General features: G+C 40.8%; 13 protein-coding genes and 2 long non-coding RNA genes across 19 annotated transcripts in view; 7 read left to right on the forward strand and 8 right to left on the reverse strand.

Annotated features, from left to right (window-relative positions):
- Positions 1–3179, reverse strand: part of LOC127779025 (DEAD-box ATP-dependent RNA helicase 52B) — a 5892-nt gene extending 2713 nt beyond the window's left edge. Inside the window, exons 1-4 of the mRNA XM_052305686.1 lie at positions 2898–3179; positions 1896–2723; positions 1717–1800; positions 489–731 (exon numbers count right to left, since the gene is read on the reverse strand). Coding sequence (XP_052161646.1) covers positions 489–731; positions 1717–1800; positions 1896–2678 — 1110 coding nt within the window. The 5' untranslated portion in view covers positions 2679–2723; positions 2898–3179. The remainder of the gene's footprint in view (positions 1–488; positions 732–1716; positions 1801–1895; positions 2724–2897) is intronic.
- A 2815-nt stretch (positions 3180–5994) lies between these two features.
- Positions 5995–8595, reverse strand: LOC127779026 (thioredoxin-like protein YLS8). The gene is made up of 2 exons (XM_052305688.1): positions 8338–8595; positions 5995–6700 (listed from the first exon to the last, which is right to left on the reverse strand). The coding sequence occupies exons 1-2, from the start codon at positions 8578–8580 to the stop codon at positions 6392–6394; spliced, it is 552 nt and encodes a 183-aa protein (XP_052161648.1). The 5' UTR covers positions 8581–8595; the 3' UTR covers positions 5995–6391.
- Positions 8596–14762: 6167 nt separating this feature from the next.
- Positions 14763–20162, forward strand: LOC127780623 (uncharacterized). Its single transcript, XM_052307550.1, has 8 exons — positions 14763–15226; positions 16023–16186; positions 16553–16758; positions 18219–18473; positions 18563–18649; positions 19090–19262; positions 19406–19522; positions 19663–20162. The coding sequence occupies exons 1-7, from the start codon at positions 14778–14780 to the stop codon at positions 19512–19514; spliced, it is 1443 nt and encodes a 480-aa protein (XP_052163510.1). The 5' UTR covers positions 14763–14777; the 3' UTR covers positions 19515–19522; positions 19663–20162.
- Positions 20163–20175: 13 nt separating this feature from the next.
- LOC127779326 (uncharacterized) lies at positions 20176–22506 on the reverse strand. The gene is made up of 3 exons (XM_052306058.1): positions 22369–22506; positions 21804–22221; positions 20176–20186 (listed from the first exon to the last, which is right to left on the reverse strand). Exons 1-3 carry the CDS (start codon positions 22504–22506, stop codon positions 20176–20178), a joined length of 567 nt encoding a protein of 188 aa, XP_052162018.1.
- A 5640-nt stretch (positions 22507–28146) lies between these two features.
- LOC127779329 (uncharacterized) lies at positions 28147–28782 on the reverse strand. The gene is made up of 2 exons (XM_052306060.1): positions 28624–28782; positions 28147–28584 (listed from the first exon to the last, which is right to left on the reverse strand). Exons 1-2 carry the CDS (start codon positions 28780–28782, stop codon positions 28147–28149), a joined length of 597 nt encoding a protein of 198 aa, XP_052162020.1.
- A 2424-nt stretch (positions 28783–31206) lies between these two features.
- LOC127778914 (rRNA biogenesis protein RRP5) lies at positions 31207–50441 on the forward strand. Its single transcript, XM_052305561.1, has 40 exons — positions 31207–31516; positions 31629–31834; positions 33720–33860; positions 34009–34185; positions 34285–34381; positions 34811–34923; positions 35010–35132; positions 35240–35311; positions 36576–36668; positions 36800–36910; positions 37004–37126; positions 38017–38205; positions 38323–38397; positions 38599–38735; positions 38900–39034; positions 40207–40346; positions 40512–40577; positions 40910–41016; positions 41088–41168; positions 41240–41314; positions 41400–41501; positions 43013–43181; positions 43266–43393; positions 43754–43837; positions 43937–44037; positions 44887–45040; positions 45122–45196; positions 45270–45420; positions 45623–46238; positions 46587–46647; positions 47034–47179; positions 47263–47446; positions 47522–47620; positions 47762–48090; positions 48182–48358; positions 48730–48826; positions 48901–49056; positions 49121–49357; positions 49430–49513; positions 49914–50441. The coding sequence occupies exons 1-40, from the start codon at positions 31318–31320 to the stop codon at positions 50019–50021; spliced, it is 5718 nt and encodes a 1905-aa protein (XP_052161521.1). The 5' UTR covers positions 31207–31317; the 3' UTR covers positions 50022–50441.
- A 1664-nt stretch (positions 50442–52105) lies between these two features.
- On the forward strand, positions 52106–52669 carry LOC127779330 (uncharacterized). The gene is made up of 2 exons (XM_052306061.1): positions 52106–52198; positions 52235–52669. Exons 1-2 carry the CDS (start codon positions 52106–52108, stop codon positions 52667–52669), a joined length of 528 nt encoding a protein of 175 aa, XP_052162021.1.
- A 5921-nt stretch (positions 52670–58590) lies between these two features.
- LOC127779011 (uncharacterized) lies at positions 58591–59082 on the reverse strand. Its single transcript, XM_052305658.1, has one exon. It carries the CDS (start codon positions 59080–59082, stop codon positions 58591–58593), a length of 492 nt encoding a protein of 163 aa, XP_052161618.1.
- Positions 59083–60721: 1639 nt separating this feature from the next.
- On the reverse strand, positions 60722–73650 carry LOC127779016 (uncharacterized). 3 transcript variants are annotated; one of them, XM_052305667.1, is made up of 16 exons: positions 73326–73650; positions 72296–72430; positions 72096–72175; positions 71409–71492; positions 70491–70593; positions 70225–70379; positions 68231–70127; positions 66072–66382; positions 65547–65605; positions 65293–65471; positions 64573–64728; positions 64336–64474; positions 63846–63922; positions 62063–62184; positions 61442–61550; positions 60722–61359 (listed from the first exon to the last, which is right to left on the reverse strand). In XM_052305667.1, the coding sequence occupies exons 1-16, from the start codon at positions 73569–73571 to the stop codon at positions 61186–61188; spliced, it is 4026 nt and encodes a 1341-aa protein (XP_052161627.1). In that variant the 5' UTR covers positions 73572–73650; the 3' UTR covers positions 60722–61185. The 3 variants fall into 3 exon arrangements, with proteins under 3 accessions (XP_052161627.1, XP_052161626.1, XP_052161625.1); XM_052305666.1 differs by having other exon boundaries at positions 65293–65605; positions 70225–70360; positions 70505–70593; XM_052305665.1 differs by having other exon boundaries at positions 65293–65605.
- Positions 73651–75414: 1764 nt separating this feature from the next.
- LOC127778675 (pentatricopeptide repeat-containing protein At1g11290, chloroplastic-like) lies at positions 75415–78736 on the forward strand. Its single transcript, XM_052305297.1, has 2 exons — positions 75415–77778; positions 78393–78736. Exon 1 carries the CDS (start codon positions 75518–75520, stop codon positions 77222–77224), a length of 1707 nt encoding a protein of 568 aa, XP_052161257.1. The 5' UTR covers positions 75415–75517; the 3' UTR covers positions 77225–77778; positions 78393–78736.
- Positions 78737–79093: 357 nt separating this feature from the next.
- On the forward strand, positions 79094–80918 carry LOC127778676 (uncharacterized). Its single transcript, XR_008018548.1, has 4 exons — positions 79094–79645; positions 79745–79780; positions 79899–79964; positions 80616–80918. It is a non-coding gene; the product is annotated as an uncharacterized LOC127778676 (long non-coding RNA).
- Positions 80919–85103: 4185 nt separating this feature from the next.
- LOC127778838 (uncharacterized) lies at positions 85104–86390 on the reverse strand. 2 transcript variants are annotated; one of them, XR_008018577.1, is made up of 4 exons: positions 86331–86378; positions 86142–86207; positions 85741–85807; positions 85104–85554 (listed from the first exon to the last, which is right to left on the reverse strand). It is a non-coding gene; the product is annotated as an uncharacterized LOC127778838 (long non-coding RNA). The 2 variants fall into 2 exon arrangements; XR_008018576.1 differs by having other exon boundaries at positions 86142–86390.
- Positions 86391–86534: 144 nt separating this feature from the next.
- Positions 86535–87335, forward strand: LOC127779331 (ethylene-responsive transcription factor ERN1-like). Its single transcript, XM_052306063.1, has one exon. It carries the CDS (start codon positions 86535–86537, stop codon positions 87333–87335), a length of 801 nt encoding a protein of 266 aa, XP_052162023.1.
- Positions 87336–91272: 3937 nt separating this feature from the next.
- On the forward strand, positions 91273–93379 carry LOC127778610 (uncharacterized). The gene is made up of 3 exons (XM_052305227.1): positions 91273–91640; positions 91720–92156; positions 92951–93379. The coding sequence occupies exons 1-3, from the start codon at positions 91508–91510 to the stop codon at positions 93068–93070; spliced, it is 690 nt and encodes a 229-aa protein (XP_052161187.1). The 5' UTR covers positions 91273–91507; the 3' UTR covers positions 93071–93379.
- A 13016-nt stretch (positions 93380–106395) lies between these two features.
- Positions 106396–111830, reverse strand: LOC127778482 (uncharacterized). Of its 2 annotated transcripts, none has more exons than XM_052305083.1 (10): positions 111590–111830; positions 110486–110580; positions 110310–110377; positions 110141–110184; positions 109696–109773; positions 108721–108874; positions 108458–108628; positions 107958–108026; positions 107776–107851; positions 106396–106625 (listed from the first exon to the last, which is right to left on the reverse strand). In XM_052305083.1, exons 1-10 carry the CDS (start codon positions 111742–111744, stop codon positions 106597–106599), a joined length of 939 nt encoding a protein of 312 aa, XP_052161043.1. In that variant the 5' UTR covers positions 111745–111830; the 3' UTR covers positions 106396–106596. The 2 variants fall into 2 exon arrangements, with proteins under 2 accessions (XP_052161043.1, XP_052161044.1); XM_052305084.1 differs by having other exon boundaries at positions 107772–107851.
- Between the last annotated feature and the right edge of the window lie 10066 nt (positions 111831–121896).

The raw sequence follows: 121896 nt of genomic DNA on the forward strand, positions 1-121896 counted from the left end.
CACATTTAAGATGAAGTGTCACAAAACTACATGTTTAGTAGTAACTAAATTATCATAAAACTACAGGTTTAGAACCAATTTAATCACAAAGTAATAATGTTTATAGCTCCACCATAACAATGGTGCTAGGGATTTAAACTCCAAACGTTGTAGTTTTGTGATAAGTTCAATATTAAATATGCATTTTTGTGATACTTAACCTAAAATCTGCAGTTTTGTGATAAATTTGGTGCTAAATATGTAGTTTTGTGATACAACTCCTTAAATCTGTAGTTTTGTGATAATTTGGTCAAAATACCTGTAGTTTTGTGAAATTTACTCTAAAACAAAATATGCAAACATTCATAGAGAACTAAAATACAACATATGGATCACTATTCAAGGGAATAAAACTCCCAAAAATGATTAACATTAGAAAACAGAAATCTGCAATCAAATTCAGTGATGCGATCGAATAGCAGAAAGCCAGACTAGGGAAAGAAGCGAACCTGTATCTCCTTTGGAAATGTAGCACTAAACAACATCGTCTGCCTCTCTCCACGTGGAGGCATGTCCATCTGCTCAACTATTTTACGTATCTGGGGCTCAAATCCCATATCAAGCATTCTATCAGCTTCATCAAGAGCTAAATACTTTATCATCTGCAGTGAGACTCTAGCCCTCTCCAACAAATCCATTAAGCGGCCAGGAGTTGCCACAAGGATTTCAACACCTCTTTCTAACTCCCTCAGCTACAAAAACAACCATACACTTTACTTAGTACAATATCCAATTACATGGAAAAAAAACATTTTAAGACCCATTCCTAGCATTCAAATGTCAGCTTATACCTTTTATATTTGTATTTCTTGTTCTGTCAAGCATACACAAGTTTATGTTACAAAAAGTTCCCACTTGAATTATTGCAATAATAAGAAGAATTTATGTTATTTAGTTTGCTACATATATAGTATTCTTTAGTTTTGTTCAAGGTATGTTTGCTCTCCTTGGATCTCAAGTTTCATCAAGATTGGATTTTGTTAAACCCAATTTAGAGCCTAGCAATTTAAAAACAGATACTCGAATATGTCATTTCATAACTACATTTCATGAACTTGTCACAATGTTGCCTCTCTACCAACTAAATCGGGATTACAAATTCTGGGCAAGCGGCCCAATTCATTTGCCACAACTCCATTTGCCATATAACTGTGGCAAGCCACACAAAGTGTGGCTAACAATTTGATGGCCACAACTATGGCAAACTTTGGCTAGAAAATGAGAGTATGATGCGTGGGCCAATGTGCTAATAAAGTATAGCTTGACTCAATTGTGGCACTCAATCAAATACTAACCTAAGAATTTGTGGCACGCATAAGGTTTGGTGTGACAAACTGTGGCCACCAACAAAAAAGCCCCTTAAAGCACAGGCCACAAGGTTTGCTTTGCCAGTACAACTATGATGTTTACAAATGAGGGCCTTGCACTAATATTCTATTCTTTTTTATCGTAGCAGATTGTGACACGTGAACTTGCTAAAGTATTCAGTTCTCTTAGATGGCACGATTTAAAATTTTAAGCCGTGGATGTAAATGCATCATATCAGCAAATGTCCAAGTAAAGCAGAAAATGTGTACAATCCTCTTGACAAGGCAAAGCATGTGAAACTCAGGTATGCACAGACCAAAATACAAGGCATTACGGTTGAAACGTATCATAGACTAAATAGACACAAACCTGCTGAGTAATTGGCGCTCCTCCGTATGCAACGACCACTTTAACACCAGTCTGGTATGCAAACTTCCTTGCTTCTTCATGGATCTATGGAATGAAATATCGCAAGCGAATCAACCAAAATAATAAAAGATAGTTCTGCAAATAATACAAAGAGGAACACAAGGTTCAGTCGGACATACTTGGACCGAAAGCTCACGAGTGGGAGATAGGATTAGTGCAAGAGGATATGCGGTCCTGGAACCCCGTGACCTGGGGGGTGGCCTTGACCTCATGATTCCACTGATGATAGGGAAACAAAAGGCTGCTGTCTTTCCAGATCCTGTTTGTGCACAGGCCATGAGATCCCGTCCTGCAATGGAGATTGGGATGGCATAACGCTGCACTGGTGTCGGCTTCACATATTTGCACCTTCTGATATTCTCATTCAGCGCGTCACCCAAATCAATCTCCGCAAATGTATTGGCTGGTGGGGGCACATCATGGCCACTTGTCTCAACAGGGATGTCTTCATAGGCTTCAAAATTGATGCCAGTGTTCTCGCCCTCAAAGTCAACTTCCGCAGCCTCACTATTGGCAAAAGGATCCGGTTCACGGTCTCTTCGGTCCCAACCCCCAGGGCGGGAGTTCCATGCACCACCGCCACCACCACCTCCTCCACCGCGGCCACCAACACCAAAGCCCTGGCGAGAACCACCTACGCTCCCACCACCACCACCACCATTCACAATGCCCGCCCAGCGAGGGCCACCAACCACACCAGGCTGGCCAACAGAAGGCTGCGCGGCGGGGGCGGCGGCCGAGGGCAGCGCGCCAGCTTGCGCCGGCGCTGCAGGAGCAGCTTGGCCGCGGAGGTGCGGGGGAACGTATGAGCTGCGCGGGAGGCGCGAGTTGCCGTGGTTAGCAGCAGCCGCGGGCGCCGATTCCTCGGCGTTCGCAGCTGAGTCAGCCCATGAAGATCGCATAATTTAGCGCACAAGGCCCGTTGATGAGAACGCACCACTCGATCACTGAAACAAACCACATCATTAGCTAACTAATTATTTTATTTATTCAAAACAAACTAAAACAACTGTCATTATTAGTACTAACGCTAACGCAACGAGGAAAACCTAGCTTAGCTTCCAGATCTACAAGAGAGGATAAGTCCTAGGGTAGAAGAACGAGAGGGCGCGGGTGCTCACCGGAGGCGGAAGCAGCAGGACGACGGAAACCCACGGCTCCTCTACTCAGCTCGCGGCGGGATGGGTGAGGGGATCGGCGAAGGCGGCGGGGTGGCGAAGTGGCGAGGAGGAGACGGGGGAGTAGAGGAGGGGGAGTGGTCGGAGGGCGAGGGGAGTATGCGGCGGAGGGAGGGAGGCAGTAGCAAGAGGCGGCGGCGGCGGCGGAGCGAGGTGGGGGGTGGTGGAGATCGGCGCGTCGGCGGCGAAGGCGGCGGGGGGGAAGGGAAGGGGAGACGAGACGTGGGGGAGAGGGGAGGGGACGGGGGAGAGGGGAGTAATAAGGCCGGAGGAAGCGCAAGGAGTCAAGAGGCCCATTAGTGGTATGGGCTTTTCTTAGCCACCTTTTTGCCCGGCCTGCCCCAAGCAGTACAAGTTTTCGTCCAGTTGTATAGTCCAGAAAAGGAATAAGTTCATTTCAGGTCCTTCAACTTGATACCGAATCCCACTTTCGTCCTTGAACCGAAAAACAAGATACAATCGGTCTCCTAACTTACAAAATCTGTGCAAACGAGATCCTTTGACAGTAGTGTCCCTGGTTTTGGCTGACGTGGCTCCTACATGGCTAATTTGACTAAGTCTTCTTCCCACGTGGCATTGGCATAGCGCTTACATGGCAATTTGATCTGGAAAATAATAATAAACCATAGGCCCATGTGTCAGCTGCACCAAAAAATAATTAAGAATGGTGGGGCCACGAGGGCCCCACATGTCATTCTCACTCCCCTCTTCTCTCTCCTGGGCGGTCTTCTTCCTCCTCTCCCCCCATCTCCCTTCATCTCCCTCCCATCTCCTCTCTCCGGGTGTAGGATCGAGATGTCGACTAGAGGGGGGGTGAATAGGCGATTTAAAACTAAATAACACCTAATCAAATCTAACCTAAGTTGCTAGGCTTGGTGAGGGTGAACTCTAACTAAGCAACTAAGTTATGTTTTGCAAACCTAGGGTGATAGTGGCTCAATTATATCTCTAGGAAAGTAAATCACGCTCCTATGTCGATGTTTTGCAATCCTAGGGTGATATGATCTCAAGTGTGCCTCTAGAAATGTAAATTGCACAAATGTAAATGCGACAATCAAATGAGACAATGAGACAAAAGATTTTTCACCGAGGTTCGGAAACTCGCCGGTTTCCTACTCCCTGTTGAGGCGAGCCCAACTCCACCGCTCAACCACAAAGCCACCGCACGCCCCCTTCGTCAAGAGGTGGGCAAGGCGGGAGTCGGCCCACGGAGAGGACTACCCAAGCCTCGATCACTCGGGGTAGTTCTTCCTTCACTCTGAAGGTGGTGAACTCCAAACCACTCACAAACCGGCGCCGGGCCTCCTCCACAATCTTCTCGGAGAGGTCACCGGGCAACTCCTCCACAAGCCGTCTAAGAGGCGGCAACCTCCAAGAGTAATAAGCAATGACCCGGTGTGGAGATGATCAAGTGCCACACTAGCTCTACAATGGAAGCAAATGCACTTAACTCTTGGCTAAACAACCCTCTAACACACTAGATGGATGAACACAAAGCTCAAGTGAGTGTGAGAGAGGTGCAAGGAGTGTATGCAATTGAATTGGGTGCCAAGAGAGCCCCCTTGCTGCTGGTGGGGAAGTATTTATACTCCCACCCACCAAAACTAGCCGTTGGGGGCGAAATCCCCCAACTCTATGCTCTGCCGGTCTGACCGGAGGTATGTGGCCGGTCAGACCGTGCTACTCTGCAACAGCTAGAAAACTAGCCGTTGTAGCCCTGTTAGAGGGCCCCATCGGCCTAGCCGGTCAGACCGGCATGGGGTGGCCGGTCAGACCGGCCTTGGCTTGGTCAGACCGCCATCAGCTCGGTTTGACCGAATACGACTCCGTCGGCTCTGTATCGGCCATCCCGAGCAGCACCATCTCGGCCTCCAGGGGGCCGGTCTGACCGGGAAAGTGCCGCCGGTCAGACCGCCACTATGTAGCCGGTCTGACCGGCCAGGGCACGCCAGTCAGACCGCCACTATGTGGCCGGTCTGACCGCCCCTGGTCAGGCCGAACCCAGTGAATTTGCAAGTGAATGTGTGTGTAATGAAAAAGAGAGCACAAATGAAAAATGCAATGACCTAATGTGGCAATTAAAATCATCTCTTTGCTAGGTCATTACCCCTCTTAATAGTACGGCGAAACTAAAATTAAACTAGCAAATTTTATCGCCCTACACCTCGATCAATTCTAAATTAAAGCGCTAGTTTTACCGTCTTCTTTCCCTTTGCTTTGCGCCGTCAATTTTAATCCATCGATAATCATCCATGCGCACATATGACGTGGACCTAACTTAAAATGTATAGCTCAAAGACAACGGTTAGTCCACAATTAGTGCTTGTCATTAATTACCAAAATTGGGGGCCTAGATGCTTCACCGGGCGTGACGCCCGACAGGCGGTGGAAAGGAGCTAGCAGGGAGAAGGGCGACGCCTGGCGAAGATAAGGGCAACGTGGAGAGGCGCGGCATTGCATCACATCGGCATCAGCGAAAAAATTAGCAGTGAGGTCGTCGCCCCCTCTCCTTCCCTGATCTCCTCCGCCTCCGTCTCCTTCTCTTCCCGTCCGTTCATCTAGATGGACACCGCGGCCGACTTTGGCACAGCGAGCGCCAGCCAAATAGTGCGGGTTGCGGAGGTGGCAGGGGCTTTGATTACCAATGTGAAGCAAACCCTATAAGCTACTTCAGTTTCTTACAGTTTGAGGCAAATAGTGTTTCCACACTTCCAGAATAAAATAGAAAGATAAGTAATATTACAAATTGCTATAGTATATATACTATGAGCAAGGGTTAGCACCATGAAGGACAACGTCTCTTCACGGCTTCACCTTCTTTTATAAGATCAAAGAAGAATAATGAGAGAAAATTCATGAGCAGCACGTGTGAAACACAAACCATACCTTATGCCGTACTAATACCTTCCTGGAATTGTACGATATTGAAACCATGAAAGAACCTTGCTCTACCAGGTCATATGCAAGCATCCATTGATGTAACTTTTTGGCCGGCAACAACTTAGAGAGCAAAAAATGCTAATATTGATGAATTGACAACTTCGGACATAAAACAAAGATGGTAATATTAATTATTGAATAAAGTTGTAAACCAAGTTTCCAAAGATATATCAACGTACACTAGAACACCAACAAAGTTTCTACCACTAGAAAGTTTAGGAGTGTAGAATCACGGCAAAGGCAACATGCACCAGCAACATCCAGATGCTTCAAACCGGAAAAACAGTTTACATCATTCAGCCGTTTCAATTGATAGATGAATATTTCAACAATCATGTCAAGCATTACAAGCTTGTGAGATGCCAATACATAGCTAACCAACACTTTGCAAGTCCACAGACCACAGTGCTTTGCCTTTGGTGTCACTTACCTGATTGCTAGCAGCATTTTACCTAACAGAGTAGGCTAGAAACTGCAACAGGCAAAACACAAATGCCTCAATAACGGTATTTCGTGGAGTAATCCTTTGGAGCGATCACCAGACCCCGCCCCTTCCGAGCACCCCTGTAGACAGTCTCCACAATGTCGATGAACTCCTGCTTGTCCTTCAGGGCCCAGTTGATTTTGTTGTTGTTTCCAGTCCCAAGATCAATCATGATGTGCTTGTTTCGGAAAAAGAACATGACTGTTGATGGATCATACAGCTCGTACATGGTGTTGAAGTCAGGAACCTCAGTGATGTCAACCAGGTAGATGACCGCGAAGTTCTTTATGGTCTCAGCCACTGCTGCCAACACCTCATCCATCTAACAGATATAAAAAGGGTAAATATGAGTCAGTAATTCCACAGCATACAACAGTACTAATTAAAATTGTTGTGCAGCCAAAGGGCATGAACATTGTTAATAAGAGCATAAACATTAAACAGCCTATAACTTTTTTTTTCTTTGCAAAAAGGAAAAAGGAGCTGCACCCATAAAAACAAATAGCATTTGTCCATTTATTTGAAAACAATCTCCTCGCAAAGACAATTGAAGGTACAGAGTCCCGATTTAATTTCATCAAGCAGTGCATGGAAACTTCAGTTTTGTGAAAGATGAAATTTATATATTAAATGGAAACTCTTTTAAGGCATCATAAATAGATCAATATCTTAAGGAAGGAAAAAAAATCCTAATTCCCTACTGCTCTTGTTGCCTTGTTGGCACTGACTGACCATACCCTACAGAACAACAGGGGCAATTAGGGCATGCTATCAATTATATAATGTCAATTGTTCCAAGTAGTGGTGTAACCAAGTGTTATGCTACTTCGGCTGCAGCCCAAGGCACAGGACAAAAGGTCCACAAAAACATCCTTGAAAGAGGAAAAGGGCAGGGTCAACTAAGCGACAGCGCCCAGTCCAGGGCTTGTCCAGACACTGGTTTCTGCCCCAGATGCTGGAAGCAGTTTAATAATGTTATTTGAAGATAAAAACCAAAGGATGGTTGAATATGTAAGGCAGCAGGGAAGAATGTTGTATCTATAACTAGTTAATTACTAACCACTAGGTAGTTATTGATGTGAAATCATAAGGTTTATGACTTACATTTATGAAAGGAGCATCCTAAATACCTGTCAGGCTGTCACTTTCATTAGAGCTAATAAACAAACCTCTTTAATTTTCTGAAAAGAATGCTGAACTGCATTACATAACATGCTAACTTCTGGAAATCGTAATGTTAATATAGGTTAAGAGAGCAACCATATATGACAGTATAAGTCAGGGAGAGTACACAGAATAACTCATATCGAAACCATGGTTACGCACCAAACGGAAGACGGCTCAAGCAAGTAACAGAACACTTTCCCCACATCTGTCAGCTAAGCAGCATCAGCACCCCCAAAACCCACCTAAGCTTTTCATATTATATCGCAACCTCCAGTCACTAGACATTCACATTACTGATTGGCATTACAAGGCGTGAAAGAACATCAGCTAATGTAGCAACTTAACAAGATCCACTAAACAGTTCATCCAAGTAGAAATCATTGTGCACAAGTGGTGGTGCTCCATGCTCCTCAAATCCAGCCACTTGCATATATTTGACTTGACAACACCGCACAAAAGGGGTAGCGAAATTCCGCATCTCCTCGCAATTTTTCACCGAATCACAGCTCGATTTCATGAATTCAGAAGTACATGCTCCTCGACTTCAAGAATCGATCAGATATAGGTAACTCCAAATTGACCGGGTGCCGCGAATTCGCCGCACCTTACAACAACCTCACCCCCACCTTAACATACCCAATCGACGATTCAGCCAGACCAGAGGCCACAAACAACGCCTAGAATCTACCTGCCAACATAAGCATATACTACTACTACCTAAGGGGCTAGGGCTACCAGTTACTATGGGTAAAATCAATAGGAGAGGGGGAGGAGTAGAAAGGTAAAGCAAACCTGCATGCAGGTCTCGTCCCAGTCGTGGCCGAAGCGGATGATGACGAGGCGCTCCTCCTCGGCGAGGATGGCCTGGTCTACCGCCCACCCGGAGTGCAGGTGCGGCAGCAGGTACGACATCCTCGCTCTTCTCCGGCGGCGGCGGCGAACTTCTCCGGTCGCCTCCGCCGACCTGTTGATGCTGATTCGCAAGGGGAATTTGGGCTGAAAGCCTTTCGAAGGGTCAGATGACGGGGCCCACATGCAAGTGGCGGATTCAGATTGCTAGGACCGTCGGATCTGCTTCACGAGTCGTGCTACAGTTTACCTTCTATCCCTCTATCAAAAAACAATTTCGCACTATGATACGAATATATACAGATTCGTTATAGTACAAGGTTAATTTTTTAGACGGAAGGAGTAACTCCGATGACCTCAACTAGTTAAGGTTTAGGGTTAAGTTTAAAGGGAGGAAAAAAGATAAGGTTTCCTGGGTTTAGACGATTGCAACGGGTTATGGGCAACGTCAAAGATGAAAAGAGCGTTAGATCCAAAATAGTTAAGAAGCAAAGACAGGATGTCACCAAAGATGAGAAAGATGACAGGACGAGAGACATGAGTACAAGTAGCCTTTGGCTAAACATGGGAGATATTATTTTCATAATATCTTTAAAATCCTCTTAGACACTATTCTACTTAATAATTCTTGCTAAGAAAAATGCCCATGTTTTTGCAAGTCCACCAAAAAAGTAATGGATTACTCCTACACCAATGTCCTTGTATAAAGCTCAGGGCTCTAGGCTGAGTAACAGAAGCAACCTTTTAATTTATTACGAGCCCAAACAATATATTCAATAAGTTCTTGCGAATAAACACATCCGCTAAATAAAAAACCATTGTTGGTGTTAAGGACGTGGTCCATGTGGATTTGAAAATCCCATAAAATTTACTCATTCCAAAAAACCCTAAATATTTAGACTGGGTGAAAAATCATGTGTAGGTGTGCCTAAAAGAACTTTCATAATATCATAATTTTATACGGTTTTTAAATGCTTTGCAATAAAAATTAGCTGCCAAAGTTGTATAAACCAACGCCCAACGAATTCCAATAGCAATTTCGTACAATTAAACTTTAGCTGAAAGATTTTATCGCATATTTCATATTGCATTCACAAACATAGGCACTCAAGAGTTGAATCTGGACATGGAGCTGAAATGTCAAAGGAGAAGAAACACTAGAATTCATCCTTTCAATTTCAGCTCAACTAAACCAACATACTCACTCCATCTAAAAGTCTAAGACCTATTTTTTTACCAAGATCAAGGAGTAATTAATTCATTCATCATATGATAAAACCAATAAACATGTAACCAATAAGTACTAAAAAAGACTTCAACGATTCCGATCAACAATTTAATTTAGCACATGGTGACTACAAATAAGACTTATAGAGTCCTTTGAAACAAAGGATTGTTTCCTATCAATTCCTTTAAAATTCCTATGGAATGAACCTTACTAGAGCATTTTTGGAGGAAAATAAGCATGAGGTCTCACCTCATGTTTTTCTCTTCATGTGTCTAAGATTTCTGTGTTTTTCCTGTGTGCTAATCAAACGATAGTTTAGAGATTTTCCTGTGTTTCAAAATCCCATAGGAATCCAATAAATGTGGCATTCAATTCCTACGTTTTTCCTATTCCTCTGTTTTCTCAATCCTGCGATTCAAAGGGGCCCTAAAATTCCTATGGAATGGGCAATCCTATAGAGATTTTGGAGGAAATTTAGCAAGAGCTTCAACCTCTTGGAAACATTCCTTTGAGTCTATCTCTCTCATCCGATTCCTGTGTTTTTCCTGCGGTTCAGTCAAACGGTCATTCATGTGTTTTTCCTGCGTTTTGCAATCCTTTATTTTGCATTTACATTCCTGTTAGAATCCTGCGTTTTTCCTATTCCTCTATTTTTTTCATTCCTACGATTCAGAGGGGCCCGATTCAAATCCTATAGGAAATTTTCCTATTTGGCCCTTTGATTCAAAGGATTGAAGCTTTCCAAATCCTATGAAATTCCTATGGAATGGCACATTGCATGTGGATTTTGGAGGAAATTTAGTAAGAGCTTCAGGGCCCCTTTGAATCGTAGGAATGAAAAAACGGAGGAATAGGAAAAATATAGGATTCTGACAGGAATGTAAGTGTAAAACAGAGGATTGCAAAACACAGGAAAATCGTTGGAATGACCGTTTGATTGGACCATAGGAAAAACACAGGAATTTGAGGAGAGATAAAGACTCAATGGATTTTTTTTCCATGAGGTTCTACCTCTTTTTAAAATTCCTCCAAAACTTGTATGGAAAGAGGTATTTCATAGGAATTTCATAGGATTCCATAGGGTTCATTCCTTTGATTCAAAGGGCTTTGTAGGAAAAATTCCTATAGGAATAAAATTCTCTAAAATTCCTATAAATTTCCTTTGAATCAAAGGGGGCCTCAACCTCTTGGAAAATTTCCTTTGAGTCTATCTCTCTCATCCGATTCCTGCGTTTTTCCTGCGCTCCACTCAAATGACCATTCCTGTGTTTTTCCTGTGTTTTGTAATCCTCTGTTTTACACTTCAATTCCTGTCAGAATCCTGTGTTTTTCCTATTCCTCCGTTTTTCCTACCCTGCGATTCAAAGGGGCCCTTAGTTTTGCACATGCATTCCTATAGTATTCCTACGTTTTGAAAATCCTACAAACCGAACAAGCCCCTTTGAATCGCAGGATTGAGAAAACGTAGGAATAGGAAAAACGTAGGATTTTGATAGGATTGTAAGTGTAAAACAGAGGATTGCAAAACACAGGAAAATCACAGGAATGACCGTTTGATTGAACCACAGGAAAAACACAGGAATTGGATGAGAGAGGTAGACTCAAAGGAAAGTTAGCAAGAGGTTGAAGCTCTTGCTAAATTTCCTCCAAAATCTCTATAGAATTGCCCATTCCATAGGATTTTCAAAGGATTGGATAGGATTCAATCCTTTTTGTTTCAAAGGGATTCATACGAAATTTTCCTATAGGATTGAAATCCTCTAAAATTCCTATGTTTTTTCTTCAAATCATTCTTTGGTTTTTACAAAAGTCTAGGATTATTTCCCATAAGATAAAATCCTCTAGAATTCCTATAGTTTTTCCTTTAAATCAAAGGGGCCCGAAATTCCTACATAAATCCTTTGATTCAAAGGGGCCCTCAGTGTAGAAAAAATTCCTGTGTTGCACTCCTTTGTTTTGCACATGCATTCCTATATTATTCCTATGTTTTTCCTATTCGTGTGATTTGGAAATCCTGTGAACTGAATAAGCCCTCAGGATTGAAAACATTGGGTTGGAGTGGATTTTTTTCCTTTGTTTTCCCTCTAAGGCCCCCTTTGATTCAAAGGAAATTCATAGGAATTTTAGAGGATTTCATTCCTATAGGAATTTTTCCTATATAGCCCTTTGAATCAAAGGAATGGATCTTATGGAATCCTATGAAATTCCTATGGATTGCCTAATGCCATGCAAGTTTTGGAGGAATTCTAACATGAGGTAAAACCTCTTGGAAACTTTCCTTTGAGTCTTTATCTATCCTCTAATTCCTGCGTTTTTCATGCAGTCCAATCAAACGACTATTTCCTGTGTTTTCCTTTGTGTTTGCAATCCTCTGTTTTACACTTATATTCCTATCAAAATCCTACGTTTTTTCAATTCCTATGTTTTCTCATTCCTGCGATTTAAAGGGAAAAGTGGAGGGATAGGATTTTTTTTTTCCTTTGGTGCATTCCTTTGAAACGAATGACGGTATAGTATAGTGTCCACTCCAAAGGATTGCATATTCCTGTACTTTTCCTTTACAATTCCTTTTGGATGGAGAGGGTACTATGCTTCTCTTACCGTAACAACTCCGGTTCATCAAATAGTACATAGTTGGTATTTTATCGTGACACAGAAAATAACTATAAGTGCTAACATACCTCCCAATTATTGTGCATGTTCAAAATATTAGCACTTGCACAGATCAAGATAATGTGTAACTAGCATATTTAAGGAATTCTTAGTTTCACATTTTACTAAGTGCAGCTTTCATCCAGATCATTGTGATGCTGAGCAGAAGTATAAGTAAAAAAGTCGATGAATGACCTCAAGGCTAGCGTGGCAAAACAATATTGTCACGCCGGTCTCTCTGGCGTGATAGCGTTATTTGGTTATGCTGGTCTTGCTAGCGTGACAACGTTATTTAACCATGCCACTCTCACTGGCGTGATAGGAAAAACTATCACGCCTCGCTGCACGTGGCGTGTCAGTGTTATTTTATCAAGCCATATGGGCTGGCATGGCCAAAATGTTCAGATTTTTGGAAATAAGTTTTAGAAGGGTTTATTTTTAAACTTAAAAATAATGGTAAAAAGGTTCAAAGATTTAAAAAAGGAATAAGTTCACTTTGGGTCCCTCTATTTGTCGCCCAGTCTGATTTTCGTTCCCTGACCACAAAACCAGCTATGACCCGTCCCCCAACTTACGAAAACCGGACAAACGAGGTCCCTCGGCGGTTTTGGCTGACGTGGCGCCTACGTGGCTTGTTTGACTAGATCTCCGTCCCACGTGGCATTGACGTGGCGCTTACGTGGCAATTCATCCCCAAAAATAAATAAACCTTGTGGGACCCACATGTCAGTTTCACACAGGAATTATAAAAAAGGTGGGGCCCACGTGGGCCCCACATGTCAGTTTCACACTGTCTTTAGGGATATCTGGTGGGCCCCACGCTGGCCTTCACGGACAGGCAGCTCCTCGTCGTCCAGGACAACGCCGCGGTGCTTTTCCCGGCCACCAAGCGCGTCCTCGGCAGGGCCAACGACCTCGTCCTCCTCGTCGAGTCCCTGCCCGCCAAGCTCACGGCGCGATCGACGGCCTCGAAGCCTTCGTTGCCGGCGCCGTGGGGCACCCGCTAGGGCACGACAGTGGTGGCGGCCGAGCACGGGGGAGCTCCCCATCCCATCCACTGTCTTCTGCTTCGGCCTAGCTCGTCCTCCGCTGCTCTGCCCACGGCCGCGCTCGCCCACCGCCCCTCCGTCGCCGCGCTCGCCCTCCGCTGCTTTGCCCACTGCTGCGCTCGCCCGCCGCCGCTCCTCCGCCGCGCTCGCATATTGTGTGTTAGTGGCTGGTTGCAGGAAGCAGGTAAATTAGCTAGCTAACAACGCTAATGTGCTAAGCAAGCTAATGAATTAAATATGACTCATGCATGAGTCATGCACGTAATGGCATATATACATGTGAGTGTGCTCGGGCATATACACATGCTTGGCTAATATATACGTCTGCATGTTGTTGGCGGCAAACCAACAAGAAGCTAGCTAGAGGCTATAGCTGGTCGTCTCCATGCATGCATATATATGCTCGTACGAAGACGCATATGCATGCGGCCGTCTGTACCCGGCGTATATGCGTATGAGCTACTCCTATGGGCTCGGAAGGAACTCGAGAACTTGGAGGTCGTCACAGCGGGCGACGGCGGCGGTGGCGGTGGCAACACCATTACCGTGCATGGCGACAAGGCTCCTGTTGACGGCAAAGAAGAGGCAGCGACTCCGGCGAAACGCGCCGACGTATCAGGTGGCCAAGAATGCGGCGTGGTCCGCGTGGAGGATGTACAGCGGGTGGAGACGCCAGCTGCAGAGAGATCACGAATGCCATGAAGGACACGGAGATCGTGAAGAATAAGGACCAGGAGAGAGGAGGCAGCGAGAGGGAAGAAGAGTAGACCGTCGCCATGGCCGGCACGGGGAGCAGGGAGGAAGCATTGCTGGTTCTCTTCGATACAGCATGGCAACAGGGGAACCTCCTTACCGGTGGGAGTGGGGGACGGCGGGTGCGCATGCACTAACTCGTGGCCGCGGCGGGTCAGGAAGGCAGGCGACGCCGCCGGTCGCTGGGCTGCGGCGGCGGATGGAGTCGCGTCGTCGGTAACCGTCGGCGGGCGCGGGCGGCGAAGGGCGGTGGAGGAAAAGGGGAGAGAATGACATGTGGGGCCCACGAGGTTTATTTATTTTTCGGGATGAATTGCCACGTAAGCGCCACGTCAATGCCACGTTGGACGGAGATCTAGTCAAACAAGCCACGTAGGCGCCACGTCAGCCAAAACCGCCGAGAGGCCTCGTTTGCCCGGTTTTCATAAGTTGGGGGACGGGTCGTACCCGGTTTTGCGGTCAAGGGACGAAAATCGGACTGGACGAGAAATAGAGGGACCCAAAGTGAACTTATTCCTAAAAAAAAATCGACAGAGACAGACAAGGCAAGGGAAACCGGTTTAAACATGGGCCGAATCTCTGGCCCATCACGAATCTCCAAGCAAAAGTCCACTCCACCACACCAGGTCCAACCTCCAATACCCAAACCCTTCTTCCTCCTCCGCCTCGCCTCGCCTCGCCTAAACCCCCCCGCCGCCGAAATGCTCCTCCGCTCCCTCCTCCGCCGCGCCGCCGTCGCCGCCACCGCCACGGCGGCCGGCGGCGGCGTCGGTGTGGGCGCCCGCGCCACGACGGGCCGAGCCGATCCGCCCGCGGCGCTGGCGTCCCTCCTCGTCGCGTCCAGGTCGTACGCGAAGGCCAAGGGCGGGGGGAAGCCGGCGGGGGCCACGTCGAACCGCGGCAAGGTCCGCGCCAAGGACCCCCGCGGCGTGGCGTCCGAGGAGGGCGCGGCGGGGGAGTTCGAGGGCGGCGGCGGCGGAGCGGGAGGCGGCGACGACCTTGATGTGGAGTTCGAGCTGCCCACTGACCCGATGCCCCCGACCTACGACCCCGCGCTCGACGTCGGGCCCGGCGGCCGCCCGCTCTTCGCCTTCACCGACACCTTCGCGTCCTTCTCCCGCCGCGATGCCAACGCCTACGTCGATTTCACGTACCCGCCGCTTCTCTTCTCCCTTGCTGCTACTGTCACGATTGGATTCGAATGCGGTGATGCGCGTGTTCTAGTTTCGATTTACTGGTTTTTATATGAAATCTGGATCTTATGTGGCGTTTTTGTGAATAACTCATAAGGCATCAAGTGAAAGAAAATAATAGTTGTTACTAGCGGTAGCAAACAATTGGTTGCCACGATATTTACAGGTAATGGGATTGGGTAATTGTATCGGTGTAAATAGGTGCAGTGCTGTATGCAAATGTATTTATGCAGTTAGAATTTTTTTTTTGTTTGTTTCATGTCTAATCTAATGGTGGAGTATGAGTTTTGCCTTTACAGCTTTACTTACTACTCCCTTGATTTTAATGTGTGGACATTGGCCATCATTTCACAAACTTTGAACTTTGACGTGATTCATTTCCTGGACATAACTACTCCCTCCGTCCCATAAAAAACTAGCCTAGTACCGGATGTGACACATCTTAGTACTATGAATCTGGACATTCATATGTCACATATGGTCCTAAATTAGTTTTTTTATGGGATGGAGCCAGTATCTAAATAATGTTTATTTTACCCTTGTTACTTAAGTACACTTGTTCTTCTCGAAGGTGCTCTGCATTCTGCAATATTTTGTTGTATCTCTTATATTATTATATCACAATTGATTCGTAGAGATAAGCAAGTCGGTACCATAGGCTGTAATGAATAAGCTAAAAAAAGTTTCTGTTTCAGACTTAAGATTCCTTTGGGTATTAATTCTTTTATTTTCTGGCATGTGGCCTTTTTTCAGCTTGGATGAATGGAAAGCTATGTTACCAGAGGGATTGCCAGCCGGCATGATGAAGGAGTTTCAGGAGACAAGACGGTGTGCTGTGATGGTGAGAGAGAGCTTCCTAGACCTACGGGATAACTTCCGAAGAATTGTTGATCCAGCTATTGCTGCCAAACGAAAAGGTGTTTTGATACTTTTGCATGATTTTGTTTCAGTTGTTAAGATTGTACCTGACGAATTTGATCTTCATAGATCATTTTTATGTCATTTTACACATAGTATGCACAACGCTTGTATGATCTACCTTGCATACCTCTTTGGGTGTTTCTGAGATTTGCATGGTTAGTACCTGTTTAGTCCAGAATAAAAACTATTTTATCGGCATGTTTTGAATTTCTCTTAAGTTGAGTGCATTTTCCTTGTCTAAGTAGTATACATATCTGATATAAAATACTATCTGGTTTACACATATATTGTGGTACCATTACATTCAGAATATTGGTTTATGAACAACTCTCAACCATGTTTCCTGCTTTAAATGTCTTCAGATGCCAAAAGACAAATTGTATTAGATGGTCCCCGGAGCTGCGGTAAAAGCATTGCACTTGCAATGCTTGTCCACTGGGCACGTACTGAAGGATGGCTAGTATTTTATGTTCCACAAGGGAAGGATTGGTCACATGGAGGATTCTTCTATAGAAACACCTACAATGATCTCTTTGATACTCCAATACAGGCTGCAAAGATCTTACAGGTGCTAACCTCTATGTGATGTCCTCATCCATTCCCCCCTTGCTATTTATGGATCATGGATGTGAATACAACACATTACGACTATTTTCTGCAAAATTTTTAATTAGTTAATTCGTATATTTTTCCCTAAACTTGTCAAGTTTTTGCTAGTTTAGTTTCCTTGACTATAAGTATTGTTTTGATTGCATGGTTCACGATTAATTTTCGTACACCAACTGTTTTCTATGGTCAAGTCTTTTGTTTCACATCCAATCTTGTTTTTTATTCCATAATTTGTTTCTGGTAGAGTGGTGGTGTCCTTCCTCTGCATTTTAATTTCCCTATGATTTCATAAAGTGGGTCAACAAGATGCAAAATCTAAGGGTAACATAAGATTGTTTTGCACAATTTGTTTGCGGTTCAATGTTAACATAAGATTATTTGCACAATATATTTGCAATTCAATGTTTATTTACTACGTGTTGTGAAATTATTATGTGGTTGCTGTTATCATCAATTAATATTGTTCAGCAGATTGGTTATCTCAATTACCAATTACCAATAACATTGATAAAGAAACTAGAATTTTTTTTCCCTATGCCACTCTTATTTTTTGATGTTTTGGATCCTCCAGCACTTTGGCATAATTCTGTATGCTACTGGGTCATGAAAATCTTGCTTCTTTTTTCCACTTGGTTGGTTAGACATAGAAGATAACACTTTGCCCGCCACTTAATAGTCATTAGTTACTTTGTACGATGCTGATCTTCAATTCACGTGGAATGGGGAAATTGGGGGCAAACCCATGTAAACTTGGCCAAAACTGCCAAAAGAACGTATAAGTCAAATCAATGAAAAGTCCATCTCCAGTGCAGTCCAACTGAACCAAAAGTTTAGGTGTTCTATTGAATTGAATAAAAGCCCCCACCATGAATTCTTTTCCAGTGGTATCAGTTGATGGCATTGCTGCTGGGCATTCTCTGCTTTTGTGCAGGGGTGCAGCTGTCTTCATGTGCAAACATTCTGTTACGCTGCCACTGGCTGACAGGTTAGGTTGCATCATGAAGCCATGGTGATCTGTGTGCTGAACAAATCTAAGCAAAGGTAAAATGGTGGAGAAGGTAGTAGTAGGCATACAGCCACCGTAATACTAAGCAGAGCTACATAATGCAAAAGGCAACAGTAAAGAAGTACACACTCATTTTTAGCGAAAACTAATGCATGAAGGTCTTTATGAATGTAAATTTATGCATGTTCCATTAGGTTCTGTGCATGCTTTCCTTGTTACCCGTGGATCCATAGATTTTGTATTAAGCACAATAGTACATATGCCTAATGCTAGAGAGCAGACTATTTATGTGACAACAAATTTGTTGTTTGTCAACAGTCACATACGATGTGTAGCTAGGAGCCTGTTACTACTATATAAACTTGCTAGCTAAAACAACAATTTCTCAGCATCTGATTCTATTGATGTTTCAGGATTTCTTGAAGTACAATGAAAACCGCTTGCAGCAGTTACCATGTCAAATATTTGAGCCTATTCCCTTGGGGGAAGGTGCTGGTGTTGGAATGATGAAGGGGGCTGACACAGTGGAAATGCCTGAAGGTTCGACACTGTATGATCTCATTCAAACTGGGATAACACATTCGCATGCTTCAGTTGGTGTTGTAGTTCGTTTAAGGAAGGAATTGTCACTTGTGAAAGATGTTCCCGTATTATTTGCAATTGATCAGGTACAGTTAATGTTGAAGCCATACCATCCCATACCTACTACGACTTCTATATTCGATGCTCATCGAATCCAATATTTCTTTCCTTGCAGTATAATAGTTGGTTTACATTCAGTGAGTTCCAGGAACCGGTGACTGTTAGATCATGTCGGCCAATTCATGCAAAAGAGCTTACAATGGTTCGTTTCACCCTGAGCCACTCACACTATGTTCAAATATTTTATTGTACTTTATTTAATATTATCCTTTGAAAGTAGTGAAAAAAGCATATTCTTTTTGCTTTCTTGGTTGGGATGGTCTAGAAACTTAGTTGATGTGTAGGTTATCTGGATCTGGGATACATAGTTATAATTTACTAGGAATTCACATATGATGTGCTCGTGGTTCTAATATGGGAAACAGAATTAATATTCCCAACTTGTCATCGTGCTCGTCATACATCACAACAGTTTTTTTTACTCCATTATTTAACCAGCTGTTTATAGTTGGAATCCTACACTAATTATGTGACATGTAGTCCTGCGATATGTTTTTCTCTTCTTGGTTTGATTCATACTTTTACACTGGTATGAATATAATTATTTTGTTATATTGAATGTTTCGCTCACTACTTCAACAGGTCAATGCTTATAGGCCAATGCTACACAATGATATGATGGTAGGAGCATTTTCACATTCAACTGCAGTTGGAAAATTACGACAGGACCTCCCAGATGTTCCATCAGATGCTCGTGTGATGTTTCCACGGTACACTGTAAATGAAGCTGAGACTGTCTGCCACTATTACATGAGGTATACTTAGTATAAAATCTTCATAAATTTATGTACTGATGGCGTTGGATTTCTGTCATGATTTGCATTGACATGTATTTACGCAACCTTCCAAGTTTGTTCCTTTTACAAACCATGAACATTGCAAATTTTTTGTTGGCCAGGCAAAAGATCATCAAGCGCGAAAATTTTTCAGAAGAGAAGTGGAAAAAGATTTATTATTTGTCAAATGGAAATGGCTCAGAGATGAGATGGCTTGCTGCCTTTATCTGAGTTCTGAGGTAGGGAACTCTCGACATTACTTACTCAGGAATGATCTGCAATCACATAACTTGGTGCATCAGCTTTTGGATGAGATTTGCCCTTCATTTGAAATCCCTTGCAAGTAATTCCTTCTTCTTGTTTGCACCTTTTCGTGCAGTTTCTCATACCCGGATTGCTTCTGCCAAAGAAAAAAAACCAATTGAGTTCAAGCAGGCTGTGCAGGTTTTAAACTGAAGCCATCCATTGTTGTATACTTGCAGTACACATCTTATAAAACTCGTAGGAGCAAGGTGCTACCTAATGACGGTTCTATGATTTTTTTATTTCTACCCCAGTAATTTGAAGTGCGAGCAATTTTGGCAGCAGCATAAAAATTTCACCCATGTGCCTGACGACGACGTTGATGTGTACTGAGTAGGAATGTAGTAGGATTCACTCAACAAGCCAGAACTCAAGTTTGTGACGCAGTTCTGCCCATTTATATTTGATGAATTTTGAGGTGCCTTGCTTAGTGACGCAGGACACAATAAGAACTGGCTGCTCTTAACTTTCTTTCTGGTACAGCTTTCATTTACTCTTTTTTTTTATCAAATACTGTTGCTGTTTGCGATCGTTTTGGACTGTGTTATTACTGTGTTAAATGGATTTTGAGTGTTACACAGATGTTCAATTAGCGCCAACCTGTTAACGCAACCAACTAATGTTAGTTTTACCATTCCCAACACCCGAAGCTTATCATATTGATTGACAGTATCACCTGAAAGCTTTCGTCTCAGTTCTTTTCGGTTGTTTCACTTCTCTTTATCTTGTTGAAAAGTGAGTGTATCTTTAATTGTTCACTGCGATATAGCAACATGTTCATCCAGTTATCAACTACTTTCCGTAATCTTTGGCTAGTTTAACATCTTTTATTAAAAGTACTTGTCGTAATCTTTGGCTAGTTTAACATCTTTTAGATTCATCATAAGAAATACTTTGATAATATATAATTTACATATCGTTAAACTACATGTATTTCCCAAAAATAGCACAAATCGGGAACGCCTAGTAGTAATTTGAAACTTAAGTAGGATCTACAAAATTCATTCATCACTGAAACCCGATTAGACGAAACTTCTGAAAACTGAAACACGCACTTCTGCGATATTGCTTAAAATCGGGCGACCGGGGGGAGGTGGGAAAAATCGGTAGCTCCCCCTCCCCCCATGCGCGCTCCCCCTCTCCCCATCTAGACCTATTCACTTACCCCTCCTTTAATTTTACAAAAGATGTTTCACCTAGTGTACTTGCAATATTTCACTATGTAGATCTAATGTTACAGTAAACTGAAATACTCTATTGCAACAAAAAACCCACATATTTTTGGAAACCCCATATTAAGGGAATTTGGTCTATTTTTTTTTCCACCCAAAAATGTTTCACCTAGTTTACTCATAATGTTTTACTATGTATAGATCTAATGTTGCAGTGATCGAAACATTCCATTGCAAAAAAAAAAACCCACATATTTTGAAAACCCTCTATTAAGAAAATTTGGTTTATTTTTTGTTCCACTAAAAAATGTTTCACCTAGTGTACTCATAATGTTTCACTATGTATAGTTCTAATGTTGCAATGGACTGAAATATTCTTTCGCTATTTGCTGAAACATTATTTTTATATAAGGTGAAACAACACCCGATTTAAACGAGTGAAATATTTTCGATCTACTTAGTGAAACAATTCCAATATATCTGGTTGAACATCGTGCAACATTCAAAAATAATTCAATAATAAGCTAAAAAAAAATTTTCGTAGAAATATATCCATGTGTGGTCTTGTTTTAAAGATTTAATTGCAACGAATTTAATGGTGCAATCGAATAATGATTTGGATAAGTAATTTGAGAGATAAATCAATTTAAAGTAATTTTACACGTAAATCAAGCGCTGACATCATGCTGACATCAGCGTCCGATTTTAACCCGTCCCGATCGGACGCCCGACCAGGAGTCATCTCCCGCACTTCTGTTATTATCCATTCGACCTATTGAAAAAAAACACATATCCGAAGTTTGCATCTTAAATAAAAATTAAATGCAAACTTGTATCTGAACTTATCAATACATACTTATCAGTTATCCATGCGATCTTCTTCTACACATCGCGCCTCACTTATCAATGCGATATTCGCACAATAATACACCGAGACATGTAAATATTTACACGATGCGTCTCCGCGCGTGCCTACGCGGGCATCGCCGGTGCGCCACCGCCGCTGTCCCCCGGCGCCGCTGCCGCCGGAGCAGCAGCATCGTGCGGGCGCGCCGCCGCCGATTCTTCTCCGCCAGGTGTTTGCGGACGATATCGTTGATGGTGTCGTAGTCGACGCCCAAGAGACTCACGGGCCGCCTCACGCTCATCCTGGCGGTGGTGCGCGGCGCCCTCGCGTCGTCCGCCGCCGCCGCCGCCGGGGTGGTGGCGGCCTCGTCATCGGCTTCGGCCACAAGGTCGTCGAAGCCGCCGCCGCCGCCGTCGTCCGCCACGTCGGCGTCTGACACAAGGTCGTCGAAGCTGCCGCCGCCGTTATCGTCGTCCTCGAAGTGCTCGACGACGTAGTCCACCTCACCCTCCATGACGCCGCCATCATCAACGAGGTCGCCGACGACGACGACGACGCCGTCGTCGCTGCCGTCATCGGCGGCGAACTCGACCTCCTGCGGCTCCTCCTCCTCCTCCTCCTCCACCTCGAACTCCACCTCCTGCGGATCCTCCTCCTCCTCCTCCTCATCCACCTCGAACTCCACCTCGTACGGCTCCTCCTCCTCCACCTCGAACTCCACCTCGTACGGCTCCTCCTCCTCCTCCTCCTCCTCGAACTCCACCTCGTACGGCTCCGCTTCATCAAGAAACGCCAAGAACTCGGCGAGCACCTCGCCCTCCAGCCATGCCACGGGGAGAAGATGGCCGTCGAACTGCACGTACTCCGGGAGGGACGCCGACGCCGACGACAACGACTCCATTGTCGCGCTCCGATCGATTGCCGCGAGCCGCCTCGCTGCCTTCTTGTTTACAGCTCAGGGATGAATCGAATCGAACCGGATCGGGGGAGGTTACGGAGGGAGCTGAGATGAACGCGAGAAATGAACGCAGCAACAACAGCGTCAGCTTTGAATTTATAGGCAGGCGGGCGCGGACTCCGAGTCCGATTCCAACTCCTATCTCTCGAGAAACTGCGAAAATATTTGCGATATTTGTTTTTTTGAAAAAGACTCCGAATCCGACTGCACTTCGCGTACTAGAGTGGGTATATACGATATTTTTTTTAGTGAATTACATTTTGGTCCAATTTTTATTACCCAAGTTTTACTTTGAACTATTCTCTTTCTAATCTTTTCACTTTAGAAATTGGAGTATGTATTTTTACCATTTTTGCACCTCACTCTGAACATATCAGCACACTAATACCAATGATCTCCCATGTTTACATGTAGGCAATATTTTTGTCGAAACAGAGGTTGGATGGAGTGATTGCAATTTAGGACCCCCACCGGCAAATCAATATATCGACCAAACTTTTTAGATTTTCTCAAATTTTTGTCTAAGTTCGTGAAGTTTATTTAAATTCAGTCAAAATATGTTAAGAAATTAAAAAAAAACCCGGCCCATAGAGTGCTGAAAATCACGAAATTTCATACTTTTCGGTCCTGCGAAATCACCGAAATTTTTTGCCGAGATCGAAAGTGCATACCCAAGTTGGATGTAGCTAGACAAAAGTGTTAGGGTGATCAAAGATAAAAGGGTTAAATAGCTAGTGTAAAGTGAAAATATTGAATAAGTTTTGTCCAAAGTGAAACTTAGATGACCCAGGATGCAATTCACACTGTTAAAAAAGTGCAACATCGAACATTTGATTCCTTTCTTTCCTGGTGTAGCGGGTCAAAACCAGGGTGATATTTACCATTAGTACCATTTATATATAAATTTATTGAATGTAAATGCAGTATAATAGTAGTGTAACTACATTGTAATCTGTACGTAACTGCAATATAATTTGCATTAATTTAAAAAATTCCTTGGTAACACGTTACTTCTATGAAAGCGGAGGTCATGTCACTTAATCTCCTCACCCATATGCGAGCTACGGTTACCCGTCCAAACAAAGAAAAATCTATTTGAGACTCGAGGTATACTCATTTTCCTAAATATGATACAAATACTCTCAAAAGAGTAGATATTTAAAAAACACAACTACTGGTACAAAATTGATTCTTTTTCCATACAAGCAAGATCTATGGTTGCAAGCGTGCGGAACAACCGTTTGGAACCAGGTGTCTATAGAAAATACCAATTATCGCAAGCGAGCGCCGCAACCGATGCAAAAAATAAAAATCTAAGGTGGGCATGTTAAGGCGCCCGCCAGCATAAGAATTTTGGCCAAAAAATAATTAAATTTCTAAAAAAATTTATATCAACCCCAGCCAGATCCGTTGTCACATGTTCGCCACCACAAGAAGCCTATCGCTATGGTCTAAAGCCCGCTAGATCCAACCCGGCGGGGCCCCCGTGCTGCAGCCAGTTGTCGTCACAACAAGCAGTTTGTGGTCATGGACGTCATTGCCATCGTGGAGATGAAGAGTGGGAGGGGGAGAAGGGTCGTTGCCGCCATCATTAGATCCACCCCGGCCAGGGCCACGTCCGACAAATCCGCCGCCACCATCACTGTTGGATCCATCCTGGCCGGTTCCACGGCCAACGGATCTGCCACCATCAACTATGTAGTGTTCTTTAGCCCTCCGCTGTTTGTCGTGGTCACCCTCCGCCTCCCATCGCTATCGCTGTTGGATCCACCCCACCCGGATCCGTCGCCTCGCTCTACTGCTGGATCTGCCCCGATTGGGCCCGTGGCCGATGGATCTGCCATCGACAACTCTGCGGTGCTCCTAGGCCTCCTCCGTCATCGTGGTTGCCCTCTGCCCCGCCACTCCATACTCCTTTGCTCGCCAGTGGCAGCGGATCCCATGCCCGTCGTCTCCTCACCTCACGCCGGGCATTAGGATAGGAGAAGCCGAGGGAGAGAGGGAAGAGAGAAGGGATGAGGGAGGAGGGAGTGGGAGAAGCCGAGGGAGAGGGAGAGAGTAGAGGAGAGGGAGAAGGACTTAATCACTTAAAAGGAAAAAAAAATAGAGAACCGTGTCGCAAAACGATTTTTTCATATGGGCCTCTTAATAGGCATGTCTATGAAAACGGACCCATTTTCGCAAATGGACCTATTTAAGAGGTCCACCGGCGAAAATGGATTTTCACATATGGGTTATTACTAGACACCATTTGAATCTTTTTGCAAATGGCATTGTTTAACCCACCTTCGATTAAATAGGGGGTGTCTGTGAAAATAAATTTTTTTAAGTAGTGAAAGCCCTCTCCTCCAAGGTACTGTTTTCTTCTCTAAAATAACAAATATAATGACGTAATCAAAAAGTCTGGATTTCTTAAGTCAGAAGATTTGTGGAAATAGAAATATGGACCTTAATTAAAATAAGTAAAATATTGTTCTTAATTAACCTTTTCTTAAGGGGAATTAACCTTTTTTTTTTGGTACAGCTTCCATTTTTTTCAAATATTTTTGTTGTTTGCGATCAATTTGGACAGTGCTGAGTCATTTGGATTTTGAGTTTTGACAGTTATATAAATGACGATTTAGGTCTAACTTGTTAACGCTCCCAAAGAACTAATGTTACTGTTAACGTTCCCAACCCCAAGATATCATATTGATTGACAGTACGTAACACCTGAACGGCTATTTCAACTGGCCTTCTCTAGGATTTGGGCCCCCCCGGAACAAAATGAGAATTGTGGCCCTAAATTTCGAAAAAACTAACGTGTCGCTTCCAGTCAACTATATAACTTTGATATGAACTTTAATATTTTTTATGTTTATTATTTATAAATACATTAATACTCTCTACGTTCCACATTATAAATCGCTTTGACTTTTTTGGTACGTCTAGTAAAATGGATGTACCAAAAAAGTCAAAGCGACTTACAATGTGAAATGGAGAGAATATATGCTAAAAGTGTTTCTTTTCAATTATATCTTCATAATTACTATGACCGCCATCAATAGTTGAATCCAGAGTGGAGCTTCTTGTTACCGACATTGTGTCCTATCCGACATCTGAGGATAATCCTATAAAGACTACTAGGAGAACAGCTAGAGTTCGCAGGCCGAATGCCCGTTTGGCTGGGCTGGAGTGGGCTTGAACAGCCGTGTAATCTGTGCGAGTATATAAGCACGCGAGAGGGAAGGGGAGAGGCATCGAATGACAAAATTATAGAACTCAAATCCTCCTACTACTGCATCTTCCTCTGCTCCAAGTTTCTCTGTTCTTCTTCTTCTTCTTCTAAATTCGAATCTACCTCCCCAACCTCAACTACTTCCCGATGCCTAGATAAATCTTAACAATAGGTATCAGAGCCACCAATCCTGGAGTATCTTGACAAGCCTCACTACCACTCTCGCGCCCAAATCAAGTCTCAAGAGATGGAGCAGCAGCTGTCGGAACTCGCGGCAGCCATGGCGACAATCCAAAAACAAAACTCAGCAATTCAAGCCTCCATGGGATCCCTCAAATAAATCAAGCCACTGATGGTGGAGTTGTCGAGCTAGAAGTTGGCTGTGGATCAAGCGTTGACAGAATTGCGGGGGGATCTGGGCGATCTACAGCAACAAGTGGAGAAGTTGACCCGCAACCCAGTACTCGCCATCAAGCCGTCCGAGCTGCCGCCTCTGCTTCCCACGCCAATTGGGCCCTGGATCTCGGCGCCGAAGGAGGAGGAGATCTCTCCAAGTGAAGGTGACGAAGGTCACGGGCTGTTAGGCTGCTGCGTTGCTTTGAATCTACGGGGGAAGGCGAGTGGGGAGGGTCTCCATCGTCTCTCCCGACCAAGGGTACGTGTTTCAATCAATTTTCTCATCGCGTTCCTTTTGAGTTCGGGGAATTTTCGGGAAAGGGGTTTGCAACAGGGTTCCATGGGGGAAGTGCTCAAGTTGATTGTTCACAATTTGATGGGGGAAATCCCTACGGCATGGAAAATGAAATGTGAAACATATTTTCGAGTCAGTGGTACGAGTCCCGAGGTCTGGGTGGGAGTAGCTGCTCTGCAATTTTCCCGGGGGGGGGGGGGGGGAGGGGGGCGCTCACATTGAGTTTATGAGTTGGGAAGATTTTGCTAAAGCGGTTTGTGCTAAGTTTGGTAGAGAGGAGTTCTAGAGTTTGATTAGGCAATTCCATCGGCTTATGCAAACTGGTTCTGTGGTTAGCTAAGCGGAGAAGTTTAATGAATTAATGCATCATCTTGGATGGATTGAAACCTGAAATCCATGCTGCTGTTACTCCCTCTTGTTCCATATTAATTTATGTTTTGGACAAGGTTGAGGTCAAGCTTTTATAACTTTGACCATCAATAACTTTTAAAATAGAGATAATCCATTCTATGCCATTGACAAAGTATGAATTCTACAATATACCACTGACAAAGCTTAGTTCTATAATATACCATCAGACAACTAGTTTTCTTCCTTACATTCCATCGCCGCTAGTCAACAGTTAGTCAAAGTCCGTTAAGAGTAAGAAAATGTCCATTTTACCCCTAGGGTTTCATGCATCCACATCGATTTCACTGGTCATGATCTATTATTTTTTTCTCATTGATGAAAAATAGAAATCACTTGTCATTTTATCATACAAGATTTTTTAGTGCGACATGGCATTGTGCAAAATCTTAATTTTATCCAAGGGGTAAAATGGTCATTTTTCCTCTCTTAATGGCGTTTGACTAATGGTTGACTAACAACGATGGCATATAAGGAAGAAAATGAGTTATTTGATGGTATATCGTAGAACTGAGTTTTGTCGGTGGCATATTGTAGAACCTACGCTTTGTCGATGGCATAAAATAGATTGACTCTTTAAAATATTTAGTTTAAAGAAACTAGAACAACATATATAGATTTGTCTTTTAAAGTACTATAATAAAAGTAAACATGCATTTATTTATTATATATACTATAATAGAAAAATAAGATCAAAGATGTATCTTGTAGACCGTGTCATTGTCCAAAACGTCAATTAAAATAGAACCGGAGGGAGTATGTTACATCGGCCCTCCGACATAGATACTGCTGTGGATCTCGCTTGTTTACTCGAGGAGGTGCTGGAAACTGTTCGTCAGGAACCTCGGCGAATGGATTTCTCTCTGAATGCTCGTGGGGGACAACGCCCAGCTGGTGTTAATACCTCTGTTCCAAGGCGAACAGGAGGTGGAAATGGGGCGCGCGCTGAAGACAGAACACCTTCAGCCGTGGAAGACCGAGTGGCAGCACTGCGCACTTACCGCAAGGCAAAAGGATACAAATTTATCAAGAGCGCCCTTTTGAAATTGAGTTGCTGTTTTATTTTTCTTCTTACGTTTTTCAGCACCTGAATCATACTTCCTATTTGTAAATGACACGCCGAGAATTTGATGGATGATTCAAAATACTGATTCAATCCAATGTAATTACATTACACCATCCGAGGACAAAGAATACGATGATACACCGAAGCATACTGACATACGTACACAAGTTACATGCATGCATATCTCCGAGCGTGCCCTAGCTACGGCCACGTCGGTGCACCGCCGTCCTCCGCCGGCCGCCGCCGCTGGCGACGGAGGCGCGACATCGCCGCGGCGACCCTGCGAGCGCGCCGCCGCTTGTTGTCCGCCTGCAGGTACTCGCGGATCATCTCGTTGATGGCTTCGTAGTCCCCGCCGAACTGCTTCACGGGCCCCACGCTCATCCTCGCGTTGCGCGCCGGTGGCTCTGCGGCTCGTGCGGCGTGCTCCTCCGCCGTCGCAGTGGCGGCGCCTCCGTCGGCGTCCGCGTCGGACACAAGGCCGTCGTCGAAGCTGCCGTCCACGAAGTCGGCGTCCACGAGCTCGACGTCGTCGTCGTCGTATACGTAATCCAACCCATCCTCCTCCATGACGCCGCCATCATCCACGAGGTCGCCGCCAACGTCGTCGTTGCTGTCGTCATCGGCGGCGAACTCTACCTCCTGCGGCTCCTCCTCCTCCTCCTCCTCGAACTCCACCTCGTACGGCTCCGCCTCATCCTCCGCCGCCGCCGCCGCGGCGTCATCAAGAAACGCCAAGAATTCGGCGAGCACCTCGCCCTCCAACCACGCCACGGGGAGTAGATCGCCGTCGAACTGCACGTACTCCGGGAGGGACGCCGACGACGACGACTCCATTGGCCGCGCTCCGATCGATCGCTGCCTTCTTGTTTACAGCTCAGGGACGAACCGAATCGAACCGGATCGTGGGAGGTAGCTGAGATCGAATGCGAGAAATGAACGCAACAACAACAGCGGCAGCTTTGAATTTATAGGCGGCCGCGCGCGGAGTACTCCGAGTCCGATTCCAACTCCTATGTCGCGAGAAACCGCGAAAATATTTGCGACATTTTATTTTTCCTTTTTCGAGAAAGAAATCCGAATCCGACTGCACTTCGGGAAATGGAGTGGGTACGCGATTTTTTTTTTTTGAATTGCATTTTGGTGTTTTTTTTTACTTATTATCTAAATTTCACTTTGAACTATCCTTTGTGCCTGTGGCTCTGTCTAATCTTTTCATTTTGGTGTTTGGATTAGGTATTTTTACCCTTCCTTTTATACTTTGGACCACCTAAACTTTGATAGTACATTAACAGCCTCTAAGCATATCAGCACTCTCATGCCGATGATCTATACTTGTCGGTGATATGGGTCCGAGGGTATCAAAACTAGAGGGAAGAGGCTGTCCCAGTACCCACGTGTGTGGGGATTAGATGGGCTGTCCCAACACCCACGTAACCACATTCAAAGGCGCCCTGAGCGGGCGCGCCACGCCGCATTTAATGTGATGTGCAGCGCGCCTGCCCAATCGAATGACCGATGGGACCGAGGTAGTGCGCCTGCGCACTGTCACACGTTAGGCGGCGTGTGACCTGCCAGCTGCCATGCCCCGTCCGTTACGATGATGAGAGTCCCGGCTGGAGTCGGTTCATCCACTCGATCAACCAAGCACAGGAGTAGGGTATTATGCTTCTCAATGGTCCGAATCTGTATAAACCTCTTTTGTCTCATCGTTCTTAAGGGGCCCAACCCCCTCTACATTACACCTTCCACCGAATCCTCGATTCTCACCCGCTGCCCCTGGCCGAACTAACAAGGAGGGCCTCACTGTCCCCCGCTTGAGGAGTTCACCCTCTAACAGCATTGTTTACATGCAGGTCACATCTTTATCCAAAGAGAGGTTGGATGGAACTATTGTAATTTTGGTTCGAAATTTCGGAAATTTTGATAATTTCGGACCCCACTAGAAAATCAACATATCGACCGAAATTTTTGTATTTTGGTCCTACTGAAATCGCAGAAAATTTCACCGAAATCGAAAGTGTAAACTCTGGCTGGATGTAGCTAGACAAAAGTGTTAAGGTGATCCAAAATGCAACAATGATTGAATAGAGTGATATCCAAACCGAAACTTAGGTAACAAAAATTGGCCAAAAATGTAATTCACTATATATAAAAAAGGTGCAACATTTGATTCCTTTTCTTCTTGGTGTAGCGGGTCAAAACCGCGATGATGTATTACCATTAGGACTATCTATACATCTGGTAATATTTTTTTAAGAAATTTGTCAAATGTAAATGCAGTGTAAATGTATTACCATTAGGACTATTTATACACCGACGCACGCGTAAATTTACATTCTACATGTGCGTCGCGCGTGCGTACGAAATCCCTACGTCGGCGGCATGTCATAGGTCGGCGCCTACATCTCGGCCAGCCGCGGAACCGTTGCCACCCCGCCCGTTGCCGCAGCTCCCCGGCGTGTTTGCGGATCAGCTCGTTCGAGAATGGTGTAGTCGATGCCGAGGCTCATTGGCTTCACGCTCATCCTGGCGTTCATTGTCCTCCTGCTTGCGGCGCCGTCGGTGACTCTGCCTTCACGGATGCCGAGGCCCCCCTCCGCCGTCACCGTCGAGGCCATCCCTGCCGGTGACTGCAACTCTGTTGCATGCGCGTGCCAACGTGTGATCCGTCACGTATTTTTAGGTAGGGCGATCAATATATAGGGCACTTGGCTTTCATCCACGTCGGCATCCTTCTTGGAGTAGGAGTTGGATTCCGACTCGGCCCGGCATGGCGAAGACATAGCCCAATAATTTCAGCCCAAGACAGCCCCTAGCCTGCGCATGGTGGTGGACCCGGCGTCCTCCACTACCACGAAGGCATCTTTCCTCCTCCGTGCCGACTGGTACGACCCCACCACCATCGTCACTGATGTTCGGAGCAGCTAGGGTTTAGTGGGAGAGAAGAGGATAAATAGAGGGCCTAATGACGTGGGTGTCGTTGTATTTTTTTTCTTTATTAATCAAACATTCACTAACACGTGGGTTTCATGAACCCATGGTTTTTTAATACTTTTAGTGCTACGCCAACGTCATGTAGGCATCACATTAGCAAATAACGGATGACGCGTTTAGGGACGAATTTCAGACTCGGCATCAGGTCCGCCATTGATTGATCAAGGCAGGCCTCAATACCGGCCCATTTTCCGTAGGTTGGCCGCCATCTTGTGAGGCTAAAAAGGCTCTCGCGAGTCGCGACCTCTCTCCTCTAAAACCCCCACTTGAAACCTAAACCCTTCTCCCCCCCATTCGCCGGCGCCGCCGCACGCAACCCCGGCCGCCGCCGCCGCCTCCACCCGAATTCTAGCTCTCGCTGCCGGCTCGCCCGCGATGGCGCCGCGCGGCGACGGGAAGAAGGGGAAGGGATCGGGGAAGCCCGACCAGCTGCGCCCTAAGAGTAAGCAGTTCAAAAAGCACTCGCGCAAGGAGGAGGTGGCGGGTGAGGGGGAGCAGCAGGAGCGTCCGGCGGCCCCGGACTCCGCCGCCGTCCTCGCCGCCGCCGCCGCAGACGACGGCGACTTCCCGAGAGGTGCCCACTCGCTTTGAATCCCCCCATCCTTCTGGTATGCCTCCGCCTCTGCGTGCCAATTTTGATTCAGTGCGTGCGTGCGGCGGTGTTCGTGCGCTGTGTGTGTGAGCAGGAGGGCGTAGCCTGCTGAGCAGGGATGAGGTGGCGGAGGCGCGCGCGGAGGCGGACGCGGACTTCGAGAGAGAGGAGAGGAGGGGAAAGAGGAAGAGGAAGGGTGCATCCTCGTCGGGAGCCGGTGGCGACGACGACCTGGGGAGCCTCTTCGGCGGGGCTACCACCGGGAAGCTCCCACGCTTCGCTAATCGCGTCACCTTAAAGGTAGCTGGATTTACTCTCTACTGCTCATGATAAGATATCATCATATCAACAACGAACCGTTCACAAAGCATATGGTTAGCACATTGAAGGGTTAGCACATGGAAGGTTGTAGCATAACCTCATATGAACGCATTGCGTCCTGTAAAGCTTAATCTGTGATATGTAAGTATGCTGCTAGTTTCTCAGTTGTCGGACACATGCTATACTTGATATGTAGTTCAATCACGATGTTCATTTATGCCTCGCAGCCTGTGGTGCATCCTGAATTTGAGAACACCTGATAGTTCAGAAGGTCAATCGAACCATTGATAAGTACATGAAACTGACGTGACACTTGAGGCTGATGAGTCAATTAGATGGAACAAATAAAAACAATGTTTGAGAGCTAGATAGCTCAATAGTTTAATTTAATATTCAATTTGCAATTTAAGAAGATTTGGTCCATCCAACCATCAGTCCATCACTGTATACTTGTGAACAATGTGAACTCCTGCCAGATTGGTTAAACTGGATGTTTGTATTACCTTTCTCCAATTATTCTATGGGGAGGTGTTTCAATACTTGCAGCTACCGCTCTGTACCAACCCCAGCTAACAGCTTTGAACATTCCCACTATATGTCATTTATATGTTTTTTCTTGAGCCAAATGCAAAGCTTTAGGGTCTATTGCATTTTGTATCTCAAAGGTACCTCTACATTATGAATGAACTGCAGCAAGTTTATCCTTTCTTGCGATGCTAGATTAGGATGGCCCAAGAAACATAGTGTCAAACTGACTTGAAGCCAAACTTTCCATTTATTCTGTGTCAATAAAAGGAGAAGGTTTCCATTTATTCATTTTATGTTACCAATCACCTTACCTTCCCTAGAACACAATTTTATCAACTACGAAAAAGATTGTCAGGAAGTTAATTATGCAGTTTGTGACATCAGACTTATGTTCCATCACTTCTTTGCTGTTCCCCTCACCACCTATGTCCACATTACAGGATGCGCAAATGACACTTTTTATCTCAGCTGTCTGGGAAATAGCCAGATTGTTCAGCCATTAGCATTGCACCATACTCGATTCAATTGAAACACTAAATATTTGGATGGATAACATGTTCATTACGTTGGCATACTTGGCATGCAGCCACTACTAATTATCTATTTGTTGCCGTCCTTATTCTACATTAACTTGACTTACTTTCAGCTCTTGTTTTGATCTTGACTTTTAGATCTGCTTTGATCAGTTTGTATGGACAATAATTGGATATGGCTTGTTTGGTCTAACATAGCTCATGAGAACAAACATGTCTCAGTGCTATGACAGTTGTTGGGCTTGCAACAATTGTCACACATGCCATTGGCCCAGCCCATCCATCTTAATGAATGATCCCTGAAAAAAAAATGTCTCCCCCCTACTCTAGTTAATTCCAGTTGCTGTTGTGGGGATATATTGCATGAACTTAAACTGTGTGTATATTAAGATGATGTAGTGCGCACAACACATTCTCATGTTCATAACTTTACATAGGCACCATGATGTCCTTGGCCCCTTTTGAACGAGTGCGTTAGGTTAGATGTGGTCATGTGGCTACAGTTGTATTGAGTTATAGCACTATAACCATGTAGTTTTGTTAACTTGAAATTCATGAAACATGCAAAAGAGGGGAAACTAAGGGCCTTCTTTTTTCTTTTAGTAAAATGGTCTGATTAATTTGCCAACTATGTTTTCTGTTTGATGATTTGATCTGCAACAATAAATCATGGAACATGTATATTAGAAGTACAAGTTGGTCATGGGAACTGTTATTCTCATTGAGAAATTTTTAGATATAGTATTGCTGTTTTGAAGAAGCAGCCATGAGCGCATGACAAATATATTTTCTTCTTTTGTCAGAATATTTCACCAAATATGAAGCTATGGGGTGTTGTAATTGAAGTTAACCAAAAAGACATTGTTGTAAGTCTACCTGGTGGAATGAGAGGGTTTGTTCGATCAGAGGAAGTGCATGACATTACTTCGCAAGAAACTCGTAAGGTATTGGATAGCTTAAAACTCTCATTCCTTTAATGTCAATAGGCTTTATTGTTGTCCTATCTGCACATTGCCATCAATAAATCCAACTGATACTGGCATTTATTTTAGTTATGATTTCTCATTGTTAGCAACTTGTGTTCCTTTGCAGGATAGTGAGGGCAGTATATGTGCAGATGTTGTTCATGTTGGGCAGCTCGTTCCTTGTATAGTTTTAAGAGTTGATGATGATAATAAGGAAGGAAAAGTAAACAAGCGTGTTTGGTTATCCTTACGATTGAGCCGGATATATAAGGGCCTTTCTCTGGATGCTATCCAGGATGGAATGGTATCGTCTACTCACCCTGGTGCTGATGCCTTATCGGTTTAGTTATCTCGAAAGGACAGTATTAATATGAAAATTTTCCTTATGCATGTTAATTCGTAGGTACTCACCGCCCAAGTGAAAAGTATTGAGGATCATGGTTACATTCTTCATTTTGGAGTATCCTCCTTTAGTGGTTTCATGCCAAAGGCTGACAGAGGTAGGCACAATCTGTGGCTAATCAGATATTAGATTACACACATACACACACTTGGACAACATTGCATTTTATGCTGCACCTAGTTACTGTTCTAAACCTGTAATAGCAGCTACTTGGATTGCTAAAAGTGCTTTAGCGTACTGTCAGGTTTAGCAATTTTGAAGCTTCTTTGTAGTTGGTAGCTGTACTGTATAGTTGCTTGTAATTTCACAAGAATTGCAACATTCACATTTGTGAGAAAACACCAACAATCTGCATGCTTTGTTCTAATGGTATTTGGTTATTGTAGCCGTCTTGTTTCCTGCACTTGTTTACTGTATCTGTATATACAAACATTTCTCTTTGTTTTTCTCCATTGAGGTCATGTGCTGATCATGATGCTCCTTTGGGGAAATACTTAGGAGTTGATTAACTGGTAATCATTTACAGAAAGCGCGAAGATTGAGAGTGGACAACTTATACAGTGTGTTGTGAAGGCAATTGATAAAGCTCGGGAAATTGTTCACTTGAGTTCTGACGAAGATTTGCTTTCTAAATCTATTGTATGTTGAATAATTATTGACCAGTGTCCTTACTTTTTTGTTCCTTATATCAGTTATCACTTATTTCTACTGTTGTTTCTATCTAGATTAAAGATCTGAAAGGCCTTTCTATTGATCATTTAATTCCTGGCATGATGGTCAATGCACGTGTTCATTCAGTCCTCGAAAATGGAGTTATGTTATCATTTCTTACTTATTTCACAGGAACAGTAAGTTCTTCTAAGCATCTCAGTATTTTAATTAACTCTTTTAGCTTCACTTTTCTTTTGTTCAATAGTACTCTTGTTTAAAATTTTACACTGTATTATTTTATCAGGCCGATATTTTTAATTTGTCCAACTCCTTCCCCTCTGGTAGCTGGAAAGACGATTACATTAAGAATAAGAAGGTATTCAGTAATTTCTCGTAATATTGATCATTTTGTGACTATGATGTCTAAAGTATTGGCACATGTCTAACATTTCTTTTTATGTGAATGAGATAGATGCTTATACCCACTTGCAGTATCACAGTTCTTCTTACTCATGCTATCGTCCTTTTGAAATCTACAATTCTACATTGTTTGTTAACTATTCTGTTTTTTGTGCTGTTTCTTTTCTTCGTTTGCAGTGAGAAACTTTGACAGTCATCTGTCTGCATAGTTCTTCTAATAATTAAAAAATATGCTTGGCTGGAAATTAGTGATGATGATTCCTTAGTTGTTAGATGTGGTAGCAGTAGCAGCAGCGCTAGAGATATCTGGCCCATCTGAACAAGTTTAGAAGATGATGATCCCCTTAGTGGTTGGATTAGTTATTTGATTACATTCCATATTAGATAGTATTGCTATTGTTAGTTCCTGATTTTTATGGGCAATCCTCTATCTGAGGAGAGGCTGGTCATCTAAGTGGATAACAAGAAAAAAAGAAATATTTCCTTTTCTATCCCATGCATCTTCCTATCCTTCTACGGCACCAGTACACTTGGCTAGGACCCTTACGATCCCACCCATACAACCTTCATTCATGGAAACGAGGTCACAACATTTGAACATGTCAAAAACATGCTTGTAGTTTATTTTTCAAATCTGCATCAATGTTATCTGATCGCTGATCGATCCTGATCTCCAAGGGACCGATCAGGACGCTTAATCGTTGATCAGCCTCGATTAATTGACCTGATTGGTACTATGTATACCAGAACCTATATTCTATATATTGCATAGTATAAAGCAATCACAATACTAATAAGTGATGGTAAGATGGTCACTTACTTGCTCTAGTACAAAGCAATCACAGTATAAAGCAACCAGCAGTAGTAGCACATTATTCATAACTAAAACCGAACACTTGTTCTAAAAGTGATTGATAGGTGCTCTGATCGGACGATTAACTACGCTTGGTCGACGATTAATTGGATGATCAGATTTCTGATCGAGCTGATCAAATGAATGTCCCTGACCGGAGTTTGGGGACCAATCAGGACGATTAATCAGAATTAATCGGATGATCAGATAACACTAGTCTGCATGATGATATCCACTATGGCCCTATATTCCATTTAAGTTTGTTCAGTTCTGGATCAATTTCTTGCTGTCAACAGTTTGGTTACTGCTGTAGACATTTTAAAAGAACTTCTTGTTCCCCTTTTAACCTTTAGGCTATAATCCACAGGTAAATGCTCGGATATTATTTGTTGATCCGTCAACAAGGGCAGTTGGACTTACATTAAATCAACAGTTACTTCGCCTTAAAGTACCCTCTATTGTAAGTTTTCACTTTTTCAATTTATCGTTATGCCTATAAAGTTGGCTTTAGTCAAATATAGTTACATGAGCTATTCTGTCCTGGACTCACAGTCTTTATCTTTTGTGATAATTGTTTTTCCCATTTGTCAGAACGTTAAAGCTGGAGAAATCTACGACAAAGCACGTGTTTTGAGGATGGATAAAAGGGCTGGTCTTTTTCTTGAAATACCTTCTCCAACTCCATCACCTGGGTTTGTTAGTGTATGTCACTTTATTGAATGCTCCGTTGTTAACATCAATCATCATTGATTGGCCTATGAGGGTTTCACATTATATTTTCAAATATATCTTCAGATACATGATGTCTCAGACAAAGATGTGAAAAATGTGGAGAAGAAGTTTAAAGAAGGTAGCATGGCACGTGTCCGTGTGCTTGGAGTGCGACATCTTGAAGGAGTTGCAATAGGCACGCTAAAAGTAAGTGCATCTTGTCTCATCACTTAGTTTTCTTAGTGGAGGTTTTCCTTACAAGTGTTTTTAAATGCAGATCCTGTTTAGTTTTAAGTCATGATTTATGTTTGAATTTGAAATACTTCAAACTTGACAGCATTTGTTCTTACTCGGCAGCTCATTGCAGATCCGAAATATATTTTCTTAGTACCCACTTGGTTTATCCAATCTTTTTAACACTCTTATCATCGAACGTATTCTGCAATTCTATTCCACATAAGGCATTAACTAAGTTGCTACTGGCAGTTTGTTTGGTTAAAATGATTAGTTCACTGATAATTTGTCTTATTGAACATGTATATATACACCATGCTTGGATTTATTCGGTAAAGCTGCATTGTTTGAAATATCAACTTTGCTGCAAAAAATATGGATCAGTTGAATCATGGGTGGTGATTTGATTGAAGTAATCATGTTTGTTTCTGTAATGCTGTTTAGTATACTGGTAGTCCAGTCCATTCATTACAAGCTGCTCTTTTATTATTATTATTATTATTATTATTATATGTGTACTTGGGCTTTTTGCTCAATAAGGGTCACATACCCTTGCAAAATAAAATTTAATTCACCTGACTCCTTTTTAACTCGTTAAATTATCACCTTATGCACTTCCATATGCAGTTTGCTTATCGTTTTCCATCATTTGCATATGCTATTGTCAAAGCATGGCACTTGGAATGCCAAGAAGTTGAAAAAAAAATGAATGGTGTGCGGCTTTAACCCCAAAACAACATTTACCTATTTGTCCATTCAATTTAATTATATTGCAGTTCCTTTCAGATATATTTGATCAAATTATCATGAATTGGGGTAAAATTGATGTACTCAGAATGCTCAATTTTTCTTTCTATTTGCAGGAAAGTGCTTTTGAAGGGTCTGTTTTCACTCATGCTGATGTTAAGCCAGGAATGGTAGTAAGGGCTAAGGTTGTTACTGTTGAGCCTTTTGGTGCAATTGTGCAGTTCTCGAGTGGCGTGAAAGCACTTTGCCCACTTCCACACATGTCTGAGTTAGAACATGTTGTAAAACCGCCGAAGAAGTTTAAGGTGCTACTGCATTTTTGTTGTTTCCCTTTTTTTTTCGCTTACACTATGGAATTGCCATATGACAAGCCTAATATGTCCATGAATGACACTTCATTTTTTTTGTGTTTCTTTATGTAGGTTGGAGTTGAATTAACTTTCCGTGTTTTGGGTTGCAAATCCAAGAGAATAACAGTGACATTCAAGAAATCTCTGGTACCTTCCCTGTCCGCCCTAGGATATTTCTATTTACCGCATTTTCTTGTGTAGTCTAGAGCATGATGGAATATCATTCTTCAGATTTCTCCTAATTATTTTATAAAGAAGACAATTCAATCTAGATGTTAGTCTTTTTTAGTGCATTGCTTCGGTTTGTCCTGGTGTGAGTTCAATGATGAAATTCTGTACTCTGTTCAGGTCAAATCAAAACTTGATGTATTGGCCTCATATGCTGATGCTAAGATTGGTTTATTGACGCATGGATGGATTACTAAAATTGAAAAGCATGGCTGCTTTGTGAAATTCTACAATGGAGTTCAGGGTTTTGTTAGCAGGTTAATCTCAAACCTTTGAATACATTAGTTCAGACTTCCATGTGTGTCTGTGTTTAGTGAATTCAACTTTTTATGAGTGCTATCTTCTATTGTTACTAACTAGCTATTAATGGAACATGGTTCTGAAACATTTCGTTTTCCCATTCCTTGTGAAATTATGCTAGATCTGAGCTTGGATTAGAGCCAGGTACTGAAGCTGAAAATGTTTACCACGTTGGTCAAGTGGTCAAATGCAGAGTTGTGAGTGTAGTCCCTGCTTCAAGGAAAATAAATGTTACTTTTCTGATATCTACAAATAGGTAAGCACCTTTCTCTTCCTCTTTTTATATGATAAATGAGTGCCTTCTGTTGTTCTTTTATTTCCAGTCTTGGTTTGCTTTTTTTTTATGTGATGACAAGTAGCTGGTGTATTTTTTCCACCTTGAATATGTGGAATTATACATAGTTCCTTGTTAGATTCAACATTTCCTATAATCTTTCTGTTGTCTTTTTATAAGGTTTTCTAGTCTTGTCAATATGATGATGTCCACTTAGAGACTTGTATGATTACTATAGTAAGATGACAATGGAGTTATTTTGTGATGGTTTTTTTTAAATTCTTTTTTGGCAATATCATTCCATACTGAACAAAGTAAAGACTCTGTGCTTCTAGCATCTGTCAAAATTTGGGTATGATGATTGGAGGAGAAACAGATTATTTTTGTTGGCTCTGTAGTATGTTTTTCTTTTATGGGTTGGATCGCCAGGGAGAAAATAATGAAATAATCATCGTTAAATATTGTGAACGCCTTGAGCTATGGATTTTCACCAGGCTTGATGTCCATGCAACCATGTCCTGTCATATCCTCTTCCAAGTTTCATCTTGCTGCCCCTTTATTTTGACCTGTGCACAAAACAAAGAAATATAGCACCCTCTCAAAACCAAGAAAACAGGCAACAATTTTTTGAAGTCATTTTTGTTCATGGCAATCTGAGTATTAAGCCACTGTGGATGCAAGGAAATGAAAAATGACTCGTAATAGAGAGTTGGTGGTGGGGTGGTGGCAAATTCACCACTCACCACCACCACTACTCCCTTTTAAAGGAGTATAGATATGTTATATTGTATATTTCAATTTAGCCATTTGTCTATTTCAACCTGTGAAATTCCGTTTAATGCGATTAATGGAACTTCCTACTCGTAGTATATTTCAATTTAGCCATTTGTCTATTTCAACCTGTGAAATTCCGTTTAATGCGATTAATGGAACTTCCTACTCTTAGTTGATCTACAACTATATGCCTATACTACATGAGGCACAGTATTTTGCTTGGTTCATTTGGTTTTTAATATACCCTTTTCTTAGTTTGTCTGTCTTAACATTTTTCCAATTCCCCTTTTCCCTTTTACTGGGAATTTTCATATTATGGATAGACTGAAAATAATAATAATAAAAAAACACCTTTCTGCTTCTCCTTTTCTGTCATGTAGGGTTATTCAAGCTGACACCCCAAAGGTGGGAAGTATTGTATCTGGTGTTGTGGAGCGACTTACTCCTGCAGCAGTTGTTGTCAGTGTAAATGGCTTCTGCAAGGGATCAATACTTAATGAACATCTAGCAGACCATCGTGGTATGTCCTTGTTCTTTTTTTGTATTCTACACTTTACGTATATTTATTTGCACGAGGAAAGTCTCTTTCCCTTAGACACTCACCACATGGATAAGATGTGATTTATTTTTCATTAATACATCGCTTCTGTTATGTTGAACTTACCATCAACCTGTTTTCAATCAGGTCAAGCTGCTCAACTGAAGAATTTGTTGAAGCCTGGCCATGAGTTCAGCGAGCTCTTAGTTCTCGGTAACGTTTTCATAGTTGACAATTGTATCCCTCTGTCAAACTAATGTCAACTAAGGGGCAAACATGCACATGTTCTCTTTCTAGTGTAGAATGTACAAATATAAACCTGTATATCAAGAGTAGAAAAGCACAAGTTTGGTTCATGATAAATAAATTGGTCCTATAATCTGTGTTACACTATGCACACAGCAAATCTTGGTCTGCATATATTGTGTTCACATTACAATATATTATTGTTTATAGATCCTTCCTGATGCACTTTTTCCCCTTCATACACATTGCTTCACACGACTAATTATTGGCTTTCTCATTGTAAATTCCATGCTCTGCAGATGTTGAAGGGCAAAATTTAGTTCTTTCAGCCAAGCAATCACTCATCAACTGTGCAAGTGACATTCCATCAGAAATATCTCAGATGCATGCAGGATCTGTATTTCATGTACGACTTCTTTATTTAATTTCACATGGATTTTTTTATGGGCAAATTGGTTGACATCCATTTTTACGTAGGGTTATGTTTGCAACATCATAGAAGCTGGTTGTTTTGTTCGCTTTCTTGGACATCTAACTGGTTTTTCTCCCAAGGATAAAGTAAGAATTTTTCATCTGCGCTGTTTTTTTTTTTAATTTCAGTAAAGCCTAATCTTCATTGTTTCTTGAAGGCTGTTGATCGTTCAGTAGAAAAGCTGTCCAATGCCTTCTATGTTGGCCAATCCGTTCGGAGTCATATCCTAAATGTATATATAACACTCCCCTTTTGGTACTTCCATGTTTGCATCCTATGTTACTTGCATTCATCTGAATGTTTGACCTTTTAATTAGGTAAATGCAGAATCTGCCAGAGTGAAGCTTTCTCTTCAGCAGTCTATGTGCTCTTCAGCAGACTGTTCATTTGTTCAAGGATACTTTCTTCTAGATCAGAAGGTCACACTCCAAACTATTTGCTACTCTAGGTTTAAGAAAAATCTTGTGTTCATCTTTCTGGTAGCTGCTTGATTATTTACGTAGCGGGCAACAGAATAGGATTTTAGCAATATTGCGATCCTAAAGATCTTAACAAGAGGTCCAAGATCATGCATGATACTAAATTTAAGTATCACCAATGAAAGTGTCATGTAGGATGATAGTATTGTGCAGTCTTCTGATTGTATCAAACTATCGGGTTCCTGGCAAACCTTGTGACATAGCATGGACGGTATTGTGTGATCTTCTGAATGTATTGTCATTGGTCTTCATGCCACCCAACGTAAGTTTTGATAGTACCAGATCGCAGGCGATCAGGTGATCTAAATTTAGTGAATACATCAAAATTTCACAGCTAGGATACCATTGAATGAAGGTTTAAGATATCACACAATTTGGAGCTATCTGTTTGATAAGGAACTTGTTGCCCTGTTGCTTCAGTGTTCTGATCAGTTTTGCTAATTCACTCTCCTGGAATTTCTTATCAGTTATCTTAAACAGGATATGCTTGTTAGATGTATGCATAGCTAGTGGTGTATTTTCTCCTTTCTAGAGAGTGTTTCCTGCATATTGTACAGCCTTGTTTGTATACCTGTTGGCCCAATTGGCCCATTGTAATCCAAGTCAATAACATGGTATCAGAGCCCATGGTTTAGGGCTAGGGTTTCCACCCCAGCCACCATCGGCCGTTGCTGACCTGCTACAGCCATCACCGACCACTGCCACCACTGACTCTGCTTGCGCAGCCCGTGGACGAGGCAGGTATCATCTCCTCTGCTCGCGCCGCTGATCTGCACCATTTCCGGCCACACTCAGCTGTTGCCGGCCACTGAGCGAGTTGAGGATGACCCTGACCGCGCCCCTCAGCCCTCCGCCTTGAGCTCGAGCGTCGGCTCTGCCAGGACGGCCCGCCTTTGCTGCCGCCTTTCTCGCCTTGACGCCTGCTGCTGCCTCGCCGACGCAGGACCTGGAGTTGCCGTCACCCTCCGTGCCCTCTGCTGCTGCTGCCGCTGCCGCTACACTCTCTGCCTTGTGCTGCTGCCGCCGCCAGGGCTCCTTGCTGCTGCTGCTGCTCTTATCTGCTTGCTTGCTGCTCCCTCGTTTGCTGTGATGGCGCCCTCGGGCAAACTGGGTGCTAACAATTCTATGCTCAAAATTGTTTCTTCTTTTTGGGTCTACTTTTAGGTTTGAATTTCTTTTTAATCTTTGTGTCTAGGTTAGAAACTTTGAATAATTAATTGTTTCGATCTTTATCCAAGGAGTGTTGTTACTTGTTTGTATGTAATAAATCAGGGGAGCGATAGAGTGGTTAGATTTTCATCTGATGATAAAGTATCTGGATTAGCAATTTTTCAGTCACCTGATGAATAGGAACCCCATTCTATTTTCTCTTCTCGGAGACACAAATCTCATTCTTTGGTGATGTTTCAAGTTTTACACTTACAAATGGTGTCTGCCTTTTTTTTATGTAGATCACAGAACTGAAGTATTCAGATCCAAGTAGTTCTTTCCATGACTGGTTGAACACTTTTGCCATTGGTAACTTGGTGGAAGGGGAGGTGGGAGCGATCGAAGAATATGGCGTTATCCTGAACTTCCAAAGCCATCCGGATGTTGTCGGTTTAATTGAACATCATCAACGTATGTATCTCACTTTCTTGTTGTGTTGCCTTTTGTTTTCACTGATTAGATCAGTACCAAACTTCTTTTCCTTTTTCTTTGCAGTTGGTGACAGTAGTGTAGAAGTAGGCTCTTCTGTGAAGGGTCTTGTTATCGATTTATCTGATGGAGTTGTTAATATATCCCTTAAATCAGAACTTGTTCGCAGTGTCAGCAAAGTTGGAAAAAAGAAGGTAATGTTAACATGCACGTTGCTGAAATGCTCAATAATATACAGTCTGGTTAGAACTTAGAAGTTGCCTGCCCTCTAAAAGATTTTTTTGTTTTTCTTTGCCATTGCCATTTAGTCATTTGTTTTCCTGCACAGAATTGTATTGGAGGTTTTTTTTTTTTTTTTTTTTTTTTTTGCTATTCTGTCTATTCCTGTGCAGCTTTTCTTCAACTTTGCATGGTTATTCAGTTTGCTAATCCGCTAACTTGCCAGTTTCAGTTTCTTTGGTGCCAATACTGGATGTTACATACACTTCCAACTTCTGTATTTTTACTGATTAGCATATTATACAAACTATAAGTACTTCTTCTGTTATACTCAGAAACGTCACAGAGCTGCAGTTATGGACTTGGAGCTACATGAGGAAGTGAATGCAATAGTGGAGATAGTCAAAGAGAGTCATGTGGTGTGCAAATTACTATTGTCATTGTAACAAGTTAACAAGTTTACAGCTGCACAAAAGATCTATTGCACCTTACTTTTTTGGTTGTCTTGATCAATGTAGGTTCTTTCCATCCCTGAGTATAATTATGCAATAGGTTTTGCACCACTGATGGATTACAACTCACAACTACTTCCTTGCTGCAACTATGAAAATGGACAGCGGTAATTTTTTGCGAATTAATTTTAGAATATCGCTTTGTTGTTTTAGTACTTGTTAAGTCTGTCAGGTTCGAGTCTTCCAGGGCTACTCATTCTTGCTTGTAGGGGTAAAAACTTTTATGATGGTCCTAGATAGCTGCTGTTAGATTTTTATACCTTACTGAAGGTACTGTCTCTGTTCTCAAAAGGATGACGTCTTAGAATGCGTGAAGTCAAACCTCAAAAGTTTAAATGTTAATAAATGCAAAAAAAGAAAAGGATTTGAAATATAAAAATTATATTAGTAGAATTGTTACTAAAAACTCTTCTGTATGGTTACACTTTGAAATGGTAATGATAACACGTGCATTGGAATTTGCCGACTGTCCAAAACGTCATCCTTTTGAGAATAGTCATTACTCATAACCTGTCTAACGGCATCCCTCCATCTAGCCGTATAGCTAACCCAATCGTGAATGAGGTATGCTTGCTTCATGGTTGAAACTTCCACGGTTTAACCTTGACATTGAGCTCAATTTTAGCTGGATATACAACAAAACATTATCTGTGCTTAACACATGCCTGAACCTGGTTTTTATCCCGATGAGATTGTGCACACTAAGTTACTGTCTAGGCTTGATACAAGTGCAATCATGGCACATTGTAGCACCCACACATTATTCATCAAAGATCAGAATATTAGTTTCTCTGGTCACTTGGTTTAATAACCATAGATAATTTGATGTGTCCGAGGAAAACAAATCTTAGAATTAGATGATGTTCCTTCTGAGCCAGTCAGGTTGCATGCATACAGTTCCAGCTATGAGTAATTTCTTCCACTAATTTTTCTTATTCGATTTTTTTTGGTTGAAGCATTACTGTTGTTGTTGGAAGTATGCCAAGTTCTGGTCCGACAGGAAGACTTCTCCTACTACCAAAAGCATCAGGCAAGAATTCTAGTGTTAGCAGTTCCAAAAGAGCAAAGAAGAAAAGTGACTTCAAAGTTGGATCACTTGTTGAAGCAGAGGTTCAACTCTTTTTGTACAACTCATAACTCTTTGCTGCATGTTGTTCGACCTTTTTACTTACATATTGTTTTTGGCCATAGATTATTGATATCAAGCCACTTGAACTTCTTCTAAAATTTGGTTCCAATCTTCATGGGAGAATTCATATTACCGAGGTAAATGTTGGACTTTATTTGATATACTTTCCTTAACATTGCTAAGTCGCTGATTAGTGATACATTTTTTCAGGTATTTGATGATGATTCCAATGATTTCCCTTTTAGTGAACTCCAAATTGGGCGAAGTGTCCAAGCGAGAATCGTTGCTGAGGCTGAACATTCAGGAAAAGGTGGCAAAAATTCCAAATGGGAACTATCAATTAGACCATCTTTGCTTCAAGGTAATCTGGAGTCTTTTTTTTTTTGCCATAATACAAACGTACAAAAAACATACTGTATAGTTGTTACAACTTCCTTTTTAATTATTCAATAGGATTTTTTTTTGTCAACGTATTTCTATTACCTGCTGTATAACTTGCACATCCTTTTTGCTCTCTTATGATTTGTTATAACTTAAGTTTTACTGGAACCATGTAACAACAGGAGGGTTAGAAGACTTTACTCCTCCTAAAGCAGAATTAAGGCATTCAATTGGTGGCATTGTGCATGCTTATGTTGTCAAGGTGGATAGAGAATGGATCTGGTTAACTGTATCAAGAGATGTTATGGCCCATTTATTTATTCTTGATAGTTCAGCTGAGCCTGGTGAACTAGAAAAGTTCCAACAGCGCTATAGTGTTGGCCAGGCAGTGAAAGGACGCATTATTGGTGTGAACAGGGAGAAACGGTTGTTGAGACTGAAAGCACTTGACAGTCAGAGTTTGCCAGAGAATTTAGGCGAAACACAAAAACCACTCTCTGCTACTGTTGAACATACAAAACAAGGAGATATCATTGGTGGACGTATTCAAAAGATTCTACCTGGTGTTGGTGGGCTTGTCATCCAGATTGGACCTCATCTTCATGGAAGGGTTCATTATACTGAAATTGTTGATTCATGGGTGCAAGAACCCATATCTGGATTTCATGAAGGTCAGTTTGTGAAGTGTAAGGTCCTGGATGTAAGCCGTTCATCAGAAGGGTCTGTCAGAGTTGATTTATCACTTCGCTCATCAATGTGCGCAAATTCTAACCAGTCAAGAAGATTGTTTGATGATTCGTAAGTGCTAGATTGTGAATGTATTTGTTTATTTATAAGAAATTGACAAGCAGACTTTTCATTTATGCTTAATATCTCTCTTTTGCTGAAATTCACATGTCTTAATATCAAGGGTTTCCAAACATACCTTAATATCAAGGGTTAATTGGATCCATGCCATTACACGCAGTCACGCACTATTGCTGCCTGGTGACAACTATCATTTTGGATGGGGGGAGTTGTGTATCTTATGGAAACAAAATCCCAACCCACTCTTGCATATTTTAAGCAGGCCTGATCATTGGACAGTTTAGGTTTTTTAGAATGTATCATACCTACTAATGTATGCTTAACATATCTGTTTTGCAGGAGAATTCGTACCTCCCGATTTGAGAAGATCAATGACCTGTGCCCGGGAACAGAGGTTAAGGTATTTTCTTACCTTATTTTGATTAACTAGATTTTGTTCGAAAAATTTGTATGATGAGCTCAAAGTAGTGTGCAAAGGCACATGGTTGATCATCCTGTTGCTCTAAAAATATAAGTCTGTATTTTGCCTTTATTCATTGAAAAGCTGTAAACAGTTTTTGAACTTTATGTAAGATGTATTTTCCAACTTACTTGGCATGTATTCAGTAATAATCCACAAATAATTACTGGATATTAACTACATTTTTTTTAGACTTAAAAACTTCAGTGTGGAAACAGTTTCCAGTGTTGTATGCTGAAAGAATGTAGTGATTGTTATTTTCTTTTACATTTTAGCATAGATGTATCTTCTATATGGAGTAATGTGCTGCGTGGTAATATTCATAGGGCTATGTGAAGAGCGTGAATTCGAAAGGATGTTTCATTATGGTTTCTCGGACTATTGAGGCTAGGATTATTCTGTCAAATTTATCTGATGAATATGTGGAAAATCCTCAAAACGATTTCCCAGTTGGACTGCTTGTACATGGAAGGTGAGATCTGGTCATTTACAAATTTTATATAGAACTTAATAGTGTTGTCTTGAATCTTTTTTTTTTTTAAAAAAAAAATGCAGGGTCTTGTCCTCAGAACCACAATCAGGGAAAGTTGAGGTATCACTTAGGAAGAATACTGGTAGCAAATCTCAAAAATCAGATGATATTAGTTACAGCGATCTGCATGTTGGGGACATAATTGCTGGTCAAGTTAAGAGGGTAGAATCCTTTGGACTATTTGTGACAATTCAGGGCAGTGAATTGGTATGTGCTGTCTTTTTTGAGACCACACACAAATGTTGTTTGAAATCAGTACCTTATATGGATCTTTGCTTGTAGGTGGCATTGTGCCATGTATCAGAACTTTCTGATGAACCAGTCCTTGATATTCATTCTTGCCACAAAGCTGGTGATAAGGTTAAAGCCAAAATTTTGAAGGCAAGTTTTGTCCTTTGTTTTGGACAACGGGCTAGTTACCTGCTGCATTTGATGGCTTTGCAAAATTTACCTCTTATCATAATAGTATTCTGCCTTCTGTATTGCCATTTTAAAATTCGTTCTGCTCTTTTTTGCATGTAGATTGATGAGGAACGGCATCGAGTATCCATTGGAATGAAGAAATCTTACATCGGACCTGATTCTACGGGTGATACAAGTGATGATGAGGATGACGAAATAGTTCCTGAGGAAATCAGTCGTAATCCTGTGATGGGTAGAGATCGGAACCATGCGTTAGTTCTTCCGAAACCAGAATCCAGGGCTTCAGTGCTGCCACTCCAGGTCTCCTTGGATGAATCTGAAGGTTCAGACCAAGAGAATGATAATAAAGGTCAAGAAATTGCTAATGGAACTGAAGTAGATGATAAAAAGAGCAATAAAAGGTTGAAGGAGAAGGCGAGAAAACAAAGGTTGTCATATGTTTATCTATATCTTTTAATTTCCACAAACCTTCGGACTTAAAGACTCCAGACTTTTACATCCTTGTATTTGTTATTTCAGAGAATTAGAAATCAGTGCCTTGGAGGAAAGGGCTTTACAAAGAGATATACCCCAGACTCCAGATGAATTCGAGAAGTTGGTTAGGAGCTCTCCAAACAGTAGCTTCGTCTGGATAAACTACATGGCATTTTTGTTAGACCTAGCAGATGTTGATAAGGCCCGTGCAGTGGCGGAAAGGTTCGTTCGCAATCTGGGAACTACTGTTGTCAATATTGTTTTGAATAATGTGATTGGATATACAAAATTTGGCTAAATGTTTTGGACTTCTAAATTATTTTGTGTAGAAAAATTTTTTCTCAAATGAATTATTTCCGAAGTTTCTGTTAACACTGCTAAGTGGAACTTCAATGTTTTCTGAGATATATTTGTATCCAAATTTTATTTCCTGATGAAGCTTCAATTATTTTTCCCTGAAAAAAATTCCACTTGCCACCATTTCTCCTGAGAAGAGGTGCAACATTTTTTTCCCTTCCTGAAACTTTTATTTGAACCTTTTATGCTGTTTTGTATGAATGTTTTCATCTTATGGTATTGTTTAATTTCATTAGGGCTTTGAGAACAATAAACATCAGAGAAGAGGAGGAGAAACTTAATGTTTGGGTAGCATATTTTAATCTGGAAAATGAATATGGCAGTCCAAGGGAGGTAATGCTCAAAATGATACTATTTATTCTCTTGTGCCATTTTGACTATACTGATTTATTGTTGATATATGTCAGGATGCTGTCAAGAAGATATTCCAAAGAGCCTTGCAGTATTGTGATCCCAAAAAGGTGCACTTGGCTCTTCTTGCAATGTATGAGAGGACAGAACAATACACACTAGCAGATGAACTTCTTGATAGAATGACGAAGAGATTCAAAACTTCCTGCAAGGTTAGTGTGCTGCTTTCCTAAATTCTTGTCTGGAGCAAATTTTTGACTTGTGGTATAACTGTAGATTTGGTTGCGCTGTATTCAATTGTCCCTCAAGCAAAGCAAGGATGTTGAGTGCATCAAATTGATAGTGAAGCGTGCACTTCTAAGTCTACCTCAGAGCAAGCGTATAAAGTTCCTATCGCAGACTGCTATCCTGGAGTTCAAGTGTGGAGTGCCTGAGGAAGGGAGATCCAGATTTGAACTGATCTTAAGAGAGTACCCTAAAAGAACAGATCTTTGGAGTGTTTACCTAGACCAAGTAATCAAACATTTGTAAACTGTTATCTTGAAGAATTATACAATTTGATTGACAAGCTTTGATCTCTTGTAGGAAATTCGCCTTGGTGATACGGAAATTATACGGGCATTATTTGAGAGAGTAACATGCCTTAGTCTTCCTCCAAAAAAGATGAAGGTTTGGCTTAATCTCAATGGTTTTTTTATGTTCAGATATATTTGATTCCTAGAAAAATACAGTTTGTTTCTGAGAAATGTAATCCAGAGCTGAGTGGTACAGGCTTGGTTTAATTAATCGGGTGGAGCAGTTAACTGTAGCACATCGGTTACTGATTTGTTTCTTTTTCCTTGTTTCTTTTTCCCTCATAAGAAGGTTTTCCTGAATTACTTGTTTATTGGCTAACCAACCTTATATTTATACATCAAGAATTTTCGTGGTCATGCTTGGCATTTATATAGGTTATTTCCTTGTCAGATTCCCAAACATGTCTCTTTACTAGCATTCTTTTTATAATCTAATATAATTTTTATAATCTAATATAATGTTAGATTCCTCATACTATGCTCAACTTCCGCAGTTTTTATTCAAGAAGTACCTGGAATATGAGAAGTCGCAAGGTGATGAGGAAAGAATCGAGCATGTAAAGCAGAAGGCACTGGAGTACGTTCAGAGTTCACTGGCCTGATATTCGCAAGACCAATAATCCCTCTGAACCTAAGCTGTTGCTGCTGCTATCCGCTATTCGGAGTCGTGGCTGCAGAAATTGCGATCAGCAACCTGATGCGACGACTCCTGATAGGTTTCTGCGAGGATCGGCGGTGTAACTGTCTGAATAGCTGAAGGTCAAGTCCTTGGTCGATGCAGAAACTGAAGAGTGCTAATCATAGAAACGGTGATAGGTCTGATGTATTTTGTGCGTTAGTGCTATGGTTGCATATTTTTTATTAGTGATGCGAACACGAACGTTGTTAAGAGGGAAATGCAGCCCATTCAGTTTTGTAGGAATAAGTGTTCTACGCTTGGAATTGTCAAAAGTTTTTACCAAAATATGATGTATACAAACCTTTTCTTATCATGGAATGTTGCAATTACCTCCTGGTTCTCATGAGCTGCCTATATCTCATTTCCACAAAACAGCAATATATTTGGATAGTTCTAATGATGTTCATCGGTTGGATTTGTCTTCCTTTTTCTTGTTCCCTTCTAGCTCTTTTATGGATTAGTTTAAGTTCAGTTGAGATTTGAATTTTATGGAATGGTAAATGTTGTCAAATGTATTAAGATTGCTTTCATAACTGTTTGTATAATATTTAGGAAAATGAGTATATATACGTCGATTACCAAATATAGTTTCCATACGAAAGAAACGCTGTTCGATGCACGCGCCACTCCAATCCTCGAATTGCCGTCGGATTCGGAAGCCTTTTTCAGAAAATCAGCACTCCAATCCTCGAATTGCCGTCGGATTCGGGAAAATCAGCACTCCAATCCTCGAATTGCCGTCGGATTCGGAAGCCTTCTTCAGACGTGGCTCAAGTGTACCCGACTGGAATTTTGATGGGATTCATCCAAATCCAAATTTGAATTGATAAAAAAGAAAAAAAGATAAATAAAATCTTATAAATAGTATGATATTTATAGAGTCTATTGGGATATAAATTCTTCAAAAGATTGGTGTATTCCATACATTTCTTGAACTGTACAGTAGAAAAGAAAAGAAAAATTATTTAGAAAAAAAGGAAACCCTTTCATATGCCAAATTCCATGCAGTGATGAAATGGACTTTAATATTGGACTCTAAACTAGGTACTCTCTCTGTTTTTTAATTAATAGATGACGCCGTTAACTTTTTCTCACATGTTTGATCATTCGTCTTATTCAAAAAATTTACGTAATTATAATTTATTTTGTTATGAGTTGTTTTATCACTCATAGTATTTTAAGTGTGATTTATATCTTATACATTTGTATAAAATTTTTGAATAAGACGAATGGTCAAATATGTGAGAAAAAGTCAACGGCGTAATCTATTAAAAAACGTGGAGGTAGTATGTAATAGACTTTAACATTTATGTGATGGGTATTTTATTTGGCTAATGGTTGGTGAGTGATGTATTTTTTTTATGAATACATATTACATATTGTGTGTATGTCAATGGGAGGTTATCAAATTTATAAGAAATGTCATTTTCATGATTATTTTTTTCCTAATAATCTATGACATTTTTACTATATTTAGGGTGTGTTTAGTTGGGGAAAAGGAAATTTTTGGGGGTCACATCGGACGTTTGACCGGATGTCGGAAGAGGTTTTCGGACACGAATGAAAAAACTAATTTCAGAACTCGCCTGGAAACCGCGAGACGAATCTTTTGAGACTAATTAAGCCGTCATTAGCGCATGTGGGTTACTGTAGCACTTATGGCTAATCACGGACTAATTAGGCTTAAAAGATTGTCTCGTGATTTTCCCCATAACTGTGCAATTAGTTTTTCTTTTTATCTATATTTAATGCTTCATGCATATGTCCAAAGATTCGATGCGATGTTTTTGGGAAAAAAGTTTGGGGAACTAAACGGGCCAACAAATTTTGGTGAATCGGACTCCGAGTCCAGCTCCTGCCTGCCTAGGCCTATATATTCAACCTGCCGCTGCGCTTAGTTATCTCGCATTCGCAGCGCGATTCGATTCGATTCGACTCGATTCCTTCAGTTCTAAACACAAGGCAATCAGGCGGCGGCGGCGGCGGCCATAAATCGGAGCGCGGCCAATGGAGTCGCCGGCGTCGGCATCACCGTCTCTCCCGGAGGGCGAGGTGCTCGCCGATTTCTTGGTGTTTCTTGATGACGCCGCCGCGGCGGCGGCGGCGGCGGAGCCGTACGAGGTGGAGATGGAGGAGGAGGAGGAGGAGGAGCCGCAGGAGGTGGAGTTCGCCGCCGATGACGGCAGCGACGACGACGTCGGCGGCGATCTCGTGGGCAATGGCGGCCTCATGGAAGATGAGGTGGACTACGCCGTCGACGAGCTTGTGGACGCCGACTCCGAGGACGGCAGCTTGGACATAATGGCCGACGACGGCGACGACGAGGCGGCGACGGAGGAGGAGCACGCCACACGAGCCGCAGAGCCACCGGCGGCGACGGCGCGCAACGCAAGGATGAGCGTGAAGCCCGTGAAGCAGTTCGGCGGGGACTACGAAGCCATCAACGAGATGATCCGCGAGTACCTGCAGGCGGACAAGAAGCGGCGGCGCGCTCGCAGGGTCGCCGCGGCGATGCTGCGCCTCCGTCGCCAGCGGCGGCGGCCGGCGGTGCACAGACGTGGCCGTAGCTAGGCACGCGCGGATCGGAGATATAAATGCATGCATGTAACTTGTGTACGTATGTCAGTATGCATTTGCCGGTGTATCATCGTATTATTTGTCCTCGGATGATGTAATTAAATTCTTCTTCTTTTTCTGCGAGATGCATGTAAATTTTTTTGATGTAAACTTCTCATATAGGCGAGTATGTTTTCTTATCAATCGAATGGATAATAATTGAAGTGCTAGGAGAAGTTGAGGAATAGTTTCGTTGGTTTGATCATTTAGGGCCATAGAAGGCCAGGAGCGCGGCCGACGTCCCCGGCGTTGAGCGGGCGTTCTCGAGTCTCAACTTCTCAATTGTCATCTATAAAAAGTTGGAATCGGTAATTACATTGGATTGATTCAGTATTTTGAATCATCCATCTTCCATTGGACTGGCTGTTATTTACTGAATCAAAAGTTATGTGAATGTCTTCTTTTGTTTTTTGTTTATAAAACATACAGATGTTTATTCTCTCAAATTCTCGGCGTGTTATTTACATATAGGAAGTATGATTCAGGTGCTGAAAAACGTAAGAAGTAACAAAAACGAAGAAAAAAAAAAGCAACTCAGTTTCAAAAGGGCGCTCTAAATTTGTCGCGAGAGAATTGAAGCTCCGCTCTGGATTCAACTATCGATGGCGGTCATGATAATTATGAAGATATAATTGAAAAGAAACACTGGACGAATGATACTTTTCAATAGAATATTAGGTGAGAACTTTTAGCATATACTCCCTCCATTTCACATTAGAAAAAAGTCAAAACGACTTATAATGTGGAACGGAGAGTATTAATGTATTTCTAAATAATCAACGTAACAAATACTCCCTCTGTCTTAAAATATAACAACTTTTAGCACTTAGAATTTGTCCCAAAATATAACAACTTCTCCACCAATATTTCCTTAGTAACCATCACAACCCTTCACCATTCACTTTTCCAACCTACCTCCACTACTCAACCAATCACAACCCCTTCCTATTTAATTCTACCAACTTTCTTAATCATCGTGTCCAACTCTAAAACTCTATGTATTATGGGATAGAGGGGGTATTAAATTACATATCAAAGTTATATAGTTGACTGTAAGAGACATGTTAGTTTTTTGAAATTTAGGGCCGCAATTCTCATTTTGTTTCGGGGGCCCAAATCCTAGAGAAGGCCAGCTGAAACAACCGTTCAGGTGTTACGTACTGTCATTCAATATGATAGCTTGGGGTTGGGAACGTTAACAGTAACATTATTAGTTCGTTGGGAGCGTTAACAAGTTAGACCTAAATCATCATTTATATAACCGTCAAAACTCGATCAAAATCCATTTGACTCAGCACAGTCCAAATTGATCGCAAACAACAAAAATATTTGAAAAAAAAGGGAAGCTGTACCAAAATATAAGGTTAATTCCCTAAAAAAGGTTAATTATGATCAATATTTTACTTATTTTATCCATATTTCTATTTCCACATATCTTCTGACTTAAGAAATCTAGACTTTTAATTACATCATTATATTTATTATTTTAGAGAATTAAAAATTGGTGCCTTGGAGGAGAGGGTTTTCACTACTTAAAAAAATGATTTTCACGGACACCCCCTATTTAATCGAAAGTGGGTTAAACAATGTCATTTGCAAAAAGATTCAAATGGCATTTAGTAATAACCCATATGTGAAAATCCATTTTCACCGGCGGACCTCTTAATAGGTTTATTTGTGAAAATGGGTCCGTTTTCATAGACATGCCTATTAAGAGGCCCGTATAAAAAAAATCGTTTCACGACACAGTACTCTACATCTTTTTTTTTCCCTTTTAAGTCCTTCTCCCTCTCCCTCGGCTTCTCGTCCCACTCCCTCCTCCCTCATCCCTTCTCTCCTCCTTCTCTCCCTCGGCTTCTCCTATCCTAATGCCCGGCGCGAGGTGAGGAGATGGCGGGCGTGGGATCCGTTACCACTGGTGGGCGAAGGAGTATGGAATGGTGGGGTAGAGGGAAACCACGATGACGGAGGAGGCTTAGGGGAACCGCGGAGTTGTCGATGGCAGATCCATCGGCCACGGGCCCAGCGGGGGCAGATATAACAGCAGAGCGAGGCGACGGATCCGGGTAGGGTGGATCCAACGACGATGGCAACGGGAGGCGGAGGGTGACCACGACAAACGGCACTTACATTCGATAAATTTCTAAATAAAAATATTGTCAAATGTATTAATGGTCCTAATGGTAAAACATCACCCCGGTTTTGACCTGCTACACCATGAAGGAAAGGAATCAAATGTTCGATGTTGCACTTTCTTAATAGTATGAATTGCATCCTGGGTCATCTAAGTTTCACTTTGGACAAAACTCTATTCAATATTTTCCCTTTAAACTAGTTATTTAACCCTTCTGTCTTTGTTGCACTTTAGATCACCCTAGCACTTTTGTCTAGTTACATCTAGCTAGGGTTTGCACTTTCGATTTCGGCACAAATTTCGGTGATTTCGGTAGGACCAAATTTATGAAATTTCGTGATTTTCAGCACTTTACGGACCGATTTTTTCTTTTTGAAATTTTTAACATACTTTGACTGAATTTGAATAAACTTCGACGAACTTCAACAAAATTTTGAGAAAATCCAAAAAGTTCAATCGATATATTGATTTGCCGGTTGGGTCCTAAATTGCAATCACTCCATCCAACCTCTCTTTCGACAAAAATATTACATGTATGTAAACATGGGAGATCATCGGCATGAGTGTACCGATATGTTTAGGGGTGTATTCTCAAAGAGAGTTTGGGTGGTCCAAAGAGCAAAAATGGTAAAAATACCTACTCCAATATCCAAAATGAAAATACTAGACAATATGGTTCAAAGTGAAACTTAGGTAATGTAGTACTACATCCGTCCTAAAATATAAGTATTTTAAAATAGTGCCAAGTCAAACATTTCTAATGACTATTAATAGGAAAAAAATAAAAAAGATCAATCATGTAAAATTGGTGTTTACTAGATTTATCGTTAAATAAACTATCATAATATGCAATTGTTTTTATTTAAAACATCTAGATATTATTGATTAAAACAGTATGTCAAAGACTGTGTCGAAGTAAAAAAAAATGTGCTTATACTTTGCCAAGGGACACAACTACACCGAGAGTGCTAGCTGGATATTGCTAAAGAGAGACACCCTTCTTTCAAAAAAAGAAAGCTTCTAGTATACTCAATATCTATGTATTTTTTTTTCTTAGATAAGTTTATCTTAAATTGCTTATCCGATTTATAATCCGATTATACCGTTGTGTTCATTGCAATTAAATCTTTACAACAAGATCTTGCATGATTATATTCTAATATATATATATATATATATATATATATATATATATATATATATATATATATATATATATAGACACACACACACACACACACATATATATATATATATATGTTTGTATGTATGTATGTTGTAAATTACTTTTATTATATATGTAAGTTACTTTTATTATATATATAAGTTACTTTTATCATATACATAAATTACTTTTAGATTTAAGCTCTTCAATAACTTATATATTTTAAATCACGTATTATTTCAAGATCTATTTGCATCATTATACTCTACATAAAATATGTGACAATGCAAGATCCATATTGGATATATTCAAATATTTTATTAATTTAAAAGTAATGTATTTAAATTGCAGAAGTAACTTACCTATACAATATAAGTAACTTAGCTATGCAATAGAAGTAACTTAGTTATGCAATAGAAGTAACTTTCTGTAGTAGAAGTAATTATATGCAACAGAAGTAACTTAGTTATGCAATAGAAGTACTTCCTCCGTTTCATAATGTAAGTTATTCTAGTATTGCCCATATTCATATAGATGTTGATGAATCTAGACATAGTTCGATTGTGGGCAATGCTAGAATGACTTACACTACGAAACAGAGGGAGTAACTCTCTGTAGTAGAAATAATTATATTGTGAGTGAGCTGAAATAAGAAACTATGTAGAGTAAATTCGCAAGTAAAGTATAGAGAAGATTTATAAAGTCCACAAAATATAGAATTAACTAAAAACAATAATAAAAATAATCAACTTAGAGCATTATGAATGTATAGAAGTAATTTAGTCAAATTTAAGGGGCTGTTCACTTTGGTGCCATTTTCAACCTTACCAAATTTTGGTAAAGTTGCCAAAAAAGTGGCTACATTTAGTTTGCTGCCAAATTTTGGTAACTATATAAGAAATCCTGCCAAAATGTTACCAAAATTTTGGCATAGTTGCCAAAATTTGGTAAGGTTTTTTTTGGCAGCAAAGTGAACAGGCCCTAAAAGTAACTTATGTATATAATAAAAGTAATTTATAAATATAAATATTTTTTTCATCATAATATAATCATGTAAGATCTTCTTGTAAAGATTTAATTGCAACGAACGTAATGGTGTAATCAGATTGTAGATTGGATAACTAGTTTAAGAGAAAATTTTATAAGAAGAAAACAACATATGCACTATTCGATATACTAATAGCAAACAAAACTTCTAAAGTACTAGCACGTGGATGTCTCTGGTTAAGACTAATTGGAGAGGCCTCTCCAATTAGATTTACCGCTTAATTAACTTCTGAGTAAATTTCATAAAACCACATGTAATTCAATCAAACTAACAAAATTACAGATTTAGCACGGAAGTTCTCACGGAATTACAGATTTAACATAAATTATCCAAGCATAAAGACTAAGTAGCAAATTTATCAAAAAACTACAGGTTATGATAATCCAAACACGGAACTACAACGTTTATAGCTCTAACATAATGGTTGTGCTAGAAATTTAAATTCTAGAATCTATAGTTTTATGATTACTTCAATAATGAATATGTACTTTTGTGATAATAATCTTAACTTTGTAGTTTTGTGATAAATTTTTCATTAACTCCGTAGTTTTGTAATATATGCCTTAAATTTGTATCTTTTTGTGATAGTTTGATCAAAATACATGTACTTTTACAAAATTTATTTTTCTTTTTGCTACTGCTTCCAATTTTTTTTGTCAAATACTTTCTCCGGGTTGACAATACTTATCGTTTTGAATAAGAACACGGCCTCCAGAAAATAACTTTAACCACTGTTTTTTATTATAATATATATAGAAATAGTAATGAATATATATTTTTATTGAAGTTCTATACATATGGTCTCCGTATTTCTAAGATGAATATTTTAGAAATTATTCATAGTGAAAGATTTTAAAGTTTGATATCACTCTTGTTTAAAACAATAAGGATTATCAGTCCGGAGGGAGTACTGTTGCTGTCTGAGATCAATTTGGCCTGTCCTGAGTTAAATCGATTTTGACTATTAAATAGATGTTGATTTAGCGCTAACTTGTTAACACAACCAACGAATGTCAGTGTTAGTGTTACCATTCCCAACCCGAAGGTTATCATATTGATTGAATGATTGACACACAGTACGTATCACCAGCTGGAAGCTTTCGTTCTATTAGGCTGTTTCAACTTTCAACTAAACTTTTCCTCACGTCTCAGTTATTATCCATTCGATCGATAAAAATACATACTCCCTCTTTTCCTAAAAGAAATTTAAACACTCTGAACATAGTGTTTGTACATATCCATCATCAGAATTGAACCTTTTTTAGGTATATGCGAAGTTTTCATAAAAAAAAAGTTTACATGTGTCTCCCAAAAATAAAAAATACGTGCAAACTTCAGTGAACTAGGTTTTTTTTTTGGCAGCATTAAACTTCATCGAAGAATATAATTTCATGCGAGCACAAAGAATACAATATGATTCAACGACACAGACACAAGTTATATATACACGCATGGTACTCCTTGCGTGCCCTAGCTACGGCCATGTCGGTGCACCGCCGTCTCGTCGTCGGCGCGCGGCTACGACATGTCTACATCCCGGTCGGCTGACCCCGCTGGCGACGGAGGCGCGACATCGCCGCGGCGACCCTGCGAGCGCGCCGCCGCTTCTTGTCCGCCTGCAGGTACTCGCGGATCATCTCGTTGATGGCTTCGTAGTCCCCGCCGAACTGCTTCACGGGCTTCACTCTCATCCTGGCGTTGCCCGCCGGTGGCTCTGCAGCTCGTGCGGCGTCGTCGTCCGCCAAGTCGGCGTCGGACACAAGGCCGTCCTCGAAGTCGGCGTCCACAAGCTCGACGTCGTCGTACACGTAGTCCACCCCATCCTCCATGACGCCGCCATCATCAACGATGCCGTCATCGGCGGCGAACTCGACCTCGTACGGCTCCGCCTCATCCTCCGCCGCCGCCGCGGCGTCATCAAGAAACGCCAAGAATTCGGCGCGCACCTCGCCCTCCAGCCATGCCACGGGGAGAACATGGCCGTCGAACTGCACGTACTCAGGGAGGGACGACGACTCCATTGGCCGCGCTCCGATCGATCGCCGCCGCCTCGCTGCCCTTCTTGTTTACAGCTCAGGGATGAATCGAATCGAACTACCGGATCGCGGGAGGTAGCTGAGAGAGACTGAGATGAATGCGAGAAATGAATGCAGCAACAACAGCGGCAGCTTTGAATTTATAGGCAGGCGGGCGCACGCGGACTCCGAGCCCGATTCCAACTCCTATGAAACCGCGAAAATATATTTGCGACATTTATTTTGAAAAAGGACTCCGAATCTGGCTACACTTCGAGGACTGGACTCTAGTCTGGAGTCTGGAGTAGGTATCCGATATTATTTTTTTTTCGAGAATTGCATTTTGGTCTATCTTCTACTCCCTCCTTAATTAAGAGTAGCCAGTTCTGGTTTCCCCTGAAATCCTGGAGGTACGGTTTAGATTAGGAGTCCGTTTCAAAAGCGGCAAGCAAAAGCATTTATGCGGTTTCGTGAGATCGGAAGCCGAGTCGGACTCGGAGTCCGCACGCGCGCCTTTCCTGCCTATATTTTCAAATTAAAGCTGCCGCTGATGCTGTTGCTGCGTTCCATTCCATTCTCGAGCTCAGCAGCTACCTCCCGCGATTCGATCCATCCTAGCTAACAAACGAGGCGCGACAGCGATCGATCGGAGGAGGAGCACGGCCAATGGAGTCGTCGTCGGCGGCGGCGGCGGCGTCTCTCCCGGAGTACGTGCAGTTCGACGGCCATCTTCTCCCCGTGGCGTGGCTGGAGGGCGAGGTGCTCGCCGAGTTCTTGGCGTTTCTTGATGACGCCGCCGCGGCGGCGGAGGATGCGGCGGAGCCGTACGAGGTGGAGTTCGAGGAGGAGGAGCCGTACGAGGTTGAGTTCGAGGAGGAGCCGGAGGAGGTGGAGTTCGCCGCCGATGACGACGACGACGGCGGCCTCATGGAGGATGGAGGACGCGGCAGCGAAGTAGACGACGACGACAGCGACTTGTTCAAGGCGTACGAGGAGGAGGCGGAGCAGGAGATGGCGCTGCTGCTGCCGCACATCATGGCCATCCCGGCGGTCATGGCGCGCGCGGCGGCGCCGGCGACGGAGCAAGAAACCAAGCGCCACCAGTTTGTTTCTGACCAGCGCGGATGGATGTAAAATCTTTTGGAATCAGAGCCTGATTTGATTCATCTGATTCATCTGTCATTAGCTTTTTCCGTAGGTTAAGTTCATTCATTGTGTAGTTTGATCATCCGATTGAGTTGGATGAGCCCTAATGTAACTTTATGGATGCAAATATATATAATCTCTTTTTTTCTTTGTCCATCTCGATCTAATCGTTTTTTCTTACAAAAGCACAAAGACCAGAGTAATACTCTGCTTCAGTCTTTAGTTGTTTGCATAATTTGGCTTCATCTAAATTTGATAAGGTTGAGGATGCACGAGTGATGTGAGTGCATTCACGAGTGTAAGTCTGATGTGTCTTTAAATATAACAAAAAAAATAGTAATGTTTATCTTGGCATCCCAAATAGTAATTCTGTTAAGAACACTGGCAACGCTTCGTTATGAAAACTATGTGCGCAAATCTCCCCTAACAAGCAAATATACTTTCACGGTAATCTCACCTTTAGCTCATGAATTCGAAACCGTAAAGAAGAAAATAAATCTATGGTTGGAGAGAGCAAATTTATTAAGGCACAAAGATCAAGCAAGCGTCAGATTTCAGGAAATGTTTCCAGATCCCTATTTCAACTGGCATAACCTGAAGCAAGTTGACATATACCACAATGGAGATTATGCGTTCACGAGGGTTGTTCCTTTCACTGGGCAAAAGGATTTGTTTCCACATCCTTCTGCCAAAATATTATTCGTTATTTACAAAGATTTCACTAGAGCAACGACACACTATTGCGACATCAGATGGGCCTATCATCCCACAGCAAAACACAGCACCTCACTACAGCTGAGATTTGGTATGTTCTGGGTATGTGCTCCAGTAGCAGCTTCAGCTGCAACAACTCGGTGCTCGCCTCGGATCCAAATTCAGCGATGATGCCACCCAAATATCAGCAGGTTGGAGACAGCCATGTCGGTAAGAACAGTGACCGGGTTGAATGGATTGTTGAACGCCTCAGTTGAGTGCGTAATGCACCCTCTCTAATGCTCGCATGACCTGGAAAACCGAGATATCGTGTTGCCTCTTCTTTCCAGGAGAAACAATATTGAGAACATCGTGCTGTTGTTCGCTGGTGAGCTCCAGGAACTGCACAAGCATGTCGCCATCCAGAATGGGCGGTACTCCCGACTGTCATAGCAGTAGTGTATAAGGTTATTCAGCACTTGCAAAAAAAAAACTAGCTTTCAGTATGGCAGTTTAATTATCTTACCGGGATACCACGGCGACGAAACTCTGCATGATCATTTCCTAAGAGTGGAGCAGTCAATGGGTGAACCGAAAGTCTTTCTTGGACATCTTGCAACATTTGATGCTCCTCACTGCATTACCAATTCATTAGCTTCAGAATCAAAACACTAGTGTGCAGAGATAAAATAACTCTGGCCCCTTGTTACAAAAGGATATAGAATGGGAAAGGGCTTAGTTTACCAATTAGTTGTCGACACTAGTACGCAAACAAATTATCAGGTTAAACACAATCAATTTGGATTTAATTAGTAATGGTGCGAGCATTGACTACTTTGTTTACATTATCAATGTGTATGGCATCTAGTCCTCAGGAACAGCATAGCAACAAATAATTCTAAACGATAAAGTGTTCTATTTTATTATTTATGTGAATAACATTTCAAAAATCATGTACCAAATATAATTGTGAAGCTTAGCCAAAACTATCATAGTTCACAACCCTGATTAACTTAAAGCAAATTCAATCTCCCAAATTGGTTTAGACGGTTACCGACAGGCTAGCAGTGACCCTGACTGAGCTGTCACAGATAAATAGCTAATAGCATGAATTTAGATTCTAGAGTTGGAATCTTCAAAACTACACCTTGTGAGTGGAATCATAACAAAGATACTCCCCAGCAGAGTGCTTGCGACGACACAGTTGTATACCGACTCCAACACTGGTTCTGTCAAATCATCAATTGGAAGCCAATGCTTAAATGCAACCTACAGCAAATTACAAGACCGAATTAACCATAGGAAAGCAAAGCAACAATATAAAACATGAAACTAGTTCGGTCACACTTCTCCATGGGGCTCATATAGAAAGAAAAGGGTCAGGTCATGATGAATGAAAACCAAATGTTCAGGGAAAATAACGGGATCATGAGAGATAACAAGGCAAATCTCCTAGATCAATTATGGGCTGTTTCATCTAAGTAATTGGATACTCAATGCACCAGCAGGTCCAACTTCCGAACCAAACAAGAGCAGAATGGACTACTAAATTTCTACCTCATACCTCAAAGCGACATGCTTAGTAGGAAAAAAAAATGAATGGGATCATTGGGTCATCCCATCAAAATCATGGGATGACCTCAAGATTAGGGGTGAAAACGGTACGGAAACTTTCCGGATTCCGGGCCTGTTTTCGGAAATGGAATCAGCTGGTCGGAATTTTTTCAGAATTTCTCAGAAATGGAATCGAAAACGGAAATATTTTCTCGGAAACGAAATCGAATATGATAATAGCAGTTTCCGTCGGAACTCGGAATCGGTTGGAAAAACTCCAAAAAATTTGCCGGAATTTCCGAAGTTAAAAAGGCCCATAGAATCAATAGTCTATAAGTCGTCCCCAAGTTCCCAGCCCAATCCAAATCGCAGCATCTACCCAAATAGCGGCTAACCCTAGAGAGGAGAGAGACACACTGATCGCTGCACGGGAGCACGGCATCGCGCGACCGCGAGCCGGCGGCGGAGCAGCGCATCCAGAATCCAGATCACGGCATCGCGCTCCCCAGCGCCCACCGCCCGCGCCACCGCTGGTCTGCCGTCCTCGGCTCCTTGTGACCTCGCCCCTGCCGTCCTCGCGACCGTGCCACCCTTCCTCTCTCGCAGTCGCTCTTCGTTGTCCCATACCGCCGTCTCGTACCGCCACCATCTCGCGGCGCCGTCCCGCCGTTTCGCGCCACCGTCTCGCCGTTTCGCCGCCGCCACCACCACTGACGACGACGCCATAGCCACACCGACAAGTCTACGACACCTCAAGCCCCACTGGCGACTCTTCCTCACCGCCGACGCCGCCTCGCCTCGCAGCAGCCAGCAGCCCAGCGGCAGCAGCCAGCAGGTGTTATTCCTCAACCTCCACCTCCGTCACTCCGTGTTAAGTGTTATTGTGTACTTGTGTTGAGACTTAACAATTAGACTTGATATAATTGTGTTTTATGATGAATTGTTGACTGTTGAGACTTGAGAATTAGACTTGACAAAAGTTTGAAGCTCAGTTTGAGGGGTTTTTGTATTCCGATAAATTTTCGTTACCGTATCCGCACCGGTTCGTTTTCGCTCTGTTTTCAGTTTCGAAAATATTCGTTTCCGGGGTTTCCGATTCCAAAAAAAATATGAAAACGAAAACGATAAAGGTTGTTTCCGTCCGTTTCCGCACCGTTTCACCCCTACTCATGATGGGTCATGCTGGAAAAAACTCATCCTAGGATGATTTGATTCCTCAAACCAAACAGCCCATTAGTTCATCAAGTTATAAACACATGATGCATCCTTTAAATCCAAAGCAGCTACCCAATACCCATGTTCAAAACCCTCTCTTTGGTATGTTTTCGTTAATGGAATTCACACTGGTTAGCCCTAAGATGCCAACAGAAGCTTACCTTCTGGATGCTCATAGCTGTTTCACCCATGTAAAATGAACAATGCACCGCTAGGTTCTTCTCTGGACTTTCGGATACTGCAAGATATGTTAAAAAAAGTCAAAATAAATCTTGACGTAATGTAAAATTTAAATTAATTTAGGTAGATATTACAAAGTAATGCATATATGATGAGAAGTACACAAACGTAATGCAAAATTTTGAATTCTATTACGAAATTCATAAAGCTTCTAGGCACAATATTCAACTATGTGGCCTTACTACACTGGCAAATTTTATGCCAGCTATATTGCGATGTTTATACTGCATATTTAGTATGTCAATAAAGGAATTAGATTGAGAAACTAAACATGAAGGCTACAAAATTACAAAGTATGACCAAGATGCAGAAGAGTATAGAGGAGGCACTACCATTAAAAAGAATCCAGAGAAAAGAACAGGTACAAACTAAAAAGAAAGGGATAACATAGACATCTATACCAAGGCATACCTTCTAATCTTGGGCAAGACAGTACAGATATGCTCCCTCGTCGATCTGATACAACAGCAGTTTCACAGCTCAAAAGGGCAACATCACCCACTAGCCGTTGGGCAGGATCAGAATAGATCAGTTCCAACTTCCTAAGATTCTGGCATAAATCAATACGAGGATTAGAGGTAACGACAAAGAAGCTCCATAAAAATAAACGTCATAAAAATGTATTGTTTCAATTGAATCAACTTGTACCTCATGATAAGAATAGAAGAGAACACCATCGCGGCAATCACCCACTGCAATCCGTGATGCATACGTCTTCAAACAGGTTATTGTAAATCGTGTCCTACTCGTAGTATACTTTTTTATCCGATGGGGACTTTCATTTAAAAATCCAAATACAAAAAGCTGTCAAGATAAGGCAGAGAAAATCTCAGATCATGATTTTCAAATATTGTGGTATTCAAACTGGATCTGTCAGCATCAACATATAAGCACCAGATAGTAACAGAATGATAGAAAATTTAGTGACGTCATGATAACTGTTTGTTTTGGAAAATAATAACACTCTTGTTGGGATATTCTTTCAGGATTTTTTTTATAATGGCAAATAACCCTTCCAATCTCTATCTCCTCAACTCCAATCGTCACTAGTCTATCTCTCCAGTAGTTATTACAAAAAAAAATCCTCTGCTATTAATGTGGCTCATATGCTAAAGTGCTAATGCACCTTTGTTCTGTTGTTCTAGCAATCTATAGAAGTGAAAGAAGCCAACACCATACGATCCACATAAATAGTGTTATTTGCCAGGATAAATGTTGATTGGCTGATTCTGATGTCAAGAGTCCGGAACTTGCCAATCAAGCATTCAAGCTTCTTTGCAAATTTATTTATCTAGATCCATTACCGAGCTAAGCTACTCTTTAATAGATATACTATCATATATGATAAAAATTGACTTCTAATCATACCACATTTCCAGCTGCTGCCAACACATATCTATCTAGATATGGATGTACAGCAAGAACAGCGCCATTGAATGTATGTTGGACTAGTGATCTCAAATGGCCTGCCATGAGTTCAGGTTGAATTTGATTGCAGCAAACTTCATCAGGACTGCTGCACATGCTGTTACTAGACAGCTCCTCTGCTGCATATCCAACAAATTCCGGGAATGGAGAACCAGCATGAGATGAATTCAAATTAGAAGCTGCAGTAAACGAACCGCTCTCACGAGGACTTTCAATAGTCTCCAAGCTTAAAAGAATTAGACGACCCTTGATACTGTTTCATCCAAAGAGAATAGTTATAATAACAATATAAAGGCAGCATTTAACTATACACACAATTCAAAGATATGGAAATGGAAAAACTAAATTAAGTGCAGAAAAAACAAGAAAAAAATATTGATGATCCAACTGCAAATATGCATTGAATGATCAATAGCGCAATGGTAACACCGTCACAATCAGTGAGAAACCAAAAAATGTGCCTCATGGTTGCAAGCTTTGCAAATTCATACCCATGTCACTTTTGCAGAATACCAGACAACGGGCAGACAGAAAACAAAAAAGTGGAGACCAAAACAACAGATCATTAATATTAATAATTATACTCAAACCAAGCAAAAAAAAACACACTAGGATTGCAAGTTAAACATTAGTAGTGCAAAAATTCTAAGGGACCATGGACACTTCAAACTTGACAAAACGAGGTTCAGCAGAAACAAAACATGAGTTGTCGTCCTTACCTTTCTGCTTCACCGTTTGGCATCATTGGTCGGCCATTGGACTTACTAGTTCCAACGATTAATACTTGATCATTCCCTATCTTTGCAATTTGCATGCATTTTGCTGTTTCACCAGGTTCACACTTGAATCTGGAAAGCAATGCCCCATTACTTGGATCTATTTGAACAATATCTGAAGAACAGGATACACTGGTTAACCCAGTTCTCAGCACCAACAGTGTTCTACTATCACTGTGGTATAACACTTTCCTTGGAGTCCCTCCAATCGAAAACTTCTGTGCATTTAGTCTTTTGCCATGAACCATTTCAACCTGAAAAGATAAACTTGATTTAAACTGACAGTACAATGAAATGCACATGCAAGCCACTTTTAGGAGATAAACATGTGACTATGTGAGAACACATACATGCATACCAATAGTGAGAGAATAATATAAGCATCGCTTTCAAGTTTCAACAATACCCACAAGGTCATGATTTTATTATCATCTTGGTATTTTAGAATAAATTATCCTAGTAATTGCACCATACTTATGGCAGATCAACAGAAGGGACTGGAACAAAAGAAATCTACTTGAAATATAAGCACATAAACTTAACAGGGAAAGGTTCAAACAGGATGACTACGATTAAGAGATTTCATGTTTCAGACGAACAAGAAAAGGACAAAAGTCCCTTTGGCCATGGGGAAAATAGAATACAGAGTGGGAGGGTTTTTTACTTGACATGGTGACACACTCTGCTACATTGCCACCCCTCTGGTAAAATGCCCCATTAGAGAAAACTACAAGGTACATGACATTACCTAGTTACTCCTTCCGTCCCTAAATAAGTTCATTTTTCACCCATCCCACACATATACAACTAGAATATCCCTACTTTATCATATCGCAATGCAACTATTCCTCACTTTATCTTCTCCCAAATAATCATTCCTTACTTCCACAAACTCTGCAATGATTCTTCAAAAATGAACTTGTTTTGGGGAAAATAGAAGAAACCAAAAATGAACTTATTATGGGACAGAGGGAGTAGTTTTCAAAAATTATATGCTAGCAAAAAGAAAATCTCAAATACAATGATATGAGAGAAACCATGGATGGAAAATCTGTGAGTACCATTTCGATGTCACGAATCAAATTAGTTCTATGTATAATAAAACAAGGGATTTTTTTTCTTTTTGTCACTCATTGCAACTGTGTTCTCTCTTCCGCCATCGAAAATCTGCACTTCTCTCTTTTGCCACTATTCTGTCAGAGCAAATTTTTGTTTCATCATTACCGTCTAGTCAACATCCATTGACTGTTAAGTTAGACCCTAAAAGGCCATTATACCCCTGTACATGTTCCAAAATAATGCAGCACTTGACATTTTAACCTATACCATAAAGTTATCAAGAAAACTAAATTATGGCCACTTAATACACTTTTTTAGAAAAACATAAAATTGGGAATTATATTATCACTAATATTAATTTTTAAAAATGTAGCATGGGAATGATTTGGTTCTCAAATGTTTCACAGAATAATCTATACTAAGGAATTATGTGCATGGTTGTTTACATGAATATTGGTAGCTATGCTGTTTGATTTGTATGTGGATATGCAAAAATATTTCCTTTAATAATTCCATTTTTAAGATACACGTGGGAACCTTTTAAACTAACTGAAAATTTTCCTGCCATAATTATTTGTACAACCTTTAAAAACTAAAAAGGTAAATTGTATTTTCCTAGATAGTTTGAATTTCTTATATTTTGTTAGTTTCGCAAGGGTACAACAGTTTTTTATTGGCAAATGTGATGGTCAACGGATGTTGACCAACGATAGTGGCAAAAGAGAAACGGATACTAAAGAAATAGCAGCAAAAAAGAGAAGTGTGAAATTTTGATGCCAGAAGAGAGAATACGGTTTCACCGAGTGCATAAAGAAAATTATAAGATAACAATCAACAGCCATGATTTCTATGTTCCTGACTATCTATTTGGAGAACTCATTATAATGGGATTCGATCCCAGATTTTAGCAATCTCATGGTTTATGAGTCCTAATAATTCAGAGCATGAAATGCAAGCAATAATGTAATTATTCTTGATCCCTAAAAAAGAATATGTGCATGTTTTGCTTGTGGATTTCACTTTCACGAGTCCTAGAAACTTACCAAATGCAAACAGTTCTCCGAAACAAACAGCAGACCATTGGGGCAATCAGTAGAAGACACTGGTGTCACATGGGAAGCAGGCAGAAATGAGATGGATGAATATGCCAAGCTGTGTCTAGCAGAATGCAATAGCCAAGGCCTATCACCGAGAACAATAACGTCAGCATTGGCTCTGTCATGCAACGGTACCAAAACTACAGGAGTGATTCCAATACGCCGTACAGCAATCAACATAAGGGATGTATCATCACAAGGGGTAGAGGACTCCTTGTAAAAGGAACCAGGGAAACAATGCCCTTTGCTTGTTTGTGACTCAAACCTCAGTAGCATTCCATTCCTTAGTCCTGCAAGAATGTAGAACCTTGCAGCTACTACAAACCTAACATTTTCAGGTATACAACCACTGATAGGAGTGCCGAGCGCGTTGTTTACTGATATATGCCCAACAGCAAGTTGCTGAAATGCTTCTCCAGGTTCCAACGAAATGATATGCACAGAAGGTTCGTGAGTTCCAATTACAGCAAACTTGCGAATATTAGCTGCAAAATCTTTCCGAAAATCACCACTCGTTGCACAACTAGAAGATGAATTATCGAGTCTCCAGTCCTCTTGTGGAATAGATATGCAAGATACTTCATAATGCAACTGGACATGTTGTATCTCATACAGCTCATACTGAAACGAAGATAATGATCTGACCCCAAGTATGTAAAGGCAACAAGGATTCGATGTAGCAACAACAACAACATTATGTCCAACAGCACCAACACTGATAGTGACATCAGGATACCAGTCAGCACAAACAGGAGACGGGAGCAAAGTTCCCTCAGGGTGAGCACATGCTGTAGGTAAACAAAGCTTTACACATTTGCTGTGAATTTGCACAAGCAAACCATCAGCTACTAAACCACATGCCAGAGTGCAAACATCAGTCTGAAATCCTACAGCATCACAGATGTCATTAAAACTGAGTCCTACTGATAGTATTCTGGTTTCCTCAACGAATGACAATACAAGAAAAGAGTGATAAGCATCAGTTCTCTTCATTCTCAAGGTCCACAAACCAGTAACACCATGATAAATAGGATCTGTCCTCAGAAGTTTCTCCACATTGACACCATTACGTATTACTCGCAAGGACCCCTCAGGGCACATTCCACAACATGCAAACATCTGATCCTGCTTCTCACCATGGTGGTCAGCAATTGCTAGATCCAATATTGGCGCTACATTCTGAATTGCACTTTTATGCACCAATCTGTTATTTTCAAGTTGGAGGATCATCCCATCTCCCATCTCTACAAATCCAACTACCATTCCTTTGTCCATCCACAAAAGAGGTTTGCAAGGCAAACCTCTATGGACACACTCAGGCAATACCTTCACTCCTTCCATATCCAAACTAAACTCTAGAAGATGAAATTCTCCATCATCCAAGCAAAAGATCAGCCTTGGATGTCCTTGCATGGCATTTGGCTCCCAGTTCCATGAGCAAACAATCCTTGATTTCACTACAGCTTTGTTATCAGTACCGTCAATGTCCATGTAACTGTCATCCCTCATCATGTTATTTCCAGAGTCTCTCAGTTCCAGCAAAGCACAAGCCGCCACATCATCATCGACATCTAATCCCCTACAGGAATCTTCAACGGAGACATGATCTCCAATTAGACTAGTTGACAAGCTTATTCTATGGATACAACTGATGTCCTTTGGGTTCCTCAGATCCATCAACAGAACATCACCAGCACGAAACATAAGTGCAAAGCCATACAGTTGGGGAATTTCTGAGATTTCAAGTGCCAAAGGTCCAGCTTCTAAATAAGTAGATATGCGGTCAATAGTACGTTTATGGGAATCTAGCCCATAGAGTGCCAAGTCATTTACATCAGAGCCCCTGTTGAAACAAAGATATTTCAGAATATAAATTAGAATGCCAGGTAATCGCCACAAACTTAAGTAGCAGCTCTATTGAATATGATTTTGGAGCAAACCTGTTAACTATCATTGCAACTACAGGATAATATTCTTCATCCAGGCATGTTGATATGAAGCACATACTCCAAACTGTACCATGGATACTGCTGGTATTATATGCAGTACTGATGATTTTAGCATCCTCTTCAATTTCTGGTGGATAAAAATATTTCTGAAATTATGACATGGGAAATCTTCAAAGTCTGGAACAATGTACTGTAAGTATTATACTAAGCATAAGCAATGAGAGTCACGAAAGGCATTGTTTACGTTCAAGAGTCACCTCAGAAATTTTACCTCCATTAGGAGCATGAAGTTTGTGATCCACTGAAACACGTACAAATGCAAACTCATCCTCATATGCACTGACAGCAACAAACCTAGATCTGACAAGAGACAACCAAAGTTAAGAAACTTCATAAACCATTTAACTTTAAGTCCTCAAAAAGGTTATTTACACATCAAGCAATTATAATGTAAAAGGTTGTATTAGAGTATTGCGTTGGACAACTATAATGCAGTTTACGATATCATATTATCATATACACCTAAAAGATTACGCAACAAAAGAAAAATTGTAACTACTACTCCTAGAATTGTGGTTATTTTGTGACAGAGATAGTAACAAATAATTGTCAATCAAGACCACAAGTTCATAATCATTCAAACTAGACAGGCCTCCCAGAGTATTCAAACACTGAGTTCTACAGTTTAGTTGTGTCCATGGATTAGATCTAATAGCACTTTGATGAAAGACATTCCCATAAACTAATAACCTGGGTGTTGCAAACTTGCAATCAGGAATAGAGAAACGGTGACAGCTCCGTTTTGTTCAAAGCGAACATAAGCATCAACTGTCAACCATCAGACATCAGACATGAGCAGAGAGTACAGTCACCAACAGGAAAGATTTAACTTTCTTAATGCCACATAATCAAGGGAAACATTACTATTGGACATCCATTGTTCATGCCGTTTGCTGAAATACCATGCCATTTTTCATATTTCTCCCTATAAGACACTGAAATTGCACCCATTTACAAGAACACAGTCCAGCAATTAATATATCAATTTTGGTTGCCATGTAGTACAACAATTAATGTATCACCAACTAATGATAAAATAATGGAGACTATTCTATCATGTAACAAATGAAGCTTTATGTAAACAAACACTTCAAGAGAGAGGAACTTTCACTCACTCTCGGTCTATAGCTAAAATTCTCCCGAGCCGATGCCTCAAATTTCCTGGTTTGGATAGTTCAATATTTACAATTGCAAAGAACCTACAATAAATTGATACAAAATGCTGTGTCAACAGTTATTTTTGGGGCAATATATCAAAGCAAATCTTGTAAATCTCAAACAAAACAGGATAACAACTGCAGAATGAAAATGCCACGCACAAGATAAACCTGCAAACAATATTCTTCCATGAATAATGAACCTTACAAAAAAATATTATCCTGCTCTTTGTTCTCACTGTGAAAAACACAGTATATTAAAAAAAATAAAATGTGTACAACTGAGCTTAGTTATTAGTGATAAAAAGCAGTGCAATTCGCTTCAATTCTCGGTAGTCTAATATGCATGTGTTTCCAGATTTTAATAACTTTCTAGTGGCAATTTCGACACAATCACACGAGTTGGATGTTAAAAGTGATACACATCCTATACAAGTGTGATGTGATAGGCATAAAAAAATGGCATCCTTTCCATTTTTTTAAATTTCTCACTGTTTCCTCTGGTTGCATGTAATCATTAGGCTATTACAGTACTTAATACTTTGGATCATTATTAATTATATTTTTGGGTCTTGAGTTTATACAAGCAGCTTGATCTGTGAAGATAGAAAAAAATGCCACAAATAAGAAAGGAGCAGCACTGACCTATGCATCTCAGAACAAAAGTAAAGAAGAGATAGCTTTCCAGAATCTGAAAGTATAACCAGAATTTCTTTCCCTTCTATCTGAAAAGAATATGGCAAATAATTATCTTCCCATCTGTCATCAGAAGAAAAGTAGAGACAGCCATATGCACAGGAAAAGTATTGCAAAGTATTATGCTTTGCTATGAGAAAGAACTGCACCTTCGGCATTAAACCAAAGTGTGTACAGCGCCAATTTAAGACACCAACATCTTTTATAATACCAAATGTGGTTTGTTCACAGATTGATTGTAAAACACCATCTTCACCAATAACAACCAATTCCAGTGAATTTTCCTGCAGCAATAACCAATATTTTCAATAAAAGGATGAAAGAAAAAAATAAGTACCAGGATTCTGCAGAACTAACCCAGCAGCCTTGTAACAGAGATCATACAGTGAGTTCACATGTTAATTGATATGTATTCATGTTCCTCTCGTCGTCTGCTTGTTGTCTTATCAGCCGCAACCAAATTTGAATTTTAGAGTTGATTTTGAGGGTTTTTTTCATCGTAGTTTAATTACCAGCATTGACTTTTAAACCGCGAAGAACACAGATATAAAAGTTTAGCCCACAAATTATTTTTGGTTGCTTATTTCATTTTCCCACGGCTTATCAACCATAGATCAAACAAGCAGAGTGTAAGAATTTAAGCAGCTCACTCAATATACGCAGTGATACAAGTCTATAGCTTTTCATTTATCTTTTCCCATCGTCCCGCATTCTGTTTCTTCTACCAGCATGGCACACAAATTTATTCAAATATGGTAAAACAAAGGGCCATCCAGGCATAGATGACGGTGTAGCAAATGTTTTGAATTATTCATTTATTATTCTCCTAATGGAACTGATCCGACGCTAGCTTCAACAACCCAATCGGTAGCATGACAGCAATATTTGGGTTTAGCAATTCCAATCACTGGGGCAACATGTCCTCCATGTCCTTACACCACTAAAAGCAGAGCAACCATGGTTACCCCAGACCGGACCTCCAAACCAAATAACAACCGCATGATCTATGGCATAAGGAGCATCATCCCCGACGCTCCGAGCCGACCATAAAATTTCAAAAAAAAAAAAAAAACCCAGCCGCCCTTGGGGGTCCATCCTCTACGCACGGCGATCGGAAGCCCTACACGATTCGCCGATCAGGGGAATGGGAGTGCGGGAAGCGGGGGGGTGTTTCCCGACCTTGCAGAGAACGACGTCGACGCAGTCGGGGGAGCGGAAGCAGCCCTGGGCGACGTGGAGCACGGCGCTCCCGCGGAGCACGCGCTTGGCGAGGTAGCGGGTGGCGACGGCTGATGAGGACGCGGATGCCGATGCGGTGGCGGCGGCGGCGGCGGACGATGTGGAGGGGCCCGAGGAGGAGGACGACGACGACGCGGCGCCGGCCTCGCCCCCTCCCCCGCCGCCGCCGGCGGTGGGGGACTCCATGCGCTCGCGCTGCCCCCGCCTCTGGAAGCTTCGCCGGCGACGAGGGAGAGAGAGAGAGTTAGGGTTTGGGAGGTTGGGGGTGGGGAGAGGTGGGGTGGGTGGGTGCGGTTGGTCGGTTTTGCTGTTTGGTTGCTGGCTCGAGCAAGGCGGAAATGGAACGGAACGGAACGGAGCGGTGAGGCTAAGACGGAAGATGACGGCGCCGGGGCTGAGACGTCTGCGTTCGATCTGTCTGTTTCGAGAGAGATTTTCGACGCACGCAGAACGAGTAGCACATGACTAATTAAGTATTAATAATTATAAATTTAAAAAATAAATTTATTTGAGATTTTTTAAATAACTTTTATATACAAAATATTTGAAAAAAATATCATTTAATAGTTTGAAAAACTTGCTAACGGAAATTGAGAAAATTGGAGTTGAGAAATAGAACTAGATCTAGAGCAGGTACGGTAGCAGACTATAAGCTAGCTATAAATATATATCGAGAAGATAAATGATGAGAGATAAGAGCAGCGGCTATAGATTTGTAGCCAGCTTAAGCATAGACTACAAGGCGTAATATATGTATGACAGGTAGGACCAGATATTAATTGTGTAGTAGTATATGTTTATAGGTAGCTAATTATATGAATTGGCTATTACATTCACTATAGATGATTTGAAGCTAATAGTTGACTATACTATTAAACTGGCTCTTATATGTAGGCCCTGTTTAGTTCGCGAAAAGAAAATTCTGGGTGTTACATTGGATGTTTGAGCGGGTGTCAGAAGGGGTTTCGGACACGAATGAAAAAACTAATTTCATAACTCGCCTGGAAACCGCGAGACGAATTTATTAAGCTTGATTAATCCGTCATTAGCACGTGTGGATTACTGTATCACTTATGTCTAATCATAGACTAATTAGCTCAAAAGATTCGTCCCACGATTTCTATACAAACTATGCAATTAGTTTTTTTTACCTATATTTAATGCTTTATGTATATGTCCAAAGATTCGATGTGGCGTTTTTAAAAACTAAACAAGGCTTATATACTGTAAAATAAAATGTCTTGTCCACCCTTGAAGAAACTTGTTTTGCAACAAGGTCCTTCCATGTCCCTAGGATTATTCCGTTTTTCACTTTCCTCCTTCCTTCATGGACATGGCTACACAGCTAGTGCTAGCTGGTGTCTAAACCAGCTACCACTCTATCTATGATAAACACTATCCACCTACACTTCAAATACAATTTTCTCTTAAACTACTCATCCGATCTATAATCCGATTACATCGTTGTGTTCGTAACAATTAAATCTTTAGAATAAGATCTCACATTATTATATTTTGATGAATAAATATAAATTATTTTTGTAATATATCTAAATTACTTTTAGATTTCACTAAGTTACTTTTTAAACATATAAAAGTAATTCAATATAACATAAAAGTAATTTACATATATTATAGAAGTAACTTATAACAAAAAAGAAAGTAACTTCTATAATTATATTATATGTTAATTACTTTAAAACTTTATTGAATTTACTTTTATATATTTAAGAAGTAACTTAGTGAAATTTAAAGTAATTTAGATATATTATAAAAGAAATTTGTGATTTTTTATCAAAATATAATCATGTGAGATCTTACTGTAAAGATTTAATTGTTACGAACACAACGGTGTAATCGGATGAGTAATTTAAGAAAAAATTTTATTTGAAGCATAGATGATAGGAATATTTGTTCTAATTGCTTGATCAATTAGTACTATAAGATTCTTCAAAATATATTTAGACAACGGCTGATTGGATGATAGTGTCGCTCATTATGACTAGCGCCGCCCTTCTCCCACCACGACCGCCGCTAGATTTGCCATTGCCTCCTCCGATCTTCCCCTACACTACTACACAGCAGTCGCTACCTCCATCCATCCCAAGACGACATCAGGTTTGAACGATGAGATGCGCGACTTCCTCCGCCACGCCGACGCGCGAACCCCGCGGGCCTTCGTCCAGCTCCTCGCCGCCCAGCCGCCGCGCCCCTCCGCCGCCGCCGCCGACCAGTGCCACGCGGCCGCAACCAAGCTCGGCTTCCTCGCCTCCAACCTCTTCGCCACCACCGCGCTCCTCGCCTTCTACTGCCGATCCCGCCGCCTCCCCGAGGCACAGCACCTGTTCGACCAAATGGCCGCAAGGACCGCCGTCACCTGGAACACGCTCATCCACGGCCACGCGCGGTCGGCCGCGCCCGGCCTCGCCGTGGCGGCCTTCGCGCGCATGGCGCGCGCCGGCGTCTCCCCCACCGCGTCGTCCGTGTCCAGCGTCCTGGTCGCCTGCGTCAGGCTGGAGGATGCTGCTGCTGGAGCAACGCTGCACTCCGTTGGCCTCATGCGTGGCTTCTGTGCTTCTGTCGTCGTCGGCACTGCCTTGGTGGACATGTACGCCAAATGCCATCATCTGGGCGCCGCGCAGCAGGTGTTTCGGGAGATGGAAGAAAAGAACGTGGCCACTTTCACGGCGCTCGTGACAGGGTTCGTTCTAAGCAGAAGGCCTCATGACGCCATGCTGTTGGTCAGGGAGATGGAACGCTCTGGTGTGGCACCAAACTTGATGACATACAGCAGCCTTCTCAGCTCATTCGCGAGCCCGGAGGACATAGATCATGGGAAGCAAGTTCATTGTGCGGTGCTTAAGAAGGGCTTGGAGCACGATCAGTTTGTTCTGTCTGCTCTTGTGACCATGTACTCCAAGTGCGGCATTTTGGAAGATTTTGTCAAGGTGCAGATGTCTGTTTCATGTCAAGATCAGGTATCATTCAATTCCGTGATCTCTGGGCTCTCCTGTCTGGGAAGAGGTAAAGAGGCGTTTCAACACTTCTTGGAAATGAGAAGGCACGGCACTGATATGGATGTGTTCACCTTTGCCAGCGTATTGAAGGCTATAGGTAGCTCATCCTCATCGCTAGAGGGAAGGCAGGTTCATACTCTTATTCTGAAGATTGGATATGATTCTGTTGTGGATGTCCAGAACAGCCTGATTTCCATGTATGCCAGACATGGTGCAATAGGGGAATCCAATGGCGTCTTCATTTCAATGGAAGCACCTAATTTGGTTTCTTGGAATTCACTAATGTCAGGATGTGCTCAACATGGCCATGGAAAGGAGGTAGTTGAGATGTTTGAACAAATGAGGAGGCTACATGTTCAGCCAGACCACATAACCTTCTTGTCGGTCCTTACAGCTTGCAGCCATGTTGGCTTGGTAGATAAAGGGCTCGAGTATTTCAACTTGATGAAAGATAAAGGGTATCTTGTGGGAGCAAGGACAGAGCACTATGCTTGTATGGTTGATCTTCTTGGTCGAGCAGGCTATCTCAATGAAGCTGAATACTTGATTAATGGCATGCCTATAAAACCTGGTGCTTCAGTATACAGAGCTCTGCTCAGTGCCTGCCAGATTCATGGGAACCTTGAGATTGCAATCCGGGTGTCCAAGCGCCTAATTGAGCTAAATCCTCATGACTCATCTGTTCATGTTCAGTTATCAAATGCCTTTGCTGGTGATGGCCGTTGGGGTAATGCTGCTGAGATCAGGGAGGCCATGTCAGGTAAAGGAATAGTGAAGGAGCCATCCTGGAGTCGTATCGAGGACCAGATGCAACATAGTTAATAAGCAGCCTGTGCTTACAAGATGCATGCCACTGTCTTGGTTGCTACCTAGAACTGAATTATAGACTGAAGCTCTGAGGGCGATGCTTACTGAACGAAGCAAGCTAGAAATATGTGTAAAAAAAGGTATGCCAAAGTTAGTGATAGATTTGACTACCTGCACATAAAATTTTGGAGGTTCAAACAGTTAAACTTCCTTCCACTTCAGTATGAGCCTCATTGTGTTTATCATTAGTGAGTAAAGCAGCACCAGATTGGATAATTCTGGTGTTATAACGATGAGTTCTACTGGAAGCAAGATTACTTATCGTCATATAACCGGAGCCTACATTGACAAACGACTGCTGAAGATGGGAGGGATGAGCTTCTGGATCTTGTATACTGCTGAGTTGTTTTATCACTGTATTTATTGCACTTTGTTTTATGGTGTGTTATCCTTATGTCAAGGTATCATGGGACTTATCTCGGTGAGGATGTTGCTGTTAAAGTTCTAAGATCTGAGCATTTGAATAAGAATGTTTGGAATGAGTTCACACAGGAAGTATATATTCTAAGGTATTTAACATTAAAATAAGGTGTTCTGTTATATACTCCCTCCGTTTCATATTATAAGACGTTCTAGCATTGTCTACATTCATATATATGTTAATGTAACATATATATGAATGTAGACAATGCTAGAACGTCTTATAATATGAAACGGAGGGAGTAATTCTTTTTTAGCATTTGCCATCGCGAATAAATTGTTTAAGCATACCCAATTCTTAGCCATTAGCGCATTACTGTTCTTAGAATAAGAATGTCTGAAATTGCCATGTTCATGCAAGTACCAATAACTAAATATTTATGCCTTGCCTTGATTCAGCATACTAATGTTGTGCGATTCATTGGTGCGTGCACAAAACCACCACAATTTTGCATAATTGCTGGTAAGATTTATGACATCAACTGGTTCTCACTGGGGAATTTGGAAAGAATAGTTTGTTCCTAAAAGAAAGCATGTGCTGAATAATTTTTACACAATACTAAATTTCATAATATTGGTAAGATGCTAATTTTTAATTCCATATAATTATGCTTGTTATGAGACAAAGAGCGGGTTCTTAATTTATATCTTGGGGACTGGAAGATTCCTACTAATGCTCATCATCTACTTTTATATATTTCAGAATACATGTCTGGAGGAAGCCTATATGACTTTTTGCACAAGCAGCATAATGTCTTGGACCTTCCAACTCTGCTGAAGTTTGCAGTTGATGTATGCAGAGGGATGTGTTACTTGCATCAGATGGGTATTATCCATAGAGATTTAAAGAGTGCAAACCTTCTAATGGACAAAGATCATGTACGTAGCCTATAATCTTCAACATTTTATTGATGAACATATGAGGGGGAAAAAAGACAAGAAAGTATAGTGTATGCAAGTGGGCAAATGGTACCTGTTGGAATACAATCATGCTTCATCTGTGTTTTTGTATGTGCAGGAGCCATCTGCTTTGCACTTAAGAGAAAATATCTATGAACTAATAAATAACTTCATTATTATTTTTCTAGGTTGTGAAAGTGGCAGATTTTGGTGTAGCTCATTTTCAGGATCAAGGAGGTAACATGACAGCTGAAACTGGAACATACAGATGGATGGCACCAGAGATACAACTCTGTTGCTGGAGCAAAGTGATTCTGTTTCAAATGTGCCTAATATTGTTACTGTTTTTGAAGTCTCGAAAAGAAAACTTGATTGACGGTTATCACAATAATATATTCTACCGCTAAAGTGAATAGTTCAGATTTGTTTGTTGTTTCAAGGAAATTTCCCTATAGGCATACCCCACCCCCCCCCCCCCCCCCTCCTCCTCCAATCCCTTTCCCCCCTTAAGCTTTTAATGGAAGTCCACCTAGCCCTTGAATTTTAAAGGTTAGTATGTAGCCCCCAAACTTTGCAATACCATCTTTAAACAACTGCCCCCTCCCCTAAAGTTGTTTTGTATGGTGGTTTTGCCTATACGGAAACTTGAACAACGGTTTTGTCCATATAGGAGATGGTAAGTGGAGATTTTGATCTGTATGTTACAGCATTTACGCGACATGGGCAAACCCATCCAATGTGTTCCACTTAGACAAAAACCACTTTAGGAGGTTATATGAACGTATTGTAAAGCTCAGGGTTTTAGATGCTTTGTCTTAAGGTTCAAGGTGCTAGACAATACTTTTTCTTTATTTCAATGATCTGAATGTTCTATAGTTTGCATGGACATTCTATAGTTACCTAGTTTTTATTGTCTAGTAAAGGTACAAGAATATTATATTCCTGGTAAATATATATTTGATGCGGTGTTGCTAGGTCATAAATCATCAACCCTACGATAACAAAGCTGATGTGTTCAGTTTTGCTATTGTGCTTTGGGAGCTCATAACGTCCAAGGTACACTATTTTCTGTGACTATAGGCTCACAATTATCTACATTGTGCATTTATTAGTGTTTGCTAAGGCTTGTCAAATTTTCGTTTCTGGTATTTTCAGATCCCTTATAATACCATGACCCCTCTCCAAGCAGCTGTAAGTGTGTAGTATATGCAGGTTTCTTCTATTCAAATAATATGCTGTCAGTTATTACTTGTTACAGTTGTACCATAATACGCACATTGTGAAATGCACTAAGCATGACATTTTACAGGTATACAAGGGATTGCGCCCAGGGCTCCCAGAAAATGCACATTCCCAGCTATTACCTCCGTTTCAGGTTATAAGACTTTCTAGTATTGCCCACATTCATATAGATGTTAATGAATCTAGGCACACATATATGTCTAGATTCATTAACATATACTCCCTCCGTCCTAAAATATAACAACTTTTAGCCCTCAGGATTTGTCCCAAAATATAATAACTTATCCACCAACATTCTCTTCCCACCCAATCATAACCCTCCACCATTTATTTTCCCACCTACCTCCACTACTCATTCAATCACAACCCTCCACCATTCATTTCTACCTACTTTCTTAAGAACCGTGTCCAACTCTAAAACTTATATTATGGGACGAAGGGAGTATATGAATGTGGACAATGCTAGAAAGTCTTATAATATGAAACGGAAGAAGTATTAGACTTGATGCGGAGATGTTGGGATGGCATTCCATCCAACCGACCTGCTTTCTCAGATATATTAGCCGAACTAGAGGATCTTCTTGCACCTGTTCAGGAAGATCCCTTGGCCCGAACAACCATGAACGAAGCAAGTTTAGCTAGTCCCATGTCCTAAATCATTTGGAAATTGGAATGGAGGAATTTCAAAGAATTTTTGTGGGAATTAGACTAACTCATGTAAAAATCCTGTAAATATTCTTGTGTTCCAAAGACTGACTAGCTTTACCCTTTTGCTGTTTTGCAGGGAAAAAACCTAAGTATTCCTGAGAGAAAAAAAGAGCAACCTTTGAGTGAAAAATGACTAGAAAATAGAAGAAATAGGAGTAGTTCGTTACTTTGTCCAAATAAGTGGTTCTAACATTGTCTTCATCAGGCCAATGTTTATAGGTTAAAATTTCGATGTGTACTAAATTCGGCAAGCTCATTTTATATTTAGATTATTTTGATTTGGTTATTTGGTTTGAGGATCACTATCTTTAAAAAAGAGAAAACATTGTAAAATACCATTGTGGAGATACACGAGTTGCAAAATACCATCACATGTGAAAATGACATGTGTGGCCCGGGACCTGCATGTCATTGATATGTATGATGGTATTTCCCAACTCCATTATTTTTGTGATGGTACCAAGAAAATTGCCAAAAAAGAAAAAGGTTTGTTTGAGGATCGGTTTAGTATAGCACTAAACTTGAGAAGAGTTTTGTCGGTTTGGATGATAACAATTTTAGTAAAAAGTTAGTCTGAAGGGTCAAACGGGTATTTGAACTTGTAAATCCACATTTTTGCCATGTTTCATGTTCCAAACAATGGTTTGTGAGATACTAAGGGGGTATAAATTGCATTGTTTGCCTGGTGGTAAGCTTCTTGTTTTTATTTGTTATTGATATTGACGATACCAAGATTATATCTTAATGGTGTTGCTGCAGTTGTGGTGCAACCATTGTTTGTAAATGGTACGTGGAAGCTTGGAGGCTTGGAGCATACTAGTTGGTTCCGTGTTTCTTACTCCTCTCATCAAGGAGTTTTTGCTAAAACTAAATGGGCTAGGCCCAATCAAATCTTAGTAAATTTTATGAGCCCATAATTAATGTTAAGTGATTAATACCACCTTGGAATCCAACGTAGAGGGACCTCGATTTAAATAGGCTGCTAATCGAGAGCACCTGTTGAGCGGTTAATTCCTCATTACTCTAAATTTTCGTGCACGGGTACGCGCTCCCCGAACTCTATCTTCTTCTTCATTACTCTAGTAACTCTAGTAATAGACGGTGACAAGCCCTTCTGAGAGGTGCTCTTCCTCGTTACTCTAGTATCAGACGCCCCAGTCTGGATTGCTCTTCCTCGTTACTCTAGTATCAGACGCCCCAGTCTGGATTGCTCTTCCTCATTACTCTAGTAACAGAGTTCTCTATCTTCTATCTCGTTACTCTAGTAACAGACGGTGACAGGCGACTGGATTGCTGCTCTTCCTCATTACTCTAGTAACAGAGTTCTCTATCTTCTATCCCCGAACTCTATCTTCTTCTTCGTGCACGGGTACTCGGGACGAGCACTGCTCTTCCTCGTCTCTATCTTCTACTTCGCTCACCTTCCTCGTCTATATCTTCTTCGCGCATGGGTATTCGGCCTTTCTGTTCATCCTCCCCAGACTGGATTGCTGCTCTCCTTCCTCGTTACTCTAGTAACAGACAATGACAAGCCCTTCTGAGAGGACTTGAGAGGATTGCTGCTCTCCTTCCTCGTCTCTATCTTCTTGTTCGCGCACGGGTACTCGCCCTTTTTGTTCATCGTCCCTAGATTAGATTGCTGCTCTCCTTCCTCGTTACTCTAGTGTTACAGGTTGACATTGCCGTCTCCTCCGTTGTTGTCGTTCCCGGTACTGGTTGATATTGCCGTAGAGGAAGCAAAGCTTGACGTGGATGAAGCAGTGCCTAGAGTTGTCGAGAGCAATCGCGCGATAGAATGCACTCCCTAAAACTTGAACGCCCGCCTACCCATGCGCGAGGAAGAAGACAAAGAATTTGGGGAGGATGAATAGAAGGATGGACGAAGTTCCGGAGGCATGCTCATCCTGAGTACTCGTGCACAAGGAAGAAAATAGAGAGTTCGGGGGGAGAATGCTCCGAATGATAAGGTATTGGTGTTGTTGTTGCCTCCGTTGTCTTTGTCGTTCTCTCCAGTCGTTCCGGTCTCCTCTGTTGTCACCGTTCCCAGGACTGGTTGACATTGCCGTAGAGGAAGCAGAGTGACATGGATGAAGCAGTGCCGAGAGTTGCCGAGAGCAATAGCGCGATAGAATGTGCTCCCAAAAACTTGATCGCACACCTACCCGTGCGCAAGGAAGAAAACATAGAGTTCGGGGAGGATGAACAGAACGATGGACGAAGTTCTGTCACCGTCTGTTACTAGAGTAACGAGGAAGGAGAGCAGCATGTTACTAGAGTAATGAGGAAGGAGAGCAGCAAAGCAGTGCCTAGAGTTGCCGAGAGCAATCACGCGATAGAATGCACTCCCAAAAACTTGAACACCCGCCTACCCATGCGCGAGGAAGAAGACAAAGAATTTGGGGAGGATGAATAGAAGGATGGACGAAGTTCCGGAGGCATGCTCGTCCCGAGTACCCGTGCGCAAGGAAGAAGATAGAGAGTTCGGGGGGAGAATGCTCCGAATGATAAGGTATTGGTGTTGTTGTTGCCTCCGTTGTCTTTGTTGTTCTCTCCAGTCGTTCCTGTCTCCTCTGTTGTCACCGTTCCCGGGACTGGTTGACATTGCCGTAGAGGAAGCAGAGTGACATGGATGAAGCAGTCCCGAGAGTTGCCGAGAGCAATAGCGCGATAGAATGTGCTCCCAAAAACTTGACCGCCCACCTACCTGTGTGCGAGGAAGAAGACAGAGAGTTCGGGGAGGATGAACAGAAGGATGGACGAAGTTCTATCACCGTCTGTTACTAGAATAATGAGGAAGGAGAGCAACAATCCTCTCAGAAGGGCTTGTCACCATCTGTTACTAGAGTAATGAGGAAGGAGAGGCTGAGAGCAATAGCGCGATAGAATGTGGTCCCAAAAACTTGATCGCTCACCTACCCATGCGTGAGGAAGAAGACAGAGAGTTCAGGGAGGATGAATAGAAGGATGGACGAAGTTCTGTCACCATCTGTTACTAGAGTAACGAGGAAGGAGAGCAACAATCCTCTCGTAAGGGCTTGTCATTGTCTGTTACTAGAGTAACGAGAAAGGAGAGCAGCAATCCAGTCTGGGGAGGATGAACAGAAAGGCCGAGTACCCGTGCGCGAAGAAGAAGATAGAGACGAGGAAGGAGAGCAGCAATCCTCTCAGAAGGGCTTGTCACTGTCTGTTACTATAGTAACGAGGAAGGAGAGCAGCAATCCAATCTAGGGAGGATGAGACAGGAACAACGGTAACGGAAGAGAGAATGACAACGGCAACAGAGGCAACAACAACACCAATAACTTATCATCCGGAGCATTCTCCAGGTATTTTCTTCTCATCTCGGTGTTAAACATGTTTTTAGATGCTATTGTTTATGTTAGCATATTCATGTTTACCATCATGCTAGGATCACTCTCTATTGTATATGTCATGTTTACTATGTTATATTTCTGGATTAAAATATGTCAAATTATGACTATATTTCCAACAGATTTTTCAATGTAAATCATTATATGGCGCTTGTGCATATACGGTTTGTTGCTTCTACTGCGTTATTTGTTGGTTAAAGCTTTTTTTTTTATTGTTTGAAAACAAGCTATTCTCAGTGGTTCATCGCAAAACGAGAGGTCAATTGTGTCGTTGTTGTAATATCATAATATGGTTAATTGATATTTGCACATTTTGTTGCCATCAACACCATCAGTATGGTGGTACTGGACCCTCACATAGCACAAATTGCAAGCCGGCCCTACATTCTGGTTGGCCAAAAATGCCTAAAATAAGCTGAAGTTCTGAAGTTATCATGGTCAACTTTCTCTCAGGTTTCTTGGTATAGAAAATATGTTTAGATGAGGTGAAGGAGAAACTTGGCCTATATTTTAGACAAGACTCTGGAAGAAAGTATTTGCAATAGAGCATATAATACATAGTACTACATTAGGCCTTTCTATGACCAATGTCACAACTTGACATTTGGTGTGCAAGGACACAATCACTCGACAAAAATACGTGGGCATTGACCAAAAAAAAACATTTATTGTATTGATAAAAAAATAAAGTTGAGCATCTGAGAAGTACGCCTAAACCATGATCTCCACTTCACACAAAAGAAGTCCGACATGTTTCTCAAGACATTTAATTTTCCAGGCCGTGATATGTATTTAATTATTCATATGATGATTCTGTATTATCATGTGAGATTTTCTCTTCATTTTATACTTAATACTCTTCTTACGGTTCATCTTTTTTTTTTTTCCTTTTCTATTGTGAGGTGATGCTCTTCCATTAACTTTGACCTCTGCATTTCTCAACGCAGGTATTTCATTCTATTTTCTACGCAATTTGTTAGTTCAAGGAGCTAAGGATAATCTTTGCATTCGAGGCACAAGCAACCTGCTGCCACATCTACAGTTGACTTGCCAACCAAAGTCTCTGATCATGAAATTAAAATGTGGTGAAATGAAACAAAATTGGAGTACTCGTGGAATTTCTGCGATTTTACAGTATAAGAACCATAGTACATATTCTTTATTTCTCTTTTCTTTTGAAGGGAAGAACCATATTCAGTGCCAAACTGCCAACGAAGTAAACAACTAAAATAATAGTTCAAAATCCATCCAAACTTTGGTTACCACTTTACAGAAAAATATATCAATAATTTTAACCAAGCAAAGATAGTATATATCTTGAAACTTGAACAACCCGAGTCAAACGTAGCGAAATAAACTCGAAATATTTCATCAGGTAAATAATGCACTACCTGATCTTGGCACATCTGATTGATTAAATAAAACATTCTGCACCCGGCCATGGCATTAGATTATATGCTAATCACACAGCTTCATTCTTTAATCCCCTCTCGTAGAATGCCAACATCTTCTCTAATCTTGTCACCTAACATGAAGTCATGAAGCAATTAAACCCACAGGTGCTGCCAAATGGCAAAAAAAATCGTGTCCTCACGACTTGCTTAGTTCCCTTTGGTAGGAGTGATGGTGTGCCATGTAAAATATCTGCAAATTAAACAGGCAGTTGGGCAGTTATGGACAAAACAAATAAACTAGAATTTCGTCATTTGAATAGAACACACGGCAAATGTTTAAAACAATGCTGTGCCGGAGAGAGAGAATCGTTTGCAATTTTCAATTGAAGACCACTACTTAGGAAAATATGAAATGTACTTGGATGGCAATTGCTACCTATACAATGTCAGAACCATGTGGATCCTCTCATACCAATTCCTTGGAAGCAGCAAGTGTCAGACGCCTGCAAAAGCAATTTCCATATCATTATATAGCCTTGCAAACATTTAGTAGGTGAATCTAAACTAATCTAAAGGACTACACAGCATTTTAGCCTAAAGCAATCCATTGAATTATTTGCTTAGAGAACTCTTAAAAATTTTCAAACATCATAAGGCGGTTTTACGATGGGAGTAGGAACTGAAAACATAGCAACAAAAGATGTTTTAATAATATTGAAGATAAACTTCTATGCTTAGTGAACTGTTAAGGATTCCAAGCTTTTCAAGGCCAACAGTTTGGAGTTAACTGTAATATCAACAATAAGGGAGGGATTGCAGCCCATGGTTCAGTAAAACCTAAACAGAAGCATCAGATATGTCGATCTTATCGCACAGCCTGAAACAAAGGTGGCTTTTGTCAACCTGCAGGGTAAAGAACAAACATGCCAGCCACTAAGACCACATCAAAAAACATTGAAACAAACTACAGAATGCAGCATTATGCTCCTATGCCTCATAGAAAACTCAGTCACCTCTTGAACTCACCACAAGGATTTTCAACAGTAGAGACAGGCACAACATGACAAGTCTCCCACTAACCCAACATCTCAACCTCCCCTTCTTCCCCCCCCCCCCCCCCCCCCCTCTTAAATTCAGACTCCAGCACCTCCCTCAAAGTTCAGACCACAGCTGGAAAACACACAAACTGGCAAACAGACATTGCACTCTCTTAGCTTCCCTCTCTTCTCCATGGAGCTCCAGTTCCAGAAGCCAACACAAGGGCAATCCCAGCAGCAGCAATGCCATTACCAAGTGCCAACCGTGACAGTGGCCAAGAACAAAGCGAAAACCAAGTGCAGCAGCAGTAAGTTCGTGGGCGTCAGGCAGAGGCCCTCAGGGAGGTGGGTGGCAGAGATCAAGGACACCACCCAGAAGATACGGATGTGGCTCGGCACGTTCGAGACCGCCGAGGAGGCTGCGCGGGCCTACGACGAGGCCGCATGCCTCCTCCGGGGCTCAAACACGCGCACCAACTTCGCAACGCAGGCTGCACCGGACTCGCCGCTCGCGTCGAGGATCCGCACCCTCCTCACCCACAAGAAGCTCAAGAAGAGCATGCCCCAGCCTACCATCACCTTCAGCACCGCAGTATATCACCATGCTCGTAGCACTGTCCCTGCTGCTGCAACCAGCACAAGCACCAGTGGTGTCAGCCCCAGCAGAAGCAACAGCTCAAGCCTTAATTTTGCTACAAACCTCTCTAATTTTGCTATGAGTGGAGGTGAAGAATTGCAGCTGGCTTCTTCAGAACAACAATATGATCAGTCATGGGCACTCAACACCAGCCTACTACCGATTGGGGATGGATGCGACATGTCAGGCAGCAATGCTTGCCCAGTGGCCTCAGACCAGGATAAGATGAAGGCAGAGAAGCAAGGCTCCCATGGTATGAATGGCATCCAGGAGCAGGAAACCTTTGATATGGGTAATGATCTGTGCGACTCCTTGTGGGATCTGCCCCCTATTTGTCAACTGTCCTGCAAGTATTAATGTATTAGACAAACAAAACTAGACATCCCCATACCAAGATTCCTCCTTTTTGAGTCCATCTTCTGCTCTATGAGCCAATTCCATACAAAACGTATGAGGAACGATGGCCAGCAAGCAGAGTAATGTGACGGATGTATCTTCTGATTAGATGAAGGGCTTTTCATGTGTTTTAAGTTTTTTTTTTCCTTTTGATTTTGATCTGTCAGGCTACATATTTAGCATTTTTTAACACGTATGGCAGATGCAAAGCAGTATAGGTGCCAATGTGCCATAGAGGTTTATCATCCCTAGTTTTTTTTTTTTTTGAACGGAAACATCCCTAGTTCCCTATGTATGCAAAATTCAATACAGTAAAATCTTGTGGTGGATTCTTTTCAGAGATTTCAAATTATTTATGAGAAATCTTCATACCGTGACAACCTTGTAGTGTAGCTTCCTACTGCACCAGTAGCACACAATTTTTCATGATATTGTAGTTTGGAAGGTTAATATTTGTGTTGACTGATGCAAAGCACATGACAAAGTATTTATGTGACCACGGAAAAACTGAAAATATCGAAAGTTTCTGTTTGTCATCGGAAATTTCAGATACTAACAAGTGAATAACTTGGAGACAAGCTTTAGTTCTTTCTCAAAAACTGAAAAGATAAATTCCAAAGCAGGCTGTGGATCTAATTTGCAATCCTCTACAATATCATTACTATGTGTAGTTTAAGATCCGTATAATTTAGTATTGGGAATAATTGTTAATATATGATGGAAACAAGTAATTGTAGTTAGCAAACTAAAGCTAGAAGAAAACCAATGCCATCAAAATTAGCAGTCAACAAGTTATTACTGTGCTCACTTTCATAGTTATCCTATTCCTGACTCAGTGCGTGGAGGATTTGAGCCATAGGTTGATCTCTGTAAGACTATAACCCTTTGAGATTCCATAAAAAATACTATGAAAACTTTGAAGGCATAAAAAATGGTTAGCTAAAGACACATTTCCACATCCCTAGGCTTGGCCTATTTTTTTGTTCTGCCCCTGTTCTAATCCCCATTAATAACAGAATGCGAACAAGATGTTTTTTACTCTAAGATCAAATGCAGGAGCACTACAAGATGTTGTGGAGGTAGTTTACCACTTCTAGATTGTTCCGCATGACGCCTCTCGTTTTGCTGCCCCTCCTCTATCCATTGTCAATGTCCCTGTGGACATACTAACCTGTCAATCATCAACAAGAATACATTTGTTTTTTAAGATAATGATTAACAAGAACACATGCATCAACAAATAGATGGCAGCCAAAGAACTCCATCTTGACGACAGAAACTAATAATACAATACTAACCCCGATAAACCTGAACAATCATGGTGAGCTTCGTTACCAACTCTAGGGCTAATCCAGATCTTGATCTCAACTCCTCCAATCTAAACGGAACTAGGATAGTAACTAGGGGATCAATCAATTCAAAAAGAATACGATTCGAGAGCCCCCATCGCCTGCCCAGCCACAGCGCCACAGCGGAGAAAACCCAGCTAAACCCTAGAATGCGGCGTCGGAAGGGAGGGGAGAGATGCGTGAGGGGGCGGGGAACCTTCCAGAAGCTTCCGCCGTGGGCTTCGCCGCCGTCGCCTACTCCGCGGGTGGTGGTGGGTTGGTCTCGGCCCAAATCAACCGCTGCTGGGCCGGGCCGAGAAGCGGTGGTGCCCAAATGGGCCGCGTCTGGCGCTAAATTTCATCTCAAACCAACTTCTTGCACAACTCTTGCGCCATTTGAATGGAAGGATTTTTTTTAGGAATTTTATAGGATTCAAATATTATACTGCGAAGCATTCATTTGAACCGTAGAAAGAGAGAAAGCCCTCGTTTCCATACGTACACTTCTCAAACTGCTAAACGGTGTATTTTTTTTAAAGAAAAATTCTTCAAGAAAGTTGCTTTTAAAAGAATCATATCAACCCATTTTCTAAATTTGAAATAATTAAAACTTAATTAATCATACACTAACGGCTCACCTCATTTTGTGTATCTTCTCAATCTTTTTCTTTTCTTTCTCCTCTCAAACACACCCGTAAGGTTCGAGAATCTACTTGGCGGAGCTTTGAGTTATAATTTGAAGCTGATTTAAATTTTAGAATGTCACTTCATTTTAGGATTAATGCTTTTAAGGGCTTTTTATGATCTCTAAGAAGAAGATGTATTTAAATATATGACATTATTGACTTTATTCAACCAAACTTTTAAAACTTTGACTAGCTTTCAACATATTTATTTTGAAAATATAAAGATTTATATGGGAATATTTTTTATAAGTATTTTTAATAATATATGTTTGTTTCTATATTATCATTGCATTATAATAAAAAATAGTGGTTGAAGTTACACATAAAGACCGAATAAAATTAATAATATCATATATTTATATACATAGGCAATACAAATCTACCTAAAAGTATTATAGAAAATCAAACTTTAAAATTCACAACTACTTTGGATTATAATCTGCAGCTAAGCCCAGAAAATTTTAAATATTAAATTCCACTCAACAGATTAGGTTTCCTTTTAAACAAAAAAATTTACATAAATTTCACCATGTAGAAATAAAAAAACACTTAATGTACCCATTATATGCTTAGCTTACTGAGATCCAACCTCTTCTCTTTCTTTTCGTTTTTCTAGTAAAGTCTACGGTGCTGATAGCTGCACAACTACTTCTAACCATAGGTGACATGATTCATGATAGTTTTCCTTTTCTTTTCTTTTTTTTTAAAAAAAGAAAAGTAGGAGCTTTACCATTCGTTGAAGAAGAAAACACTAGGCCTTAGGCAAAAGTTTCTTGACACTAACCTGAATTAGTCCACAACAATAAAGTACAACTTGACCCAAGAACCTTGATGGAACTACAATGTAAAACAAAGAAGCCTAGGCTACTATCTAGAATGGATGGAACAACAATGCAAAAAATAAATTAATGTTGAAATTGAATACCCTTTCTTTGGCCTGTGAGCTGAACTTTAACAGTTTACTCTGAATATAAGTTTGTTTCAAATCACCATCTCCCCATTTGAAATTGTTTAGTTTATGGTTCAACTCCTGCATGATTATCCATCAGACCATCACTATCTTGTGTGTTACATCTTAACTTTTGATGTGGTTTTCTACAGAAGGTTCTTATCTTGTCTCTCATTATCATGGCCCCCTATCCTGGCACCCTGTTGTGTACTCTTCTTCCCTTAAAGTTCCTGAATTTTGTACATTTTATTCCTTGTCACAACTCCTTTGCTGATGATGTACAGTATCGTAACGTTGAACCTGTCTATAAACCGTCCTGCAAACCACAACTTGTTTAATAAAATTACATATATTCAATATTCAAAGAGGTCGGCATCTGATAGTGATCAACATTTCAGGAATGTTCTCAATTTTTCTATCACAACTGAAATGGATAGACTTAGAAGCTCTTTAGGACATATGGCATGTTAAGTGAACAATATAATTCTTCGGAGCTACCAAGGGATAAATTCTCAAGTTAACTTTGATCTGAATTGAATATATACTCAGTGAAGGCACTGGATTGTAGTACCATTTATGCAGGATAACTAAAAATATTTATTAAGATCCAACAAAAAAGAGATGGATTGATCAACAAGCCTTAGATATTCTCCACTAGTTTTGTTTCTTCACACCTTGCATGGCTTGCTCCTTTTTCCTATTATGGATTGCTCTGAATAATCCTTGGCATGTTTGCTACAATTGTTCAGAGACATCCCAAGTGCCAACTAGTGATTGATGAGTGAGGAGGAAGAAGTCCCAAGTGGTGGTAGGCCCCAATCACCATTTTCACCCCACTTTGTCACCTAGCAAGGTAGGACAAGCCCACACACAAAGCTCTTTGCAAAGGACTGGCTTCAAGGCTTTGTGGTGACACTGATATCTCTCTAGTCTCTACACCTCTTCTCTTCCCCTTCATATATTGCTTTCTTTCTCCCTTTGCTTCCCTGCAAATAATAAGAAAGGAGAAAAAAATTGAGGAAAAAAAAGATCACTTGGAGCCTTGAAAAGCAGCAACCAAAATTGATGCTTGGGGAGCATCCATTGGAGAGGCCCCAAAGCAAGAATCTTTTTCATTGATCACTGCTGTTTGTATATAAAAGATCGATCTTTTGGTTGTTATTTGCCAAGATGGAGAAGGGAGGTGCTTCGGTTTCCATGGATGCGGCGGCGAGCATGGACATGTGGGACTGGGAGGTCCTGCCTGACCAGCTGAGCTCATCCTCCCATGGCGGCGGCGGCCATGGCCGCAGAGTTCTTGGTGGTAAGATCAGCATCAGCTCTTGGGATTTGTCACGAAAGATTGCGTCTCATTCTTGTTGCGGTGATCGATTGGATGACAGCTCAAGAAACCGAGGAATCGAATCTTGACGCCGCCGCCGCCGACATGGCCGTCGACGACGAGTGCAAGGACATCGGCGTCGACGTGGCCGTGCCGGCCGAGACCAAGACGAGCCAAGAAGAGACCATGGCGGCCAAGGTAACAGAGGAGGAGGAGGAGGAGGCGTTCCAGGGCTCCGATGCCAAGGTGGTCGACGGCGACGACGACGGCGGCGGCGAGGAGGAGGAGGAGGAGGAGGAGGAGGGGAAGAAGGCGGGGGCGGAGTGCGTGGTGTTCAGGGTTGGGAAGCTGCGGGTGAACGGGATCGGGGCGCTGTGCTCGTTCGGCGTCGCCGCCGCCGCCACCGTCTGCGTCTTCCTCGTCGGCGGCAGGCTGCAGCACCACCACCGGCAGCAGCAGCAGCACAAGATCCAGCTTCAGCTCTATGGCGATGACAAGGTTAATTTGGTGACTCATTTCCAGTCCTATGTTCCTACTTTCTACCAAATCCATCATCAATCATTTTCTTTTGTCTATGGAAGATTACTTCTTTTTTTCTCATATAATTTAGTAGCATCATCCAAAATGGCGATCACTCATCCTTACTTTCGAAGTCACCGTGACTTTGTCACTGATATGTGACGTGACTTCGAAGGTAGAACATCCTACACATCCTAATCCTCCTATAACTATGCGATTAGTAGCCAGGTTTTACAAAACCGACGAAAACCGATCTTCTCGGACCAGCTCAAGAATACAAACCGTTTAGCTTGTTGGTCAAGTTAGAAAATATTCAAACTATAATTTTAATTTTTGATAAAATTTTATCAAATTTTATCAAATTTTATCGGTAGTCAATGGTTTTCAAACAATTTTCGTCAAAACCAAGAAAAAACATTGATTCCTTGGTTTTTGGCTCTGGATTGGTTTGGTGAATCTTGCTAGTAGCTTACTTGTGCTGTTGTGCATATGTATACCTAAATTAATTAATTAATTCAGATGCAGCTTGAGCCTTTCTAATATGAAGTTTCTACTAGAAGCACAAGAAGAAATCTTAATGATTTTGGCACGATGTTATTATGGGCTGATACAAATACAGAATCTAAAACCATCATATCGTTTACGTTCTAGTAAAAGAAAATTGGTTACTGACACCATGTTTTTTCATTCAATGTACAACTGAACAAAATTAGCTACTCAATCTTATCCATGAGAACTTTGCCTGAATCATGGTTTGATTTGTTGATCTGCAGAGAATGCAGCAGGTTGTGCAGCAGACATCAAGGCTGAACCAGGCAATGTCATCTGTGATGGGAGGGGGTGGCTCAACTAGGGCAAACATATCGTTTGGTGGCTACTATGAGGGCTTTTGATCAACCAATTAATTATTACAATGTGTATGATCAAGTACAATTAAAGTTGCCACTGTAGCAAGTAGCAACTTAATTTGATATTGCACCCTACTCCCTAGTGACCTTCATATATGCTGCAATCACCTTAGCTATGTGTTTACTACGTGTACACTAGATGTAAATAATTGGGTTCTTAGACCTTAGCACATATAGATGATGAGGGTGGAATTATAGATTTATTAAGATGATAGTTAAGGAAAATAACAATTGTTTGACTTGTGCCTGAAGTCAAAATAGGTTCATTAATGATGGAGAAGCTACTTTACTGAAGATGAGTTGTTTTTGATTGGTGAACTGGTAACAATAACTGAACAAGTTGGTGTTTTTCATGTTATCTGCGCTTCAGTTTGCGAAAATGAACTTTCACCCTAGAAAAAATATTTGGGTTTACTCAAGTTTTCGTACCATGCCTAACTATGCACTGAATCTGAAAGAACTCCCTGCTGTCAACTAGCACAGGAACACATTGCCATCACGAATTAAGTAATTAACCACTGAAAATGCGCTTAGTCTTCTCACTGCAATCCAATTAATTTCCAAGAAAAATCAAGGTAAAGAAATATCTCAATAGCAAACAAATCTACTGTCAATCAGAACAAAGCCAACTCTGACAAGTTTCAAGTTTCTTGTGAGGTGAAAATGTATGGGCTGGAATTGTCCAGGGTGACAAGTCTCAAACCGTTTGTATAATTGTACGTAGTATTGTTGATGAGGCTGACATCAATAGAAAACAGAAAGAAAAGGAAAACATTTGTTGCATGTGTTAATTGATATTTGTCTTTTTTCTAGGACATACGGTTGCGTGTACGGTGCATTTGATAGACTTGCTAGTCGTTTTCGTGATGGAATTTACCGAATTCTGGCAGATTTTAGATGACTGAAAGTTGTTTGTGAAACAAATTGCAAATTCATATCTGCAGTTTCAATATAGGGGACAGAGACGGTTGGCAAGAGGAGGGGGGCAAGGGTTGTCAGGAAAGGTCCTGTTGACTTATTGGATACAGAAAAGTTTCAGATCCTATGCAAATCTTTATTATATCAAGTGTTTGCTTTTAAAATTTCATCTCAAATTTATCAAAAACATTAAAAGGAGTCCGGACGGCTGCCTGGGGTCACGGTCGGTAAGATGAGATCATAAGCCTCATCTCTTTGAGAGGAGTTAGAGCTTATAAATCATTATATTCATTAACCAATTGAAAATCATAATTGTTTCTCAAAAAAAGGAAAACTATTATTGTGGATATAAGTCAAACTAGGAAGAACTTGTGTTGTTTATTGGAAAAAAAAAGACATTATCAATGATCATGACTTTGCTCTCATAGTAGGAAAGTAGGATTGCCATGTCTCTTACAGATCCAGCAATAGTTATCTTCTCACTCAGATTTCAGACAAAAAAAATATTCTAGTTCCTTAGGATTGAACATGTGGTCCTCTTGTGTTTGTCTAGCTCTCTTTGTCCAGTTCCACTAATGTTACACTGTTCTCTTGCTTGGGGCTGGGTTGAGCCTCAGATAATCTAGGCCATATGGCCCAAATAGAACTATAGGAGTGGACGAGTGACTGGTACTCCCACTATGCATGGAAATATATCCTCTATTGCAAATTGCAATGCAGAGAATCATTGATTGAACAGTGTATAGCAACAATGCTACTTGTACAAAGGCCTAATTAAGATACATATTTTATATCGGTTTCCATCAGCATGTTTTTCAAACTGTTAAACGGTGTGTTTTGTACGGAAATTTTTTAGGTAGAAGTTGCTTTAAAATATTATACACATTCATTTTTCAAGCTCAATTAGTTATGCGCTAATGGTTTTCTAATTTTTTTCGTGTCCTAATTTTATCTTTAATAGAAACGAACACCACTAGAATTTGCTTTATTTTTCGTAAAGTTTGGAGATACTGTATCTTTATCCTTGCCCATTGAATGTGGATCAAACAGCATAAGTAAAAGAACATATCCGAATGCATGTACTGTAGATTCTCTACATTTTGTTCTTTAATGCATAGAACCCGATTCCGTTATACATATATGACAAATTTCCTATAATTTGGCCCACCATGTATAGCCATTTATCTTGATGATAAACAATAAACAAAAAGTTTCATCCACATCGTTTCGCCTAATAATAAAGCTTGTTATGACTTATAAAGCGATAAAAAATAATTTATGGGTAAAATTTTTATATGGGTTCTTAGATATGTAAGAGCAAATTATGGAAAATAAAATATGATGAAAACACCAAATCAACTTCAAAATTAAATTTTAAATTTCACAGTGGCTTATAAACTAAATATAGAGGGGCTTAGGGCAGTCCCAACACATAATGTCTATAAGCAATGTCTATGGTGCCATGTCAATAAGACATCACAATAGAAACTATACTTTACAACCCATGGTTTTTTAAAGTGGGCCATTAATAAATACATCATCTCTCTTCTCTACCAATAATATTTATTCTTCATCTATTATGAAGACAATATTCTCTCACAATGCAAAACTTGATAGTATCTAGTGCATAGGTTCTCGTATTGAAGCTGTGTCTTGCATGAGACCCAGTTTCTTCCTCTCTTCACTCTCTCTCTTAATTAATATAGTGCCACATAAGCTAAAAGTCCTACATGGCAATGTAGTTAATGCCATAGACGTCATCCTAGGTGGAGGATTAGGATTGCCCTTATATATCGATGATGATTTCCTGTTGCAGCCTTTTCAATTGTTTATCGAAAATCCTGTGGGCATGTCCATGAGGGGATATATATATTCTTCTGCTGCCGGAAGGGAGGCACCCATATTGCCGACATAGGCTCCGTTTGCAAGAGCTGGTTACCAACTATCTACCCTCATTTTTCGCGCGCACGCTTTTCAAACTGTTAAACGGTGTGTTTTTTTTGCAAAAAGTTTCTACGGAAGTTACTTAAAAAAACATATTGATCTATTTTTTAAAAAAAATAATAAATACTTAATTAATCACGTGCTAATGAACTGCTCCGTTTTTCGTGTGTACTGTGCACGTTGGGAGCCGGCTGTAGCGAACACACCCTTAGTTCACTTTGGTATCTTTTTCTATCTAAATATTCTCGGTTAGGGGATTTAGCTGTGGGAGAAGCATAAATTCGATCAACTTTATTAAAGCTTGAAGCTGTATCCTAAGTATTAGGTATCTCCGTGGAGTCCATTCTGCATACCTTTTTGTTTTGTTTTATTTTTGAATCAAGCTAAATTTATACATGCTGATTTCCGAGAAAAGAACTTTTACATGCTGGAGTCAGTTACAAAAGTTTTGGTAAAACAGATCTGGCTTGGTTGGCTCTGTGTGTTACTCACCCGTTGATTCATGCTGTCTCTAATTTTTTTGGGACATTTAACTATTTTGTCACTTCAAAGATGTGACAATTAAGGATTGCCATGACATGTGGGTTCTTATGTGTCTATAACACGTGGACTCTCATGTGTCTATAATATGTGGGTTCAGTGGCAAATCCTTTATCACCACTCGTAAAAGTGGCAAATAGTTGATTATTCCATTTTTGGAAACTACTCCCTCCGTACTTGTAAAGGAAGTCGTTTTGGACAGCAACACGGTCTCCAAAACACAACTTTGACTTCTTATTTCTATAAAAATATTTATTGAAAAGTGATATGTGTATACTTTTATGAAAGTATTTTTCAAGACAAATCTATTCATATAATTTTTGCATTTTCAAACTCAACAACTTGAGAGTTATTCATGATTTATATTCCCAAGGTTTGACTTAAATATTGTCCTAAACGACTTTCTTTACGAGTACGGAGGGAGCAGGAGATACCCATGCTTTGCTATGAGTATATATATATATAGCTAAGTTCTTTTCTTTGAGTTCTCAACTCACTCATCTCGTTTTTCCTGCACACACTTTACAAATTGCTAAAAGGTGCGGTTTATACAAAATAATTTTATATGATCATGTCTATCTATTTTTTTTAAAAAGACTAATACTTAATTAATCACACACTAATGAACCACTCCATTTTCCGCTATGAGTATATATGGCTAAGTTCTTTTCTCCGAGTTCCAAACTCCACCTTGCGAACACAATGTAAGTATATTGATTTGTTTGAAACAAATACTGGGCTATTCCATAATATAAAAAATCAAGAGCCAATTTATAAAAACTGCAGAAAAACAGTGGTGGGGGTGGTAATGGCAGTGAATGGCAGTCGCAAATCCACTAGCACCACCAATAGTATTTTTTTTAAAAGAGTATGTAAGTATATTCACTTGTTTGAAACAAATATTGAATCATTCCATAATATCAGAAAATATCAGGGGTTAATTTAAACTGTAAAAAGAGTGATTTGCCACCACCACTAGTGTTTTTTAAAGAAGTATAGATATTCAATGAAAAAAAATTAAAGGGCTAGAATAACGCTTGGAATGTGGCCAGTAACCCCTTGCTTTAGAGGAAAGTCAATAAATTATGACCAAGTTAACATGTCCAGAACTCCAGATAATGAAAAAATATTTTAACTTAATTTTTTTATGCTGAGAAATCAAAAGGACATGTCAGTGTAAGATCGTTTTTGTTGGCTTATCCGTTACAGCCAAATTTGAATATTAAATTTAATTTTATAGTTAATTGTGGGTTTTTTCTGGTAGTAGTCTATTTTTTAGCATTGGTTTTAGACCGAGAATAGTACAAAGATAAAAGTTCTATGCATAGTTTATTTATTTGTTTTCATATTTATGTCCACTTTCTTCTTCATGGGGAGAGAGGAGCAGAAGGCATGCATCAGATTGGTTTTTTTTAAGCTCTAATAAAGTGCTAACAAAGATAATCTTGATTCATTGATTCCTGTTAGTGTCTTAATGACCCTCTAATGACTTCCATGAACCAAGATGCTATCTATATTTCAGTTTCTTTTATTAAATCTTTTTGTGGGGGTTTCTTTTATTAAATCCATAGTTGCAAAGGCAGAAATTGTATGTATATCTTATTATTGGCTAAACAATAATTTCCAGTTGAATTGACTATGGAGAGCAGTATACTAGCTAGTATGATTGTGTACATCAGAACATGTACTGGGACATCAGATTCATGTTAATGAAACAAATAGAAAGACGATGCATTCGAGCATTTCATCCAGGGCTTTCTGGGGATGGATGACATCTTGTCCTAGCAGTGGGGACTAGGGTCATATATATTTTTGTGACGTCACTAACATAGGAAAAAAAGAAACTTGATTTTTCTGTAAAATGATGTTTGATTTCTCCGATTCCATATATTTTGGCCTTGTTTAGTTGGGAGAAGTTTTTGAGTTTGATTATCACATCGGATATATAGACACACATTTGAAGTATTAAACGTAGTCTAATAACAAAACAAATTACAGACTCTACTCGAAAACTGTGAGACGAATTTATTAAGCCTAATTAATCTATTATTAGCAAATGTTTACTGTAGCACCACATTGTCAAATCATGACGCAATTAGGCTTAAAAGATTCGTCTCGCAATTTACATGCAATCTGCGTAATTGATTTTTTTTTCTGCATTTAATACTCTATGAATGTGTCCAAACATTCGATGTGACAGCGTGAAAATTTTTATTTTGGAAACTAAACAGGACTTTTTTATAAGCAAATTGCACCTCTAGGCAGGTTGAATTTTGTATTATTTATGAGATTTACTTTAGTCCAATAAAAAGTAACTCGAGGTAGTACCGGTACCAAATCATTTCCGATTATTGGATCTAATAATGCCAATCCTACCCAGCTAGTTTCAACGATGGGAAACAATTTAGTTCTATGAGATACCAGTACCTCGAGATACTTATTGCTTGGAGCAAATCCCATTATTTATGCAAATTGCATTAAGACTCCACAAGTATCCGAACATGTGAGGTTTCTTTTCTTTTAGAAAAAGAATACTATTTTTGCTTTTTTTATATTAAAAAAAGTCAGCACATGAGTTCTCAAGTCTCAACTGAGCATCTAAGAAGGTTGATAGGAGGTTGCAATCTTACCTCACATCGATGCAAACCAAACATTCAATTCTCTTTTGCACGTTTTATGATCATTGATCAACATCAAGCTTAAGCTACTTTTTCGAGTCCCATCCCCTAATTAATCACCAGCTAATGCCAAACACCCATTTAAGCTTTAAAATTTCCTCATCAACAACGATGGGGACGCATATGCTCAGACCACAACAAAGGGGTGAAAACGGATGGGTTCGATCGGATCACACCATTCCTATATAACCTATGCTTTTCTTCAATTTCGAAATTGTGTACGGATAGTGTCGGATAACATATCACTCATCTTATATCTTATCTCAGATTATTTCTCCTAAATCGGATTCAAGAATAAATATTTATTTGTATCTCTAATTTGTAGATATTAAATATAAGGAGACAATTAAAGTGTTCAAAGAGACACATCAATGAAAAAATTATACAATATTTCACGTGAGCTCGTAAAATAGTGATTAACCTATCTTTTACCATGTTTGTAGGTGGGTTTCATAATATGGGGCATAAACAGATGGATATAACTCCTTATCCTAATATTCTTTTAGGTTTCAGATTCGAAGTCGGATAGTAACGGATATCATTTTCTTTCCTATATTCTTTCCGCGAGTGTTGGGTTGGGTGGGTGCTCAGGAAATACCCGTCCCGTTTTCACCACTACTCAACATCCCTATTTTTCTTTAGATAATGGAGTGGAACATCTCGGCCTTTGCTCAGTAGAGGTACAACCAATTATTATAATCTAGCACTCTAAAAAACGTGTAGTTCAAATAAAAATTGAAAACACCAACCAAAAATAAGAAATAACCAATGTAAGATATGGAGTACACATTTATGGAAGTTTATTTGTGAATCTCCATCCATAATTGGTAAAAAGTTGCATAACCATCATCTCAAACTTATGACATATAACTTATAGAAACTCTCCATCTTCATCACACCTTTGTAGTTGTGCCCAAAACCGGAGCCAATATGTTGCCTGAAAATGACCTGTATATATGAAATATATGGTGATTTGTCAAAACCATATCATTCCTACTCAACCACAGATCCTAATATATAGCAGAAGCTCCCACAAGTGTAAGTTTGCTCCTTTTCTTGTCCACCCCAAAAAGAAAAACATCCCTACTTTGAAAAAGAAAAACAGTAATTGCCTAGGATGCTTTTTATTAACCGATACTTATACGGTGTGAAGTTTTATTGAATAAAGCAGAAACAATTATAAGACCATAATCCTGAAAGACTATGGCTGCCTTCGTTCTCCCGAACTGGGAACCCATTTCCTCCACACGGAAAATAGAGCGATTCGTTAGCACGTAATTAATTAAGTATTACCTATTTTTTTCAAAAATGGATCAATATGGTTTTTTAAGCAACTTTTTGCAAAAAACACACCGTTTAGCAGTTTGAAAAGCGTGTGCGTGGAAAATGAGGAGGAGAAAATGGGAACAGGTAGTTCCGAACATAGCCTATCCCTACTACTTAAAAAATTAAAAATGTTTCTGTCACCCGTAATAACGAGAAAAGGGCGCAAAAAACATGAAAAAAAGAAAGTCCAATTCAATCTATCTATCTATCTATATACGTATATCGTCAAAAAAAAAATTTTACACCGCATGTGCGATCGATCCCGCTTCAATCCTTCTCCGATGGTAAAAAACGAGTCCGCATAAATTCAAGAACACAAGAAAACACTGATGCCGGAAAGGAAGGGTGCCACCGTCGCCGCCGAATCACCACCGCCGTCGCAGGGATGCCAGACCACCGGCTGCTCCCCTCCCACTGGACCCGGTGGAGGGGGCCGCCGAGACACCGGGCCGCCACCGCCTCCCCTCCTAGATCCGGTGGAGGGGAGAGCGTTGCCCGCCACCGTTGAGCCCTACCGCGGCCTATGGTGAGGAAGAGGAGGCGAGGGCGGAGGGGCACTGAAGCATCTAGACCCCCGGTGTTAATTTTGGTAATTAATGACAAGCGCTTGTGGACTAACTGTTCTTTTGAGCTATATCTTTAAGTTAGGTTCACATCATGTGTGCGCAAGGATGATTATCGATGGATTAAAATTGACGGAGCAAAGCAAAAGGAAGAGAAGACGGTAAACTAGTGTTTTCATTTTGAATTGATCGAGGCGTTGGGCGATCAAAATTGTGCTAGTTTATTTATAGTTTCGCCGTACTATCAAGGGGGTAATGGCCTAGTAATGAGATGATTTTAATTGCCACATTAGGTCATTACATTTTCACTTGTGCTCACATTCTCCCAACACACACATAAACACTTTGCCCCTCACTGTGGCCTGACCAGGGGCGGTCAGACCGGCCACATAGTGGCGGTCTGACCGGCGGCCCTGGCCGGTCTGACCGGCCAGGCAGTGTCGGTCTGACCGGCAGGTACAGGCTGGTCTGACCGGCCGACCATATGGCTGGGATGGCATGCTCTGAGTGTGTCGATCCCGAGCCGCCAGAGCCGTATTCGGTCAGACCGAGCTGATGGTGGTCTGACCGAGCCAAGGCCAGTCTGACCGGCCACCCCATGTCGGTCTGACCGGCTTAGGCAGTGGGGCCCAATGACAGCCCTACAACGGCTAGTTTCTAACCGTTGTAGAGTAGCACGGTCTGACCGGTCACATACCTCCGGTCAGACCGGCAGAGCAATGAGTTGGGGGATTTCGCCCCCAACGGCTAGTTTTGGTTGGTGGGAGTATATATACTCCCCCTCCAGCAGCAAGGGGACTCTCTTGGCACCCAATTCAATTGCATACACTCCTTGCACCTCTCTCACACCCACTTGAGCTTTGTGTTCATCCATCTAGTGTGTTAGAGGGTTAATTAGCCAAGAGTCAAGTGCATTGCTTCCATTTGTAGAGCTAGTGTGGCACTTGATTGATCATATACACGCCGGGTCATTGCTTGTTACTCTTGGAGGTTGCCGCCTCCTAGACGGCTTGTGGAGAAGTTGCCCGGTGACCTCTCCGAGAAGATTGTGGAGGAGGCCCGGCGCCGATTGTGAGTGGTTTGGAGTTCACCACCTTCAGAGTGAAGGAAGAACTACCCTAGTCCTCTCCATGGGCTGGCTCCCGCGTTGCCCACCCCTTGACGAAGGGGGCGTGCGGTGGCTTTGTGGTTGAGCGGTGGAGTTGGGCTCGCCTCAACGGGAAGTAGGAAACCAGCGAGTTTCCGAACCTCGGTGAAAAATCTCTTGTCTCCTTGTCTCATTTACTTGGTGCATTTACATTTGTGCAATTTACATTTCTAGAGACATACTAGAGATCATTTCACCCTAGGATTCCTAAACTAGACTTAGGAAGTATGATTTACTTTCCTAGTGATATACTTGAGCCACTTTCACCCTAGGATTGCAAAACATAACTTAGTTGCTTAGTTAGTCTTGTCCCTCACCGAGCCTAGCAACTTAGGTTAGTTTTGATTAGGTGCCATTTAATTTTAAATCGCCTATTCACCCCCCCCCTCTAGTCGACATCTCGATCCTACAGGCGTCGCCGCGCGCGGAAGGTGAGAGGCCTCGCAGGGACGCCAGGAAGCTGCTGCCTCCCCTCCTGCTAGATCCGGCGGAGGGAAGGACGCCGCCCCTGCCTGCTGCCTTCATCTCCCGCCGGAAGGGAAGAGGGGGAGATAGAGCAGCACCGCCGGTGGGGTTGGGAGAGGAGGAGCGGCGGAGGGGAGAGGCGCTGCGCGGTGGGGTTGGAAGAGGAGCGGCGGAGGGGGAGAGGCGCCGCCGCCACCGTTGAGAGAGAGAAAGGGGGAAAGGAAATGTTTTTAGGGTTAGGGTTGGGCTGTTGAACTTTTATATAAATCGGGATCAATTAGGACCGTCCATCAGATCGTACAGCTACAACTTCTCTTGTGTCGGGCCGAACGCCATTCCCAGGCCGCCCACATGAAATAAGTTCACTTTAGATCCCTTAAGTTGTCCCCGATTCTGTTCCTAGCCCGCCCACACTATAGGGCCGCCTCATGGACTGCACACACCTCCGTATGGAATATGTTCACTTTAGGTCGTTGAACTTTTTTTATTTCATTCATTTTTATCTAGAGAAATGAATATTGCTTTTATCTTATCACAGCTGATTCTGAAAAAACAAACAAATAAAATGTCATTGCATTAACCACATAAATATTAAATTTTATTATTATTATTATTATTATTATTACGACGATTCCTTTATTATTTTTGCCAACAGTATGCATGATTAAAATTACCTTCACCAGTTGAAATACACGGGCATTATTGCTAGTAATTAGAAAAATATAAAACAAACACACCACCAGCCTGGAAGGCTAGGACGCTTGCTGAGCTAGCAGACCACTAACCAGTTAATAACTTTCAGGATTTTAGTATGAACAGCACGCACTTGACCAATACGTTAACTGTGTTCTAGAAGGCAAAATCCGTAAGCAAAACATATGCGATTACGGTTGCATTTACAATTTAACGTTGGTGCATATACTAGAATAAGTTCTCGAAGATTCATAATACATGACCATTTTTTGAAGAACAAACATACATCAACAAACAGAAACCTTTTTTGGGGGGGGGGGGGTTGCTGTCGAGGAATTTGCTACTCCTCGGTCCTAAAATATAACAACTTTTAACATTCAAATTCTATTCTAAAATATAATTTCTAGCGTTTTTAATACCTGTGTATAAGCTTAGAACTCCTTACATTTTAGGACGGATATAGCACTTTATACTCTCTTCAGTTTTATTTTCTGCTAGTATCTTCTTCTAAGTACATGAAATCCATGGTAACATGAATAATGGTCCTTTTAGTCGTATTAACATGCATGCCGTTTTTCTAAAAAAAATATGATCAATTTAAGAAAATCAATTTGTTGTATTTCAATTCACTAGTGAACGTTTATAGCACTATCATGTGCTTTCTTCTTTTGCATCTCAAAGAAGGTCATTCTGTCTTTGTCAAGGGCAAAATATATACACGCATTGATAAGAGCAGCACACCGGCAGAAGAGTAGACATGATTAGAAAAAAAGTATATGCTAACAGTCGAGTAGAATATAAATTCGAAAGCTTATTTGGTTACTTGAAATACATGATTGGTTTATTTATCTGTGGTACTAGTACAAACTAAAAACCAAGCCTACACCTAGCTAGTATTTAAAATATTTGATCCAAATCCAATAGGTTCCAAATTCAAAAATAATTGTTTAGTCACTTCTTATCTTTTTTTAATTTTTTTTACCAAGATATAGCACCAAGCATAAGAATGGAGACAAATTGAAGGATGGACCAAAGAACCCCACAAATTTGGTGTTGAATTATGATATTTGTAGCCTGCAGAAGATGCACATAAATAAAATCATTTTTGCAAACTAATCATTCCGGTTTTGTACTACCTTGCATTGTTATTCTCTTGGAGGTTAGGTTAAAGTGTGAGAAATAGCCGTTCCAATGGGAGAAAAATGAGGTAGAAGGAAGACCAAGGAGTGGAAAGGGACAATATACCAGAATAAATTGCTCATGACACCCCTGATTGGGTTGCAAGGAAGCACAACAATATGGTAAAGTGCAATAGACTTCACCTCATCACCAAAAGCAACAGAGCTGATGGTTACCTCCTCTCTAACCCTACTACCCCCCAACCCCCTCTATTTCCTTCCATTTGCACACTATCTCTTCCTCACCATTCCTCAATGGGGTGGCTCCACTCCCTCTTCTCCCCTCTCAGGAGGCTCTGGGTTCGCGCGCATTCGGAGCGCAGGAACCGTAAGTTTCTCTGCCCATGAACCTGCAAACTATGCAACATTCTTCTTCATGATGGTTTTTCTATGCATTTCAAACTATGCGACATTCTTCTTCATGACGGTTTCTTTCTTCATTTCAAACATGTTATTGTGGAGATGCTGCCTGTTTTCTCTATGAACATATATGTGCATTTCTTGATAGGTAGGGGAATGTATATCTTGTACAAGGATGTTCAGTCCTGCCAGGATGAGGATGTTCATGTCCTGTGGTCGATCCTCATCGACTCGCACCGTCATCCGGCTCTCATGAAGCTGAAGCTCTGAAGTTTGAGGCCATGGCATGAGCAGCAAAACTTCAGAACTACTTTGTGTAGAGACTAAGGGAAGGGTTTTCCTGAGAAGTCATTCTAGGGTGTGGTTTTTGGCTTTGATGATGATGATCCTCATTGGCCATTGTCCTTGCATTCATGCACTCCAAAAAAGAAATGAGAGAAAAAAATATCGAGGTTTGTTTATCTTCTTTCTCGGTGTCCGATTCGCATCCTGTATTAGTGAATGTGAAATTCGGTCGTGTGCATCCTTAGTTGGTGCGGAGGCTAGGAGTTTCGCTTCCATCGTCGAAAAAAAAAGAAAGAAAAACACCCAGTGTGGGTGAAATGTTGTTACCTGTGAGTGTCATGTGTTGAGGTTGATAAAGAGTGTGAGGCTGAGCTCATTTGTACATACATACATACTTGAATACTTGCTCAAATGCCTTACCCTTGATTGTGGTATTGGAGATAGGTTGGTAGAGTGTATCTGTCTCTGCTTTTGGTTATATAATAATTTAATAGCCTGTCAATTTCTTGTTGCTTGATGTGTCCCTTGCTCTCGTTTTCTCCTGCAAGCGTGCCTGCCAAGTGGTCATCCTCATGAAATTGTATATGAGTACAGGACCACTGTGATGATGTGTGTTTTAGGTATATTAATTAACGATTTAGTGAGCATGGAATGATGGGATCCAAATTAAATTTCTTGATCTTGGAAAGATTCTAGAAATGGCTGTGGAGTACATGACAATACGAACTGTATTTGTTAAAAGAAATTATCAAAATATCTTCAGTGAAATATGGCATGCCGACAAAAGCATGAGGTGTTGTGATCACCAAGAAGACAAGTATTCGGTATATTGGTTTTTTTGTATGTGGAGTTGGTGAGCAAAGATTTGGTATTTTGTTGAGCAGAATATTTATTGCAATGAGATGGGATTTGTGGTCTAGATACTTCATACGTTAGAGTAGGTTTCTGGCACATTTCATAGACGTTTTGAGACTAGTTTCAAATTTTTCAATGATGCTTCAAATTCCAATTTTGACATTCTATGGATTTTGCTTCAGTTCTGAAACGGTAAAAGAGTACATGATTTTTTCAGATTATCTGTTCTTGTTGTTTTCCAGACCGGTTTCCTGAAGATTTCATCATATTGTATAAGTTCCATTGATGTCTTTCAAGTGGATTTCAACAAGATTCAATAAGTTGGGAGAAGTTTGAAAACAATTGATATAGCTCTATATGCAACAAGTCTCAGAAAAATATAATACCAAAGAATTATTGTGGAACTGTAGTTATAAATAGTAAGAGCTATGTGATACATATGCTCTGAATAATCACGGAAGTACATAATATGGCAATACATCAGTAACAATCATCTAGAATGACTGAAATTCATGCAACTTTATTTGCAACTTGCAACCATGACACCAACTTTTTCAGTTTAGTGGGCCACAAAAGTATCCTGATCACCTGAAAAATATCACATGAAAGAAAAGTCAGTTGCATACTGAAGTAACATGTCATCTTTTGTTTCCGAATTTATATATGAACTTTACCACACCACCAGCTACAAAACATGGTAATTGTGACGAACAAGAAAAGCAAAGTTGCGATGCTAGGAAACACAAGGTAAAATGCTTTTTTTTTCCATCGTGATGATTAAACAAACAGGAATGTATGAGAACTAACAATTAACATGGCAAGAATTAACGGACAATATATATAGGTCAATGTATGAGAATATGCCAGGCCAATTACAAAAATGATATAGCGTGGAAGTGGGAAAAATCACTTTGCCTGTGGGGAACAATGCTACTCCCTCCATCCCCAAATACAAGGGATAGAATCATTCAAATTTTATCCCCGAATATAACGGATTTGGAGTAATGCTTGTCCAATTAATCATCCATAGTTCAATTTTTCTTCCCACCTTACACCCAATAACATTCCCATTCACCACACAATGAGGGACATTATATAGTAAGAAAAACTAGAACCCCTTATATTTGGGGCGGAGGGAGTATATCCTAATGTTTGAAAAGACCTATGCCTCTGCGTGTAGTGTGTTTTTTTGGTGTAAAAAATGAAAAAAAAAACTAGCACAAATCTGTGGCATTTACTTGAAAAGGATATAGGTCCGAGGTGAACCCTTGGACGATTTGGAGTAATGCTTGTCGAATTAATCATCCATAGTTCAATTTTTCTTCCAACCTTACACCCAATAACATTCCCATTCACCACATAATGAGGGACATTATAGTAAGAAAACCTAGAACCCCTTATATTTGGGGCGGAGGGAGTATATCGTAATGTTTGAAAAGACCTATGTCTCTGGGTGTAGTGTGTTTTTTTTGGTGTAAAAAACGGAAAAAAAAAGAGTAGCACAAATCTGTGGCATTTTCTTGAAAAGGATGTAGGTCCGAGGTGAACCCTCGGACTCAAACCTCTTTAATCTAGAAGATGAAAGATCAAAAGTAACCAATGGCAAGAAAAAATAGAATTGACATTTGAAAATGACCTCATAAAGAAGTGCAATAAATAACCACAATTGAAAATAACCTCAAATAAAGAAGTGCAATAAATAGCCACTATAAGGAGGAAGAAGAAAGATCATACAGACGTGACAAGCAAGCTTTGTAGTATGGTATGACATCAGCTTCTGCGCGGGATAGAGCTCCCAAAGGGGTAACAGTAATCTGGAACAAACAATATATACGTATCTGAGGATGAATTCTATCAGAAAATGGAAAGTGTATAGTAGTCAGTTCTTTTTTATGAAGAGAATATTTAGGTCATTCTTACATATCCATCTACAAGGCACTTGTGGTCGATATCATCCCCTTCCTCTTCATCATAACTTCGCCTCACAAGCTGTTCAGAATTTAATCAGAGCTAGTTAACAAAATTTCTCACAAAAAAGAACAAACTTATATTTACTCTAATGTTTTCCAACAATAATCAATAGCTAGCTAGCATAAATATACCATGGGTAACGGTTATCATTCATGTAAGAGTGCTCCCCATTTATGAGTGTGGAATGTGAATTACCTTGTACCTACAGGACTTCTCATTTAAGCTCTTTTTATAAACGGTTTGCTATTACCATTGATATTATATGGAAGAAATGAAGAATAATTACGACTTTAGAAGCATGAGAGTCAATTCCAAAATTCTTTTATAAACAGTTTATGCTACAGATCTTACAGTAAATTTTACTTTGCTAGAAGGCTACCTATCAGATGCAGTTCAAATGTGCTTGAAAGAATAAGAATAAAATGTTTCTTGGAGCAATGTGAAGTTACCACTCTTTTAAACAATAGGTCATTCTCTGATGAAGTATCTACTTCACTGTCCTTTTCACTGTCAACATCCATGTTTGCTGTCTGGTAACTTTCTACCGCAGGCTTCTTATAAACTGTTTGCTCCCAACCAATTCTGGCCATATACCTTCCTTGCTTTGTAATTTTGTATCCCTACAGATAGGCAGCGTAAAAGTAATTTACTAACAACATCTGTTTGAGAATGGAGGGAGTAATTTACTAAAAAATTACAGCTAGAGATTTACCTTGTGGTGTGCAGCATCAGTTGGTATATCTATATTCAAGAATGATCCTTGAGGATATGTCCCATTCTTTATCTCAGCCATCACAGTATTTATCAGAGGCATAACAACCTCTGCAGCTACTTTGAGGTCGTTAACACTGCTCTGACTTGCGACCCTGAGAGTTGCAATTGGGATGTCAAACTGGATACTCTAGTTTTCAGTTTTCACTAACTAGTAACGTTCATAGACTTGAGCACATGAAAAGTCAAAATAAAAAGGTGAACTTGCAAACATTAAATCATACATACATCAAATTAACTTAATGTTTAACAGCTGAAAGTTGGTAGATTTGTAAAGAACCCAACGGGCTAATGGGATCTCACTGACCTTCAGGGGGAGAACCCAACATGTAGAATACAGATTAAAGGTTCTACTAATTAGTGCAGTTACTTAAAATTTTCCAATGTGTGAACAGGGAATGTTACAAGAAATAAATCTTGCTTCATGAATGAGAGTCATTGGCAAATTCGTATACTTGGGGTGGAGGCCAAAGATCTTGAACCCATATTAGACTAGTATCTATTAAATCATACTGTTTGCTAAACATCCGTTGGAAAGAAAAACCTCAAAGAATATTATAAACTATCAGCTACTCTGTAGATAACAGTACTCCAATCCATCATCTTCCACATTGCAGTCCACTTTCAATGGTATTTTCTCTTGGAATTAGTTATGCAATGACAGTACACAGGATGTACTGAAGAATGGATATAACTAACTATAAAAACAAGTCCATAGTTCTGAAAGCTTGACCAACAGATAAACTGTAGAAGCCAATCTATATATACATTCTACATGAAACAGACAACTCATATGACAGTAAAACCTAGTTCTAGTCAGATAACTAGTAGATGCTGAATATGTGAATGTGTTATTTGAACAACAGAGGAGCAAATACAGCGAATAATAGCAAAGAAAAAAAAAATCTTTGCATACCAATCATATGACATGGCTAATGAAGGAATCCCGTACAAGAATGCCTCCCTAGCACCGCCAACTGTTCCAGAATAGATACTGCATAATAAAAGCATAAAGTTCTCATGATCCAGTGCAATTACAGTACTAATTCCTTGATAGTTTAGAGGACACCTCAAACAATGGCTTCAGTCAGAACTCAGAAAATATTTGTTGATTTTTATTTTTATTTTTATGATCTGTACAATCCAGACAGTTAATTTTAACACTATACTGCTGGTAAAAAACAGCAAAACTATATCATGGCAGTAATTGTCATTGAAAATATCAGAATGCAATTCCACATGGAAATTATAACAATAATTGCACATGTAAAGTACCAACAGGTATTCAAATAAGCGGATGCGGGAGAAGCAATATGACAATATGTTTGAGATAATGAATATGCATGGATTGATACACTTACACATGGCATCCACAATTGTTGCCAACATTGATTCCACTGACTACCTGCATTATGGATGAAATAAAGTAAAATGAAAACCAAGCGTTACTGGTAAACCTTTTCGTAGTTGAAGATGACATAAAACCATAAAAGGACATCAATTTATCTATGAAGAAATTCCAAAACTTGCCAGATCAGGAACCAAACCATCAAAGAGCTTCCCAGATATGCCTAAAGAAGCACAGTCAGCAGGAGTCCCTATTGTTATTTAAGTGTAGTGTTAGGCATTTGACATGCACTGTCCTTGACATTGAATAGTCTATAAGGAAGTTCATATGTAGATGATATCAGTCAAAAATACAAGACCTGAGGCTGCAAATGCTGTAGCACCATCTATATCAACTCGTTTACAGCGGAGTGCAGGGCGCCATGTGATGGAGTGGCTAACACCTGACCTGTCTCTGCATATTTGAAGCACAAGAATAATGCCATTAGAGGAACACGATCACATGCCGCGAATAAATGCTACTGGAAGCCCTCTGTTTTTTTTTTCATGTCGAGGCATTAAAAGCTCCCATAGTGTGTTAGTTTTCTTCTCAAGAATACCACTATTTTGCAAAGGAAATAACTCAGTGAATGAACCATCCTTTACTTGATTTAGTACACCAATATCATAGATTCGGAAAACACTTGCCCCCACAAAGGCATTTTAATTTACCACAACTTGGCAACCGAATGATGTAATTGGAGCTAAAAATCAGGTAAGAATATTCTTCAACGGAACAGATTCCATGTTCTGAACACAGCATCTTGCAAAACTTGATACCCGTATACTATGATTAAATCTATGCTTTGTTTCCTTGCTTTTGTGATGATCCATCATGTGAAAAGAGAAGTTCAGTTACACTGTTATAGGTTCCATGTTCCCTAAAATCTGCTTCTTTTAGCAAACTACAGCATACCAAAACCACAGAAAAACATCCCCGAATAACAAAAATCTAATCACCACTACTACTTTTCATTATCAAAATCCTCCTGATTCTGAATTAGTTTCTCCATTTCGAAGACCAGCGATCAACACGGAGAACATAAACGAAGTAAACTACATAATCTGTACTTCTGTAGGTAGCAAGAAATTTACAGAGGGGTAAAATTTTTTTATTAAAAAAAAACTCTCCTCATTCATATTTTTCTTTGTAGCTGAGAAAGCCAAAGAGGGAAGTAAAACGAGCATTCCTCATCCGAAATCCTCGCCTTCTCTCCCACATGCTCCTTCCTAGTTCCTAATCCTACCAATTCAACTCCAACTCCCAATTCCCAACCAATCGATCACCATTCACAAACAGCACCGCCGCGCTCCCCCCTACTACGGAAATCAATCTCAGAGGCAGACGCGAGGGTTTGCTCACTCGCTCGATCGATCACGAGGGGGAAGGGGGTGGAGAGATGGGGAAGCGGAGCAACACTCACGTGTCGGGCGCGCAGACGAGGACGCGGAAGCGGCGGGTGGCGACGAGCTGGCCGACGAGGAAGCGGAGCCCCGGCGCGTCGATGCCGTCGTCGTTCGTCACCAGCACCACCGGCGCCGCCGCCGCCGCCGCCGCCGACGCCGCGGAGGAGTCCATCGAGGAGACTTCGGTTTTCCGTTCTGCGCTCGCGGGTTTCTGCTGTTTCGCTGCTGCACGGGGTTTTCGGTGATTGGTGATTGGTTGGCTCCTTCCGCTTGTTTGGGGGTTTATTTATCACAAAACCTAGACAACGGTATCCCGTTGGAACGGATATCTTTATATGAGACAGTACTGATATCTGATACCTGTTGTGGTATTAGTTGCATGTTACCCGATACCTGTGATCCGGTACCTGCGACACCTAGGACCTGATACCTATGATACTCGTGCAGGAAATAGTTAATATGTCTGTACCGTTGCAACAGGATCCCGTTTTGTAGCAGTCCTCTTTATTTATTTATTTATTTATGCTGTTTATTTATTTTTTATGCTGTTGCTGGAATTTGATTCCGTTTCCCAGTTTTTTTTTGTTTTTTTGTTTGACGTGTGCCATCTCCATGTTAATTCAAAGAGATGTTTGTTTGTTAATATAAAAAAAGAAGAGATGTTTGTTGACCGTTCGAAAAGAAAGAGATATGTTGCAGATATGTTTGTTGAGAGTCATAGTTTTATACGAAGATATAGACACGTTTGGATGTGCTGCACACCCGCACATTTTATATTTGACTAAAATGCAACAAGGATCATTTAACTTGTTGGTGTCACGTAGGTCATTCTATTTTTAAAATATACTAGAAAAAATGCCCGTGCGTTGCATCGGAAAAACTAATTGTTTAGTTTCATGACGTCTTGCATGCGTACTATTTTGATATCATGGATCATGATGTTGACCCACATGGCAATCTATCTCCTAGCGCTTGCTTCACTTAATTGTAAATATCTCTTCGAACTAATAAACGGTGTGTTACTGAAACTGAATATGATTTATCACGTGAGGAGAAACATGATAACAATTCAAATTTGTTAATGATAGCACTAATATGAAGATAACCAAGGACCCACCTAGGCATTGAGAAAGACAAGCCACCAGATCTGTATTCCAATTCGATCAGGATTGCATTGTAGCCAATCATAAATCTAATTTGATCATACATATTTAAAAAGTAATGTATGCTATTATATGTATACCTTTAAAAAAATGCATTAGAATTTTCATCAAATTGGAAGAATAGGTTCCTTCAACTTGGTCGACCTCTACAAAGGAACGATATAATCAAATGGAAATTTAGCCTAATTTAATTCAGCTTTACCAATTTACACATAGATAACTAAAAAAGATAATGACTATGGATTTCACCTTGTTGATATTTTACATGATTAGAAATTTGATAAATGCTTTAAAATATATTCTGGTTTGGAGATTACTGTTTAATTGGAAGTAAAAATTACTACCTCTGACCCAAAATATAAGTATTTTTAACTATGAATCTGGACATAGGTAAAAATGCTTACATTTTGAGACGGAGGTAGTATTAAATAGGATTAATTGCGTCTCATCATTAGCAGGCAGCTACTCATGCGCTCGACGGCTCGAGTCCGTCTAACCACACACTTGAGTTCGCATGTGGTAGTTCCGATCCAAGGGGTGTTGGGAACCTTGACGGTGTGGGTCCCACAGTAGCACAACAACGAATGCAAATATGCTATGTTTATGTAAATTCTAGTTCGGAGAAAGTAGATAATATAAACTTGATTGATAACGATCCTGGAAGACATGTGCGCACGAGGCCACACAACCAACCCAATGGCCAACACAAGATTTTAATTATGGGTATTCAATATTTACACCATGACATTTAAAAGAACTATTCTTTGTGTTATCGATGATAAAATGCTAGGTTTTTTTAATAAAAAAGATGATAATGTATAGAAAAATATAGTAGAAAATTATATATATGCCGGTTTAACATGAATTTCACCATGACATTTGAAAGATATTCGTTATGTTATCAATGAAAAAAATGCAAAGTTGGTGATAAATTGTAAAAAAACACAGTAGAAAATTACATATAATACTGGTTTAATATTAATTGCAATCACATGGACGTACTTTTCAAAATGAATTAATAAGAGGAGGTGATAAAAAAACACAGCGGGAAATTAAAAATATTGCTGGTTTAATATTAATTTTAAACATATGGATGTACTTTTAAAAAAATATAATCAAGCTTAGAAGAGAGAAAAAAATAGGACATACTTTTAAAAAAATTAATAAGAGGAGGCGATAAAGTGTAGAAAAGCACAATAAAAAATTGCATATATTGTTGGTTTAATATGAATTTCAAATATATGGATGTACTTTTTAAAAATATATAATTAGCTTAGGAGAGAAAAAGGAAAAATAGGAGAGGTTAGCAGCAGGAAACTAGGGGGTTGTGGGAGTCGAACTCCAATCCTACTATTCAGAAGCTTCGTTGGCTAACCAACTAGGAATTATGATTCTTGTGTCATAGGGTGTTGCTAAAATTTAATAATATGAATATTCTTAGTGAGGCAACATCCACCGTAACAGATCGGACTCGTTAAACGGACGGTCAAAACGAATCGCTCGCGTGGATAAACCGAGGAACGGACGAAATTTACTACCGAAAACCTTGCGTATGGGACGGACGAAATTTACTACCGGAAACTTTGCGTATTTTTTAATTAGGTATATATAGATATCAAATCATTAATGTGAGTTAAGTGAGTCATTGCTTATCTAACTATTCACGTACCTTCTAGGATTGAGAAAAAATATTTTTGGATATGTGCAGAAAACCTACATTGATTTGATTTGCATTGTGCTTCTTCTGTGTAAATGGGACAAGGCGGATCAAGATCGTCTGCCTTCACGGGGTGACTGCACGCGCGTGCCTTCAGCACTCAATCCACCGTCCAAACCATCCGATGCCTCACGAGGCAGCACGCCATAGCTGACAGAACCAGCCATCGCGAAGCCCACGAAAACCCAGCAAGTAGCAGCGATGAAGTGCTCGCCTGCGCCGGGGAGTGGCCCGGAGCTCAAACGCCGGTATGCGCTGCCGTCAGCCGAATGACTTGAAGCTTTTCCACCGGCATACGCCAACATTATATTGGCCGCTACGAGAGCCGGGCTTCACTGCTGTCTCCTCGGACGTAGTACCTCCGTCCCAAAATATAGTAATTTTTAGCTATAGATCTTATATTTTGGAATGGATGGAGTACGTCGTGTTCAATCTCCGCCGACCCATCTTCCGTTGAGGACAAGTCTGTAGCGGCAGCGGCGCAGCAGCAGCTGGAGGCAAGCGTGACAAGGTGTTCTCGTTGTGTTTCTGTAGAAAACCAGCTGATTGAATGCGTACATAAACGTAATACGTTGCTTGCTGCATAGTCGATCGAATCAGAACGCAAGCTTTGCTTGCTGCTCATTGTAACTGTAATCGTGTTATGCTACTACTTGGTCTTGGTGCATCCATATTCTCCAAGTTTTTTCACAGGCAGCATGCATGTTGAATTGCTTCCAATTGCTGCATATCCAGTCCTAGCAGGAAGATGAACCAGTGGAGTACGTGCACGACGCTCAAGGGGACAACGAGGAAGCTACAGCTCCCGGTGGCTATGGTGGCGGCGCATCCCGGTGAAGAGCTTTGGGTCAGTCCCTGCCGTGAACGGCGACGGCGGTAGCGACAATGAACGCATATGTTATCGGAGTCCAGAGGTGTGTCCGCTATCAGTCTATCGCTTGTGAGCGTGGGCTTCCGTGGGATGGCTCGGACGGTGGATGTGTGCTGACTGCACGCTCGTGCAGTCACCCCCGTCCCTGATCCGGACAAGGCAGCTGCGTGGTGATATTTTTAAATGTATTTTTTTTTTTGCCGAAAATTGTCTATGTAGGTGGTCAGCTTTACCTATCTTTAAAAAAATTATTTTTTGCAGGTGAATGAATGCTCGCCTGTGAAAATTGTTTTTTTCAGGCCTTTAGTTACAAGCGGAGTGTTTGCCCGTCTTAAAAATATGTTTTGGCCATCTGCATAACGTTTTCTCTGGTAGTGTGCAGTGTGTATTCTCCTATGGCTTAGGATGTACACATGGCTAGAATGTATATGTTTATTCACTGTATAACTTTTGCAATTAAATATTTGTACAAGAACACATTTGGTTGATAAGGCTTTATTGAAATTGGTCTCCATGGATCTTCATAATTGCTAAAGTGGCTTCCATGAGAATTTCAGATGGTTCCCAAATTTTCCATATAAGTAGTCCATATGTATAGTTTATATGTCTAAACTTATCCTACTTAATTTTAGTAGGTGGTTTAATTAAACAACAGAAGTAGATAATTCGTACCAGCTAAATTATAGAAACAATGCCCAACGCCTACTCTTGGAGAAAAAGAGAAGGTTCCACAAAAACTTTGGATAGTCAGAGAAGAAAGGTAATCAAGTGGTCATTGAATACTCAGGAGATATCATCATGTCGGATTAGAGCGTTACATTATATGCCTATTGGTGCCATAGGCCTAGAAAAAGTGTAACCCCTCAATAGGTAGAAGGAAGAATATAAACCAACAGTACATATGCTTATATAGTGGTTATAGTGGCAGAATCATGCTAATTATGCTCTCTATGCTCCAATTGCAAAGTGATATTCTCTCCTGACATGGAGCCTTCCGGCCCACAAGAAACTTCCAGGACCGGCCCAAATTGGAGTACTCTCAGACCATGTAAGATGAGAGGAATAAGTTCATTTATCGTACCTCATGTTTGCGCCGAGTTTAATTGATATCTCTAAACCGCAATACCACAAATCTTCACCCGTTATCTTTGCAAAACCGTTCAAAATAGATCCCAAAGCAGTATGGATGGGTGTTTTAGCTGAAGTAGCAGCCAAGTTAGCGAAAAATAAAAATAAACATGTGGGGCCCACATGTAAGTAGGCACTCATCTTCTTCCTCTACTCCCCCTCTCTCATCTTCTCTTCCGGTCTTCACCTCATCTGAGGCCGTGGCGGGAGCTTGCGAGGCTGCTACGGAGCAAGAGGACGAGGGAGCTCGACGACATAGCGCCACCGCGATGGAGCTCGACCTCCATGCCATTGGCCACCGCACTGGTCCTCACCATTTCCACCATCAGCACCTCAGCGCCAAAAGGGAACTAATCGGAGCACAGTCGTCATCGGTCGGTGGGGGTGGGTGAAGGATGTGCCGCGGGCAGCGGTACACAAGTGTGTTCACTGGCCACCGCTGCATCGAGCTTCGAGATGAGGTCACTGGGCGGCGCATCCGTGAGGGGAGACGGCATGGCGGCAGTGTAGATTCCCACCAGCGAGCTCCGTCTACCCTCTAGTTGATGGCCCCCGGCGAGCTCTGCCTCTCCTCCTCACCCCTTGTTAGCCCACTCTAGTACTTCCCTCTCCACTCCGCAGCAAAAAAGTGGCCCCAACCATCAGCGCCGAGCATGAGCACGAGACTGAGGCCAAGGTGGTCTCCACAACGGTGAACCTGGTGCACTAGAAGGGCCTTCCACATCTACCGCCACCTCCGTTGCCCCCGCTTTGCCGACCTCTCCATCCAAATGCATACGCTAGTTACTCGCGGCCGCCGCCGTCGCCGCCACCCCGAAGGACGGCTCCTCCACCAACGCGCTCTTTTTCAAGCTTCATGACCACTGCATGAATGCAATGGATCTCCACCGGCTCCTCGTGCTGGCGATGGCCCGCCCCTTGATGCTTCATGATGGCGCCGCCACTGGCAAGAAGTGCAACCTCCTTTGGTCGGCCCCTGGTGCCGCGGCACCTCCGCTTCAACAAGGGGAAACAGGGAAGAGAAAATAGGGGATTTAGAGGCCACTTACAATTGGGGGCCCTTTTTTTACTAACTATGATGCCACGTCAGTTAAAACGACCGTCCATACTACTATGGGATCTGATTTAATTTGTATGGTTTTGCGAAAATAATGGGCGAAGATTTCTGGTATTGCAGTTCAGGGATACCAATTAAACTCAGCGGAAAGATGAGGGACGGCAAGTGGACTTATTCCTAAGATGAGATGTATATATGGGTATATGATGGGCCTTTTATAGGCCTCTCATGATCATTTTCCTTACTCATGTGAAACTACTGGGGCTTCCTAGCGCGTGCGTACGAGCCAACAGCATGTCAGCTGGGCTGTCCTTGCGCTTTTTTTTTTCTTTTTTCGTATTATTTTCTCCTCCAACGCGTTTTTCTTTTTTCTTTTTTTTTGTTTCTTTCCGATTTTTTTTCAATCTTTCACACACCTCTTTACAAATATAGAGTTGAAAGTTTTAAATTTTGACTTGAAAGTTTTCAAATTTTGTGTTGAAAGTTTTTAAATTTGAGTTAAAGTTTTCAAATTTTGAGTTGAAAGTTTTCAAATCTAGGTAGAAAGTTTTAAAATTTTGTGCTAAAAGTTTTCAAATTTGAGTTAAAAATTTTCAAATTTTAAGCTGAAAGTTTTCAAATCTGGGTTGAAAACTTTTTAAAATGACTTAAAATTTTAAATTTTAATTTCAAAGTTTTAAAATTTAAATTGAAAGTTTTAAATATGAGTTAAACGTTTTTAAATTTGAGTAGAAAGTTTTCAAACTTTAACTGAAATAATAATTACGGTCTAAATACTCGGCCTAACTACTCGTAAAAAAATCAGCATGCTAATCCTGATGCTAATCAGGTTTCCCTCGCGCTAATCGCACTACTCCTCTGTGAGCGACATGGACCGCGTGTACACGTGGGCCGGGGTGGGCCGGAGTGTGCGCCCGCAGCACGCGAGTTAGCAAATCCGGAAACTATTGACTGATATAGGTTTTGTTTGTAAACGTCCATGCTTACGAGCATCCGACTGCATCTAAGTAATAGAGAATTAATACAACCACAGAAAAAAAAAAGTGCCTGTGGGAGATGAATTTACGTCTGTTTTAAATACTCCATCAGTTTCAGATATAAGCATTTTTAGGTTGTTTAATTAGCAGAGATTAAGCCCAAGGGAAAAGATTATGGGTCTGTTCACTTTGATGCTAAAAGAACCTTACCAAATTTTGGCAGGATTTCTTATATAGTTATCAAAATTTAGCAGCAAACTAAATATAACCACTTTTTTTTAACTTTACCAAAATTTGGTAAGGTTGAAAATGGTATCAAAGTGAACAGGCCCTATGTTCTAGTCTCCTCATTGATCAAAATTTGAATTTTAAATTGCTTGGATTTCCCACCTAAGCACATGATTAACCGAAATGATTGGATTCCCGTGAATTAATTGGAATCAGTGCCTTGGAAATGCTTATATTATATACTCCACTCGTCTATAAATATAAGCATGTTTGGATATGCTACAAAGATAACTTTATTCTAAATAGATAGAGTTAAACATTACGATAGTCTGTTTCACCATAAATCTAGTAAAATTATTCTTGCATACGTAATCTCTATGATTTTCTTTTGCTATTGACAATCAAAGTCAAAAAGTTTGACTTATCAATGTTTCAAAAGTACTTTATTTATGATAGAGGGAGTACACAATCTACATTATAAAAATACTTATATTTGGAAACAGTATTCGGAAACAGAGAGTATATGATGTTGGACCATTTAGAATTTATGAAAAAAAACATTTTTAGTCCGGCTATGGTGAATAAAATATTTTGTGAATTAATTGTTGTAAAGATCACAGAGCTATTTTATTCACCTCAATCAAACTTAAAGTGATTTTTTCCATGAATTTTAAAAGTTTGAAACCATTACTACATATGGTTTTCTATATTTCCACAGGTTGTCCATTGACATTGAGGCAAAGGTGGCTGGACATTTTGAGACGCATGTGAAAAGGCAATGTTTGGGAGTTGGAACATGCGAAAATCATTTACATAGTATTTTTACCTCGATTAATTAACAGGCACACAAACGGTTTCACCAATAATTTTTAATACACACAATTAAAGTGGTTTGCAAGATTTCCTAAACCTAATGGAGAGTTAATGATTCATTTATTCACTGGTCTTATTTTGGAGTGGAAGGAAAGAGGCTGAGGTGTACGTTGGGTGTCCAAGTAAACGAAAAAGAGGATATTGGTCGCCGACCATGGTGCTTCACCCACGACCATGGGAGGTAGACTCGATAAGGCGCACTTACTACCGCCCAAACAAAATGCAATGCATGCCTCTTGTTGTCTATGTCCACACGCTTACTTTCCCCCCTAACATCTACTAACATATGTGGGTCCTACTATCAAATATTTAATGAGCGAAGCTCCACCATTTAGCTTGTGCATATACTTATCTCTAATCCTTCCGTAAAAAAAAACCCAACTTAAGTTTAAACCTGGATATACATGTTCAAACCCAGGATTGAGTTTTTTTTTTTTACGCAGGAAGTATGACTTATATTAGTAGCAAATAAAAAAACACATTAACTTATGGTTAATATTTTTCATATACACGTTCTTAGTTTGAATATTATAAACGATGGAAACCCACAAAGTCAACTCTAAAAATTAAGTTTTAAAATTTCAAATTTAAATCATAAGCATAAGAAAAAGATGGATGCGCATGATTATACAATGTTTCAAATCCATACTTGATAGTAATTCATACATAAAAATGTCCAGCATGAAATTTACTTTTTGGAGCTAGACAAGAGCTATATATATCCAAATCTATAATAATATAATTTTCTGGTTTTTACATGTGATTTTCCTCATAAATCATATATTTAGAGAACCTTCCAAACGGTTGTCCAAAATATTCCACGGTAACAATTATCTAAATATTCACCAACAATTATGCCACGCCAATTTTCTTGACTTTTTATGTGCGATATGTCCTTAATCAAACTATATGCATGATCACATGGCATTCATCAGATATTGCCACTAAGAATGTGTTCATCTATGGTCAGTGAATTTTTTAAAAAAACATATATTTTTTCATCGATTTTACATGAATATACACGTTTAAAGGGTAGAAATATACCAGCGCAGTGGGTGCGCGATGTCGCGTGGCATGTACGCGCGGGGGCTCCTAGCTAGCGCGTGCGCGCCGCTAGCGAGCACTTCCCCTTTTAGTCTTAACTACCTATATTAGTTAATATACTTAACACTAATGATAGTAATTAGGAAAGATTCTGGATATTTTTTGGGGGATTTTTTTTTACTAACGGATTGAAAAAATTTTAAGTTAGATTTGAAATCTTTTGATTCAAGTTTTAAATTTTAAAGTCAACTTTTAAAAACTTTTAACTTAGATTTGAAAACTTTCAACTCAGATTCGAAAACTTTCAACTCGAGAATCGAGATTCGAAAACTTTCAGGTCCAGATTTGAAAATTTTGAAAACTTTCAACTTGAGATTCGAAAACTTTCAAGTCCATATTTGAAAATTTTGAAAACTTTCAAGTCGAGATTTAAAAACTTTCAAGTTCAGATTTGAAAATTTTCAACTCAAAATTTTAAAACTTTCAAACTCAAAACATGCTAAAGATTAAAAATAATCAGCAAAAAGTGGGGAAAAAATGAAAAAAAAAGGTAAAAAAACCAAAAAAAAAACGTGGAGGAGGCGTGCGCCGGCGCAGCGGCGCTGGGCCTTCTGGGCCTAAAACGCGCGCCGCCGACACGCGCGCAAGAATTAGTGATCGTGGTACGCGCAGGCTGCTCTAACTCGCGCGATTAATTCATGAATTAGCATCATTAACAATTAATTATTATTTAATTAGCATATCTAGTAATTAATTAATCTCTAATTAGGATTATTAATTACGTCATTCCGGCTGTGTCGCTAGGGGAACAAGCGGGACCCCCTTCTCGCTAGGCTAACCAGCGAGACAAAGCAGTCTCGTACTGTCCCCTTGCAACACCGCTTGCGTCATCATGTCATTATCAATATCGCGTGTTAGTCTTGCCATTTCGTCGCGATTTTCCACTGCCAAACCGCCACGACGGTCTATTCATATAAATTTGTTGGAATCTCGTATATTTCTAAGAAAAAATAACTTCAACAGTACAATTTCAAAAAAAAATTATATGGTCCGTGTGCAACAATGGCCCCGTTCTTTTCTCCAATTAGAGTTGGATTAAGATTAAGATTTTTGTGGCACGCTTTTCAAACTGCTAAACGGTGTGTTTCGTGCGAAAACTTTCTATACGAAAGTTGCTCTAAAATATCATATTAATCTATTTTTTAAGTTTACAATAATATAGATTCTTCTTACAGTTATACTGTAGATTTTTGCGGCAGATAGGGA

This window comes from Oryza glaberrima, chromosome 7, assembly GCF_000147395.1.
Source record: "Oryza glaberrima chromosome 7, OglaRS2, whole genome shotgun sequence".
Lineage (NCBI taxonomy): Eukaryota > Viridiplantae > Streptophyta > Magnoliopsida > Poales > Poaceae > Oryza > Oryza glaberrima.

Coding starts and splice junctions, on each gene's coding strand:
- LOC127779330 (XM_052306061.1), top strand. CDS start 52,106: ATGGAGTCGCCGGCGTCGGCATCACCGTCTCTCCCGGAGGGCGAGGTG. Junction 52,199..52,234: donor ATGACGCCGCCGCGGCGGCG/GCGGCGGCGGAG, acceptor GAGATGGAGGAG/GAGGAGGAGGAGGAGCCGCA.
- LOC127779011 (XM_052305658.1), bottom strand. CDS start 59,082: ATGGAGTCGTCGTCCCTCCCTGAGTACGTGCAGTTCGACGGCCATGTT.
- LOC127778610 (XM_052305227.1), top strand. CDS start 91,508: ATGGAGAAGGGAGGTGCTTCGGTTTCCATGGATGCGGCGGCGAGCATG. Junction 91,641..91,719: donor TGGCCGCAGAGTTCTTGGTG/GTAAGATCAGCA, acceptor ATTGGATGACAG/CTCAAGAAACCGAGGAATCG. Junction 92,157..92,950: donor AGCTCTATGGCGATGACAAG/GTTAATTTGGTG, acceptor GTTGATCTGCAG/AGAATGCAGCAGGTTGTGCA.
- LOC127779326 (XM_052306058.1), bottom strand. CDS start 22,506: ATGGAGTCGTTGTCGTCGGCGTCGGCGTCCCTCCCGGAGTACGTGCAG. Junction 22,222..22,368: donor ATGAAGCGGAGCCGTACGAG/GTGGAGTTCGAG, acceptor GAGGTGGAGGAG/GAGGAGGAGGAGGAGCCGCA.
- LOC127778914 (XM_052305561.1), top strand. CDS start 31,318: ATGGCGCCGCGCGGCGACGGGAAGAAGGGGAAGGGATCGGGGAAGCCC. Junction 33,861..34,008: donor CTTCGCAAGAAACTCGTAAG/GTATTGGATAGC, acceptor GTTCCTTTGCAG/GATAGTGAGGGCAGTATATG. Junction 47,621..47,761: donor TTAAAGCCAAAATTTTGAAG/GCAAGTTTTGTC, acceptor TTTTGCATGTAG/ATTGATGAGGAACGGCATCG.
- LOC127779329 (XM_052306060.1), bottom strand. CDS start 28,782: ATGGAGTCGTCGTCGTCGGCGTCCCTCCCGGAGTACGTGCAGTTCGAC. Junction 28,585..28,623: donor ATGAGGCGGAGCCGTACGAG/GTGGAGTTCGAG, acceptor GAGCCGCAGGAG/GTAGAGTTCGCCGCCGATGA.
- LOC127779331 (XM_052306063.1), top strand. CDS start 86,535: ATGGAGCTCCAGTTCCAGAAGCCAACACAAGGGCAATCCCAGCAGCAG.
- LOC127779026 (XM_052305688.1), bottom strand. CDS start 8,580: ATGTGGGCCCCGTCATCTGACCCTTCGAAAGGCTTTCAGCCCAAATTC. Junction 6,701..8,337: donor GGGACGAGACCTGCATGCAG/GTTTGCTTTACC, acceptor TATATCTGTTAG/ATGGATGAGGTGTTGGCAGC.
- LOC127778482 (XM_052305083.1), bottom strand. CDS start 111,744: ATGGACTCCTCCGCGGCGTCGGCGGCGGCGGCGGCGGCGGCGCCGGTG. Junction 108,027..108,457: donor ACCTATTGTTTAAAAGAGTG/GTAACTTCACAT, acceptor AATTCTGAACAG/CTTGTGAGGCGAAGTTATGA. Junction 107,852..107,957: donor AGTGCCTTGTAGATGGATAT/GTAAGAATGACC, acceptor TGTTTGTTCCAG/ATTACTGTTACCCCTTTGGG.
- LOC127780623 (XM_052307550.1), top strand. CDS start 14,778: ATGCTCCTCCGCTCCCTCCTCCGCCGCGCCGCCGTCGCCGCCACCGCC. Junction 16,187..16,552: donor TATTGCTGCCAAACGAAAAG/GTGTTTTGATAC, acceptor AAATGTCTTCAG/ATGCCAAAAGACAAATTGTA. Junction 18,474..18,562: donor TATTATTTGCAATTGATCAG/GTACAGTTAATG, acceptor CTTTCCTTGCAG/TATAATAGTTGGTTTACATT.
- LOC127779016 (XM_052305665.1), bottom strand. CDS start 73,571: ATGGAGTCCCCCACCGCCGGCGGCGGCGGGGGAGGGGGCGAGGCCGGC. Junction 72,431..73,325: donor TCGACGTCGTTCTCTGCAAG/GTCGGGAAACAC, acceptor TTATTGCTGCAG/GAAAATTCACTGGAATTGGT. Junction 71,493..72,095: donor TTTTGTTCTGAGATGCATAG/GTCAGTGCTGCT, acceptor AATTTATTGTAG/GTTCTTTGCAATTGTAAATA.
- LOC127778675 (XM_052305297.1), top strand. CDS start 75,518: ATGCGCGACTTCCTCCGCCACGCCGACGCGCGAACCCCGCGGGCCTTC.